At 49.7% G+C, this 142,070-nt stretch overlaps 3 protein-coding genes across 5 annotated transcripts in view; 1 reads left to right on the forward strand and 2 right to left on the reverse strand.

The window, feature by feature from the left end:
* Positions 1-12,063: 12,063 nt before the first annotated feature.
* RPL35A (ribosomal protein L35a) lies at positions 12,064-25,743 on the reverse strand. Its single transcript, XM_060242844.1, has 5 exons — positions 25,629-25,743; positions 21,651-21,693; positions 17,943-18,095; positions 14,411-14,555; positions 12,064-12,120 (listed from the first exon to the last, which is right to left on the reverse strand). Exons 2-5 carry the CDS (start codon positions 21,659-21,661, stop codon positions 12,097-12,099), a joined length of 333 nt encoding a protein of 110 aa, XP_060098827.1. The 5' UTR covers positions 21,662-21,693; positions 25,629-25,743; the 3' UTR covers positions 12,064-12,096.
* A 175-nt stretch (positions 25,744-25,918) lies between these two features.
* Positions 25,919-67,609, forward strand: IQCG (IQ motif containing G). The gene is given in 11 exon segments (XM_060242845.1): positions 25,919-25,970; positions 34,394-34,541; positions 38,159-38,406; positions 41,358-41,486; positions 43,171-43,252; positions 52,679-52,840; positions 57,729-57,803; positions 61,345-61,476; positions 63,780-63,881; positions 67,462-67,532; positions 67,534-67,609. Coding segments are annotated over 11 exon segments (1,260 nt in total). The 5' UTR covers positions 25,919-25,935.
* Positions 67,610-79,330: 11,721 nt separating this feature from the next.
* LRCH3 (leucine rich repeats and calponin homology domain containing 3) overlaps positions 79,331-142,070 on the reverse strand; it is a 219,112-nt gene continuing 156,372 nt past the window's right edge. The window contains exons 15-21 of one of the 3 annotated variants that reach the window (XM_060242833.1): positions 141,621-141,674; positions 124,357-124,405; positions 119,735-119,860; positions 115,096-115,214; positions 110,304-110,441; positions 100,645-100,722; positions 79,331-80,030 (exon numbers count right to left, since the gene is read on the reverse strand). In XM_060242833.1, the coding sequence (XP_060098816.1) occupies positions 79,881-80,030; positions 100,645-100,722; positions 110,304-110,441; positions 115,096-115,214; positions 119,735-119,860; positions 124,357-124,405; positions 141,621-141,674 (714 nt within the window). In that variant the 3' untranslated portion in view covers positions 79,331-79,880. Of the gene's footprint in view, positions 80,031-92,568; positions 92,833-100,644; positions 100,723-110,303; positions 110,442-115,095; positions 115,215-119,734; positions 119,861-124,356; positions 124,406-141,620; positions 141,675-142,070 lie in introns of those variants that run through there. The other 2 variants (XM_060242835.1, XM_060242834.1) reach the window with 2 other exon arrangements.

Raw genomic sequence — 142,070 nt, forward strand, 5'->3', positions numbered from 1 at the left:
TCTTGACCCTTATACAGGTTTCTCAGGAGACATGTGAGGTGGTCTGGTACTCCCATTTCTTTAAGGACTTGCCACGGTTAAGACCATAACTGAAGCCATTTTGGATCAGGCCAATGGCCCATCCAGTCCAACGCTCTGTGTCACACAGTGGCCAGAAAAACCAGGTGCTATCAGGAGGTCCACCAGTGGGGCCAGGACACTAGAAGCCCTCCCACTATTGCCACTTCCCCAAGCACCAAGAATACAGAGCATCACTGCCCCAGACAGAGAGCTCGAACAATACACTGTGGCTAATAGACACTGATGGACCTTTGCTCCAGATGCTTATCCAATCCCTCTTGAAGCTGGCTATGCTTGTAGCCACCTCCTGTGGCAGCGAATTCCACGTGTTAATCACCCTTTGGGTGAAGAAGGACTTCCTTTTATCCATTCTAACCTGACTGCTCAGCAAGACTGCTTAGTAAGAAGGATTTTGAGTGAACATGGCAGGAAAGGGTTAATTAAGCGCTCCCTGCCACCGGTCATGTGCTCTGGATTTCAGTTTCCCAAAGCTGCATTTAAAAAAAAAATTAAAAAGCAAGCCAAAGAATCACAGAGCTACTCCTTCAACGTAGGTAGCAAAAATGAAGGGAAGTGTGTTAAGAGCACAGGGTGCCTCAACTTACCATTTCTTCTGAAAGTTAAACTCTGTGTTGCTTCTGCTTGCTTGGGGGCTGGAAGAAATCTCCGGCCCCTAAGCAAGCAGAAGCAACTGTGGCTGATGACGTCCCCTAAGCAAGCAGAAGTAACACAGAGCTTAACTTTCAGTCCTGGGCTCCAAAAGTGCCCCGTTGTTTCTGCTTGCTGAGGGGTCAGAGATTTCTTCCAGCCCCTAAGCAAGCAGAAGCAACTCGGAGCTTAACTTTCAGTCCTGGGCTCTGAAAGCGCCCCGTTGTTTCGGCTTGCTGAGGGGTCAGAGAATTCTTCTGGCCCCTAAGCAAGCAGAAGCAACGGTGTACGATGAAGGCAGAATGGAGAAGGATGCAGCCAAAGCACTGGAGGCTGGTTAGGGGTCCCAGCCTAGCAGGGGGCTGTGCCCCCACAGGCCCCCCTCGTAGCTATGGGCCTGTAAATGATGCTCTTTTCCAGGGCTCATTATGGGCAAGAGCTCACAGGAGCAGAGCTTCCGATCCTCTAAATTTTATTGTGCCTTTGCTTTCTTAACACCCCCCTACACACCCCAATACTTGCTTCTGGGCCCCATTGTTCAAACCCCTGTGAGAATTTTCCTGACCCCTTACAATTTGACCAGCTTTCTAATATTTCTCCCCACAAAATCTGGGCAATCACCGAAGAATATAAAGAAGAGAGATGGAAATCTTCATCATCCCCCCCGTGGCCGCATAAGAGAAAATAATTTTTAAAAGTATGATGGGAGTAAGGTTTGCTTATGACCGTTAGAATTCGAGAAGCACTTGAAGGCAGACGCTGAGGTGGTACAATTTGGTCCACCTTCCGGCGATGCCAGGGGTGTGGCATAGGCAAATGAGCTGCGCTAATGAGCTCTGGCATCTCTTTTTCTACAAAACGAGCCCTGCGCTGGCAAAGCAGGAAAAAATAGTTTAGGTTTGACAGAACAGTAAGTGTCGCTCCGCCCCTCCTCTCCTCCCAAACCCCCCTGAACTCCAATGACTTCCAGAAATTTTACATCCCCAGGTCAGGCAAAGGCAGTGACTGAATCCAGTGCTGCACCAAACAGAGCCAATGTCTCACTTGGCGTCTTCTTGATCCCCCGGCCAATGTTTACTGGGGCAGCAAGGCATCAACTTCACCCCCCCCTCGCTCCCCCACCATTTTGGTGGGGCTCCCAATCCCCAGGTAGACAAACCGGAAACCGCAATGTACCGATTAGCGACAACGAAAAGAACCACTGCGTAATTACACGCTGAAAACAAACGCTAAGCAAATTTCTTTCGTATTAGAATGTCAATATGTTTTTTCCTCACAAACCAAAATTAGTTCCAGCGTCCACAGGTAAATCAAAATGCGGTTAGATAGATCCCAGTAGGCAGCCGCGTGGGTCTGAAGCGATAGGACGAAGCCGTAGACAAGTGCGCCTTTAAGACCAACTAAGTTTTATTCAGAATGGAAGCTTTCGTATGCTCTTAAGCAGACTTCATCAGACCAAATGGGAATGGCCAAGCAGCAGTTCTTAATATAAGTGGGCAGTGAGTTGGTCTGTGGAATCATGGGAATGTTTTTTTTAGCAGATTAAAAGAATCACCAATAGGGATCTGTGTTTGTTAGTATAGGACAAAACAGGGTTAAAAAAACATTGGAGGGTGATAAAAAGCAGGCTGCTGTCGGTAGAAACCTGCTGGAGAACACTTTAACCTTCCTGAGTATGACCTCAAAGTAGCTGTTTTACTACAAAGGAACTTCAAGAACAGAATGGAGAGATAAATTGCTGAATTACAAATTATCATGAAACTTGGAACAAACACCTCCCCAGGACTGAACAGGGATATTGTTTCTTTATCCAATATCCAATATCTTTATGGAGAGCCAGTTTGGTGTAGTGGTGAAGTGCGCGGACTCTTACCTGGGAGAACCGGGTTTGATTCCCCACTTCTCCACTTGCACCTGCTAGATGGGTCAGCCATAGCTCTGGCAGAGGTTGTCCTTGAAAGGGCAGCTGCTGTGAGAGCCCTCTCAGCCCCACCCACCTCACAGGGTGTCTGTTGTGGGGGAGGAAGGGAAAGGAGATTGTGAGCCGCTCTGAGACTCTTCGGAGTGGAGGACGGGCTATAAATCCAATATCTTCATCTACCTCACAGGATGTCTGTTGTAGGGGAGGAAGGTAAAGGAGACTGTGAGCTGCTCTGAGACTCTTCGGAGTGGAGGGCGGGATATAAATCCAATATCATCATCTTCTTCTTATCTCATTACATATGCTAAACCAGCTCTCACTGAGTATAGCTGTGCATCCAGTGTTCCAATGCATTTCTCTTTTAGAACAGTGTATCAGAATAATGGTGGTTGTTTTTTGTGTGTGTTGACATGCTCAAATGAGGGATGTGGGCTGTTTATCTCATTACATATACTAAACCACCTTCCACTATACTTTGTTGCGCCCTGTTTTTCTAAGGGCTAACTTATATTATTTCTCTTTTAGAACAGTGTATCAGAATATTTGGGTTTTTTTGTGTTTGAGTTTTGTCTTTTTATATTTTATATTTATATTATATTATACTCAAATGGGGGATATTGGCTGTGTTGTCTTATTGCATATACCAACCCATCTTATGACAAACTATATGGATGTTATCATCTCTTGAGAAACCATGTCCTCTATTTAAACTAACAAAGCCAGAATGTTACCTAGATTTATGGCACCCTCACCTACGACAGCAGCCTGCTTTTTATCACCCTCCAATGTTTTTTTAACCCTGTTTTGTCCTACACTGACAAACACAGATCCCTATTTGTGATTCTTTTAATCTGCTAAAAACATTTCCGTGATTCTACACTGCCCACTTATATTAAGAATCGCTGCTTGCCATTCCCATTTGGTCTGTTGAAGTCTGCTTAAGAGCCTACGAAAGCTTCCATTCTGAATAAAACTTAGTTGGTCTTAAAGGTGCACTTGTCTACCGCTTTGTTCAAAATACAATTATTTGTCATCAATTTTGTGAAACGGTACTACAGTCCACTGTCATATGACTCCTTAAGTTGAAAGATGTAGGAAAGGAAAGGAAAGGTCCCCCGTGCAAGCACCAGTCGTTTCCGACTCTGGGGGGACGTTGCTTTCACAACGTTTTCACGGCAGACTTTTGACGGGGTGTTTTGCCATTGCCTTCCCCAGTCATCTTCGCTTCCCCCCCAGCAAGCTAGGTCCTCATTTGACCGACCTCGGAAGGACGGAAGGCTGAGTCAACCTTGGGCCGGCTACCTGAACCTAGCTTCTTCTGGAATCGAACTCAGGTCGTGAGCAGAGAGTTCAGACCGCAGTACTGCTGCTTTATCACTCTGCGCCACGGGGTGTAGACAATACCACAATATGTATCAGTCCTCATTTGGGTAGCAGACCGAAATCTGGCAAGTGCGGTGGCTACGCAGGTCCTAGGTTCAGCCTGTGTTTCGTTCACCTTCCACTGGCCGCTTTTGTGGTAAGTCAATTGCTCATACAATACAATGTTACTCTTCAGCTTGCACAAACTCTTCCTGTCCAGGGTGACTTTAGCGGGGATTCTGGAGAGGCATACGGGGGAGAAGGGGTCAGCGAGCAGGCATTTGTGGGGGAAGGGGCAAAGGCTTGCAGGCCACCATTGCCATCTTAATTTCCTTGAAGGGCTGTCGCCTAGAGCAAGGGTGGACAAACTGTGGCTCTTTCACACATATTGTGTGGCTCTTGAAGCCCCCACTGCCCTGTTGGCCAGCTTGGAGAAGGCAGTTCTCTCTTTAAATCACTTTTCCAAGTCTAGTCAACCAGCAGCTTGGCAAATGCATTGAAGAAAAGTTGCTTTCTTTCTGCCTCTCCCTCTCGCTTCCCCATCTATTCCCCGCCTCCCTTTCTTCTTGTGGCTCTCAAACATCTGATGTTCATGTCTTGTAGCTCTTACATTAAGCAGGTTTGGCCACCCCGATCTAGAGGATGGTGTGGAATAGTTTTCTGTAATCCCAGAAGATAGGACCAGAACCAATGGGTTGGACTAGATGACCCTGGAGGTCCCTTCCAAGTCTAGGATTCTGAGGGGTGAGGGGTCTGGAGACCGAGCCCTATGAGGAAAGGTTGAAGGAGCTGGGGATGTTTAGCCTGGAGAGGAGGCGGCTGAGAGGTGATAAGATCACCATCTTCAAGTACGTGAAGGGCTGTCATATAGAGGATGGTGTGGAATTGTTTTCTGTGGACCCAGAAGGTTGGACCAGAACCAGTGTGTTGAAATTAAATCAGAAGAGTTTCCAGCTCAACATTAGGAAGAACTTCCTGACAGTTAGAGCGATTCCTCAGTGGAACAGGCTTCCTCCTTGGGAGGTGGTGGGCTCTCCTTCCTTGGAGGTTTTTCAACAGAGGCTAGATGGCCATCTGACAGCAATGAGGATCCTGTGAATTTAGAGGGAGGTGTTTGTGAGTTTCTTGCATTGTGCAGGGGTTGGACTAGATGACCCTGGAGGTCCCTTCCAGCTCTAGGATTCCAGGTACAGAATTCAGCTGAAGAGGGGGGCCTGCCATAACAGCTGAAAGCCCAGCAGACAAGTGGGCTTATGCCTCCTAATAATACAGTAACAGATTTATTTTTTTTTAACATCAATTGGAATTTTCACAGAATTTAGAAAGACAGGTCAGCTTCTGGGAAAAAGCACCTGTATGCAAAACTTGGGCTTAGCTAGCGAACACGTATACCCCATCACACCCTATGGGAATTGGTCTCCATAGGGCAGGGGTGGGGAACATCAGGCCCGAGGGCCGTTTGCGGCCCTCGAGATCACTTGGTCTGACCCTCAGGGAGCCCAAGTGGTGGGAATTATGAAGGACTGTTGCTGGGGTATGTGTGTGCCTTTAAAGGTCTGCTGGGAGCAGCCACAGTTTCCACATGAAGAGGGAGGGGTGGGGGGGGTGGGAGCCAGCTACCACCAGCTCAATTTGCACTTGATTACCCTAGGTGGTGTGGCCTGAGGAGAGCCAGTTTGGTGTAGTGGTTAAGTGTGCAGACTCTTATCTGGGAGAACCGGGTTTGATTCCCCACTCCTCCACTTGCACCTGCTGGAATGGCCTTGCGTCAGCCATAGCTCTGGCAGAAGTTGTCCTTGAAAGGGCAGCTGCTGGGAGAGCCCTCTCCAGCCCCACCCACCTCACAGGGTGTCTGTTGTGGGGGAGGAAGGTAAAGGAGATTGTGAGCTGCTGTGAGACTCTTTGGAGTGGCGGGCGGGATATAAATCCAATATCTTCATCTACCTCACAGGGTGTCTGTTGTGGGGGAGGAAGGGAAAGGAGATTGTGAGCTGCTAGTCTGAGACTCCTCGGAGTGGAGGGTGGGATATAAATCCAATATCTTCATCTTCTTCTTCTAATATGCTAATGAGCATGTGACCTAATATGCTAATAGTAGGGGATGTGGTCTAATATGCTAATGAGTTCCTGCTGGGCTTTTTCTACAAAAAAGCCTTGGACCTATGCATTTGCCTAGGGCGGCAGGCCGGGGGGGGGGGGGGTGGTTCGTCAAATTAGGCTTGACCCACATGACTTCAAGGAGAAAAACAATTATTTGCATTTATTTTGCCAGCCTGAATCGTTCTCCCTTGGCGGAGCACTGTTTTTGAAGTTGGTAATTTTGCATGGGCCGCGAATGGTGTTATAAATATCCATATGGCCCTTGGCAGAAGAACGGTTCCCCACCCCTGCTGTTGGGAGTGCCCAGCAGGCATTTCCCCCACCCCAATTTCTGATGACCCTGAAGCGAGGGGAGGGCCTCCAGGCTCCAAACCGGGGATTTAACTGTAGGCAGAGGGCCAGAGGGGGAGACTTTTCCCCAAGCTCTCTCACAGAACCAACCAGGCTTGCCAGTCCCCAGGTGGGGTTCTCCCGCTTTCCCAGGCTCCTTCCCGCTCCCAGCCAGCTGGCCAGCAGCTCTCCGATTGAAAGGCTTCCTCTTGGGATGGGGTGTCTGTGTTACTTTGAAGAAGTTGGCTGCAACTTGTGAGTAGAGGCCAATCCCTCGCTTCAGAGTCGCTAGAAACGGAGTGGGGGGGGGGAAGGAAATGTCTGCTGAGCACTTCATTATTCCCTATGTGGAGATCGATTCTCATAGGGTATAATGGGGAATTGATCTGGAGGTATCAGGGGCTCTGGGGGGGGCTGTTTTTTGAGGTAGAGGCACCAAATTTTCAGTATACCATCTAGTGTCTCTCCCCAAAATACCCCCCAAGTTTCAAAACGATTGGACCAGGGGGTCCAATTCTATGAGCCCCAAAAGAAGGTGCCCCTATCCTTCATTATTTCCAACGGAGGGAAGGCATTTAAAAAGGTGTGTGGTCCCTTTAAATGTGATGGCCAGAACTCTCTTGGAGTTCAATTAAGCTTGTCACACCCTTGCTCCTGGCTCCGCCCCCAAAGCCCCCAGATGTTTCTCGAATTGGACTTGGCAAACCAAGAACCAACAGCTGGCCGGCTGACCACGCATGCACCGTTCTTGGCCGCAAGAAGCCGGTTCCCCTCCGCGGCTCCAAGGCAGCAGCAGCCTTGAAGGAAGCCGGCACAGGCGCCACCTAGGGTCCCTACCGGGAATCCTCCACTCGCCCCAGCAAGAGGCAGCTTGCGCAGCAACCGGGTCGAGCGCGCAGGAAAGTCAGTCTGAGTTTTCAGTGGCTCCAGTGCATGCAAGTCGCACCTTTAAGAGCAACGGAGTTTGATTCAGAATGGAAGCTTTCGTGTGCTAGAAAGCACACTTCTTCAGATAAGGAATGAGGTATACTGAGCAGAGCTACATATTTATTTAATCCAATTTATATCCCACCCTCCCCTGACGGGTTCAGGGCGGCTAGCAACAGTTCAAAAGCCGCATGTTAAAAACAACAGACAATAAAATCAATCCACACATTTTAACTATAAAAACCAAGATGCACCTCGATGTTTCTGAGTATCTATACATAGAGCTGGTGGGGTTTAGAATGCAGTGGTACAAAGTTAAAATCCGGTAGCAGAATCAAAGGATTTCTGGATTTGTTAATTTTACTGTTCTGCTACTGGATTTTAACTTTTAAGAACATAAGAGAAGCCATGTTGGATCAGGCCAGCGGCCCATCCAGTCCAACACTCTGTGTCACATAAGAACAGAAGAGAAGCCATGTTGGATCAGGCCAATGGCCCATCCAGTCCAACACTCTGTGTCACACAGTGGCCAACCCCCCCGCCCAATGCCTTCAGGAGATTCACAAGCGGGGTTAGAAGCCCCTCCACTGTGTCCCCCCACCCCAAGTATAAAGAGTATCACTCCCCCAGACAGTTCCAGTAATATACTGTGGCTAATAGCCACTGATGGACTTCAGCTCCATATTTTTATCCAATCCCCTCTTGAAGCTGGCTATGCTTGTAGCCACCACCACCTCCTGTGGCAGTGAATTCCACATGTCACTCACCCTTTGGGTGAAGAAGTACTTCCTTTTTTCTGTTTTAATCCAACTGCTCAGCAATTTCATTGAATGCCCACGAGTTCTTGTATTGTGAGAAAGGGAGAAAAGGACTTCTTTCTCTACTTTCTCCACCCCATGCATAATCTTGTAAACTTCTATCATTTTAGCAGTCGATGTTTCTCCAAGCTAAAGTGTCCCAAGCGTTTTAACCTTTCTTCATAGGGAAAGTGTCCAAACCTTTAATCATTCTAGTTGCCCTCTTCTGGACTTTTCCCAATGCTATATCCTTTTTGAAGTGCAGTGACCAAAATTGTACAGTATTCCAAATGAGACTGCACCATCGATTTATACAGGGGCGTTATGATACTGGCTGATTTGCTTTGAATTCCCTTCCTAATAATTCCCAGCATGGCGTTGGCCTTTTTTTATTGCAACCGCACACTGTCTTGACATTTTCAGCGAGTTCTCTACCATGACCTCAAGATCTCTCTTGGTCAGTCTCTGCCAGTTCACGCCCCATCAACTTGTATATGCAGCTGGGATTCTTGGCCCCAATGTGCATTACTTTGCACTTGGCCACATTGAACCTCATTTGCCACGTTGATGCCCACTCACCCAGCCTCAGCAGATCCCTTTGGAGTGCCTCACAACCCTTTCTGGTTCTCACCACCCTGAACAATTTAGTGTCATCTGAAAACCTGGCCACTTCACTGCTTACTCCCAACTCCAAATCATTAATGAACGAGTTAAAGAGCATGGGACCCAGTACTGAGTCCTGTGGCACCCCACTGCTTACCGTCCTCCACTGCGAAGACTGCCCATTTATACTCACTCTCTGCTTCCTATTAATTAGCCAGTTTTTGATCCACAAGAGGACCTGTCCTTTTACTCCATGGGCGTTTTCGCACTGACCTTCAAGTAGCGCGACCACCCTCTTCACACCGGAGGATCTGCGCGGATTTCGCACAAGAAGCGCCGGAGCACCCAAAAGAGCCGGCGACTTCCGTCGCGAAACCCGCTCAAACGGAAACCGCCAAGAAGCAGGAAAACGCTTGAGCGGCTTTTGCGACGGAAGTCGCCGGCTCTTTTGGGTGCTCCGGCGCTTCTTGTGCGAAATCCGCGCAGATCCTCCGGTGTGAAGAGGGTGGTCGCTCCACTTGAAGGTCAGTGCGAAAACGCCCCATGACTCCCGAGCTTACTAAGGAGCCGTTGATGAGGAACTTTATCAAAAGCTTTCTGGGAGTCAAGGTAAACAACATCTATCGGGTCCCCTTTGGCCACGTTTGTTCCACTTGGCATTCTAAACCCCACCAGCTCTCTGTAGCTCTGCTCACTGTACCCCATTCCATAGTCTGATGAAGTCTGCTTAGAGCACACGAAAGCTGACATTCTGAATAAAAGTCTGTTGGTCTCAAAGGCGGTACTGGACTTTGTTCTGCTTCAGACCAACACGGCTGCCACCTGGATCTAAAAACAGCAGTGAGTGTGTGTGTGCGGGGGGATTAATTCCTGTTCCACCTGACCCTATGCTAACCAGCTACCCTCCTTGGTGGAAACGCAGATGTTAACGGCGGAATGGTTTAGCACAGTGGTTTTGAAGCCTTTTACACTCGGGACCTGTGAAAATGAGAGCATTATTTCAGGGACAGCTAAGGCAGAAATAAACACCATAGAATACAACTGAATTTTTTAGATAGCAACATTGAAGTCAAATAAAGCCAGCGCAAAATCTGCTGTTGCCATTTTGCAGGAACAGTTTCCGAGGCGAAGGCCTGCATCGACATCTGCTCGGCTCTTCTGATGGGTTTTTAATCAGTGATAGGGCTGAAAAATACTTCTCACACAAATAGCTAGTAGAAAATGCAATTAACAAAAACTCTGGCGACCGGTCAAGCAATTGTTTTGTTGTTGTTCAGTCGCACGGTCGAGTCCCGACTCTTTGCGACCCCCTGGACCGAGTCACGCCAGGCCCTCCTGTCTTCCACCAGCCTCCGAAGTCTGCTCAAATTCGTGTTGGTTACATCAGTAACGCTGTCCAGCCATCTCCTCTTTTGCCGTCCCCTTCTTCTTTTGCTTTCAGTTTTTCCCAGCAGCGGACCATTTTGCACCCAGCATGAAAGAAAAAGTTTTCTTGAGACCATGTCAAGGTTGACTCAGCCTTCCATCCATCCTTCCGAGGTCGGTAAAATTACCCAGCTTGCTGGGGGGGGGGATGTGACGCCACCCCATGTGTCGGTCATGACTCAGTGCTTGCAGAGAGCACCACTGTTACCTTTTTTATAGATGGAACTCTCTGTCTGGGGTAGTGATGCTCTGTATTCCTGGTGCTGCTAGTGCCCTGGTCCCACTGGTGGACCTCCTGACAGTGTTGGACTGGATAGGCCATTGCCCTGATCCAACATGGCTATTCTTAGGGATGGTGTTAGGGCCTCAGGTGTCCCAAGCCGGTGCCAACCCCACGCAAATGTGGGATTTGCTGCCGGAGGTTGTTTTAGCCACAGGAATGAACAGCTTGGAAAGGGGATTAGATTCTCCAGACCCCTAACCATCTTCACCGCCCTCCTCTGCACCAGTTCCAGATGCTTAGGCTGATCCCGTACCGAGCAGGGCGTTGGACCGCAAAGCCTCTACGGCCCCTTCCGACCCTCATGAGTCGAAGCCTGGAAAGCGTGTGCTCAAATGTGCCTCTACAAACAGCACAAAGGTTCTGAAAGCCACCCCCAAATAATCTTTCGTATGATGAAGGCTCTAACTGCCCTGGGATCTGGCCTACCACAATGCGCTAGCAGCCATGAGAAGGCTTCGTTAGAGGAAGAAGATATTGGATTTATATCCCGCCCTATACTCTGAATCTCAGAGCGGCCTACAATCTCCTTTACCTTCCTCTCCCCACAACAGACATCCTGTGAGGTGGGTGGGGCTGAGAGGGCTCTCACAGCAGCTGCCCTTTCAAGGACAACTCCTACGACAGCTATGGCTGACCCAAGGCCATTCCAGCTGGTGCAAGTGGAGGAGTGGGGAATCAAACCCGGTTCTCCCAGATAAGAGTCCGCACACTTAACCCCTACACCAAACTGGCTCTCAAAGCATTGCTAGCTCAGCATCTACCCTTTCAAGGACACCTCCTACAAGAGCTATGGCTGACCCAAGGCCATTCCAGCAGCTGCAAGTAGAGGAGCGGGGAATCAAACCCGGTTTTCCCAGATAAGAGTCTGCACACTTAACCGCTACACCAAACTGGCTCCCAAAGCATTGCTAGCTCAGCAGCTGCCCTTTCAAAGACACCTCCTACGAGAGCTATGGCTGACCCAAGGCCATTCCAGCAGCTGCAAGTGGAGGAGCGGGGATCAAACCCTGTGAGATAGGTGGGGCTGAGACAGCTCTCCCAGAAGCTGCCCTTTCAAGGACAACTCCTGCCAGAGCTATGGCTGAACCAAGGCCATTCCAGCTGGTGCAAGTGGAGGAGTGGGGAATCAAACCCGCTTCTCCCAGATAAGAGTCCGCACACTTAACCCCTACACCAAACTGGCTCTCAAAGCATTGCTAGCTCAGCAGCTGCCCTTTCAAGGACACCTCCTACGAGAGCTATGGCTGACCCAAGGCCATTCCAGCAGCTGCAAGTGGTGGAGTGGGGAATCAAACCTGGTTCACCCCGATAAGAGTCCGCCCACTTAACCACTACACCAGACTGGCTCTGCAGGTGCAGATGACCGAGCAGGATGGGAGATCTAGAAGACTCTTGAAATTCCAGAAGCCAAAGGTGAAGGGAGGGCAAGAAAGCTAGAAACGGAGATCAACCTGAAAAGGGCTCACTGCTTAATTCATTTTATGGCAGAGCCTTTTAACTGCAAATAACCTTTCACTGATCAGCATTTGTGGAACGTGTCCTCTCCCATATCTGAACCTCAGCGACTGGTCACAAAAAGGCAAGATAAGACCAAATATACAAAAGTGTAATATACTGTAAACTTTATTTCCTGTCCACATTTAGACTCTTGATGGGTACAGCATCTGTTTAAAAAAAAAAAGAGAGAGAGAAAGAGAAAAAACAGTAAGGAAGAGACTAAGCCTGTCTAATGAATTGTGCAGGTTAAGAAAATCCAGTTCTGAGGAATACGCTGTAAATCTGCTATGTCCCAGGCAGGCATCCTTGAGAAGGGCTTATTTTTCTCCTGCGGCGTTCAAAAATTTGGAGTGATCAGAAGAAGAAGAAGATATTGGATTTATATCCCGCCGTCCACTCCGAAGAGTCTCAGAGCGGCTCACAATCTCCTTTACCTTCCTCCCCCACAACAGACACCCTGTGAGGTGGGTGGGGCTGGAGAGGGCTCTCACAGCAGCTGCCCTTTCAAGGACAGCCTCTGCCAGAGCTATGGCTGACCCGAGGCCATGCTAGCAGGTGCAAGTGGAGGAGTGGAGAATCAAACCCGGTTCTCCCAGATAAGAGTCCGCACACTTAACCACTACACCAAACCGGCTCTCCACTACACCAAACCGGATCACATGTCTTTAGCTCTATACATCCAGGATGCTCCAAGACTACAGGAAAATATTATTCGACGCCAGGAGCGGTTTGTCCAGCAGGACAAAGCAGATCCCTTGGAGAACAGATCCCAAAACCCATCATCTGAGATTCTCACGGCACAACAGTACCTTGCCACAGAGGCCATAGCGCCCCTTCTGCCCCCCAAAAAGAGGACCCTGTCACAAGACGCCATGCACTCCTTGTCTTTAAGGGTCTCTTGGCTGTAAGTGGTCGAAGGCTTTTCCAGCCAGACTATGTTGGTTGTTGTAGATTTTCTGAGGCGTGGCTACGGTCTTGGCATTGTGAGACCTGGCGTTTCGCCAGCAACTGTGACCGGCATCCTCAGAAGTGTAACCCAGAAAACTGGCGTTCTCCCTCCACACAGCCCGGAAAATCTACAACAACCAACTGTCCCTTGGCTCTCCCCTAGGATTTAACTTCTGTGACAACTGTCCATGGCGTTACAGAAAGAGAAAAAGCAGGGGCGACGACTTCTGATGTGATCCAGAGACTTCTTTGGAGTGCTGTGCGGGACTCACACCAAAGCATTTTGCCCCCCCGCCCTACTTATCTATCAATTCGATCTGATGCAAAGACTTGGATTAGTCACGAGGCTTGCTTATTATTTAATGAAAGCATTTACATCCTAGCTTTCCCGATGGTTCAATGGGGCTCAGAACAACAGCTGGAAAACGTTTTCCAGTTCAAATAAAATAACAGAATGGGAAATCCCAGATGCCTCCCTTTCTGCCCTGTTGTTGGCTCTCCAGAGGAACTGGCTGGCCACTGGGTGAGACAGGATACTGGACTAGATGGACCTTCACTGGTCTGATCCAGCAGGGCTCTTCTGAGGTTCTTCTCAGGGGAAGGCCTCGGCCTCTCTGCCCTGTTGTTGATCCTCCAGAGGAACTGGCTGGCCTCTGTGTGAGGCAGGATGCTGGACTAGATGGACCCTCACTGGTCTGATCCAGCAGGTCTCTTCTCATGTTCTTAGGAAGGCCTCAGCCTCTCTGCCCTGTTGTTGGCCCTCCAGAGGAACTGGTTGGCCACTGTGTGAGACAGGAGGCTGGACTAGATGGACCTTCACTGGTCTGACCCAGAAGGGCTCTTCTAATGTTCTTAGGATGGCCTCGGCCTCTCTGCCCTGTTGTGAGCCCTCCAGAGGAACTGGTTGGCCTCTGTGTGAGACAGGAGGCTGGACTAGGGGGACCTTCACTGGTCTGATCCAGCAGGGCTCTTCTGATGTTCTTAGGATGGCCTTGGCCTCTCTGCCCTGTTGTTGGCCCTCCAGAGGAACTGGCTGGCCACTGAGTGAGACAGGATGCTGGACTAGATGGACCCTCACTGGTCTGATCCAGCAGGGCTCTTCTGAGGTTCTTCTCAGGGGAAGGCCTCAGCCTCTCTGCCCTGTTGTTGGCCCTCCAGAGGAACTGGCTGGCCACTGAGTGAGACAGGAGGCTGGACTAGAGGGTCTGATCCAGCAAGCCTCTTCTTATGCTATGTTCTTAAGAAGCGTCCCAGTTAAACTAGCCTGCCAGCTGAGCTAAGCGGTTTAACAAGATGCAAGTGCAAAGCCTCCTTGATGCAAGCGCTCTTGCCTCAGCCCCCATCATGCTGAGGGGACCCGGAAGCCAAGTGGCATCCGGCAGCCCCTGTAGCTAAAGAACTGGCTCCCCCACAATGCACCAGGGCAGAGCAGCTTGCTCCATTGTTCCTTTGAAAGACAATGTCCCCGAGGTGAACATTTCTGTCCAGGAACCCCCCCAAGCTCCTCACCACTCGGATCCTGTGTCCAATGGCCTTGGCGGGCAAGTTGGAGCGGAACTTGGCTCGCACCATGCCGCTGTTCCCGTGAGCACGGGTCACCTTCCCCCAGATCACTCTGGTTCTGTTGGGTTTGCCTCCGGGCGTCACTGTGTTGCTGGCAAAGAGAAACAGACAAATCATAGGATCACAGAGTTGGAAGGGACCACCAGGGCCATCTAGTCCAACCCCCTGCACAATGCAGGAAACTCACAAACCCCTCCCCCTAAATTCACAGGATCTTCATTGCTGTCAGATGGCCCTCTAGCCTCTGTTGAAAAACCTCCAAGGAAGGAGAGCCCACCACCTCCCAAGGAGGAAGCCTATTCCACTGAGGAACCGCTCAAATGGCCAGGAAGTTCTTCCTAATGTTGAGCTGGAAACTCTTCTGATTTAATTTCACCCCGTTGGTTCTGGTCCTACCTTCTGGGGCCACAGAAAACAATTCTGCACCATCCTTTCTAGGACAGCCCTTCAAGGACTTGAAGATGGTGATCCTATTACCTCTCAGCTGCCTCCTCTCCAGGCTAAACATCCCCAGGCTCCTTCAACCTTTCCTCATAGGACTTTGTCTCCAGACCCCTCACCATCTTCGTCGCCCTCTTCTGGACCCATTCCTGCTTGTCTCTATCCTTCTTAAAAGGTGGTGCCCAAAACTGAACACAATACTCCGGGTGAGGTCTTATCAGAGCAAAGTGAAACCATTGCATCATGTGATCTGGACACGAGACTTCTGTTGATACAGCCCAAAATTGCATTTGCCTTTTCAGCCACCACATCAAACTGTTGACTCATGTTCAGCGTATGATCCACTAAGACCCCTAAATCCTTTTCACACTTACTACTGCTAAGTCAAGTCTCCCCCATCCTATAACCATGCATTGCTCTGCAAGGAATTGACCAATACTGTAGTTAATGACCAGTGAACATGCTGGTGAACATTCAACTGAGTGCCTTTTGATCCAAAGGTGTGACCCATTAAGTGTCTTTGGGCCAAGGCAGAAGGAGTGCAAAAGCGGCCTGGGGAAAATGTTTCCAACAGCACAAAATAAGTGACTTAAGACCACTGGGAGATATAACATTGCTGGTCTCCAGAGTCAGACAGAACGCTGGGATGCCAATCTCCAAAGTTCTGCCCAAGGGTTCAAACCCTGACAATTTTTTGAGCCTTTTGGAGTTTAGTGCCATTCTGAAATCTTACTGGAGACTTTCTGTCCCATTTGTCCATTGGGCATTTGATGTGCAGTCTTTGGACGCACTGGAAAAGTATCTTGCGGGTTTTGCCGCTTTTTGCAACTTACTGATGTATCAGAAACACTTTGATATTTTCCCTGAGCTTTTGCCTTGGGTTGAGAGATGCGGTTGGAGCACCCTGTGCTAGAAGAGGATTTGAAGCAGGAAGAATCAAGTCAGGCCTCCCGGTCATTGGGACTCCTTTGATGGGACTGTGAAACTTTTGGGGAATTGTTATTGCTATTTAGCAGCCCCGTGGTGCAGAGTGGTAAAGCAGCAGTACTGCGATCTGAACTCTCTGCTCACGACCTGAGTTCGATTCCGGCGGAAGCTGGATTCAGGTAGCCGGCCCAAGGTTGACTCAGCTCCCCCATCCTTCCGAAATTGATAAAATGAGTCCCCAGCTTGCTGGGGGGAAAGTGTAAAAGACTGGGGAAGGCAATGGCAAACCACCCTGTGAAAACGTTGTGAAAGCAACGTCACCCCAGAGTCGGAAACGACTGGTGCTTGCACAGGGGACCTTTCCTTTCCTATTGCTATTTAGTCTTCTATTGAACATATTTGTATGATTTTGTTTCAATACATTCTTAGTTATTCGGTCACTACAACTTTGGCTGCACTGTCTTTGTCGTACAAGTGATCTCTCTCTCCCTTTATCGATTTTTTCTGTGGGCCTAAGGGTCAGACACCAATCCTTGTCCAACTGATTAACCTGCAGGAAAGGGGGGTTTCAATGAAAAGTCTAACATAAGAGAAGCCACCATCTCTTCTATGTAAACTGCAACAAGAAAGGGGAAATTCCCCAGGCTACTAGCTGAGGTCCAACGGGAAAGAGGGTTGTCGTTTTCAAGCTAGGCCCTTCCTCCAATTTCAGGCAGGGAATGGGCCACTGCCGGTCTAGAAAAACTACTTCCAGTTTCCAGATGCTAGCATTTTTAGCAGCATCGTAAAAACCTGATCCTGGAATGAAAACGGTTGCAAACTTCTCCAGTACCAGAATTTTAAAAGTTTTAATTGTGTGTGTGGTTAGGGGGTGGCAGAGGTAGTAATAGTATACTTGCAACTCACTCTTCTACCCTGGCAGTCAGAGCAGCAAGCTAGATGTCCCTTTACCACACTGTCAGTGACCTTATCAGGTAGGTGAAGCAAAAACTGCAACTTTTCCACTAACCATCACAGCCAAGCGGGAATCTGAACTCAAGCTTCCCAGGCTCAAGTCCAACACTCCGGTCATTAATCCTCCTCCCTCCAAACTGGGGTTATTCACCCAGCAGCATATTGTTCCAAATGTGTAGCATAGAATCCTAGAGTTGGAAGGGACCTTCAGGGTCATCTAGCCCAGCCCCCTGCACAATGCAGGAGACACACAAACCCCTCCCCCTAAATTCACAGGATCCTCATTGCTGTCAGATGGCCCTCTAGCCTCGGTTGAAAAACCTCCAAGGAAGGCGAGCCCACCACCTCCCGAGGAAGCCTGTTCCACTGAGGAACCGCTCTAACGGTCAGGACGTTCTTCCTAATGTTGAGCCGGAAACTCTTTTGATTTCAACCCATTAGTTCTGGTCCTGCCTTTTGGGGCCACAGAAAACAATTCCACCCCATCCTCTATACGACAGCCCTTCAAGTACTTGAAGATGGTGATCCTATCACCTCTCAGCCACCTCCTCTCCAGGCTAAACACCCCCAGCTCCTTCAACCTTTCTTCATAGGACTTGGTCTCCACACCCCTCACCATCTTCGTCGCCCTCCTGTGGACCAGTTCCAGCTTGTCTAGATCCTTCTTAAAATGTGGCGCCCAAAACTGAACACAAGACTCCATGTTTGGTCTTACCAGAGCAGAGTAAAGCAATACCATCACATCATGTGATCTGGACATTAGACTTCTGTTGATACAGCCCAAAATTGTGTTTGCCTTTTTAGCCACCGCATCACACTGTTAACTCATGTTCAGTGTATGGTCCACTAAGACACCAAGATCCTTTTCGCACATACTACTGCTAAGTCAAGTCTCCCCCATCCTACAACCATTAATTGGATTTTTTCTACCTAAATGCAGAACTTTACATTTATCCCTGTTAAAATTCATTTTATTGGTTTCAGCCCAGTTCTCCAGTTCTGTCAAGGTCATCCAGTATCTTGTTTCTGTCTTCTACTGTGTTTGCGACCCCTCCCAATTTTGTATCATTAGCAAATTTAATAAGCATGTTAGAAGCATCACACACAAAACTCGTGCTTCCTTCTCCGTCACCGGTAGAGGCGATCAGGCACTTACTTCTTTGCTTTGTACACGTAGGCGCATCTCTTGCCCAAGTAGAACTCTGTCTCATTGCGGGAATAAACCCCCTCGATCTTCAGGAGGGCTGTGTGCTCCCTCTGGTTGCGGAGACCTCGCTTGTAGCCAGCAAAAGTGGCCTTGGACCACAACCTGGAGGGGGACAAAGGACACGCAGGGTTAAACCAAGGCCTCTCATGCAAGCTGCACGCTGCAGTGCCACAGCAGGTTCCAGTCTGTATCAGGAGTCATGCTGCTACTGCAGGGGTGGGGAATGTCTGTTCCGAGGGCCGTAAGCAGCCCCTGAGATCACTTGGACTGACCCTCAGGGATTGCTGGGCTGAGCTGAGCCACGTGGCAGCCTCCCTGGGGTCCGGCTAGCCGGTGAGGATTGTAGGGGGCAACCACACTGTGCAGCAGCCTCCCTGGGGCCTGGCTGGGGTCACTGTGGGGCCTGGAAAAGTCGCTGTCACGTAAGTTTCCCCCTCATTTCTTTATTTCCCTTTCTTCCCCCCCTTTCCTTTGTTTCCCTTAATTCCCCTTCCTTCCCTACTTTATTTCCCTTTCTTCCCCCCTTTCTTTATTTTCCTTTATTACCCTTTCTTTCCTCCATTTCATTTCCCTCCCTCCCTCCCTCTATGGAGTCTGAGTACTGGGCATTGTGAAGGACTACTGCTGGGGTATGTGGGTGCCTTTAAAGGTCTGCTGGGAGCAGCTGCAGTTTCCGCATGAAGGAGGGGTGGGAACCAGCTACCACCAGTTCAATCTGCACTTGATTATCCCAGATGGTGTGACAATATGCTAATGAGCGTGTGACCTAATAATGCTAATATTAGGGGGTGTGGTATAATATGCGAATGAACATAAGAGAAGCCATGTTGGATCAGGCCAATGGCCCCTCCAGTCCAACACTCTGTGTCACGCAGTGGCAAAAATTTTTTATATATACACACACACTGTGGCTAATAGCCACTGATGGACCTCTGCTCCATATTTTTATCTAACCCCCTCTTGAAGGTGGCTATGCTTGTGGCCACCACCACCTCCTGTGGCAGTGAATTCCACATGCCAATCACCCTTTGGGTGAAGAAGTACTTCCTTTTATCCGTTTTAACCTGTCTGCTCAGCAATTTCATCGAATGCCCACGAGTTCTTGTATTGTGAGAAAGGGAGAAAAGTACTTCTTTCTCTACTTTCTCCATCCCATGCATTATCTTGTAAACCTCTATCATGTCACCCCGCAGTCGACGTTTCTCCAAGCTAAAGAGCCCCAAGCGTTTCAACCTTTCTTCATAGGGAAAGTGTTCCAGCCCTTTAATCATTCTAGTTGCCCTTTTCTGGACTTTCTCCAATGCTATAATATCCTTTTTGAGGTGCGGCGACCAGAACTGCACACAGTACTCCAAATGAGACCGCACCATCGATTTATACAGGGGCATTATGATACTGGCTGATTTGTTTTCAATTCCCTTCCTAATAATTCCCAGCATGGCGTTGGCCTTTTTTATTGCAAACGCACACTGTCTTGACATTTTCAGTGAGTTATCTACCACGACCCCAAGATCTCTCTCTTGGTCAGTCTCTGCCAGTTCACACCCCATCAACTTGTATTTGTAGCTGGGATTCTTGGCCCCAATGAGTTCCTGCTGGGCTTAAAAAAAAAAAAAAGCATTTGCTTAGGGCGGTGGGTTGGGTGTGCGTGTGTGCCAAATGAGGCTCTCCCCACATGCTCTCAAATAGAAAAACAATTATTTGCATTAATTTTGCCGGCCTGAATCATTCTCCCTCGGTGGAGCACTGTTTTTAAAGCTGATAATTTTGTATGGCCCATGAATGATGTTATAAATATCCAAAAGGCCCTTGGCAGAAAAAAAAGGTTCCCCGTCCCTGGACTAGATGATCCTGGAGGTCCCTTCCAACTCTATGATTCTAACAGCATTTTCAGAGCCAGGGCAGGCTGGCCTTATCAGGGCACTGGAATATCTTGTCCTATTATGTTACCATGCATGCACTGTTTAATATGCCACGTCGATAGCTATGCTTTGTCTAATCTTATTCTAGATATTTACTCAGTTTTAAATTCTACAGTCCTAATATTGTTGCTTTGCTTAACGTTCATCCCTTCGTACCGGCTGCATTGATTTATACTGTGCAATTTGCCTTCCATCTTAGGAAGAATATGAACACCACAGAAAACTACTGTCGTGATGATGTGCAATCAGCACTCGTGGACACACCTACGTGCAGAGAGAATCCAGATGTAGAGAGATGCACAACCACCTTCTCTATTTCCAGCAAATGTCGTACCAACATGCATCTCCCCATATTTGGAAAGCCATCACACACATCCCCTATTTAACTATTCTATGCAGTCGTCAAGTTGGATCAGCCAATCAAACGTGGCCTGGTTGGATTTTAATACAGAATCTGAGGCACCTCAGAAACCTTTAATTCAAAGAGGAGAGGCAGATCTGCATGACAATCCTTAGTCGTTCTATGCAAGGGAAGAAAGCTCCAATTAGGATTGAGACAATGGCCTTTTTTGGTCACAACCAACAAATTTGGAACTCCCTCCCGAGAGATATTTGTCTGTCTCCTTCTGTCGTTTTCTTCTAGCTGCTTTTTGCCTACAACTTCCATCAGCCCCAGCCATTGGCCATGCTGACTGGGGCTGATGGGAGTTGTAGGCAAAAAAACCCATCTGGAGAGCCACTGTTCCCTACCCCTGTATCTAGCAGGTGAACATAACTTCCACTTTGCCTGGAGTTGTTTCCTGCCCTATACATTACTTTGCTATTTCTTTCCCACATATGTATGTTTAGCTCTGGGGGTTTTTTTATCACATAGGTCTTTCCCCTTTTTTTAAGCTCTGTTTTCTAGCTGGTCTTATGATTTATTTTTATTATGCTTGTTTTAATTATGAACCACTTTGGTGGGCAGAAAAGGGGATACAAATGCAGTAAATTAGTAAGTAAAATAAATATACACACACATGAAGCTGCCTTATACTAAAGTGGACAGAGTTTGGTGTAGTGGTTAAGTGTGCAAACTCTTATCTGGGAAAACCGGGTTTGATTCCCCACTCCTCCACTTGCAGCTGCTGGAATGGCCTTGGGTCAGCCATAGCTCTGGCAGAGGTTGTCCTTGAAAGGGCAGCTGCTGTGAGAGCCCTCTCCAGCCCCACCCACCTCACAGGGTGTCTGTTGTGGGGGAAGGAGGGAAAGGAGATTGTGAGCCGCTCTGAGACTCTTCGGAGTGGAGGGCGGGATATAAATCCAATATCTTCATCTACCTCACAGGGTGTCTGTTGTGGGGGAGGAAGGGAAAGGAGATTGTGAGCCGCTTTGAGACTCTTCGGAGGGGAGGGTGGGATATAAATCCAATATCATCTTCTTCTTGGTCCACCAAGTATTGTCTGCTCAGACTGGCAGTGAGACTCCAGGTTTCAGGCAGAGGTCTTTCACATCACTGACTTCCAGTTTTGTTTAATGGGAGTGGCCGGGGATTGAACCTGGGACCTTCTGCATGCCAAGCAGACGCTTTACCACTGAGCCACAACCCGCCTCCCAGGACCGTTTTCCGAAACAGCCATCAAACAAGCAAGCTAAGGCAGCATAAAAACCTGCTGAACAACCAACACAGGGCAACTGATAAAATACCCGGGACACTGCAAAGGCTGTAAAGGGCCGAGAATTTCCTGTTTCCTACCTGCCAGTCATGGTGTCGCGTTGAAGTCCTGTCCCCAGCAGGGCTAAAGAAGGAAACACAAAAAGGTTATCAGGTGGGATGCGAGACTCAACCTCAACACGCGACGGATGGGGAGACGCTATTTCAGTCTTCCTTCACTTCCATTACTTGCAAGGGAAGAAAAGCCAAAGGAGCATCAACACTTCAACCCTTTGACTGAATTCAACAGGGAGCCACAAATGCCCCTCTTACCAAGGCCACCTCTTGAGTCTGGGGTCTAAACCCCTCAAATACTTTGCCCATCTCTTTTCTCCACTCTGAACTCCGACATAACAAAATAGGTCACGCTGCACATGAATTTACTAATAATAATCATGGCTATCTGAAGGCCCACGAGCAGTCATTTCACCTGCCATTCAGTAATAATTGCAAGACCGACATTTTAAAAATAAACACTGCTGTGGTCTAGATCCAAGTGGGCAGCCGCGTTGGTCTGAAGCAGCAGAACAAAGTAGGAGAAAAGTGCACCTTTAAGACCAACAAAGTTTTATTCGGAATGTAAGCTTTTGTGTGCTCCAAGCACACTTAATCAGAGGAGGAGGAAGAAGATATTGGATTTATTTCCTGCCCTCCACTCCAAAGAGTCTCAGAGCGGCTCACAATCTCCTTTCCCTTCCTCCCCCACAACAGACACCCTGTGAGGTAGATGAAGATATTGGATTTATATCCCGCCCTCCACTCCGAAAAGTCTCAGAGCGGCTCACAATCTCCTTTCCCTTCCTCCCCCACAACAGGCACCCTGTGAGGTAGATGAAGATATTGGATTTATATCCCGCCCTCCACTCCAAAGAGTCTCAGAGCGGCTCACAATCTCCTTTACCTTCCTCCCCCACAACAGACGCCCTGTGAGGTAGATGAAGATATTGGATTTATATCCTGCCCTCCACTCCAAAGAGTCTCAGAGCGGCTCACAATCTCCTTTCCCTTCCTCCCCCACAACAGGCACCCTGTGAGGTAGATGAAGATATTGGATTTATATCCCGCCCTCCACTCCGAAGAGTCTCAGAGCGGCTCACAATCTCCTTTCCCTTCCTCCCCCACAACAGGCACCCTGTGAGGTAGATGAAGATATTGGATTTATATCCCGCCCTCCACTCCGAAGAGTCTCAGAGCGGCTCACAATCTCCTTTCCCTTCCTCCCCCACAACAGACACCCTGTGAGGTGGGCGGGGCTGGAGAGGGCTCTCACAGCAGCTGCCCTTTCAAGGACAACTCTGCCAGAGCTATGGCTGACCCAAGGCCATTCCAGCAGGTGCAAGTGGAGGAGCGGGGAATCAAACCCGGTTCTCCCAGATTAGAGTCCACGCACTTAACCATTACACCAAACTGAATCAGGTACAGTGAGCAGAGCTACATATTCTGACAAACTGAGAAAGAAATGCCCTCTTTTTTGGCCCACAATAGAGTGATTAACAGACATTCTCACATTCTGAAATATTTCTGTTCTATTGCTTTCTCATACTCATGCTTCCCAGATCAAAGGTTTGCTCAATTTGTTAATTTTACTATTCTGTCACTGGATTTTCAATTGGTACCATTTTGCATTGCAAACCACAGCCTACCAGCTATATGTAGCTCTGCTTACTGTACCAGATTCCTTGGAGCATGCGAAAGCTTATGTTCTGAATAAAACTTTGATGGTCTTAAAGGTGAACTCAACTCCTACTTTGTTCTACTCCTCTGGTCTGCATCTGTCACATTCATTTGCCATGTGTCACAGATGGAAGCAAACCCCCAAACCGGGGCTGTGTGACAAAATAAAATAATGTGTGATTGCTCACAGGGAATAATGGAGACCACATTTGCCCGCAGGGAAAAATGGAGAGCAGTTTTGCCCTAAGGACAATGATTGCCCATAGACTATGCATGATTGCCAATAGAGAATGCATGACTGCCTATAGGGAATAATAAAAATTAGGCTTGACCTAAGAACAAAGCAGGAGTCAAGTCACACCTTTAAGATCAACAAAGTTTTATTCAGAATGTAAGCAGAAAGTCCAGAAAAGGGCAACTAGAATGATTAAAGGGCTGGAACACTTTCCCTATGAAGAAAGGTTGCAACGCTTGGGGCTCTTTAGCTTGGAGAAACGGCGACTGCGGGGTGACATGAGAGAGGTTTACAAGATAATGCATGGGATGGAGAAAGTAGAGAAAGAAGTACTTTTCTCCCTTTCTCACAATACAAGAACTCGTGGGCATTTGACGAAATTGCTGAGCAGACAGGTTAAAACAGATAAAAGGAAGTACTTCTGCACCCCAAGGGTGATTAACATGTGGAATTCACTGCCACAGGAGGTGGGGGCGGCCACAAGCATAGCCAGTTTCAAGAGGGGGTTAGATAAAAATATGGAGCAAAGGTCCATCAGTGGCTATTAGCCACAGTGTGTATATGTGTGTGTTTATATATAAAAAAAAAAATTCCGGGCCACTGTGTGACACAGAGTGTTGGACTGGAGGGGCCACTGGCCTGATCTAACATGGCATCTCTTATGTTCTTACGTGCTAGAAGCACACTTCATCAGACAACTGGATGGTTGCCGCTTGACACCTGCTTTGTTCTACTGCTTCAGACCAACACGGCTGCCCACCTGGATCTATCTACATGAAATGCTTGACCAAAGGCCAGCAACTGCCCACAGACTAAACATGATTGACAATAGAGAATCAATGATTGCTCACAAGGAGAAGTGGAGACCTGGCCTATAGGGAATAATGGAAAGTAGACTTTACCTAAGGACAGCAATTATCCAGAGATCACCCTATGATTGCCCATAGGGAATAATGGAAATTAGGCCTGATTTAAGGACAGCAATTGCCCATTAGACTATGATTGCCAATAGAGAATTGACGCTTGCCTATAGGAAATAATGGAGAACACGCTTTCTCCTAGGGAATAATAGATACCATGTTTGCCTTAAGGACAGCGATTGCCCAGAGACTATATATCAAGGGTAGTCAAACTATGGCTCTTTAAGCCCCCCACTGCCCTACCAGCTGGCTTGGAAGAGGCATTTATCTGTTTAAATCAGTTCTACAACAAGCCAGTGGCTCAGAGAATGCATTTAAAGTTAAAAGTTGCTTCCTTTCCACCTCTCCTTCCCCACTCCCTCCCCCATCTATTTGCCTTCCTTCCAGCTCTCAAACATCGGACGCTTATTCTACGTGGCTCTTACGTTAAGCAAGTTTGGCCACCCCCCGCTATATACGATTGCCAACCCGTATCATCCAGCCTTCTCTTTCCAACAGACCCCTGCGAAAAGCTCACAAGCTAGGCGCAAACGCAAGAGCCCCCTCCCCACAACCAAGCCGGAAGAGGGGTGGCCAAACTTAATAGAAGAGGCACAAAGAATAAACATCAGATGTTTGAGAGCCACAAGACGCCAATGTCAGATATTAGAGAGCTGCAGGCAGGCAGGCAAACAGATGGAGGGGAGGGAGGGAGAGGTGGAAAGAAAGCAACTTTAAGTTTCCATGCCTTCTCCCAACCTGCCGGCTGCCTTGGCTTGGAGAAGTGATTGAAAGAGACAAATGCCGTCTCTAAGCCACCCAATGGAGCAGTGGGGGCTTTGAGAGCCACACAATGTGTGTGAAAGAGCCGCAGTTTGGCCGGTCCTGCGCTGGAGGTTCTGTTCAGCTCCAAGGGCAGGGCTGATACCAACATGCCCCCTCTTTGTCATTCCCCAGGGAGAAACTGCTGGAAACAGGAGACCTAGGCGCCTGCGCGGCCTGCAAGCAGCCCAGCCCCGACACAGCGAGGGAGCAGAGAGCCGGTTCCCAGCAGCATCCAGCCCGCATCCGCGCCATCCTGCCGCCGCCGGCCCCCGCACCCGGCTATTCCCGCGGCCCGGCCCTCCCCGCACGCGATCCCCGGCCTCTGACGCTGCCTCGCCGCCCCTCCGCCTCGCCCGCCGGCCCCCCAAACCCGCTCCCCGCTCTCACCTCAACAACACCGACCCAAGATGTCGGCGAGAAAGAGCGAGAGGCGCCGCGGGGCAAGCCGGGATAGGAAAGCGCGAGGACCCTCGGTTCTGCTTAGGCGCCTACCTCATTCGCCTGATTACAATCACCCCTGCGGCCTTTCTAAGGCGCGTTGCTAGAATTTTAAAAAATGATTTGCTTGTCTTTCACACCCGATGATGTGCCTGAGTCCTGCGGTGTGTAGAAAATTGCTGTATCGAAACCGCAGGCTTCTACGTAGACACCTTTTTCGTAGCGGAAGCTCTCTCTCGAAGCGTGGACGGTAACCATGGAGATCTCCATTTCTGACGTGGGGGGCGTTGGGTGAGTGGGGGAGAAACAACCCCAAATGATGCTTTTTTTCCAGCCAGAAAAGCTCCTGGAAAACTTTCCAGCGTAGCTGCTTCTTCTTTGGCGTGGACCTTTAGCAAAGAATATGATATGAAAAGTTGCAAGGCTAAAAAATCTTTCCTGGGAGTAAGCCCCACTGAGTTAAATGATACTTACTTTTGAGTAGAACCCGCCCTCCAAAGGCAATTCTTCTAGCGTTGCAAAGTCCAATACAAGAAATATCTGGGGACTTTGGAGGTGGAGCCAGGAGACTGGGGGGCACCCAGGAGACTTTGGGGGGTGGAGCCAGGAGACTTTGGGGTGGAGCCAGGAGACTTTGGGGGTGGAGTCAGGAGACTGGGGGTGCAGCCAGGGGACTTTGGGGGTGGAGCCAGGAGACTTTGGGGGTGGAGCCAGGAGACTTTGGGGGTAGAGCCAGGAGACTTTGGAGCTGGAGCCAGGAGACTTTGGGGGTGCAGCCAGGAGACTTTGGGGGTGGAGCCAGGAGACTGGGGGTGGAGCCAGGAGACTTTGGGGGTGCAGCCAGGAGACTTTGGGGGTGGAGCCAGGAGACTGGGGGTGCAGCCAGGAGACTTTGGGGGTGCAGCCAGGAGACTTTGGGGTGGAGCCAGGAGACTTTGGGGGTGGAGCCAGGAGACTGGGGGTGCAGCCAGGAGACTTTGGGGGTGCAGCCAGGAGACTGGGGGTGCAGCCAGGAGACTTTGGGGGTGCAGCCAGGAGACTTTGGGGTGGAGCCAGGAGACTTTGGGGGTGGAGCCAGAAGACTGGGGTGCAGAGCCAGAAGCAAGGGTGTGACAATCAGAATTGAACTCCAAAGGGAATTCTAGCCATCAAATGTATAGGGACCACACATCTTATAAATGCATTCCCTCCATTAGAAATAATGAAGGATAGGGACACCTTCTTTTGGGGCTCATAGAACTGGGCCCCCTGGTCCAATCTTTTTGAAATTTGGAGGATGTTTTGAGGAGAGGGATTGAACGCTATGCTGAAGATTTGGGGCTTCTACCTTAAAAAAAACCAGCACCCCTCTCAGAGCCCCAGATAACCGTGGATCAATTCTCCATTATACTCTATGGGAATTGGTCTCCATAGGGAATACCGGAGTGCCCAGCAGACATTTCCTTCCCTCCACCGCTTTCTGATGACCCTGAAGCTGGGGGAGGGCTTCCTAGCCGGGGGAATCTCCTGCCCTCACATGGGGATTGGCAACCCTAATGTCTTTACAAGGGCACTTGGCGTACAGAGACTGAACTGGGGTGGTGGTGACAGCCTGCCATTGATTGCTGATTTCTGGGTATTCTGCTGGGTCTCTTTCAACATGACAAAATGCAAAGTAATGCACATTGGGGCCTAATATCCTAACTATAAATACAAGTTGAGGGGGTGTGAACTAGTGGAGACTGACCAAGACAGAGATCTTGGGGTCGTGGTAGAGAACTCACTGAAAATGTCGGGACAGTGTGCGATAGCAGTAAAAAAGGACGACGCCATGCTGGGAATTATTAGGAAGGAAATGGAAAACAAATCTGCCAGTATCATAATGCCCCTGTATCAATCGATGGTGCGGCCTCATTTGGAATACTGTGTGCAATTCTGGTCATCGTACCTCAAAAAAGATAGCATTGGGAAAAGTGCAGAAAAAGGCAACTAGGAAAATTAAAGGGTTGGAACGCTTTCCCTATGAAGAAAGGTTAAAACGCTTGGGGCTCTTTAGCTTGGAGCAACATTGACTGAGGGGTGACATGATAGAGGTTTACAAGATTATGCACAGGTTAGAGAAGGTAGAGAAGTTCTTTTCTCCCTTTCTCACAATACGAGAACTCAATGAAATTGCTGAGCAGTCGGGTTAGAACGGATAAAAGGAAGTTCTTCTTCACCCAACGGGTGATTAAGACGTGGAATTTGCTGCCAGCAGAGGTGGTGGCAGCTGCAGGCATAGACAGCTTCAAGAGGGGACTGGATAAACATCTGGAGCAGAGGTCCATCAGTGGCTATTGGGCACAGCGTATTGTTGGAACTCTCTGTCTGGGGCAGTGATGCTCTGGATTCTGGGTGCTTGGGCGGCACAGTGGAAGGGCTTCTAGTGTCCTGGGCCCACGGCTGGACCTCCTGATGGCATCTGGGTTTTTTTGGCCACTGTGTGACACGGAGTGTTGAACTGGAGGGGCCATTGGGCTGATCCAACATGGTTCCTCTCTCTTATGTTCTTAAGCCCAGGGTTAGATCTATTGCTTTCCTGTCCTACTTCCGTCCATATGTTTCGGTCCTAACACATCAGTTTCTTTTTCCACTTTAAGAGCCTGTTTAATGGGATGCTGTGAATAGGTCCTGACAAGGCAAACCTTTTTTGTAGGATAAAGGGGGGGGAAACCCCCAGGAGGGTTAGAGGCAATGCTCCCTCTAACCTGTGGAGTATTGTGAGCAAAAATTCTACTTCGTGAGCTTACTAGCATTAAAATTGTGAGCTACTGCATGCATTAGTTTTCTCTGGGGCCATCTTTCCTAAGCCAAGATAAAAACGTGTGAGCCAGAGACTAAAAAATGGGGGGCTAGTTCACACTCACTCAGCGGGAACACTGGTCAGGGGGGTCATACAGGTCAAATGCAATCACATACTGTCATGTATGACTTCAACTTTGCCTTTCATATCCCCCTAAATAAAATGTCTGTAGACAGAGAGAACATTTTGCATTCAGTTTTTACCTGACTGCGTTTTTATCCCACTGCACGGTTAGTTTTGAAGAAGGAAGAACTGGTTCTTATACCCCATTTTTCTTTTCCTTAAAGGAGTAGAGAAAAGTGGGGAATAGGAAGGAGTCTCAAAGTGGATTGCAATCATCTTTCTTTCCCCTCCCCACAACAGACACCCTGTGAGGCAGGTGGGGTCGAGAGAGCTCTGAGATAATTGCCCTTGAGAAAGCAGCTCGCTTGAGAGAACAGCTCTGAGAGGACTTGTGACCAACCCAAGGTCACACCAGCAACTGCATGTGGAGCAGGGACTCAGACCTGGTTCTACAGATTAAACTCCACCACTCTTAGCCACTGTACCACACTGGTCTCTCTTTTAAGTGTGTATGTGTGTGTTTTAGTTAGGATGCATCACATTTCTAATTTGTATGACTGTAGATTATATTTTATTGTTCTAGGGAAGGAGCCCTGATCTTTTTGAGCCTGCGGCCCCCAATGGAATTCTGTCAGAGTGCAGTGAGGGCAGCCACAAAATGGCTGCCGCAGGAGGTGGAACCAGCCACAAAATGGCTGCTGTAGCTTACCTTCAATAACGCAGTAAAGCTCCTTAAAGGTGCAACTTGGCTCCAGATTTTTAAAAAACATTTGTTTTTTTCCCCTTTATCCTACAAAAAGGTTTACCTTGTCAGGACCTATTCACAGCATCCCATTAAACAGGCTCTTAAAGTGGAAAAAGAAACTGATGTGTTAGGACCGAAACATATGGACAGAAGTAGACAGGAAAGCAATAGATCTAACCCTGGGCTTAAGAACATAAGAGAACATAAGAACATTAGAGAGAGGAGCCAGGTTGGATCAGCCCAATGTCCCCTGTGTTTTTATCCCACTGCATGGTTAGTTTTGAAGAAGGAAGAACTGGTTCTTATACCCCATTTTTGTCTTCCTTAAAGGAGCAGAGAGAAGTGGGGAATAGGAAGGAGGCTTTTGCCCAGCAAGGGTTCTGATTGGCTGTTGGAAATTTGTTTGGCTGTGCAGATTTTTAAATCCAAGCAGTAAGCCATGTTGGTCTGAAGCAGTCGAACAAAGTAGGAGTCAAGTCACACCTTTAAGACAAATAAAGTTTTATTCAGAACGTAAGCTTTCGTGTGCTCTGAATAAAATTTTGTTGGTCTTAAAGGTGAGACTTGACTCCTACTTTGTTCTACTGCTTCAGACCAACACGGCTGACCGCTGGGATTTAAAAATCTGCGCAGCCAAACAAATCTCCAACAGCCAGTCAGAACCCTTGCTGGGCAAAAGCCTTACCTGGCCCCGCCCACTTTCCAAAAACAGTTGGTGGGCACCGTTTTTTGGGCGCTACTGTCGTAGGGCAAGACGGGCTGGTGCTAGGGTTGCCAGCTTCCAGGGGAGGGCTGGAGATCTCCTGCTTTTACAACTGATCTCCAGCTGATAGAGATCAGCTTCCCTGGAGAAAATGGCTGTTCTGAAGGCTGGGCTCTAGGGCATTGTCCCCTCCCCTCCCCAAACCTCATCATCTCCCGGATCCATTCCCCAAAGTCTCCAGGTATTTCTCAACACTGATCTGGCAACCCTAGCTGGTGCGCCAGTGTCTGAGACTTGGAGGGGGTAGGGCGTGCAATTAAGCATTCCCTCACCTCTTTCCAAAAAGGTCATTATCTCCCCCTCTAATGAAATGGGGGGGGCATGTTGGGTTGTTCAAGACCACCCAGGGAGCCCATTTGGGCTGAACTGCATCCAGCCAATCTGGTTCTCATGCCAGGTTGATAGAAATAAAATCATTTTAACAGCCCCGGAATAATGGCCTGCAGAAACATGAGCCTCCGATCTATAAAGCAGCCTCTGGGAATGGATATGGGAAGAGGCGTCCATGTAATTAGCAAGGAGCTGTCCAGCTCTTCACACAAACCCCCTTCTACAAAACAGGCTCCAGTCTGTGCTATTTTTACTATGGAGAGAGGTTTTACAGCTCTCCAGCGACTGAGCCGTCCAAATCGGAAATAAGCAGAAAACCAACCCAAATATAAACAGTTCTTTTGGCTCCTCTCTCACTGAGTGGCACATGCCCACATTTTGGGCAGACCTTCTCCTCTTAAATACCTTCCAGCCCAAACTCATTTGTTATGAGGGCCGAATCTTAACATAAATGGGACCTTGTTAGGCTGAGCCATGTCGGGTTGGGCCGGGCCATGTGTGGACCTATTTAAGATTAGGTAGCAGAGATACACATTTTACACAGATAAACGCAAAGATTTTTTTTTTAAACTTAAAACATCCTTAAGATATTAGCACTAGGTCTTAAAGGTGCTTTCTTTGTATCTCTCTTGTGCGATCCAGGGAACTGGACAAAGGAAGCTCTGGCTCTTTCCTTCCTTCCCCAGGGGACCAGGAAGGGGAGGAGCCTCAGCCAATAGAAGTAAGAAGAAGAAGAAGGTATTGGATTTATATCCCGCCCTCCACTCCGAAGAGTCTCAGAGCGGCTCACAATCTCCTTTACCTTCCTCCCCCACAAAAGACACCCTGTGAGGTGGGTGGGGCTGAGAGGGCTCTCACAGCAGCTGCCCTTTCAAGGACAACCTCTGCCAGAGTTATGGCTGACCCAAGGCCATGCCAGCAGGTGCAAGTGGAGGAGTGGGGAATCAAACCCGGTTCTCCCAGATAAGAGTCCGCACACTTAACCACTACACCAAACTGACTCTCTAGAAGAGAGGCTTGGCTCAGTAGCTTTGCTGTGGAATTGAGAGCCTAGCAAACCAAGCTCCCCTCTTCCTCCCCTAGGGAGGAGCCTCAGCCAATGGATAAAGCAGAGACTTTGCTCTGTAGTTCCTTTGCGATGAAGGAAGCCTGGCAAAGCAAGCTGTGATGCAGAAGGAAGCGAGAGAGAGGGAGAAGGAAGCAGATGACAGCCGGTTGTCCGGGGGCCAGAGAGGAACCCTCCAGGGGCCTGATTCAGCCCCCGGGCCACATGTTTGACGACTCTGTTCCAGCCACTTCTGTTCTGGACAATGTGGGGCGAACTGCCTTTAGATTGAACTGAGCTTGCTGAATTAAAACAAATCAATTAAGTGCTCAAACTCCCCTGCAAACTCTACAGCTCAGTGGCTTCTGAGGCCCATTTTTCAAAATCTCAGGTTCCATCTAGGCGGGAGCAGTTATCAGTGGCTACCAAAACAGTCTTTTGGCACCTCTTGTAAAAGAAGGGTACAAGTAGACCTACGCTGAATCGAATCAGTCTGTCTCTCTGACTGACGTAGGGTTGCCAGTCCCCAGGTGTGTAAAACGAAGCAAAAACTGTGAAACAATTAACAAAAAACCTCAGTACACGAGTTAATAATCTTATTGCAAAATTTTTAAAGACCAAAACTTATTAACTAAATTGCACTTAAAGATATATAACACAAATCATAATATCAAAAATACATCCTAATTACGACGTCTCCGTGCTCGAGCACTGTGCACAAGTGATAGATGATAAGACGCATACAGTGGGATATGCCTCTCTGAGGAAGGGGTTTCCCCAGAAACAGAAGTAAAGGCGCGGTCCTGTCAGAGGCTTGCTGTATTCCCACTTCAACTTCACCTCTGGAAAGTTCTTGTATGAATACTGGAAGCCTGAAACTTGGCACGATTGAAAATAGCATTTTGAAAATATAGAAACCGTCCCTGTGGAACTATATCTGGAGCACCAGCGCTTTAACCCAGCCCGTTAGAACAGGTGAATCTTCGTGAGTTTTTTTGGAAACTGACGTCATTAAAAGGATTTGAATAAATGAAATAATTGGATTTTTGATAGAATTGCTTATTGTCACTTGATTGTAATTAGGATGTGTTTTTGATATTATGATTTCTTGTGTTATATATCTTTAAGTAAGTGCAATTTAGTTAACAAGTTTTCGTCTTTAAACTTTTGGTAACAAGATTATTACGTTGTGTACTGAGTTTTTTTCGTTAATTATTTCACAGTTCTTGCTTAGTTTTAGTCTCTCACTGTGATGATACTCTAGGCGTTCTAATCCCCAGGTGGGGGCAGGGGACCCCCCCAGTTTGGAGGCCCCCCCCTCCAGAAAGCGGGGAGGGAGAGTTTCTGCTGGGCACTCCATTATTCCCTATGAGACTATGGACTCCATTATTCCCTATGGAGACTGCTACCAGTGACGTACCGTCAAAGGCTGGTAGGGGGATTTCCCCTCCCAGACCGTCGTCGCGACACAGGCAAAGGACCTCTGTCTTCGCTGGATTTAACTTCAGCCCACTCAGCCTAAGCCAACCTGCCACGGCTTGCAACGCCCGGTCCAGATTTATAGGGACATCGTCAGTCCGGCCGTCCATCAAAAGATAGAGCTGGGTGTCATCAGCATACTGGTGACAACCCATACCATACCAAACCTTTAATGGCATAATAGATTCAGATAAAAATACACAGAATATAAAAATTTAAACATTGGAGATAAAATCAAGATAAAACCGAGCTTACAGATGCATTCAAACATGGTCAGAATTAAATTTAAGGATGTCAGCCAGAAATTTTGCCACAGCCTCACTAACCACCTCCTCCTCAGTATCACTCAATAAATAATAACAGGGTGGCAGAATAGACAAATCTGGAGAAAAAGAAAGCTTGCCAAATAAATCTTTACGGAGGTTATGGTATAAAGAACAATCAAGCAATATATGCTGGATTGAGTCAGGGGTATTTGCTCCACAGGAGCAAAGTCTGTCGGCTAAAGGGACTCACTGATATCTCCCTTGTAAAACTTTGGAGGGAAACGCGTTTAGTCTAGCCAACATAAATGCCCTGCGATGACTTGGAGTGGTTAGGTCTGATAGATAATTGGGCATTTTGCCACAAAAAGCATAAAGACCTAAGGAAGCTGGAGAGCAAATATAAGGGTCAGTTGGCCGTAATTTCGTATCCTCTGATTCCCATAGTCTCCGTTTAATACATCTGAAGATATATGACTCATCAGCGGTAGAAAAATCATCTACCTCTAACCCCAATTGATTGAGTTTAGACAGAAGCACTGCTGACCAGGATGAAATATATGGGTCTCTTTTCATACAATCAAGAAGGCTGTTGGGATCTGTTCTAAAATGAATTTTGAGCCAGAATTTAAACACTGCAACCCAGCCCATATCTCCGGGCAATCTGGGCAAGGGGGCGCATGTAGATGCTAAACAACATCGGGGAGAGGACCGCCCCCTGAGGCACCCCACAATTAAGTAAGTGTCTCTGGGATAGTTCTCCCCCAATCGCCACCCTTTGTCCTCGACCCTCAAGGAAGGAGGAAAGCCACTGCAAGGCTAGCTCCTGAATCCCTGCGTCGGCGAGGCAGCGGGTCAGCAACTGGAGGTCGACCATATCGAACGCAGCCGATAGGTCTAACAACAACAGTACCGCCAAACCACCTCGATCCAGATGCCTCTGGAGATCATCCATGAGGGCGACGAGCACTGTCTCCGTCCCATGGCCCGGGCGGAAGCCGGACTGGTATGGATCTAAGGTGGAAGCGTCATCCAGAAAACTCTGCAACTGCAACGCCACTGCGCTCTCTATAATTTTGCCCAAAAAGGGCAAATTTGTGACCGGCCGGTAATGCGCCAATTCGGCCGGATCTGATGTACCGACTGATACTCCCGATTCTGTTGTCTTCCCGCATGACTTCCGCTCTGTTTCTCTCTCTTCCTAGGGAAGGGCTGCTCAAGCGGCTGGGACCCCCGCTGCCCCCTGTGGATGTCGTGCGGGTGTATGCCGTGCTGGAGGACTGCGTTGACCAGCTGGCTGTCCTTGGACACATCATGCCGGTCTCAATGGACGGCAAGAGAAGCCTCTTCAGCGTAAGTGGCCTGCGGACTCTGAAGCACTGAGGAGGCGGAGAGGGTGTCCCTGCAGAGTCACTTCCCACCACTTCTGCTGGAACATGCCCTCTCCTTGCCTTGCTTCTTCCCCTGGCTATTCTGTCTCAATAGAGGCAGTTTAAAGAAGATAATATTGGATTTATATCCCGCCCTCCACTCCAAATCTCAGATACTCAGAGCAGCTCACAATCTTCTTTATCTTCCTCCCCCACAACAGACACCCTGTGAGGTGGGGGGGTGAGAGAACTCTGACAGAAGCTGCCCTTTCAAGGACAACCTCTGCCAGAGCTATGGCTGACCCAAGGTCATTCCAAGCAGGTGCAAGTGGAGGAGTGGGGAATCAAACCCGGTTCTCCTAGATAAGAGTCCCCACACTTAAGCACTACACCAAACTGGCTCTCTTTGGTGTAGAGCCAGTTTGGTGTCTGTCGAGTCCAGCCTCCTGTCTCACACAGTGGCCCAACGAAGCACAGAGGCCGAGGCCTTCCCCTGATGTTGCCTCCTGGCTCTGGGATTCAGAAGCTGATTGCCTCAGAACCTGGAGGTTCCCTTCAGTCACCACGGCTAGTAGTCAGGGCTGGCTCTTCCACTAGGCAAACTAGGTGCTTGCCTAAGGCGCCTGCCCTGGAGGGGTGCCAAATTAGACACCCCCATCTTTAAAAAAAAATCCTTCCCCTCCCTCCCCGAATTGCTGCTGCCTTCCCCCGTTGCCACTTCTCCTTCCTGTCTCCTTCCCTCCCCGAATCGCTGCTGCCTTCCCCCGTTGCCGCTTCTCCTTCCTGTTTCCTTCCCTCCCCGCCCCGAATCGCTGCTGCCTTCCCCCGTTGCCGCTTCTCCTTCCTGTCTCCTTCCCTCCCCGCCCCGAATCGCTGCTGCCTTCCCCCATTGCCGCTTCTCCTTCCTGTCTCCTTCCCTCCCCGCCCCGAATCACTGCTGCCTTCCCCTGTTGCCGCTTCTCCTTCCCTCCCCGCCCCGAATCGCTGCTGCCTTCCCCCATTGCCACTTCTCCTTCCTGTCTCCTTCCCTCCCCGCATCGCTGCTGCCTTCCCCCATTGCCGCTTCTCCTTCCCTCCCCGCCCCGAATCGCTGCTGCCTTCCCCCGTTGCCGCTTCTCCTTCCTGTCTCCTTCCCTCCCCGCCCCGAATCGCTGCTGCCTTCCCCCGTTGCCGCTTCTCGTTCCTGTCTCCTTCCCTCCCCGCCCCGAATCGCTGCTGCCTTCCCTCATTGCTGCTGCTTCTTCTTCCTGTCTCCTTCCCCTCCCCGCCCTGAATCAATGCTGTCTTCCCCCTTTGACGCTGCTTCTCCCCTCCGCTTGACAGAAGAGCAGATAGGTCTGTGAAGGGGAAGCAGGGGGAGTGGGGGGGGGGGGGTCAGCAGGAGCGGCAGGCGGCAAGGCTGCCTGGGACGCTGCGGGCTCTAAGGCCAGCCCTGCTAGTAGTAGATCTATCAGGAAGGTAAAAGCCAGTGCTTGGCTCTTGTCTGCTTCTTCCTCCCTCTCTCTTGCTTCCTTCTGCATCTCAGCTTGCTTTGCCAGGCTTGCTGAATCGCACAGGAGCTACAGAGCAAAGCCTCTGTTTTCTCCATTGGCTGAGGCTCCTCCCCTTCCTAGTCCCCTGGGAAGGAGAGGGGGGAAAGAGCCAGCGCTTCCTTTGACCAGTTCCCTGGATCCCATGGGAGAAATAGAATGAAAGCACCTTTAAGAACAATAAATGCTAATATTTTAAGCATGTTTTGTTTTAAGTATTTTTTTTTTAAATCTTTAGTCGTGTTTGTCTGTGTCCTTTAAAAAGTTCATATCTCTGCTAGCTAGTCTTAAATAAGTACACATATAGCTTGGCTCGACCCGGCCCATTCCAGCCCGAGAGGGTCTCATTTATGTCAGATCCGGCCCTCATAACAATTGAATGATGTTTATAATGTATAGACCAGGGGTGGCCAACGGTAGCGCTCCAGATGTTTTTTTGCCTACAACTCCCATCAGCCCCAGCCAGCTCGGCCAATGGCTGGGGCTGATGGGAGCTGTAGGCAAAAAAACATCTGGAGAGCTACCGTTGGCCGCCCCTGGTATAGATTGATGTTGATAAATAAATTAGGTGGACTACAACTGGGAAATGCACGGTCCTTTTGTGATTCACCTAGATTTACAGAAAGCACCAATTGGCAGAGGACTTTATTACCTTTTATGGCTCTCCAGACCAAATGGCCGAGCCGCACGGTTTTGCCACGTGACCAGTCTGCGTACTTAATCAACAAACTGCTAGCATTTCGGCCCGCAGTACCCGATCCGCTCGTCCGACGAAGTGTGCTTAGAGAGCGCATGAAAGCTGACGTTCGAAATAAAACTTTTGTTGGTCTTAAAGGTGCCACTGGACTCCTGCCTTGTTCACAAGAGATGAGTTCGACACCCCTGCTCTAGGGCATAAAACAGGAGGCACTGGGGGAGTGGCAGGCGGGTGGGAGGTAGTTGTGAATGTCCTGCTTTGTGCAGGGGGGTGGCCTAGACCAGCCGCTCGGGAGCCACATGTGGCTCTTTCACACACGTCGCGTGGCTCTCGAAGCCCCCACTGACCCGTCGGCCGGCTTGGAGATGGCATTTGATTATGTAAACTGCTTTTGCCTAACCAGCTGGCAGCGTGGCGGATGCGTTTAAAGTTGCTTTCTTTCCCCCTCCCCCTTTCCTTACTTTATTGTGGCTCTCCAACATCTAGCGCAAGGGTGGACAAGCTTGCTTAACGTAACAGCCGCACGGAATAAACGTCAGGTGTTTGAGAGCCAGGAAGAGAGGGAGGAAGAAAAATAGATGGGAGAGGTGGAGGTGGAATGAAAGCAGCTTTATCTTTAAATGCATTCTCTAAGCCATCAACCAGTTGGCTTGGAGAAGTGATTTAAAGAGAGGAATATCTTCTCTAAGCCAGCCAATGGGTCTGGGTGGGGGTGGGGGTGAGAGCCACACAACATGTGTGAAAGCCACGGTTTGGCCACCCCTGATCGAGCATTTATTCTTAGAATCATAGAGCTGGAAGGGACCTTCAAGGTCAACTAGTCCAACCTCCTGCGCAATGCAGGAAACTCACAAACACTTCCCCCTAAATTCACAGGATCTTCATTGCTGTCAGATGGCCATCTGGCCTCTGTTGAAAAACCTCCAAGGAAGGAGAGCCCACGACCTCCCGAGGAAGCCTGTTCCACTGAGGAACCGCTCAATCGGTCTGGAAGTTCTTCCTAATGTTGAGCCAGAAACTATTTTGCTTTAATTTCAACCCATTGGTCCTACCTTCCAGGGCAACAGAAAGCAATTCCACACCATCCTCTATGGGACAGCCCTTCAAGTACTTGAAGATGGTGATCCTATCACCTCTCAGCCGCCTCCTCTTCAGGCTAAACATCCCCAGCTCCTTCAGCGTTTCCTCATAGGACTTGGTCTCCAGACCCCTCACCATCTTCGTCGCCCTCCTCTGGACCCGTTCCAGCTTGTCTATATCCTTCTTAAAATATGATGCCCAAAACTAGGTTACATTAAGCTAGTTTGGCCACCCCTGGCCTAAACCCTCGAGGTCTGTTTCCCTCGTTCACAGCCATCTCCCCTCCTTTCTTAGGTCGACGGCAGGCACATCAACGAGATTCTTGGCAACCAGAAAGATCTGGGCGCCAAATACCATCAGCTGATGGATTCCCGGGCTGAGAGCCAGGCGAAGATCCCCACCGAGCTCGGCAAGATCACTGAACTCAGCCGGCAGCTGCAGGAGACGAGCGGCGAGCTAAAGAAAACCAGCCAGCTGTTCAGCATGTCTGCGAAGGAAATGACTTTGCCTCTGGACCACCTCAAGAAGGTCCAGGCTGACAGGTGAGGCCGAGCCAGAGGGCTGAGGGGCTCTAAGTACAGGGGTGTCAAACTCATTTGTTATGAGGGCCGAATCTGATGTAAACGAGACCTTGCTGGGCCGGGCCATGTGTGTTCCTATTTAATATTAGGTAGCAAAGATATAAACTTTATAAAGGACACAGACAAAGACAACTAAAGTTTTTTTAAAAAAAACAAAACTTAAAATAAGACACGATTAAGACATTAGCACTTGTTAATGGTGCTGCCTTTTTATCTCTCCCACGCAATCCAGGGAACTCGGCAAAAGAAGCTCTGGCTCTTTCCTTCCTTTCCCAGGAGACCGGGATGGGGAGGAGCCTCAGCCAATAGAAGGAAGAGAGGCATGGCTCAGTAGCTCTGCTGTGCAATTGAGAGGGTCTGGCAAAGCAAGCTCTGCCTCCCCAAGGGAAAAGCCTCAGCCAATGAGGAAAACAGAAGTTTAGCTCTGTAGCTCCTGCATGGCTGAGCAAGCCTTGCAAAGCAAGGCGTTACGCAGAAGGAAGCAAGAGAGAGGAAGAAGGAAGCAGATGACAGCTAGGCCTGGTTCAGCCCCCGGGCCGCATGTTTGACACCCCTGTTCTAAGAGATGGGCATCACCTGATACCCCACCACAGATTCCCCCTCCCCGAGACCAAGGGGAAAAACCACACCAAGGAAAACTTCCCTTTCTCACAATACAAGAACTTGTGGGCACTCAATGAAAATGCTGAGCAGTAGGCTCAAAACAGATAAAAAGAAGTCCTGCTTCAACTTTAAAGCCCTATATGGCCTAGGACCTGCCTACCTTAGGGACCGTCTCTCCCCATATGTTCCCCAGAGAGTACTGAGATCGGGATCTCAAAATCTGCTTGTTATCCCCGGGCCAAAGGAGGCCCGCCTGAAATCCACCAGGGACAGGGCCTTCTCTGTAACGGCTCCTTTCTGGTGGAACCAGCTGCCGGAAGAGGTGAGGGCCCTGCGGGACCTTGGCCAATTCCGCAGGGCCTGTAAGACAGCCCTCTTCCGGCTGGCTTATAACTAACTGGCATTGGAAACTGAGTGTAGTTTTGATAGACCGCTGTTATATGTTTTGTTATTTTACTGTTTTAACTGTGTAAGATGTTTTAAATTCAAAATTTATGTTAGATTTTATATGCTGTGAGCCGCCCTGAGCCACTTCGGTGGGAAGGGCGGGATATAAATTGCAATAAACTTGAAAAGAGTAATTAACATGTGGAATTCACTGCTGTAGGAAATGGTGGCAGCTACAAGCATAGACAGATTTAAGTGGGGACTGGATAAAAATCTGTAACAGTGGTCCAACAGTGGCTATTGGCCACAAGGTATAGATGGAACTCTGTCAGGGGCAATGATGCTCTGTATTCTTGGTGTTGCGGGGGGGGAACAGTGGGAGGGTTTCTGGAGTTCTGGCCCCACTGGTGGACCTCCTGATGGCACCTGGGTTTTGGCCACTGTGTGACACAGTGTGTTGGAATGGATGGGTCATTGGCCTGATCCAACATGGCTTCTCTTATGTTCTTATGTGACTCAGAGTGTTGGATTGGAGGGGCCACTGGCCTGATCCAACATGGCTTCTCTTAAGTTCTTATGCGACACAGAGTGTTGGACTGGAGGGGCCATTGGCCTGCTCCAACATGGCTTCTCTTATGTTCTTATGTGACACACAGTGTTGCACTGGAGGGGCCACTGGCCTGATCCAACAGGGCTTCTCTGTGGTCTCATAACCCAGATAACACCACTGGCATAACCTGCATAGTTATCAGGAAAATTATCAAGGCAGCTGTATAATGAACTACTCCTAGTGTTGCCAGCTTTCCTTTGTTTCTTTGTTCAATAAAAGCTCTATGGATTAATGCCTTGAGCAGTGCAACGGTCTGAAATTTCATTTATACTCTCTATCCATTTCTCCAAAGACAAAAGGAGTTAAAAAAAAAAACATCCCCTGCAACATCCAAAGTTCTGTTAGGATTCTGATCTAAGAACAGGCTGGGTCCACCCTGCTTAGATTAGAATTGTAGGAATTCACCCATCATGGTAGAATGAGGAAGAATCTCAGAGTCTCAAAGTGGCTCACAACCTCCTTTATCTTCCTCCCCCACAACAGGCACCCTGTGAGGTGGGTGGGGCTGAGAGGGCTCTGACAGAAGTTGCCCTTTCAAGGACAACTCTTGCGAGAGCTATGGCTGACCCAAGGCCATTCCAGCAGCTGCAAGTGAAAGAGTGGCGAATCCAACCCGGTTCTCCTAGATAAGTGTCCACACACTTAACCACTACACCAAACTGGCTCTCTGTGACATCTTAACGATGAAATGATATCTTAAGGTAGACTATAGAGCACATTCCAATAAAATATGAGAGGTTGTATCTGTTTTAGCAAGGGACCAAGAGCCCATTCTGCCAGAATAGTGGAGATGCAAAAAGTGGCCTCTAGTAACCTCTGTCAGATGGGCATTCATTCTAGCAAGAATAAAAGCCCCAAGAAGACCAGTTATTGGGATGTTCGGTGTGTCCCTGTCTGCTCTGGGAAGAGAGTTGCCAATGTCCTTGCAGGGCCTGGAGACCACCCCAGAATTATACCAGATCCCCGACAAGAGATTGGTTCCCCTGGGGAAAATGGCTGCTTTGGAGGGTGGAGTTTATTACGTGTCCCTGCTGAAGTCCCTCCCTTCTGCAAGCTCCACCCCCATGATCTCCAGGACCTTCCCAACCCAGAGTTGGCAACCCCACCCAGAAGGCCTGCAGGAATGCTGGAAAGAGCCCAGAGTTAGAAACTGAACCTCAGAAGGCAGCGAAAGGCCTGACTAGGGCACAGGTGGTTCTCGTGGGACATTCTCCGGCCGATCCTAAGGATTTAAGGGCTTGGGGGAGGCAGGCAGCCTCAGCAAATGACTGGCAAACCCCCTTTTTTCATTGGGTGAATCCATCCCGGGCAGGCAATACACCAGCGACGTCATCGAAGAGACGATGGACGAGCTGCTGACCCTGGGGACGTTCCAGACCCTGCTGAGAGCCGTCAACGCCGAGAAGCAAAAGAAGATCCAGCTGCAGGACCTCGTCCTCAGGTTGGTTTTGTATCTCGGGTGCTGCCTCGGGCTGTGCCTGCCACACCCCCGACTTGAATTTGATTCTTGGACGTGTAAGAATGAGACGTTGTTTGAGAGTGGAAGATGTGGAAATGTAAGAATCAGAAGTGTAAGAATGAAGATGTGAAAGCGTAAGAATGAATAAGATGTGGAAGTGGAAGAATGAGACGTTTGAGAGTGGAAGATGTGGAAGTGGAAGAATGAGACGTTTGAGAGTGGAAGATGTGGAAGTGGAAGAATGAAGATGTGGAAGCATAAGAATGAATAAGATGTGTAAGTGTAAGAACGAGACGTTGTTTGAGAGTGGAAGATGTGGAAGTGGAAGAATGAGACGTTCTTTGAGAGTGGAAGATTTGGAAGTGGAAGAATGAGATGTTGTTTGAAAGTGGAAGATGTGGAAGTGTAAGAATGAGACGTTTGAGAGTGGAAGATGTGGAAGTGTAAGAATGAGACGTTTGAGAGTGGAAGATGTGGACGTGGAAGAATGAAGATGTGGAAGCATAAGAATGAATAAGATGTGGAAGTGGAAGAAGGAGACGTTGTTTGAGAGTGGAAGATGTGGAAGTGTAAGAATGAGATGTTTGAGAGTGGAAGATGTGGAAGTGTAAGAATGAAGATGTGAAAGCGTAAGAATGAATAAGATGTGGAAGTGGAAGAATAAGACGTTTGAGAGTGGAAGATGTGGAAGTGGAAGAATGAGACGTTTGAGAGTGGAAGATGTGGAAGTGGAAGAATGAGACGTTGTTTGAGAGTGGAAGATGTGGAAGTGTAAGAATGAGACGTTTGAGAGTGGAAGATGTGGAAGTGTAAGAATGAGACGTTTGAAAGTGGAAGATGTGGACGTGGAAGAATGAAGATGTGGAAGCATAAGAATGAATAAGATGTGTAAGTGTAAGAATGAGACGTTGTTTGAGAGTGGAAGATGTGGAAGGGGAAGAATGAGATGTTGTTTGAAAGTGGAAGATGTGGAAGTGTAAGAATGAGACGTTTGAGAGTGGAAGATGTGGAAGTGGAAGAATGAAGATGTGGAAGCATAAGAATGAATAAGATGTGGAAGTCTAAGAATGAGACGTTTGAGAGTGGAAGATGTGGAAGTGGAAGAATGAGAAGTGTAAGAATGAAGATGTGGAAACGTAAGAATGAATAAGTTGTGGAAGTGTAAGAATAAGATGTTCTTTGAGAGTGGAAGGGCTCGCCTTCCTTGGAGGTTTTTCAACAGAGGCTAGATGGCCATCTGACAGCAATGAAGATCCTGTGAATTTAGGGGGAGGTGTTTGTGAGTTTCCTGCATTGTGCAGGGGGTTGGACTAGATGACCCTGGAGGTCCCTTCCAACACTAGGATTCTATGTATTATAGATTGAATAAGCAATGGCTTAGATCAGGGGTGGCCAATGGTAGCTCTCCCAGATGTTTTTTGCCTACAACTCCCATCAGCCCAAGCCAGCACAAAATAGCCACTCGTTTGCTGGTCTGTTTTCTTTTCTAATTCCGGCAAGACAGCCCAGTCGAGTCTTCCTTTGTTCCAAGAGATTGCAGGTGTTGTTTTCTTTCTTTCTTTCTTTCTTTCTTTCTTTCTTTCTTTCTTTCTTTCTTTCTTTCTTTCTTTCTTTCTTTCTTTCTTTCTTTCTTTCTTTCTTTCTTTCTTTCTTTCTTTCTTTCTAGGGAGGAGATAGGAAGAAAGAAAATAAAGGCTCTCCAGAAACAGATTAGCGATGTTCGGAAGGAAAAGGAATTTGAACTCCAGGTGAGCCAGAAACTGTAATTGTCCACAACCGCCTTGATTTCCTGATTTTTTAAAAAGCTCCCACAAATCCCAGGAGATTGTGGAGCATCAAAAACTACGCAGTAGCCAAAGTACACAAACAAGGGCCACAACTGGGACCTCTTCCCAACTCCCCAGGTTTATTTTTGGCTGTTCACATGAAAAGCCAACCTATACAAGGATCAAAACTACATCTCATAGCAAACAGATCTAGGTGGGCAGGCATGTCGGCCTGAGGTTTGAATTCAGTGGCGTCTTTAAGACCCACAAAGTTTTATTCGAGGCATACTTGTGCGTAAGAGGTGTTTTTGCCTACTTCCTGTTGCAAAAATAAATCCTAGAGCCCAGTGACATTTTAAAGACTGGTGGGGGCCGGGGTCGTCAAGTTGCCATTGAGTTATGGTGACCCTTGTAGGATTTTTCAAGGCCAGAGAGGGACAGAGGTGGTTTGCTTTTACCTTCCCCTCCACCGTGAGAGAAGTGAAATAATGAAATGAGTAACCATGCAACAGGTGTATTAGCCATTGTTAAAACGCAGAAGCAGAACATATGAAGCTGCCTTCTACTGACTCAGACCCTTGGTCCATCAAAGTCGGCATTGTCTTCTCAGACTGGCAGCAGCTATCCAGGGTCCCAAGCTGAGGATTTTCACGTCTGCTTGCCTGGACCCTTTTTGGAGATGCCAGGGATTGAACCTGGGACCACCTGCTTACCAAGCAGATGCTCTACCACTGAGCCACCGTCCCTCCCCTAACTACTGTAGTAAAAGAAATTACATGGTTGAACAGGCCATGACAACAGTAGAGATGAACAGCAATAGAGACTAATAAGTAGCAAGTACGCAGGCGTAACGAATATTAACTGACACACCCTACTTCGGAGAAAGGTACATTTAAATGCACATGCAATGTATGTAGCGGGAGGGATACATATCAAGGAGGGAGTATAAAGTAGGCGGTCGAGTAGGCTATACCTTCCGAGTACCTCAGCCTATGGGGAGAGGAGGGGGGACTCATCGGCCGGGAGTAGAGGATAAAAGGGCATGTATGGAACTGATCAGAGAGTTCGTTGCAAAGCGACTCCCCTCTTTCTTGATATCAATAAAGTTGTATATTTTAAAGGAGACTCACGACTGACAGCTCTTTTCTTTGAATCTCCTGGAGGGGCCGGGAGAGGCGGACACGGACACTTTTTATGGGGTGGCTTGCCATTTCCTTCCCCAGTCCTCTACGCTTTCCCCCCAGCAAGCTGCGTACTCATTTGACCGACCTCGGAAGGATGGGAGGCTGAGTCAACCTTGGGCTGGCTACTTGAACCAGCTTTCGCTGGGATAGAACTCAGGTCGTGAGCAGAGAGTTCAGATCACAGTACTACAGTACTGCTGCTTTACCACTCTGCACCATGGAGCTCTTACTAAGTGCAAGGAAAAGGAAAGGGAAAGGTCTACCTGTGCAAGCACCAGTCGTTTCCGACTCTGGGGTGACGTTGCTTTCACAACGTTTTCACGGCAGACTTTTGACGGGGTGGTTTGCCATTGCCTTCCCCAGTCATCTACACTTTCCACCTCAGCAAGCTGGGGACTCATTTTACCGACCTCGGAAGGCTGGAAGGCTGAGTCAACCTTGGGCTGGCTACCTGAATCCAGCTTCCGCCGGGGATCGAACTCAGGTCGTGAGCAGAGAGTTCAGATCACAGTACTGCTGCTTCACCACTCTGCGCCACGGGGCCGTTGTGGAGGGGGGGGGTGTGGGAAGGTAAAGGAGATTGTGAGCCGCTCTGAGATTCAGAGTGAAGGACGGGATATAAATCCAATATTTTCTTCTTTAACCAGGGCCCACCCTGCTTAGTTTCCAAGATCTGATGAGATCGGACTAGCTAGCCTGAGCCGTCTAGGTCACGCGTGGCAGCATTTGGAGGTGGTTTTGCTGTTGCCTGCTCTTCGTAGCAACCCTGGATTTCCCTGGTGGTCTCCCCTCCAAGCGCTAACCGGGGCCGACCTTGCTTAGTTTGAGATCTGATGAGATCACACCAGCCTGCGCCACTCAAGTCAGGGCAGGTATCTAAGTACCATTAACAAAATGTTTCCCCCCTATGAATTATAGAGCAGCTTTGTGAATGGGAGACTGAGACTGGGGAAAACCTAAGTGCGGGATCAGGGCTCTTTGTTTTTTGTTATAAGTCCACGTGTTGGCCCCAATCCATACACTGCTTTGGAGACCTTAATAATCACTCACGTGTGGTTTGGCACTCTGAACTTCATTCTGGTTAATGTCACCCAGACTCTGAAGTACTCTTTGCACGTATTAGTGCAAAGCGCTGTATTAGTTTTCCAAAACTCAAGAGTTGAGTCTCTATGCTAGCCAGCCTCATGAAGGTTAAGTTAGTGGTACTTTTGTGGCGCAGAGCGGTAAAGCTGCAGTACTGCGGTCGGAGCCCTCTGCTCACGATCTGAGTTCGATCCTGGCGGAAGCTAGTTCAGGTAGCTAGCTCCAGGTCGACTCAGCCTTCCATCCTTCCGAGGTCGGTCAAAGGAGTCTCCAGCTTGCTGGGGGGGAAGCGTAGATGACTGGGGAAGGCAAGGGCAAACCACCGCATAAAAAGTCTGCTGTGAAAACGTTGTGAAAGCAACGTCACCCCAGAGTCGGAAACAACTGGTGCTTGCACAGGGGACTACCTTGACCTTTTTACTTTTGTGTACTTCTAATACCTCAAGAATCATTGCCTGACTGTTGTCCCCCGCCCAGTGGCCATAAGATGAATTTATTCTACAGTAATGCTTTTGACATTATTATTATTATTAACTTCTATCCCGCCCTCTCCGCAAGTGGACTCAGGGTGGCTAACAGTCAGTTCAACATCTATAATTGCAATTTAAAACCAACAAAATACAATTAAAACCGTTTTATGGTGCTGTACGATATAGGCGGGATCGTTCTTATCGGATAGTGACCCTATCACGATTGTAGCTCCTCAGTGATGTACGGTGGCAGTCCTCTCATGATTTTGTTGGAGCAAGAATCTACATAAACCCAGTCTGACAGCTACAGTATGACAGCTGGTGATCTAGCTACCAGGCTAGGTCACAGTGACCTGATCAGCAGACCGGCTTGAGCCGGCAGAAGCCAAGTGATGCAATCTGCTGAGTCAGCACGGCCAGGATTGGCTGCTTGGACTATATATGATCTGTGTGTGCATCACACAGGTCTCTCCCTGTGAGATGGTGGTTAGGCGAAGCACTTTGTCCGTGGAGGTGATATTGTATAGACTGCACAAGAGAGCACTTGTTGTGTATATATGTTAATACACCTTTTGGCACTAGTTGCACGTGTCTGCCTGGTTTTCTTTCCTGAAGCCCTGTGTCGGGCAAGTCATCTCCCTCACTCTGCTACTCCCGCTCCGACAGGGTTATGGGCCCAGGGCGGTTCCGCTGCGCGGAGGAGAGAGTTGAGAGTTGAGCTGACTGTGAGGTTGGAAAGAGCCGGAGGCGAGGAACGCCGGTGAAGGACACAGAAGCACCACCGTTCTCTGTTTGAGAGCCAGAGGGACGTCGGCAGCCAGCCGTGAGGAGGAGTCGGCACGATGGCTCAGCAACAGCTTGGAGTAGCCGTTGAGAAGCTCACCTCAGCCAACTACGCGGTGTGGAGCCTGAGAATGCAACACTACCTCAAGCGTGAAGGGCAATGGCTGTTCGTGAGTAACCCCCCTGCTGACTTATCTCCTGCCGAGACTGTGTTATCGGATAAGGCACTGGCCAACATAGTGCTGTCTATAGGAGATGACCAGCTGGTTTATGTGCGAGGGAAGGACACTCCCAAGGCTGCCTGGGACGCGTTGAGTGCGGTGCATGTTAGCACCACTGCTGGTTCCCTCATGGCCTTGACAAGGAGGATGTTCCGCACCGTTATGCCGGCTGGAGGGTGTGTGAAAGATCACATCAAACGGCTAACGGACTGTTTCGTTGAGCTGGAGGCAAGAGGCAAGACTGTAGCTCCAGACGACAGAGTGTACATTTTGCTGTCGTCGTTGCCACCTGAGTACACTCCCCTGATAACTTCTCTGGAGACGGTGGACGTAGCGACCCTGACCATGGAATACGTCTGTGCCCACCTGCTTGACTTCCAAGAGAGAATTGCGGCCGTGAGCTGTCCGGGGGTGTCGGCCGGGCAGCGTGCTGTTATCGGTGTGTCCGGGAAGACAGCCAAGAATGAGCCAGCTTTTGCTGCTGGCAGGCGTCCGAAGGTGGAGGAAGTGGAGCCGACTGCGTTTGCAGTCCGTCGCTGCTATGGATGCGGGTCGTCGCAGCACCTGCTCCGAGCTTGCCCTGAGAGGGAGAAGAGGCGGGGGCGTGTGCGGCGAGAGCGGAGGACCGCCAGCCCGTGTGAGGAAGCAACCCGGCTGGTCACGTCTGCAGTAGAGAGCACAGGGTCTGCTTGGATTTTAGACTCCGGGGCAACGAGCCATCTCTGCTGCGAGAAGGAGTTGTTGAAAAACATTGACAGTCCTGAGCATAAGTATGTGAGACTGGCTGATGGGACCACTGCCAATTCTGTTTGCTCAGGCAATGTGGAATTTCCTGCACTGAAATGTATGTTGCAAAATGTGTTGTATGTACCCTCACTGCAGTCTAACCTGTTGAGTGTTAGCACACTGTTTGACCAGGGATACCAGGTGAGATTTGAGAAAACCTGCTGCAAAATCCTGGGAGGTGGGGGAAAGTTGCTTGTGACAGGAAAGAGGGAAGGTAAACTGTATGTGGTCCAGAGTGATTGTGCCCAGGTGGCTCAGGTGTCGAATGAGCCTGTGCACAATAATTGTATACATTTGCTCCATAGGAGACTTGGGCACTGCGGATTTAGGGCGTTAAAGAAAACCCTGGAGCTTGTGCCTAGTTTGAAAGTAAATCCTTGCAAATGTTACTTGGATTGCCAGGTCTGCAAGAAGACCAAAAGCAAGGCGTGTGCTGTTGCTAAAGAAAGCTCAAGGGAAAGCACACGAGCCCTGGAACTAGTCCATTTAGACGTTATTGGCCCATTGCCAAAGAGTCTGTCGGGGAGGAGATACTGCTTGGTGGCCACCGACGACCACACGAGGTACGCGTGGGTTTTCACCATGGTGCATAAGTCTGAGGTGTATAAGACATTCACCAAGTGGGTCAAAGCAGTGGAGAGACAATTAGGGGTTAATCTCCTGGCTGTACAAACCGACAGAGGGGGGGAATTCTTATCTAACCAGATGAAACGTTGGCTGGAGAACAAGGGCATCGCCCACCGTCTGACGAACCCGGCAACGCCCCGAGAAAATGGGCATGGGGCTGTATTGCAGAATGTGATGTATTGCATGTTAGAGGATGCACAACTGCCAATGACCTATTGGGCAGAAACCATACATGCAGCTATTTTTTTGCAAAATAGGGTTTGGTGTAATACTGTGAAAAATGTGCCTTACAGGTTACTGTTGAACAAGACCCCAGATTTGAGTTCTTTAAAAGTCTTTGGGTCACGGGCTCGGGTTGGCATCCACTCCACGAGTAGCGGGGAGGGGGATGTCCGGGCAGAGAGCCTAATTTTTCTGGGCTACAAGCCAAGGGCCAGGTGTTATCGTTTCTGCAATAGCAAAAGCAAGATAACACTTAGTAAGAGTGCCCAGTTCAATGAAGAAAGCAGCTGGCCAAGGTTGCACTCCTCGCAGAAACAATTTGTCCTGCTGCCAAGTAGCGATAACGATGTTGGAGCGCAGCCCAGAACTCCAGCCCAGGAGGTGGCACCCAGTGGGGCTGGAGAAGGTGAGCCGAATGCTGGCACAGAGCCTGACGAGCAGAGTCAGGAGGCAGAGCCTCAAACGCAGGAACTGGAGGTAAAGTGTGAGAGTCAGGAGGTTCAACACCCAATTACAGGGGCAGAGCAACCAGCCCAGGAGGTGGGAACAGAGCAACCCGAAGAAGACAAAGCTGGTCCAAGCACAGGGCCACGGGTGTCTGCCAGGTCCACCAAAGGCCAACGTCCCGCTAGGTACAAGTGTCCCTATGTCACTCTGACTGTCAATCCAGACCCACCCGGATTTGAGGAAATGTTAAAAGAAAAGGCTAAGAAATGGAAAGCCTGGGTGGCAGAGTGCGAGGCAAGGGAGAAGGAGGCTGAAGCCAAGCGTCTGAAAGAGCTGGCTGAACAGGAACACGATGATGTGTTTTACAATCATGATGAGTTCCTGAACGAATTCCGGAAAGGGTTCCGAGCTACGTAAATATGAACTGTAATGTTGCTGGTGGACATGTATGTAAACTGCGTAAAGTGTTTTGGTGCACTGGGTTTAAATAGATTAGGAGGTGTGTTGGAGCAAGAATCTACATAAACCCAGTCTGACAGCTACAGTATGACAGCTGGTGATCTAGCTACCAGGCTAGGTCACAGTGACCTGATCAGCAGACCGGCTTGAGCCGGCAGAAGCCAAGTGATGCAATCTGCTGAGTCAGCACGGCCAGGATTGGCTGCTTGGACTATATATGATCTGTGTGTGCATCACACAGGTCTCTCCCTGTGAGATGGTGGTTAGGCGAAGCACTTTGTCCGTGGAGGTGATATTGTATAGACTGCACAAGAGAGCACTTGTTGTGTATATATGTTAATACACCTTTTGGCACTAGTTGCACGTGTCTGCCTGGTTTTCTTTCCTGAAGCCCTGTGTCGGGCAAGTCATCTCCCTCACTCTGCTACTCCCGCTCCGACAGATTTAGGGGTTGAAGACCTGCCAAAACAGTTCAGCTTTGCAGGCCCTGCGGAATTGAGAGAGATCCCGCAGGGCCCTTATGGCCTCCGGGAGAGCATTCCACATTTCTGGTGCTGCCACCGAGAAGGCCCTAGCCCTTGTGGAACACAGCCTGCCCTTCTTTGGTCCGGGGATGGACAGTAGGTTTTGTGTCCCTGAACGCCGTGCTCTCTGGGGAACATGCGGAGAAAAGGGCTTTAAAGGTCAATACCATAGGACATTCTAATAAATTTTTTTGCACAATGCAGGAATGCTTTGCAGAGTCCATAACTTCACAACAGACCCAACGGAACTGCTACTGCTGCAGTGAATTCAGTTTGGAAGCTTGCTCGCTCCGTTCAATGAGCACATTCAAACAGAATGTAGTTTAGTTTATAGATCCCAGTAGGCAGCCGTGTTGGTCTGAAGCAACAGAACAAAGCAGTAGAGAAGTGCACCTTTAAGACCAACTAAGTTTTATTTAGAACAGAAGCTAAATTACATTATATTATATATTACAATATATTATAGCATTGGAAAAAGTGCAGAAAAGGGCAACTAGAATGATTAAAGGGTTGGAACACTTTCCCTATGAAGGAAGGTTGAAACGCTTGGGACTCTTTAGCTTGGAGAAACGTCGACTGCGGGGTGACATGATAGAGGTTTACAAGATAATGCATGGGATGGAGAAAGTAGAGAAAGATAGTCCTTTTCTCCCTTTCTCACACTACAGGAACTCATGGGCATTCAATGAAATTGCTGAGCACTCGGGTTAGAACGGATAAAAGGAAGTCCTTCTTCACCCAAAGGGTGATTAACATATGGAATTCACTGCCACAGGAGGTGATGGAGGTAGACAGCTTCAAGAGGGGGTTAGATAAAAATATGGAGCAGAAGTCCAGTGGCTATTAGCCACAGTGTGTATATATATATGTGTGTGTATATATATATATACACAATTTTTTTGGCCACAGTGTGACACAGAGTGATGGACTAGAGGGGCCATTGGCCTGATCCAACAAGGCTTCTCTTATGTTCTTATGTGACACAGAGTGTTGGACTGGATGGGACACTGGTCTGATCCAACATGGCTTCTCTTATGTTCTTATGTGACTCAGAGTGTTGGACTGGAGGGGCCATTGGCCTGATCCAACATGGCTTCTCTTATGTTCTTATGTGACACAGAGTGTTGGACTGGATGGGCCACTGGTCTGATCCAACATGGCTTCTCTTATGTTCTTATGTGACACAGAGTGTTGGACTGGATGGGCCACTGGTCTGATCCAACATGGCTTCTCTTATGCTCTTATGTGACACAGAGTGTTGGACTGGATGGGACACTGGTCTGATCCAACATGGCTTCTCTTATGTTCTTATGTGACACAGAGTGTTGGACTGGATGGGACACTGGTCTGATCCAACATGGCTTCTCTTATGTGACTCAGAGTGTTGGACTGGAGGGGCCATTGGCCTGATCCAACAAGGCTTCTCTTATGTTCTTATGTGACACAGAGTGTTGGACTGGATGGGCCACTGGTCAGATCCAACATGGCTTCTCTTATGTTCTTATGTGACACAGAATGTTGGACTGGATGGGACACTGGTCTGATCCAACATAGCTTCTCTTATGTTCTTATCTAACTCAGAGTGTTGGACTGGGTGGGCCATTGGCCTGATCCAACATGGCTTCTCTCATGTTCTAATGTGACACAGAGTGTTGGACTGGATGGGCCATTGGCCTGATCCAACATGGCTTCTCTTATGTTCCTATGTGACACAGAGTGTTGGATTGAATGGGCCATTGGCCTGATCCAACAGGGCTTCTCTCATGTTCTTATGTGACACAGAGTGTTGGAGTGGGTGGGCCATTGGCCTGATCCAATAGGGCTTCTCTCATGTTCTTATGTGACACAGAGTGTTGGACTGGAGGGGCCATTGGCCTGATCCAACATGGCTTCTCTTATGTGACACAGAGTGTTGGACTGGAGGGGCCACTGGCCTGATCCAACATGGCTTCTCTTATGTTCTTATGTGACACAGAGTGTTGGATTGGATGGGCCATTGGCCTGATCCAACAGGGCTTCTCTCATGTTCTTATGTGACACAGAGTGTTGGACTGGATGGGCCATTGGCCTGATCCAACATGGCTTCTCTTATGTTCCTATGTGACACAGAGTGTTGGACTGGCTGGGCCATTGGCCTGATCCAACATGGCTTCTCTTGTGTTCTTATGTGACACAGAGTGTTGGACTGGAGGGGCCATTGGCCTGATCCAACATGGCTTCTCTTGTGTTCTTTTGTGACACAGAGTGTTGGACTGGAGGGGCCATTGGCCTGATCCAAAATGGCTTCTCTTATGTTCTTATAAGCTTTCATATGCTCTTAAGCAGACTTCATCATCTGCTTAAGAGCATATGAAAGCTTAACATTCTAAATAAAACTCAGTCGGTCTTAAAGGTGAACTTGTCTACTGCTTTGTTCTGTAGTTTAGTTTAGTTTAAACTTCTTCGATTTCTCTCCCGCCCTCCCCACGGAAGCAGGTTCAGAGCTTCGTGCAGAAACTGGTGCAGGGGCGCAAGTCCACCTGCAGCCATGCCAGGCATATTAGGAGAGCGGGGAGGATGCGCCAAGAAGCCATGAGGCTCTCACTTCTCTCTTGTCCCCCAGAACCGGGACGAGATGATCGCGTACCTCAAGGACCAGCTCCAAGAGATGAAGGCGAAGACCGACATGGAGAACCGGTACGTCAAGAAGGACGCGGAGCTGCAGATGGCTCAGACGCAGCAGAAGTGTTCCGACGCTGAGAACGACCTACAGAACGAAGCGGAGGTGAGCGGCTTGGCCCGGTGGGAACGACTAAGAGGTCACTTGGGCAGTCGTCTAGAGCAGGAGTGTCGAACTCAATTGTGACGAGGGCCGGATCTGACTTAAATGAGACCTTGCCGGGCCGGGCCGTTTCGGGCTGGGCCATGCGTGTACCTATTTAAGATTAGGTAGCAGAAATATAAACTTTTTCAAGGCCACAGACGAACACAACTGAAGGGTTGTTTTTTTTTAAACTTTAAATAGAACATGCTTAAAACATTAGCACTCGTTCGTCTTAAAGGTGCTTTCTTTGTATTTCTTCCGGGGATCCAGGGAACTGGGCAAAGGAAGCTCTGGCTCTTTCCCTCCCTCCCCCAGGGGACTAGGAAGGGGAGGAGCCTCAGCCAATGGAGAAAACCGAGGCTTTGCTCTGTAGCTCCTGTGCGATTGAGCAAGCCTGGCAAAGCAAGCTGCGATGCAGAAGGAAGCAAGAGAGAGGGAGAAGGAAGCAGACAAGAGCCAGTTGCTTGGGGGCCTGACAGGAGCCTTCTGGGGGCCTGATTCGGCCCCCGAGCCACATGTTTGACACTCCTGGTCTAGAGGGCCGATTTTTACATGCATTGGAAGGCTTGTGATTGGATATTGTACTATTCCTCTAAGGGCGGGCTTTCCTCTGCTACGGGGGCTTTTCCTGGATGCAAGATGGTCTGCTCTCATTCCTTCTGTGCCAGCGAGCGCAAGGTTGACTCGCCCATCGCATTCCATACGTCCCTGTGCTTCAACTATGGTCATCAGGCAGCCATCTGTGGTGTCTCCCACCGCTGAGAGAGCTGGCATGGTGTAGCAGTTAAGAGGTGAGGGCTGGAGAACCGGGTTTGATTTCTCCCACTCCTCCTCCATATGAAGCCAGCTGGGTGATCTTGGGCCAGTCACAAGTTCTCTCAGCCTCACCTACCTCACAAGGGGCCTGCTGTGGGGAAAGGAAGGGAAGAGGATTGTAAATCGCTTCAAGAGTCCCTCAGATAGCGAAGGGAAAGGAAAGGTGCCCTGTGCAAGCACCAGTCGTTTCCAACTCTGGGGTGACGTTGCTTTCACAACGTTTTCACGGCAGACTTTTAACGGGGTGTTTTGCCATTGCCTTCCGCAGTCATCTACCCTTCACCCCCAGCAAGCTGGGGACTCATTGAACCGACCTCAGAAGGATGGAAGGCTGTCCCTCGAGGCGGCTACCTGAAAACCCGGCTTCCGCTGGGACTGAACTCAGGTCGTGAGCATAGCTTAGGACTGAAGTACTGCAGCTTTAACACTGCGCCACGGGGCTCTTCCACAGATAGTGAAGAGTGGGGTATAAAAACCAACTCTTTTTCACTTTGACATAAATGTATTTTTTTTTTTTTTTTAAAGGTAGTCCCCTGTGCAAGCACCAGTCGTTTGCGACTCTGGGGTGATGTCGCTTCACATTTTCACAGCAGACTTTTTATGGGGTGGTTTGCCATTGCCTTCCTCAGTCATTTACACTTTCCCCCCAGCAAGCTGGGTACTCATTTGACTAACCTCGGAAGGATGAGAGGCTGAGTCAACCTGGAGCCGGCTACCTGAATCCAGCTTCCGCCAGGATCGAACTCAGGTTGTGAGCAGAGCTTAGGACTGCAGTACTGCAGCTTTACCACTCTGCGCCACGGGGCTCTTGCAGTTGTATTTTACATAATTGTATTTTATCTATCGTTGTAAATCGCCCAGAGCCCGGCACTAGCTGGGACTGAGCAATTCATTAAATAGAAGACATTAAAACAAACAAACAAATAAATGTGTTCCATCCTCCTTGAAGAGCCTGGGTCTTTTCCATTGTAGCTCCAGCTGTGTGTGTGTGTGCCCTGCTTGGAGACTGTCAGAAGGTGCATTTCCCAACTTTTTTAATGGGGAGGGGTTGAACGGCAGGCTTATTTTAAGGGCCGGGGGAGGAGTGATTGATTTGGGGGTTGATGTTTAATCTTTTGTTTTCAACTGAAAATGTTTTCAACTGTTCCCAATAAAGAAAGAAAGAAATCGCAAGCCAAGGGACTGGAAATAGATCCAGATGTTGGTAATGGTAGAAAAGGGCAAGAGTCCAGTAGCTCCTTAGGAAAGGAAAGGCCCCCTGTGCAAGCACCAGTCGTTTTCGACTCTGGAGTGACGTTGCTCTCACAATGTTTTCATGGCAGACTATTTATGGGGTGGTTTGCCATTGCCTTCCCCAGTCAACCATGCTTCCCCCCCCCCCCCAGCAAGCTGGGTACTCATTTGACCGACCTCGGAAGGACGGAAGGCTGAGTTGACCTCGAGCCGGCTACCTGAAAACCCAGCTTCTGCCGGGGATTGAACCCAGGTTGTGAGCAGAGCTTAGGACTGCAGTGCTGCAGCTTTAACACTCTGCGCCACGGGGCTCTTTTTTTAGTAAATAGTTCCTTAAAGACTAGCAAAATTTGTGGCGGACAGGAGCTGCTCACTTCTTCCGATACCAAGAGTCTGATTCAGGTATGCACATGATGTCCATAATTTTGCACGGCAGACAGACGTTTGGTGGGTCTTGCTGGATTCTCCCCTCCCCTGCACCTTCCCTGATTGCTTTTCACACTGCCTGCCAAGAAAGTCAGATCCCCAAGGCAGGTGGATGTGCAGATGGCAACCACCATTTATTCAAGAGACCACCTCGTCAGCAGGCAATTTATTGGCTGCCCAGTTTTTTGACCTGAGAGGCAAAAGAACTTGGGATAACTGAGGACTTTTTGGGATGACTTTCTAATCTTAGAAATTGGATACCGTCACTTTAATGGTTTCTTTGATGCTTAGACGCAGGGCTTTTTTTTGTAGCAGGAACTCCTTTGCATCTTAGGCAACACACCCCTGATGTAGCCAATCCTCCAAGAGCTTAGAGGGCTCTTAGCACAGGGCCTACTGTAAGCTCCAGGAGGACTGGCTACATCAGGGGTGTGTGGCCTAAGATGCAAAGGAGCTCCTGCTAGAATTCCACCCCTGACCCTATGAATGAATCAGGGCTTTTTGTAGCAGGAACTCCTTTGCATATTAGGCCACACACCCCTCATGTAGCTCACCTTCCAAGAGCTTAAAAAAAAGGGTAAAGGAAGTCCCCTGTGCAAGCGCCAGTTCTTTCCGACTCTGGGGTGACGTCGCATCATGACGTTTTCATGGCAGAATTTTTACGGGGTGGTTTCCCTTTGCCTTCCCCAGTCATCTACACTTCCCCTCCCCCAGCAATTTGGGTACTCATTTCACTGACCTCGGAAGGATGGAAAGCCGAGTCAACCTGAGCCGGCTACCCGAACCCAGCTTCCGCCGGGATTGAACTCAGGTTGTGAGTGGAGAGCTCAAGCTGCAGTACTGCAGCTTTCACACTCTGCGCCACGGAGCTCCAAGAGCTTACGGGGCTCTTATTCCAGGGCTTACCGTAAGCTCTTGGAGGACTGGCCACATCAGGGATGTGTGGCCTTATATGCAAAGGAGTTCTTGCTACAAAAAAGAGAGCCCTGATTAGATGTAACTTCCCCTCTGACTTCTTTGCCCATATTCTCAGCTGCAAGGCCAGCCCTGTCCAAAGCTGTTGAGCTGAGCAAACCTACAGGGGTGTGTTGGCCGGTGCATGACATGCTGTGTAGAAAGACATAAAGGAAGGCACAGGGGAGGGAAGAACTGCAGGCTAATGGGGGTGGATGTGGACCCACAGTGCAGGAGTGGTGTCCTATGACTAAAACGTGTACCAGCGTGCCACCCTGATTCCTAGAGACACCCTCCAAGGTGAGCCAGAGCACAGACACTGGGCGAAGTTTGGTGTGCTGCGGTTTGGTGTAGTGGTTAAGTGCGTGGACTCTTATCTGGGAGAACCGGGTTTGATTCCCCCACTCCTCCGCTTGTACCTGCTGGAATGGCCTTGGGTCAGCCATAGCTCTGGCAGAGGTTGTCCTTGAAAGGGCAGCTGCTGTGAGAGCCCTCTCAGCCCCACCCACCTCACAGGGTGTCTTTTGTGGGGGGAGAAGATAGAGGAGATTGTGAGCCGCTCTGAGTCTCTGATTCAGGGAGAAGGGCGGGGTATAAATCTGCCCCCACCTCACAGGGTGTCTGTTGTGGGGGGAGAAGATAGAGGAGATTGTGAGCCGCTCTGAGTCTCTGATTCAGGGAGAAGGGCGGGGTATAAATCTGCTCCCACCTCACAGGGTGTCTGTTGTGGGGGGAGATGACATAGGAGATTGTGAGCCGCTCTCTCTGATCCAGGGAGAAGGGCAGGGTATAAACCTGCCCCCACCTCACAGGGTGTCGTTGTGGGGGAAAGATATAGGAGATTGTGAGCCGCTCTGAGTCTCTGATTCAGGGAGAAGGGCGGGGTATAAATCTGCCCCAACCTCACAGGGTGTCTGTTGTGGGGGGAGGAAGATAATGGAGAATGTAAGCTGCTCTGAGTCTCTGATTCAGGGAGAAGGGCGGGGTATAAACCTACCCCCACCTCACAGGGTGTCTGTTGTGGGGGAAAGATATAGGAGATTGTGAGCTGCTCTGAGTCTCTGATTCAGGGAGAAGGGCGGGGTATAAACCTGCCCCCACCTCACAGAGTGTCTGTTGTGGGGGAAAGATATAGGAGATTGTGAGCCACTCTGAGTCTCTGATTCAGGGAGAAGGGCGGGGTATAAATCTGCCCCCACCTCACAGGGTGTCTGTTGTGGGGGGAGGAAGATAATGGAGATTGTAAGCTGCTCTGAGTCTCTGATTCAGAGAAAAGAGCGGGGTATAAATCTGCAATTCTTCTTCTTCTTCAAAGGGTTTCCTGGGGGCATCCAGTGTTCAGGCCGTGTTCTCTGTGTGAGTTCAGCTGTAGCTCCTCTGGTGTGCAAAGAAAGCCTGACTCTCTTTCTCCCCTCTGCAGAAACTGAGGAATCAAACGGACGAAGAGATCAGAGTTCACCAGGACATTGAGAATTTCCTCAAGCATCAGCTAACGGTGGGTGACAGGCGGTTCCCCCTCCCCCTAGCAACCCTTTCAACCTGCATTAAAGAGATGCTTATAGCAGATTCAAGACAAGCAGCACCATACAGACGAAAGATTGTCGAAATATCCGTCAAAGCTCCCACTGTCAGGCACGAGTGAGACTAGAGATCTGAGTCTGTTTATCCCAGTCAGAAGATGGAGGCGAGGGGTGTTGCAAAGAACGCTTGTAATTAATAATGATCCTATGGCAATCTGTGTAGAACAGCCAGGAGATCCTAAGATTGTCTGGCAGTCAGAAGTTCTATCTTTTTAAAAGAGTTACGCACCACCAGGTTGCGAGCTAGGCTTGTTTCTAAGGCGAGAGGCATTTCAGAGTTCACCACTGCCTGTTTCTGCTTTGCAGCCCATGTTTCCTCCAAGCTGCAGAGCCTTGTGAGCAAAACTTTCATTTCATTTATTTATTTATTTTACTGTATTCCTCCCATTCCCCCGCAGGGCTCAGGGTGGAGTATAACATATAATAAAATAACAAAATACAATAAAAACATTTTTATGAACAAACAACACAGCAGCATTCAGAAGTTTTCAATATCATCACAATATTGCCCAGCCGGGCCGTATCACATCATGACAAGATGTTATGCCATAAAGAATGGCAGATATTATTCCATTTTATAGCACATAAGTAGTAAAAATTCTACTTTGTGAGTTACTGGCCTTAAAGTTGTGAGTTACTGGCCTTAAAGTTGTGAGCTACTGGCCTTAAAGTTGTGAGTTACTGACATTAAAGTTGTGAGTTACTGGCCTTAAAGTTGTGAGTTACTGACATTAAAGTTGTGAGCTACTGGCCTTAAAGTTGTGAGTTACTGACATTAAAGTTGTGAGCTACTGGCCTTAAAGTTGTGAGCTACTGGTCTTAAAGTTGTGAGTTACTGGCCTTAAAGTTGTGAGTTACTGACATTAAAGTTGTGAGCTACTGGCCTTAAAGTTGTGAGTTACTGACATTAAAGTTGTGAGTTACTGGCCTTAAAGTTGTGAGCTACTGGTCTTAAAGTTTTCAGGTTTTCACGGCTGGCATCATCATTAGGGTTTGTAGAATCTTTCGGGCTCAAGTGCCATGTTCTACTGGAGAAGGTTTTTCTTCCAAACGTTTTGTTCTCAGCTGCGGAGAACATCCTCAGTGGCGTTGCAGCCGGAGCAGGCGTTCTGACCTTCTTGGCTGCTGTGCATTGAGTGAGGCCAGGGCTGCTGGAGAGCTGCTATTTCTAGGCTGGAGGGGGTGTGGTGAGAGGGCGATTGGTTTGTGAATGTACCCATTGTTTGGTGGGGCTTCCTGGAAGGGTGGTGATAAGGAAACTGGCTGTGGAATGTGACCATTGGCTGCTATTTCTATTAACCCCTGGAGAAGCCCACACCACCCTTTCTCCACTTCTTATGTGATTTTGGGCAGTGGGTGGCTTGCTGGCCTTTTCACTGGGATGGGGGGGCAGCTCAGGAGAGACCCAGGCGAGCGAGGCCTGCTTGGGCTGGCTGGATCTCTAGCCAGCCCAAACAGGCCTCGCTTGCCCAGGGCTCTCCTTTCTTGCACTGGGTTGCTTTTGGCTGGGGGAGGGGGGCGGCATACACTAATGAGCTCTGCCACCTATTTTCCTACAAAACGACCCTCGATTACAATCACGCATTGTACCTCTGTATCCTTTACAAGAATTTTGTGCACCCCCCCCCCCTTCCGACTGGGGGTTATAAGGACTCGGGGACCTCCATTCCTGCTTGCATCTGACAAATGGGGCTTGGGCTCTTAAACACTCATGCCCAGAAGCTCTCGGTGGTCTCTGAGGCGCTCCTGGACCGACCCAGCTACCCTGAGAGATTATGATGCCCACAAGGCCTCCATTACATCCTCCAAGACAGTGGCCCCCTGTCCTGACTCCGGGGGGTATTACCAATGGCTGCCACCACTCTGGGTTAAGGGTTCCCCTTGAGAAGGCCCAGAGTTCCCTCCAGGCCTCTTGTAGCTTAGGCCAAATAATAGGCGTGAGGACCAGGCAGAGGGAACAACAACAAAAAGGTTTATTTTAAGGTCAGGGCAAGATAGCAAAACGAGGTGCATTAAAAGGGGTGAAGGGGAAAATAACCAAATGCCCCAACGCGTCTGAACTTACTGTCCCTAACTGTCTCAGTCAGACCTGGGCCTACTCACCCTTCTTCCCAGGGTGAGGGTCTCTCCCTGGCATAGGGTCGCCAAGTCCAATTCAAGAAATACCTGGGGACTTTGGGGGCGGAGCCAGGAGACATTAGGGGCAGAGCCAGGAGACTTTGGGGGTGGAGCCAGGAGACATTAGAGATGGAGCCAAGATCAAGGCTGTGACAAGCATCATTGAACCCCAAAGGGAGCTCCGGCCATCACATTTAAAGGGACGGCACACCTTTTCAATGCCTTCCTTCCATAGGAAATAATGAAGGATAGGGGCACCTTCTTTTGGGGCTCACAGAATTGGACCCCCTGGTCCAATCTTTTTGAAACTTGGGGGGTATTTTGGGGAGAGGCACTAGATGCTATACTGAAAATTTGGTGCCTCTACCCCCAAAAACAACACCCCAGAGCCCCAGATACCCACGGATCAATTCTCCACAATTTTCTATGGGAATAAATCTCCATAGGGAATAAGAGAGTTCCCAGCAGACATTTCCCTCCCCTCGCCTCGCTTTCTGACGACCCTGAAGCGGGGGGAGGGCCTCCAAACCTAGGGTTGCCAATCCCCAGGTGGGGGCAGGGGATCCCCTGCTTTGGAGGCCCTCCCCCCGCTTCAGGGTCGTCAGAAAGTGGGGGGAGGGAAGGGAAATGTCTGTTGGGCACTCTATTGTTTCCTAGGGAGATTTATTCCCATAGAAAATCATGGAGAATTCATCCACGGGTATCTGGGGCTCTGGGGGGGCTGTTTTTTGGCGTAGAGGCACCAAATTTTCAGTATAGCATCTAGTGCCGCTCCCCAAAATAACCCCCAAGTTTCAAAATGACTGGACCAGGGGATCCAATTCTGTGAGCCCCAAAAGAAGGTGCCCCCATCCTTCATGATTTCCTATGGAAGGAAGGAATTGAAAAGGTGCGCCGTCCCTTTAAATGCGATGGCCAGCACTCCCTTTGGAGTTCAGTGATGCTTGTCACAGCCTTGATCTTGGCTTCACCCCTAATGTCTCCTGGCTCCACCCCAAAGTCTCCTGGCTCCACACCCAAAGTCTCCTGGCTCCACCCCCAAAGCCCCCAGATATTTCTTGAATTGGACTTGGCAACTCTACTGCCGTGCTGCGCCTTCTGCCTGCTGAGGACCCGGGCAAATGGAAGAGGTAGTGCTTCAGGGTGAGGCTGCGCCGCCTCTTTCGTCCGCCTGGGACCCGGGTGGGGGAAAGGGGTAGTGCCTCTGCCTTACTCCGCAGCCTGGTTGCTAACAGGCCACGGCCCGGTACTGGTCCACGGCCTGAGGCTTGGAGACCCCTGCTCCGGGACATCCACAGGACGGACGCTCATCCTCTGGTCTGTGTCTGTGCCCGTCAGATCATAGAAGAGAAGCTGGAATACTGGATGGAGAAGTACGAGAAGGACACGGAGGCCAAGCAGCAAGAACTGAATTCCCTCAAGGCTTCCCGAGCGGCCGACCAGCTGGCCCTGCAGGAACTGGCCAAGCAGGTGAGGAGGAAAGCAGCTGTTTGCAGATGTACCTGCTCAGGTGACCAGGGCTCAGGTGGTGCAGAGGACGCCCTCTCCCCAGTCACTGGCAATCCCAGGGATCTTTCGGGATCCCCCGCTACATTGTATAGGCAGACCCGTCTCAGGAAGGTTTCAGGTAGGGAGCCACACAGGTCTGCGCTTCAAGAGCAAGAGTTGAGTCCAGGATCATCTTAGGAACCCAAGATTGCCAGGGGAAAAGCTTTGAAGAACCAGGTGGGCAGCTGTGCTGATCTGCAGTAGAAGAACTTGATTTCAGTCCAGGGTGTAAGGTCTAAATGAGAGCCAGTTTGGTGTAGTGGTTAAGTGCGCAGACTCTTATCTGGCAGAATCGGGTTTGATTCCCCACTCCTCCACTTGCACCTACTGGAATGGCCTTGGGTCAGCCATAGCTCTCTTATCTGGGAGAACCGGGTTTGATTCCCCACCCCTCCACTTGCAGCTGCTGGAATGGCCTTGGGTCAGCCATAGTTCTTGCGGAGCTGTCCTTGAAAGGGCAGCTGCTGTGAGAGCTCTCTCAACCCTACCCACCTCACAGGGTGTCTGCTGTGGGGGGAAGATAAAAGAGATTGTAAGCCACTCTGAAACTCTGATTCAGAGAGAAGGGCGGGGTATATAAATCTGTGGTATTCTTCTAAATTGGGTGTCAAACACATTTGTTATGAGGGCCAGATCTGACATAAATGAGACCTTGCTGGGCTGGGCCATGTGTGTTCCTATTTAAGATTAGGTAGCAGAGATATAAACTTTATAAAGGACACAGACAAACACAATTAAAGATTTTTAAAAAAATGCTTAAAACATTGTTACTCAAAGGTGCTTTCTTTATATTTCTCCCAATGATCCAGGGAACTGGGCAAAGGAAGCTCTGGCTCTTTCCTTCCTTCCCCAGGGGTCCAGGACAGGGAGGAGCCTCACCCAATAGAAGGAAAAGAGGTTTGGCTCAATAGCTCTGCTGTGCGATTGAGAGAGCCTGGCAAAGCAAGCTCTGCCTCCCCTCACTTCTTCCCCAAGGGAGGAGCCTCAGCCAATGGAAAAAAACAGAGGCTTTGCTCTGTAGCTCCTGTGTGATTGAGCAAGCCTTGCAAAGCAAGCCGTGATGCAGAAGGAAGCAAGAGAGGGAGAAGGAAGCAGGTGACAGCCAGTTGCTCGGGGGCCTGCATGTTTGACACCCCTGGCCTAAATGGAGCTTTGATTCTTGAAAGCCTCTACCCTGAAGAGCGAGAGGTCAAAAGCTGGTACTCCAAACACCTTGTTAGTCTCTAAGGTGCTACTGGATTTGTGGGACATGAATTTTTGGAAGTCTGATACTTTTTCTGCCGCTAAGCATTTTTCTCCCCTGCTCCAATGAAGCGGCTTATGTTTTGTATTGTCTCTTTGCATCCTGGCTCCTTTCGTTGCAACCCTTCTCCCACCTTCTGACTGAGAATGGCTCAGGGATCTCCAATCTGCTCATCTCAGATGAACCTAGCTCTCTCATCACTTGAAAGGACCCGGCAGGAGGTGATGTGAAAGACCTCAGCCTGAAACCCTGGAGAGCTGCTGTCCATTTGAGTAGACAATACTGATTTTCAGAGGGACTGTGGCTCGGAGGTAGAGCATCGGCTTGGCATGCAAAAGGTCCCAAATTCAGTCCCCAGCATCTCCAGTGGAAAGGACCAGGCAGGAGGTGATGGGAAAGACCTCAGCCTGAGACCCTGGAGAGCTAAGGAAGGGGGCTGTGGCTCAGTGGCAGAGCATCTGCTTGGTATGAAGAAGGTCCCAGGTTCAATCCCCGGCATCTCCAGTTAAAAGGACCAGGGAGGAGTGGATGGGAAAGACCTCTGCCTGAGACCCTGGAGAGACGTAGACAGGGGCTGTGGCTCAGTGGCAGAGATTCTGTTTGACGCACAGAAGGTCCCAGGTTCAATCCCCGGCATCTCCAGTGGAAAGGATCAGGCAGTAGGTGATGGGAAAGACCTCACTCTGAGACCCTGGAGAGCTAAAGAGGGAGGCTGTGGCTCAGTGGCAGAGCATCCACTTAGCATGCAGAAGGTCCCAGGTTCAATCTCCAGTGGAAAGGACCAGGCAGGAGGTGATCGGAAAGACCTCAGCCTGAGACCCTGGGGAGCAGCTGCCAGTCTGAGTAGACAAGACTGACCTTGAGGGACTGAAGTTCTGATTCAGTAGAAGGCAGCTTCGTGGGTGTTCAAGCTCCACAGAACATTAAGCCTCGAAGCCCATTTCTCTTTTTTCATCATTAACGGTTTTTTTCTTCTCTGCAGTGCCTTTTGTGTGAACAAGTAATCATAGAAGATCGGAAGGAAAAGGAGCGCGAACGCAAGAAGATCGAGCAGGATGCTCTGGAGATGAAGAGCATTCTGAAGGTAAGATGGGGCCCCTTCCTGTGTTTTCTTCCACTGCCCTTATTTGAGGGTCCAGAGCTTTTGACCTTCAGGGAGCCAGATGTGGAACATGTTCTGTTCCTCTTATGCCCTGTGGATCACACACCCCTCCTGAGTGACAATCCCCAACCTCCACTTGGCTTTTTCGCAGCCACCGGTTTTGGAATGTCGGCTTTGAAAACCACCTACAGTTCCTTTCCTTGCTTATTAAGGACGGTTTCTCAGCCAAGCCCCCCCACCCGTCCGCTCCCTGCTGCTCCAAAAGATGAAGGAATGTTATCCTTGCATAGTACAAGAGATTGGTATGGATTAACGCCACAAAGAGTGGTCCCTCTCAGCTGTGAGAGTGCCCTACCAGCAAAGACCAGAACGGGGGAGGATCAAAAGGGCACAGAATGTGTCTGCTGGGCGACTGGGCTTGTAATTTCATCTTGGCCGCCAGTTACACAAGACCAGGGCTTTTTGGAATAGCAGGGACTCCTTTGCATATGAGGCCACACCCCCCTGATGTAGCCAATCCTCCTGGAGCTTACAGTAGGCCCTGGACTAAGAGCCCTGTAAGCGCTTGGACGATTGGCTACATCAGGGGTGTGTGGCCTAATACATAAAGGAGCTCCTGCTAGAATTCCACCTCTGTCTTTGCATATTAGGCCACACCTCCCTGTTGTAGCCAATCCTCCTGGAGCTTACGGTAGGCCCGGTACTAAGAGCCCTGTAAGCTCTTGGAGGATTGGCTACATCAGGGGTGTGTGGCCTAATACGTAAACGAGCTCCTGCTAGAATTCCACCCCTGTATTTGCATATTAGGCCACACCTCCCTGTTGTAGCCAATCCTCCTGGAGCTTCCAGTAGGCCCTGGACTAAGAGCCCTGTAAGCTCCTGGAGGATTGGCTACATCAGGGGTGTGTGGCCTAATACGTAAAGGAGCTCCTGCTAGAATTCCACCCCTGCCTTTGCATATTAGGCCGCACCCCCCTGATGTAGCCAATCCTCCTGGAGCTTACAGTAGGCCCTGTAAGAACCCTGTAAACTCTTGGGGGATTGGCTACATCAGGGGGGTATGGCCTAATATGCAAAGGAGTTCCTGCTACAAAAAACCCCCGAGGAACTCCCTTTGCATATTAGGCCACACCTCCCTGATGTGCCGAAACCTCCTGGAGCTTACAGTAGGCCTGTACGAAGAGCCCTGTAATCTCTTGGGAGGATTAGCTCCATCAGGGGTGTGTGGCCTAATATCCAAAGGAGCTCCTGCTAGAATTCTACCCCTGACCCTGTGAATGAATAGGGCTTTTTGTATCAGGAACTCCTTTGCTTATTAGGCCGCACCCCCCTGATGTAGCCAGTTCTGGAGCTTACAGTAGGCCCTGCATGAAGAGCCCTGTAAGCTCTTGGAGGACTGACTACATGAGGGGTGTGTGGCCTAATATGCAAAGGAGCTCCTACTACAAAAAGCCCTGATTCATTCATAGGGTCAGGGGTAGAATTCTAGCAGGAGCTCCTTTGCATCTTAGGCCACACCTCCCTGATGTAGTCAGTCCTTCCGGAGCTTACAGTAGGCCCTGCACTAAGAGTCCTCTAAGCTCTTGGAGGATTGGCTACATCAGGGGGGCGTGGCCTGATATGCAAAGGAGTTCCTGCTACAAAAAAAGTGTTGCATAAGACTATAATCCAACAAAATCCTCATATGCATGCAAAAAGAAAGGAAGATAGTCTTTATGAACAGAGCCAGCCCAGTACGGTGGCTGCAATGTCAGACAAGGATCCAGGGAAACTAGATTCGAATTCCCATTCTGTCACGGAAGCTCGCGGGGTGACTCTGGGCTTGTCTGCTTGAAGGGCTGTCCTCTAGAGGATGGTGTGGAATTGTTTTCTGTGGCCCCAGAAGGTCAGACCAGAACCAGCGGGTTGAAATTAAATCAAAAGAGTTTCCAACTCAACATTTGGAAGAACTTCCTGACCGTTAGAGCAGTTCCTCAGCGGAACAGGCTTCCTTGGGAGGTGGTGGGCTCTCCTTCCTTGGAGGTTTTTCAACAGAGGCTAGATGGCCATCTGACAGCAATGAGGATCCTGTGAATTTAGGGGGAGGGGTTTGTGAGTTTCCTGCATTGTGCAGGGGGTCGGACTAGATGACCCCGGGGGTCTCTTCCAACTCTAGGATTCTATGAACTTCATGACCATTAGAGCAGTTCCTCAGTGGAACAGGCTTCCTCGGGAGGTAGTGGGCTCTCTTTCCTTGGAGGTTTTTCAACAGAGGCTAGATGGCCATCTGACAGCAATGAGGATCCTGTGAATTTAGGGGGAGGTACTTGCGGGTTTCCTGCATTGTGCAGGGGGTTGGACTAGATGACCCTGGAGGTCCCTTCCAACTCTGATCCTTCCCAAGGGGCTGGGAGGGGGGAAAGATTCTCAAGCAGGGCTTTTTGAGACCGAGGCCTGGTTCCATCCTAGCCTTTCCAGCTTCCATTTGGACCAGTGCTGCCCGGAGACATCTTGAGGGGGCTTCTCTCCCCCCCCCCTTCCAGTCAGCTGTCGGGCTGGAGCGTGTCCCCGGCAGCCCTCTTCTACAACATGGGCTGGCAGGAACAAAGGGTGTTAGGGGGTAAGAAGACACAACACTGGATGGGAAATTGGATGCCGGGCAGGCTGCTGCACCAAATAGCAGCCTTTTACAAAGCAAGTAGGGTTGCCAATCCCCAGGTGAGGGCAGGGGATCCCCCGCTTCAGGGTCATCAGAAAGCAGGGGGCGGGGGATGTCTGCTGGGCATCCTCATTATTCCCTATGGAGACCGATTCACGTAAGGTATAGGGGAGAATTGATCTGTGGTTACCTGCGGCTCTGCGGGTGGCTGTTTTTTTTTAGGTAGAGGCACCACGTTTGTAGCATAGCATCCAGTGCCTCTCCTCAAAAGACCCTCCAAGTTTCAAAAAGATTGCACCAGGGGGTCCAATTCTGCGAGCCCCCAAAGAAGGCGCCCCGATCCTTCATTATTTCCAATGGAGGGAAGGCATTTGAAAAGAGCGCGGTCCCTTTCAGTGTGATGGCCAGAACTCCCTTTGGAGTTGAGTCGTGCTTGTCACACCCTTGCTCCTGGCTCCACCCCCAGTGTCTCCTGGCTCCACCCCCAAAGTCCCCAGATATTTCTTAAATTGGACTCGGCAAACCCTAGTTGGGATCCAAAATCATGTCAATTTGTGCCATAGTATACCCTATTGCTATGCATGAGTGTGAAAGTTGCACAATGTAGAACGCTGAGAGTTTTCCTGGACCCTCTAGGAATTTGGGAGGAAAAACCTCTATGGTACTGGAGGCCACGGGAGACATGGCAGCCCTTGAAACGTGATGGCCAGAACTCCCTTTGGAGTTCAGTCGTGCTTCTCACACCCTTGCTCCTGGCTCCGCCCCCAACGTCTCCTGGCTCCGCCCCCAAAGTCCCCTGGCTCCACCCCCAAAGTGCCCAGATATTTCTTGAATTGGACCTGGGAGCCCTAAAAAGAAGAGTTCCTGAGAGCCTGTGCTTAGCCGAGCGTGCCACTGCACACCCGTTCCCCTCTCTGTTTCCAGCTGCAGGCCTGGTGGAGAGGGATGATGGTTCGCCGATTCCTCGGCCCTTACAAGGCCCTCAAGAAGCTTGCTGGAGGAAGAGCCGCAGCCCAAAGACAAGGGGAAGAAGGGCAAACCTGGGAAACCGGGAGCAAAGAAGAAAAAGTGAGGATGGCTTCAGCTGCTCCGGGCTTTGGGGTGAGGGAGGGCGGGGGGACCGGGATGATCACTTGTGTTTGCTAAGAAGGTCAGAAATAATAAAGAGTGAGCACTCAGTGAGCGCATGCATTCTGTCATCTCTCTGGTTTTTGACACACTGGTGCCGAGGTTCTTGACCCCAGAGAGCCAGTTTGGTGTAGTGGTGAAATGTGTGGACTCTTATCTGGGAGAATTGGGTTTGATTCCCCACTCCGCCACTTGCACCTGCTGGAATGGCCTTGGGTCAGCCATAGCTCTCACAGAGCTGTCCTTGAAAGGGCAGCTGCTGGGAGAGCTCTCTCTCAGCCCCACCCACCTCACAGGGTGTCTGTCTCCTGAGAGCCAGCTTGGTGTCGTGGTGAAGTGCGTGGACTCTTATCTGGGAGAACTGGGTTTGATTCTCCACTCCTCCACTTGCAGCTGCTGGGTTGGCTCTGGGTCAGCCAAAGCTCTCGTAAAAGTTGTCCTTGAAAGGACAGCTGCTGGGAGAGCCTCTCAGCCCCACCCACCTCACAAGGCGTCTGCTGTGGGGGGGAGAAGATATAGATCGTAAGCCGCTCTGAGTCTCTGATTCAGAGAGAAGGCCGGGGTATAAATCTGCAGTCTTTTTCAAAGACACATTGAAGTTGGTGGTTCCATTGTTTTGCTGAGAAGGGAAACCAGGCTACATCCACCTAGCCAGAAATTATATTTTGGATTAATCGTTTTGCAGCATGGCATCTTTTCCACAGAGTTCGCAAAGACTGGGCCTCCCTTAGCTGGAGTTCACTGGAGAATCAGAATAAAGGTCTCCGAAAGCCAACAATCTAGCAGAACCGTCTTTTCCAGAGAGCCAGATGAGTTCTGAGAAAGCCCTTGCTGAGTTCTGAGAAAGCCCAACGGGTTCATCTGTTATGAATTGACTTTGAACCTTACAAACGCCTCTCTGCAGCAGCGATTACTGGTCTTGAACATGTGAAATGAAGACAGTTCAGAGGGCACCTTAAAAGACTAACAGCATTTATAATGGCAAGTGACTCAGAAGCTCATAGTGAAATAAAGGTTGCTAGTCCTTAAGGTGCCCCTGTTAGATTGCTTAGTCTAATAAGACAGCCGCCCCTTTGCAGTCATCTTGGATACGGGCTCTTTAGTCAAGATCACAGAAACCAGCATGCTGTAGGGGTTGAAGTGCCAGACTAAGATCTAGGAGACACGGGTTCAAATCCCCGCTCTTCTAAGAAGCCTGCTGAGGGGATCGTGGGCCAGTGAGATGCTCTTGGCCTAACCTACCTCACAAGGTTGTTGTGAGGATTAGAGAGAGTAGAGCAGGATGATAAAAGCTGCTTTGGGTCTCCATTGGGGTGAAACAAAGTAAATAAATTAAATAAAAATCAAACTGTTCCTTAATTTGATAACCGGTCAGAATTGGAAACACATGCTTTGAGACACAGGCAAGGATCCTCGCACTTCGGGACCAATCCTCCCTCCTCTAAGCTGTGGAGTCTTGTGAGCAAAAATTCTACTTGGTGAGCCACTGTCAGGGTGACGAAGATGGTGAGGGGTCTGGAGACCAAGTCCTATGAAGAAAGGTTGAAGGAGCTGGGGATGTTTAGCCTGGAGAGGAGGCGGCTGAGAGGTGATAGGATCACCATCTTCAAGTCCTTGAAGGGCTGTCCTATAGAGGGGTCTGGAGACCAAGTCCTATGAGGAGAGGTTGAAGGAGCTGGGGATGTTTAGCCTGGAGAGGAGGCGGCTGAGAGGTGATAGGATCACCATCTTCAAGTCCTTGAAGGGCTGTCCTATAGAGGATGGTGTGGAATTGTTTTCTGTGGCCCCAGAAGGTAGGACCAGAACCAACGGGTTGAAACTAAATCAGAAGAATTTCCGGCTCAACATTAGGAAGAACTTCCTGACCGTTTGAGCGATTCCTCAGTGGAACAGGCTTCCTCGGGAGGTGGTGGGCTCTCCTTCCTTGGAGGTTTTTAAGCAGAGGCTAGATGGCCATCTGACAGTGATGAAGATCCTGTGAATTTAGGGGGAGGTGTTTGTGAGTTTCCTGCATTGTGCAGGGAGTTGGACTCAATGTCCCTGGAGGTCCCTTCCAACTCTAGGATTCTAAATTTTCACAGGCTTCCTTGGGAGGTGGTGGGCTCTCCTTCCTTGGAGGTTTTTCAACAGAGGCTAGATGGCCATCTGAGAGCGATGAAGATCCTGTGAATTTAGGGGGAGGTCTTTGTGAGTTTCCTGCATTGTGCAGGGGGTTGGACTAGATGACCCTGGAAGTGCCTTCCAACTCTATGATTCTGTGATTCTACTGGCATTAAAGTTGTGAGCTACTACATACATTAGTTTGCTCTGGGGCCATTTTTCCTGAGCTGAGACAAAAATGTGTGGGCCAGAGGCTAAAGAACTATGAGCTAGCTCACACTAACTCAGCTTAGAGGAAACGCTGTTCGGGACCCTCGGAGAAGCTGTACCTCCTCTCCAGTGCTGGATAAACCACCTTCGAAGGGAAGGGAAAAAAACCAAAGCAAGTTTTAAAGCTTTATCATTTATTTCAAATCACCCAGGCTTGGAGTTTAAAAGGTCACATGTGCACTAGATGTCAACTGATAGCATACAGGCAATTTAAAATAAAGTACATGGTATTCTGAAAGTTATATCTTAGGGAAAAAACTATGGAATGTATTTACAGACATACAAATACAAGAAAGAACCTTTAAAAAAATCCTTTAGCTATACTATTAATTACACGTTTACAGTTTGCAGAAATAACAGGAGGGAAGCCTAGATCCTCCGGGCTTTCTGCCAAGTGCTGGCGGGGTGGGGGGGACGTGGGAACCAGAGAGCACCGAATACACAGACTCTGCCGAAGAGACTGCGGCTGTTAACATTTAGCCACTGGTTTGCACCGAATACAGACTCTGCCGAAGAGACTGGGGCTGTTAACATTTAGCCACTGGTTTCCACCAAATACAGACTCTGCCGAAGAGACTGGGGCTGTTAACTTTTAGCCACTGGTTTGAACCGAATACACAGACTCTGCCGAAGAGACTGCGGATGTTAACATTTAGCCACTGGTTTGCACCGAATACACAGACTCTGCCGAAGAGACTGGGGCTGTTAACTTTTAGCCACTGGTTTGAACCGAATACACAGACTCTGCCGAAGAGACTGCGGATGTTAACATTTAGCCACTGGTTTCCACCAAATACAGACTCTGCCAAAGAGACTGGGGCTGTTAACTTTTAGCCACTGGTTTGAACCGAATACACAGACTCTGCCGAAGAGACTGCAGATGTTAACATTTAGCCACTGGTTTCCACCAAATACAGACTCTGCCGAAGAGACTGCGGCTGTTAACATTTAGCCACTGGTTTCCACCAAATACAGACTCTGCCGAAGAGACTGCGGCTGTTAACATTTAGTCACTGGTTTGCACCGAATACACACACTGCTGAAGAGACTGCGGCTGTTAACATTTAGCCACTGGTTTCCACCAAATACAGACTCTGCCGAAGAGACTGCGGCTGTTAACATTTAGCCACTGGTTTCCACCAAATAGACTCTTCAGAATAGACTGGGGCTGTTAACATTTAGCCACTGGTTTGCACCGAATACACACACTGCTGAAGAGACTGTGGCTGTTAACGTTTAGCCCCCGGTTTGCACCGAATACACAGACTCTGCCAAAGAGACTGTGGCTGTTAACATTTAGCCACTGGTTTGGGGATCCCCGCTGCTTCTACTTCAGAACCCGTAACTGCCATTTTTCCAATTCACAGGAACACCAGTCGTCCCCAAACTACCAGGAAAAGGTCCCTGAAGCGTTGGGAAGTTGAGAAACGTCTCGTGAATTTACAGACGTTCCTTTTAAATACATTTAGGCTGTTTTCATGAGATTCGGGTGGGTAGCAGTGTTGGTCTGAAGCGGCAGAACAAAGCTGGACCCCGGTGACACCTTTAAGACCAACAGTTTTATTCCTGGCACAAGCTTTTGTGTGCATGCCCTCTCCTTCAGACAGATATTTGAAGAAGTGACCATGCACACAAAAGCTTACACCACGAATGAAACTATGTTGGTTTTAAAGGTGCCACTGGACTCCAGCTTTGCTCACAAGACTAGGCTTTGGTTTAAGAATTAGATCTTGCCCTCGGGCTGCCAAAACCTACAAGCATGGGAGCGGTGGCAACTGAGGGAATCAGCTGGTCGTGCTGCCAGAAGGGAAAGGGAGGAGTTGTCTTCTCCACTGGGGGTGCAGAGACTCCCATGAGCAGCCAGAGGTTATCAAACGTCACCAGAATAAGCCTGATTTGGTAAGACAGCGAGCGAGCTCAGCTTCCGTGCCGGTCGGCAACAGTGGAACCCCCTGGACTTTTCCTGTCACTTTAGGATCAGGAGGGACCGGGCAGCCGGAAGGGTGGGAATGGACGACGGGCACTGCAACCGGGGGCACAGCAGACGCACCGGGAAGGGAGTCAGCCAGCCCACAGAGCACGAGTGGCAGAAACCGTTGTGTGTTAAGTCCTTTCAGACAACCTTTGCTCCAGGGGGTTCCCACCCTAAGGGATAAAACGGAGGTGCCCCCTCCTTCCCCCAAAAGGAAGGAGATACCTTCTCATTGCTCCCCTTAACATCGGGCTGTGAAGACGCAGAAGCTCTTAAGCTCACAGTCATCTAGTTTTCATGCTGGAGGAGGAAATGGGGAATGAGTTAAAACAAGGAAGGTACCTTGAATAATGTCAGTTTCGAGCTGAAAGCTTCCTGGATGAATACTGTGGATTCTCAGAGCAGCGAAAGTTGCCAGATCCTTTTTGGGGATGGGGGAAAATGGTTGATCCTTAACAGCAAGTCCTATGTCCAGATTGTGGGAACCTGCAAACCCCCTCCCCCCCATTTTCACCAGAAGGAGAGGGACAAAGCAGCTACGGTTGCTTCAGAACGCAGAATAGAATTCTATACAATTTTCTTTTAAAAAACTTTTTCAGTAAATACAAGAAAAAAAAATTGCACATAAATACAAACACACAATCCCCCAAGCCATTTAAACCTGTAACAGAAAACTCTAGTGGGTGGGGTTTATTTATTTATTTTTTTGGTATAGTACATTTGAAACAAACTACAAGTTGACAAAAAGATACAGATTAGCTGGCTCGCTTTTTTTTTCAAGGTTTCGTCTTTATGGGGAAAAAATGAAACTGGGGAAACAAACTGAAACGGCTACAAAACGGAACCCTCTTTTTTTCCTTGTTAAAGTGGGCATCTGTTTCGCTCCGGCCCTTCCGCACTGAATAGGTGCTGGGCTGGGCTGGTCAGGGCGAGAGACGCCGCTACGGGAGCATGTGTGTTTGGGTTCCTGGAAGATAGATTTCGGGGGCTAGCCACGCTGGTCTGAAGCGGCAGAACTAAGTTTGAGTGCAGTGACGCCTTGTAAGAACAATGGACGTTGAATTCTGGGCCAAAGCTTTCATTTGTGTGCACACGAAGACTTATACCGTGAATAAAACTTGGCTGGTCTTAAAGGTGCCCCAGGACTCCAACTTGGTTCTACTAGTTCCTGGAAGTTGAACCACGTGCCTGATTTGCACGGCCGAAGGATCAGTTTTGCACGGCCGAAGGATCAGGAAACTCTAGATCAGTTTTTCCAACTTCATATAACGTGTCAACTGGACTAATTGAATGAAAAAAGGGGGGGAACACAGTAGTGAAAAACCTGAGAAATAGCTACAGAGAAACCGTGTTCAATATTGCTACAAAATCGTCCAAATAATATTTATACCTTATCGACAACACATAACGAACCGATGAAGAAGAAGATGATGATGATATTGGATTTATATCCCGCCCTCCACTCCAAAGAGTCTCAGAGCGGCTCACAATCTCCTTTATCTTCCTCCCCCACAACAGACACCCTGTGAGGTGGGTGGGGCTGGAGAGGGCTCTCACAGCAGCTGCCCTTTCAAGGACAACCTCTGCCAGAGCGATGGCTGACCCAAGGGCATGCCAGCAGGTGCAAGTGGAGGAGTGGGGAATCAAACCCGGTTCTCCCAGATAAGAGAGCTTTGGCTGACCCAAGGCCATGCCAGCAGGTGCAAGCGAAGGAGTGGGGAATCAAACCCGGTTTTCCCAGATAAGAGTCCGCACACTTAACCGCTACACCAAACTGGCTCTCAAAACTGGTATCAAAAGTCCAAAAGGCTCAGTTCTAAACAGTGTCCTTGAAAAATGTCAGAAAACTCTTCCTCCAGGTATTTTGCTGGCGATATTCCCAAATGGGTATAATCTGATGTACAGAAGCCTCCTGAGATATACAAGGCGATTTCCGGATGCCTTGGCGCGTTTCAGACCGTAGCGCTTCATCAGGCAGAAGCTGCCCGAGCTTGAATTTTGTGAAGCTGAATGGCTGGGAGAATGTGCTAATTGGGACCCCGAAAAGGAGAAAATTTTTCTTTGAGGGTGAATAACAAGACCAATAGAATTATCCTTAAGTGGGATAAGACTGCTGGATGAAGCGCTACGCTCTGAAACGCGCCAAGGCACCCGGAAATGGCCTTGTATATCTCAGGAGGCTTCTATACATCAGATTATACCTATTTGGGCAGCACCGGCCCATGGGTGTGTGACACCCCAGGCAGGATCCCTGGTCAACGCCCGCCCCCCGCGGCCCCCTCCCTTTCAAGTGCTGCCACGCAGCTCCACGCTCCGTCACCGCTCCCCCCCCCCCCCCGGCACGCCACACCAAGGCTGGTCCTTACTGGCTTCGATGCGGCTGGCACAGCTTCTCCTTCTTCAAAGAGCCCGAGACGCGAGAGGAGACTTCGCTCACCCCTCCTTCCCGAAACCAGAACGGAGGGGGAGTGAAGTCTCCTCTCGCGTAGCAGGCTCTTCCAAGGAGTAGAAGCCGCACCGGCCGCATCGAAGCCAGTAAAGATCAGCTGCAGCAAGGGGCGGCGGTGATGGAATGCGGCACTGCCATGCAGTGTCGCAAAGGGAAGGGGGGCAGTGGGGGGGGGCTTGCTGCAGCAGCGGGGAGAGAGGCAAACTTGCTGTTTGCCATGGTGGGGGGGAGGAAGCCCAATTCAGCACCCCCTACGTCCCGGTGCCCTAGGCAACTGCAAAGTTTGCCTAGTGGGTGAGCAGGCCCTGTATTTTGGAATATTGCCAGCAAAATACCTGGAGGAGGATTTTCTGCCTCATTTCAAGGACACTGTTTAGAACAGAGCCTTTTGGACGTTTGATACTTGTCATTGGTTTGTTACGTGTTGGTTGACATTGTATAAATATTATTCGCACGATTTTTCAGCGATATCGAACACAGTTGCTCTGCAGTTCTTTCTCAAGCTGGGCTAATTAAGCAAACCTGAGACTGATTTCCCACCTCCCCCAAGCCTGTGATGGCAGCTGGTTTGTGGCATGTGGTGCTAAACTTCCTGTTCGTTGGTGCTGGGGCAGAAGCCCCCCAAACAGGCACATTTCGGAAGGGGCGGGCAGGTCAGGGAGCCGACCTTCCTGAATCGCTCCAGCTTCTGCTTCCATCCTCATCGAGGAAGTCCTTGCTTAAATAAATGGATTCGGGTTGCTGGGAGCTGGCAAAGGGGAGAGAGGGGCGGCAGGGTGCATCTCAGGCACTACAGCTCCGGCACGACAGGTCCTACGTCATGGGAGGTCGCAGGAGTGCTGCCCCGGCCCTTCAAAAACCTGCAAAGCACTCGGTTTGGGTGGGTGGGGAATACTGGCGGGCACCGTTCGAAGTAAACGGGGAGATGGCCTTCAGTTCCTCCGCTACGTTTACTGCGATCCTTCAAGAGTTGCTGCTGGTCTGCAAACCTTACGTGTGAACCCTCGTGTACGGGAAAGGCGCAAGGCGCTTTCACACATGCTCAATCGTGCACTTTCGGCGCCCTTTTGCAATCGTTTGCGAGTGGATTCTGCCTTTCCGCACAGTGAAATCCAGTTGCAAAGCAGACTGGAAGCGCTTCGCTCGGCCGGCGTGAAAGTGGCCGCGGTCCAGCAGCAGAGCCGACGTTTGCAGGCCCAGAAGCAGCTGTAGATAAATAAAGCTTATTTTAAACTGTACGCTACCCTGGGTTCCATAAGATATTCTTCATATGTCTTCGAGAGAATGCCATCGATGCAAGGATAAAGCCAGTCTGCGCTGAAACCTCAGCTGAGTGAGGTAAAACTCCCCACCAGAAACAAAAAATGGAGCGGTGGGGTGGGGGAGAGCATCCAGAAGCCCCTGCTCAGTCCTTAGTGGAACAAAGAGGGGACTGGGGCAAAGCAAAGCCTTGCTCTGCAAGAGGAAGAATGCAAGGAAGCCTAGACTTTTGCTCTGCAAGAGGAAGAATGCAAGGAAGCCTAGACTTTTGCTCTGCAAGAGGAAGAATGCAAGGAAGCCTAGACTTTTGCTCTGCAAGAGGAAGAATGCAAGGAAGCCTAGACTATTGCTCTGCAAGTGGAAGAATGCAAGGAAGCCTAGACTTTTGCTCTGCAAGAGGAAGAATGCAAGGAAGCCTAGACTTTTGCTCTGCAAGAGGAAGAATGCAAGGAAGCCTAGACGTTTGCTCTGCAAGAGGAAGAATGCAAGGAAGCCTAGACTATTGCTCTGCAAGAGGAAGAATGCAAGGAAGCCTAGACTATTGCTCTGCAAGAGGAAGAATGCAAGGAAGCCTAGACTTTTGCTCTGCAAGAGGAAGAATGCAAGGAAGCCTAGACGTTTGCTCTGCAAGAGGAAGAATGCAAGGAAGCCTAGACTATTGCTCTGCAAGAGGAAGAATGCAAGGAAGCCTAGACTTTTGCTCTGCAAGAGGAAGAATGCAAGGAAGCCTAGACTATTGCTCTGCAAGAGGAAAAATGCAAGGAAGCCTAGACTATTGCTCTGCAAGAGGAAGAATGCAAGGAAGCCTAGATGTTTGCTCTGCAAGAGGAAGAATGCAAGGAAGCCTAGACGTTTGCGTCAGTGGCCTCTACGTTTCAACTGAATGCTTCTCTTCCCTCCTCCTCATGCTGTTGTTCGTGGGACCCTGAAATGTCTTGGTTTATTAGCAGATGGATGCCCAATATGTGGGAAACACCTGAGTGCTCCAGCTTCCTTTGCAAGGGCTCACAAAGCTTTGGCAGCCAAGACTGGCACATCCCTTCCTGCCCCAAACATTCCTGTACTCGGCATGTCGTGGAGAGTCCTGCAAAGACATCTGGCCGCTCCAGATGACTGTACAGGGGGAGTCGGGAAGCGCGCCTCCTTCGCAGCTCTGCAAAGGATCTTTCTGGCTGGCACGTGGCTTTGCTGATGACCCCGGGAAACGTAGCTCCCTTTACAAATGCAGAGGGTAGCTCGCGTAGCTGGTCCGGCGCAGGCTTCTATCTGGACGGCGGACGGAAAAGAAAACACAGCTTCCCATCCCTGCAGCTCTTAGTCCCGGAAGTATCCTGACAGCACGAGGATTGCGTTTGCGTCTAAAGCGTGCTCCGCGGAGCTTGATGTGCCGTGGATTCTCCCCTTCCCTGGAGCAGTCACATGATGCTGGGAAAGGCAGAGCAGCTGCCCCACAGTCAAGCACGGGGCAAAGAAAGGGCGTGGGCAGACTCAGGATGTAGCAGGTGGGGTCAGACCCTCCCGCCTCATTTGCAGACTTAAAAAAAAAAAGGCACAAAAAGGAGGGCAATGAACAAGGGAAAGGTGGAGGAACGCATATATGGAGCATCCGGTTGTAAAACACACACACACACATATATACAGATCCAAGCGGTCAGCTGTGTTGGTCTGAAGCAGTTGAACAAAGCAGGAGTCAAGTTTCACCTTTAAGATGAACTTAGTTTTATTTAGAACGTCAGCTTTCGTGTGCTCTTAAGCACACTTCATCAGACGAGGAATCCGGCACAGTGAGCAGAGCCATACATAGCTGGTAGGCAGTGGCCCAGAATGCAACACGGTACAGATTTAAGAACCGATGACAGTGAAGTGAAATTATCTGGTAGGCCAGGGGTTGAGAATGTAAAATGGTACCAGGACAGAATAGTCAAATTAACAAATTGAGCAAAACTGTGATCTGAGTAGCATTTTGCATGCTCACGCTGCTCAGATCAAAGGTTGGCTCGATTTGTTAATTTGACTATTCTGTCATTGTACCATTTCACATTCTAAACCCCTGCCTACCAGATAATTTTACTTCACTGTCATTGGTTCTTAAATCTGTCCCATGTTGCATTCTGGGCCACTGCCTACCAGCTCTGTACAGCTCTGATCAGCTCTGTATGGCTTTGCTCACTGTGCTGGATTCCTCGTCTGAGGAAGTGTGCTTAAGAGCACATGAAAGCGGACGTTCTACATAAAAATGGCTTGGTCTTAAAGGTGCCACTTGACCCCTGCTTTGTACACATATACAGTCCCCCCCCCTCCCCCCCAAAAGCTGTTCTGCCCAACTCACCAAAGGGAATTTTATTGCCTTCGACACATGGAGGCCTGGGTTTGCTTCGACCGGCCCACTCCTTTCTCCGCTTAGTAAAATATTTTTGTGGCTTGAGCGTCGTGTTTCCTCTGGCCTGCTACCCATGCGAAGAAGCTGCGTGGAGATCCCCCTGCTAACCTTAAGATGGTGTGTAAATAAAAAAAACGCTAAGAGACCTGTATAGAAGGCCAACAAGGTTCAAAACGTATCTGGAAATCTAACAGAAACTGGAAATCTAACAGACATGTTTTGAACCTTGTTGGTCTAATAGGAATGTATTGTAAAAGATTGCGTCCAGTGACAAAATAAAGCCTCCAAACTGACGAAAGACGGATGAAACGTCTCGATATGTAGAACAGACGTCTTTGGAAAGGCTTCCTTTAGTTCTTTGAACAAAATACTGGGATATCGTTACTCCTTTGTGATCGGAAAGGCTGTTTCTGAACTGTCTTCCGCGAATGTCAATTTTTGCTACATGCTCTTGTCTATTTGAAGTTCCATGCGCAAGCTTGGTCAGGACACCGCTGGCCTTGACATTACACTGTCTGGTTGTTTAAAATTTATGGTGTCTCTTAGCGGTTTTTTCTTTACACAGCTGTACGCGAAGATCCTATAGTTTCGCTACACCCCTTAAGATGCTGTCGGAGTGCAAAGTGCCGGCCTCGCGCGTACAGGTGCGGTGGGCTCCAGCGGCGCCGAAAGAAAAAAAGGCAGGGATGGGAGGGTCCAGTAGACTTTGCCAGGTTCCGCCTCTTCAGAGTTTCTGGTGGCATTTAGAACGGAACCGTTCCAAGATGGGTGCTCTCCTTCGACTGATCGGGGACCCCGATCGCCGGAGGAAGGCTCTCCGTCATGGATAACCCTTCGCAAAACTCTGGTGTGATGCTACAGCTAGACAATAACCGGATAATGTCATTAGGGTTCGCAGCTGCTGATTGAGGAGCGCAGACATGGCGACAGAAGGTTCAGCTAGCCGGAAGTGCTCCGGGTGCAATTCTTGTCAAAACGGAGGAGAGCGTTGCAATGTGAATGGCACGTAGCAGGAACCTCGGAGTTTTCTGACACATCCTGGTCTTTCTGGGAACATCTTTAAAAATTAAGCAGCCGGCCAGCGAAAACTCTCTCTCTCTCCTGGCTCCCTCCCCGACAAAACTTACTTTACACAGAACAACAAAATGCAGTTTAAAAAGTTCTATGGGAACCTTTTTTTGGCCTCCCCCCCTCCTCCCCAAAAGTGGCGAAATGAAGCAAATTATTCCCATCAGGAATCCCGGATTTCTATTTCCTCCTCCTCTTCCAATCACAACGTTGCCTGTGTGCCAAAGCTAGACAATAACCGGATAATATCGTTAGGGTTCGGAGCTGCTGACTGAGGAGCGCGGGCACGGCGACAGAAGGTTCGGCTAGCCGGAAGCGCTCCGGGTGCAATTCTTGTCAAAACGGGTGAGAGCGTCGCAGTGTGAATGGCACATAGCGGGAACCTTGGAGTTTTCTGACACATCCCGGTCTTTAAAAATAAGGCTGGCAGCCAGTGAAAACTCTCTCTCCCGGCTCCCTCCCCAACAAAACTCACTTTACACAGAACGAAAAAAAAACAGGTTAAAAGGTCTATGGGAACCTTTCTCCCCCCCCCCCCTCTTCTAAAAGTGGCAAAACGAAGCGAATTATTCCCATCGGGAATCCCGGATATCGATTTCCTCCTCCTCCTCCAATCACGACGTTTCCTGCGTGCTGGACACGAGCCACCAGCCAGCGGTCTAGTCCTGGAGCTCTTCGGCTGGGCCAAGGGAAAAGGAGCAAGGTCACTGGGAGGGCTAGACAGCAGCGGAGTGATGCTGCTGCTGCTGGTGGTGGTGGTGCTGTTGTTGTTTTGGGGGGGCCCGTTCCAGAAGGGCTTGCACAGTCTCTGCCACCCGCGTCAACCCTCGCTCTTCTAAAATATGGAGAGGCAAACATAATCGTTCCTACATGGGAAAAACACAACAGACATAAAAGAAAAAAAAAGGGGGGGGATGAAAACAAACTATAACAGAACACATGCCAAAAAAAAGAAAAGAAAGCCAAATTAAACATAAGGAGGAATGGGATGGAGAGGGTCACGGATGAATGGAAGTGCGCCCACTCGGCATGCAGGAAGTCCCAGGTTCGATCCGTGGCGAGGAGGAAAAATGCTGTCAAGCCACAGTGGACATAAGGAAAACCCTGGAGTATTTTCAAGACATGAGAGGAGCAGAGGTGGTTTGCCATTGCCTGCCTCTGCGTAGCAACCCCAGACTTCCCTAGTGGTCTCTCGCTCGAAGTTCTAACCGGGGACAATCCTGCTTAACTTCCAAGATCTTTCAAGACATGGGTCATCCAGGTTATGGCAAGAGATGAACTGAGGCGGTTTTGCCATTGCCTGCCTCTGTATAGCAACCCCCGACTTCCCTAGTGGTCTCTCTCTCTCGAAGTTCTAACCGGGGATAACCCTGCTTAACTTCCAAGATCTTTCAAGACATGGGTCATCCAGGTTATGGCAAGAGATGAACTGAGGTGGTTTTGCCATTGCCTGCCTCTGCGTAGCAACCCCGGACTTCCCTAATGGTCTCTCTTCAAGTTCTAACCGGGGCAACCCTGCTCAACTTCCAAGAAATGGGTCATCCAGGTTATGGCAAGAGATGAACTGAAGCAGTTTTGCCATTGCCTGCCTCTGCATAGCAACCGCGGACTTCCCTAGTGGTCTCTCTCTCAAAGTTCTAACTGGGGACAACCCTGCTTAACTTCCAACACATGGTTTGTTTTAATGCTTTGCTGTGCTTTAATGTTTTTATATTTTAAATGTTTTAATTGTGTAAATGCCTAAACTTAATTTTGTTATGTTGGATTCCATGTGTTGTGAGCCGCCCTGAGCCACCTTGGTGGGAAGGGCGGGATATAAATCATAAATAAATAAAAAATAAATAAAATAAATGGGTCATCCAGGTTATGGCAAGAGATGAACTGAGGTGGTTTTGCCATTGCCTGCCTCTGCGTAGCAACCCCGGACTTCCCTAGTGGTGTCTCTCTCTCGAAGTTCTAACCAGGGACAATCCTGCTTAACTTCCAAGATCTTTCAAGACATGGGTCATCCAGGTTATGGCAAGAGATGAACTGAGGTGGTTATGCCATTGCCAGCCTCTGCGTAGCAACCGCAAACTTCCCAAATGGTCTCTTTCCAAGTTCTAACCGGGGACAACCCTGCTTGACTTCCAAGAACTTTCAAGACATGGGTCATCCAGGTTATGGCAAGAGATGAACTGAGGCAGTTCTGCCATTGCCTGCCTCTGCGTAGCAACCCCGGACTTCCCTAGTGGTGTCTCTCTTGAAGTTCTAACCGGGGACAACCCTGCTTAACTTCCAACACATGGGTCATCCAGGTTATGGCAAGAGATGAACTGAGGTGGTTTTGCCATTGCCTTCCTCTGCGTAGCAACCCCGGACTTCCCTAGTGGTCTCTCTCCAAGTTCTCTCTCTAGCCTCCGAGATCCAATGAGATCAGGCTAGCCTGGGCTATCCAGATTAGGTCCAATTTGGGGTACCACCATTTTTTTAAAAAGCACCGTTGACCACAAGACTGGGAACTTTCCTTTCACTGAGACCTTGAGAAGATGCTGCCGTGCAGGGGGCACGACTCTGGACAGGAGGGACCAAGGGGCTGACTCAGCATGAGGCGATTCCTTAATGTTCAAGCCCCTCAAATGAGGATACTTGAACAGGACAGAATGAAGTTCGAGTCCGGTGGCACCTTGAACACCAACACGATTTTATTCAAGGTATAATCTTCAGTGTGCAAGCACACCTCTTCAGATACAGGGGAACGGAATTTCCTCAACCATGACATATAAGTACTGGCAGGGGTGGAATTCTAGCAGGAACTCCTTTGCATATTAGGCCACACACCCCTGGCGTAGCCAATCCTCCTGGAGCTCACAAGGCTCTTTTTTGTAAGCTCTTGGAGGATTGGCTACATCTGGGGTGTGTGGCCTAATATGCAAAAGAGCTCCTGCAAGAATTCCACACCTGGGTACCCGGGTGGGGTTGGTTGTCAGGAAGGGCCAGTTAAGAGACAAGAAGTGCAAAACTGGGTGATTACAGCTGAGGTTGGATTAAGGTGGTTGGTAAGAACTGTGAATGGCAGCAAATTAGGATAAAAAAAACCAAACAGATGTATTAACAAAATCTGAGTCCAGCGGCATTTCCAAGAACGAAGCTCAGTTCTGGATGTAAGTGAGAACTGAGAGACTTACGAGTGGGTAGAGCCACATGCCTTCAGATACAGATCTTATCAACTGCCTTAACCCAACCTCAGCGATAATCATAGAATTCTAGAGTTGGAAAGGACCTCCAGGGTCATCGAGTGCAACCCCCTGCACTATGCAGGAAACTCATAAATACCTCCCCCTAAATTCACAGGATCTTCATCGCTGTCAGATGGCCATCTAGCCTCTGTTGAAAAACCTCCAAGGAAGGAGAGCCCACCACCTCCCAAGGAAGCCTGTGAAAATTTAGAATCATAGAATCCTAGAGTTGGAAGGGACCTCCAGGGTCATCAAGTCCAACCCCCTGCACAATGCAGGAAACTCACAAACACCTCCCCCTAAATTCACAGGATCTTCATTGCTATCAGAGGGCCATCTAGCCTCTGTTGAAAAACCTCCAAGGAAGGAGAGCCCACTACCTCCCGAGGAAGCCTGTTCCACTGAGGAATCGCCCAGTTACTTAGGGATCTTGACTCTAGCTAGTCCTTCCTGGCAACTAACTTCCCACCCTCTCGCTACCTATACGTAACCGTTGAGGAAATGCTGTTCCACTGTATCTGAAGTGTGCTTGCACACAAAAGCGTATACTTTGCATAAAATTCTGTTCGTCTTAAAGGTGTCCCTGGACTCAAACTTCGTTCTGCTGCTTCAGACCCCCACAGCTACCCGCCTGAACCAAAGAGGGCTGTTCTCAAGATGCTTTCACAGACGCAGATACCTTTCCCCCAAAGGAAAATGGAATGGCCAAAAATGCTGATTATTTTTTGTTAGGGTTAACGGACGATCAGCTGGAAAGAAGTCATGGAGTTTTGTTTTTATATATGTTTACAGCAGCGAGAATGACATATATGGAGAAATGGAAGCGCCCAGCAATACCTACAGTAGAAGATTGGTTGGGGAAGCTGTTGGGATTTTGTGGCTACGGCTAAACTTTCTGTACTGGTTAGGGAAAAGACAATTATGCCATTTATTAGAGCCTGGAAACCCCTCATTGACTTTTTTGCATGAAAAAAAAGTTAAGAATGACTTGATGATTTGTGGTTTTTCTAACTAAGAAACCCACGAACTGCCTGCCAATTGATTCAGCAAAGAGCAAATGGGAAAGAAGCAGGGAGCAGTAACACACCAGACAGATCCTGGGGCAGTAACTTTATTGAAATGTACACTCGTGAAAAGACATACAAGCCCACGCATACAGATATTATAAGAGGAGGATATGGAAGGTGAAGTGTGTGTGTGTGTGTGTGTGTGTATGTGGAGGGGGGGGGGGTGAGTAAGAAAAAGAAAATGTTTCCTCCTAAGCAAGGCTTTTTGGGCAGAAAAAGCCCAGCAGGAACTTATTTGCATATTAGGCCACACCCCATGATGTCTGTTTTACACGGAGCTTTTTTTTTTTTTGGTAGAAAAAGCCCAACAGGGGCTCGTTTGCATATTCGGCCACATCCCTGATGTCTGTTTCATACGGAGCTCCTTTTTTTTTGTCGAAAAAGCCCAATAGGAGCTCATTTGCATATTAGGCCACCCACCCCCAGTGCCAATTCAGCCGGAACTGTGTTCCTGTGCGTTCCTGCTTGATAAAAAAGCCCTGCTCCAAAGTATCATCTACTTTGAAAAAGGAAAAAAAAGCGCTAGTGGATGAAATCAAAATTAGGCTATAGAAAAGAATCCGGTACAAAGGATACAAGAAAAGCAAGGCATTTTCCTAATATATGAGGGGGACGCTAATGTTAACATGCCTTTCCGGATAGCATGAAAGCCAAAACAGGACCTGATCTTTATGAACCAATCTGCCTCTTGCAGAGATAGGCATGTTCCGGCTTCTTCCATTTCAAAACGCACACGGCAAACCTTTCCCACCCCTTCAATTGGCAAACAATTCAGAAAAACCTGTTGCGCAGAGCAGCTCAAATTCTTCTATCTCAAGCACTCCTGTTTTCTTATAAAATACCCCTAAAATATCTCCATTTACAAACAGCTTTTTAAAATACATCATGGGTGGTGCTTCTGAACACTTTTCGACCACACGTAATTGAGGTGCTCTGGTTTCTCGATTAAAATAGGACAAGTTCCTGCAAACTGAATATGTGGTCACCCTCCCCCCCCCCCCCCCCGCCGCCGTTACCTGTCTCTCTAAACCCCTCTCTCAATTTCAGGAAGGCCCTAGGACGAGTAGTGGGGAGGCTCAAAGAAGAGATGCAGACGCACGCCTGTACATGAGGGACTGTGTCTCGGCAGAAGAGCCTCTGCTCTTCAAGCAGAAGTTCCCAGGTTCAATCCATGGGACCTCTGCTTAAAAAGACCGGGTGGCAGGCGATGCAAAAGACGTCTGCCTGAGACGCGACAGAGCTGTTCCTAGTCTTAGGACAATGCTGACTTTGATGGACTGATGCTCGGGGTAAGTGGAAGGCAGCTTCATGGGGAGCAGTTGTGGCTCAGTGGTAGAGCCTCTGCTTGGTGCACAGAAGGTCCCAGGTTCAATCCCCAGCATCTCCAGTGAAAAGGACCAGGCAGTAGGTGATGCGAAAGACCTTGACCTGAGACCCTGATTCAGTGGCAGAGCCTCTGCTTGGCATCCAGAAGGTCCCAGGTTCAATCCCCGGCATCTCCGATTAAAAGGACCAGGCAGGATGTGATACGAAAGACCTTGACATGAGACCCTGGCTCAGTGGCAGAACCTCTGCTTGGCACCCAGAAGGTCCCAGGTTCAATCCCCGGCATCTCCAGTGAAAAGGACCAGGCAGGAGGTGATACGAAAGACCTTGACCTGAGACCCTGGCTCAGTGGCAGAGCCTCTTCTTGGCATCCAGAAGGTCCCAAGTTCAATCCCCAGCATCTCCAGTGAAAAGGACCAGGAAAGAGGGGATGAGAAAGACCTCAACCTGAGACCCTGGAGAGCTGTTGCCAGTCTGAGTAGACAGTACTGTCTGTGATGCAGGATAAAGCAGCTTCAAGCGCACAAACTCTGCAAAAGAGCACCAAAAGCGCATGTGTGCTGGAGAGAGGAACGTTCACCGGAGGCATGAACTTCTGTGGGCGATACCCTGCTTCATCGTCCAGTGCGGCGCTCAAGGCGACATCCTTTACAGGCAGGTGAGGACTGGATTTTGACTGGGGCTGCAGCTCAGCTCCAGAGACCTCACCTGTGTGTTCCTTAAGCACCTGCCTGGCTTCTAGGATAGGGTAAAGGGATCAAAGAAAGGCAGGCTGAGAAAAGAGGTCACGGAACAGACGCTAAGGCGGTGAAGAAATTTTTCTGCAAAGCGGGGGTGGCTGACAGGAAATCCAAGCACGGAACTTGCTGTCATGGGCAAAAGACAAGAAGAGAGCTTCTTAATCTTGATATTAAAGGTAAAGGTAGTCCTCTGTGCGAGCAGCACTAGTTTCCAACTCTGGGGTGACGTCGCATCATGATGTTTTCATGGCAGACTTTTTTTACGGGGTGGTATGCCACTGCCTTCCCCAGTCATCTACACTTTCCTCCCAGCAAGCTGGGTGTTCATTTTACTGACCTCGGAAGGATGGAAGGCTGAGTCAACCTCGAGCCGGCTACTTGAGGTTGACTCAGCCTTCCAAGCCAGTTTGGTGCAGTGGTGAAGTGTGCGGACTCTTATCTGGGAGAACCGGGTTTGATTACCCACGCCTCCACTTGCACCTGCTGGCATGGCCTTGGGTCAGCCATAGCTCTGGCAGAGGTTGTCCTTGAGAGGGCAGCTTCTGGGAGAGCCCTCTCCAGCCCCAACCACCTCACGGGGTGTCTGTTGTGGGGGAGGAAGGTAAAGTAGATTGTGAGCCGCTCTGAGACTCTTCGGAGTGGAGGGCGGGATATAAATCCAATATCTTCATCTACCTCAGAGGGGCTCACAATCTCCTTTCCCTTCCTCCCCCACAACAGACAACCTGTGAGGTAGATGAAGATATTGGATTTATATCCCGCTCTCCACTCCAAAGAGTCTCAAAGGGGCTCACAATCTCCTTTCCCTTCCTCCCCCACAACAGACAACCTGTGAGGTAGATGAAGATATTGGATTTATATCCCGCCCTCCATTCCGAAGAGTCTCAGAGCGGCTCACAATCTCCTTTACCTTCCTCCCCCACAACAGACACCCTGTGAGGTAGATGAAGATAATGGATTTATATCCTGCCCTCCACTCCGAAGAGTCTCAGAGCGGCTCACAATCTCCTTTACTTTCCTCCCCACCCCCCACAACAGACAGCCTGTGAGGTGGGTGGGGCTGGAGAGGGCTCTCACAGCAGCTGCCCTTTCAAGGACAACTTCTGCCAGAGCTATGGCTGACCCAAGGCCATGCCAGCAGCTGCAAGTGGAGGAGGGGGGAATCAAACCCGGTTCTCCCAGATAAGAGTTCGCACACTTAACCGCTACAACGAACTGGCTCTCAATCCTCTCTAGATTTATTTGCAAGTGAATTTTGTTGTTTCACACAGTAAATCCAGTTGCGAAGTACACTGGAAAGCATTATTTGGCTTGTGTGAAAGTGACACTGACACCCCCCCCCCCCCCCCCCATGTTTCGAGACCTTATAGCTGTGAAAGTCTAAATTCAAATCCCTGTTGAAATTGGGGAGGCGCGGGTGGACCTGAATAAGGCTTCAAGTCAGCAGAGGATGGTTACAATGGTCTGCATAAGGCCTTGTCTTCCATCTTAGCTAGTAAAACTAACTCGGAACAGGAGTCCAGTGGAAACTTAAGAGACTCACAGAATTAAGTTTCAGACTCTGCCTGCACTGGTCTGCTGTAGAAGAGCGAGATTAGAGTCATGTAGCACACTAAAGCCCCAACGAGATTTCCAGGGTGCAAATTTCCGAGAGTCAAATTTCCATTTCTGGTATCCGATGAAAAGAGCCTTAACTCTTCAAGTCCTTCAAGGGCTGTCATCTAGAGGATGGTGTGAATTGTTTTCTGTGGCCCCGGAAGGTTGGACCTTAACCAACAGATTGAAATTAAATCAGAAGAGTTTCCGGCTCAACATTAGGAAGAACTTCCTGACCGGTAGAGCGATTCCTTAGTGGAACAGGCTTCCTCCTCGGGAGGTGGTGGGCTCTCCTTCCTTGGAGGTTTTTCAACAGAGGTTAGATGGCCATCTGACAGCAATGAGGAGCCTGTGAATTTAGGGGGAGGTATTTGTGGGTTTCCTGCATTGTGCAGGGGATTGGACTAGATGACCCTGGAGGTCCCTTCCAACTGTATGATTCTGTGATTCCTGACCGTTAGAGCGGTTCCCCAGTGGAACAGGCTTCCTCCTCGGGAGGTGGTGGGCTCTCCTTCCTTGGAGGTTTTTCAACAGAGGCTAGATGGCCATCTGACAGCGATGAAGATCCTGTGAATTTAGGGGGAGGCGTTTGTGAGTTTCCTGCATTGTGCAGGGGGTTGGACTAGATGACCCTGGAGGACCCTTCCAACTCTAGGATTCTAGAAATCTCGTACCCTGAAAATCTTGTTGGTCTCAAAAGGTTCTACTGGACTCAAATCCAGCTCTTCTACTGTAGATCAACATGGCTACCCAACGTATTCTCAAAAGCACATGCCCAGAAAATCTTGTTCCTCTCTAAGGTGCCATGGGACTCAAATCCAGCTGTAACAGAACTAAGTTATTTTAATCTGCTGAAAATGAGGCTTTGGCACAGGATTTCAGTTCCTCGAGGGTCCGCTGTGTACAGTACGGAGAGGTGCAAGAGCCTTTCGTGGTCTTTCAGGTTTCCTCCCTGCCTGTTCTGTGCCTAGGCTCAGCTTCCAGACGCAGCATGAGACACAAGGAGACGATGTCTAGTCGTCTGGAAAGAAAGAGACCCCCGCGGCCACACGGAGCACGACCACAAATCCAGACTAAAAAAGCGGCCAGGTGGTAAGAGTCGCAGAGCATCGATCAAGAAAGACCAGCGCAATCGCCACAGAGTGTGGCCACGGGGCCATCCATATTCTTAAAAATGCAAAGTGGAGCAGAGTTTGTTTGCTACTGGCAAGCACATCTCCGGTGTTCGGAGGGTGTAAAACCGGGAAAGCGAGCGGGTGACCCAAAGGCCTGGCAGGGGAAGGCACTCCAGCCAGAAGGGCTGCCGGAAAATTCACCTTTGTAGGGTCTCGGCTACAAGCAAGCCCTCTTCTGCCTTCTACGAGGTAGCGGTGCTCAAGCGGTCTGGCTGGCTCCTTGCTTCAAAGAGCCTCTCACGTCAGCAGAAGACTCCACTAGGCGGAACACAGTACTGCCATTAGCAAGTCGAGGATCTTTGCGTCAGGGGAAACTGCTCGCTGTTCGGGGAACAGATGCAGATAAGAATAAGCACATTTGCATCTTCTGTCTTCCCACTCACGGATATACACATTTCCCACGTATTTGCAGGCATGAGCCTGGTTTGTCAAGAGCGCTCCTACGCCGTTCGTCCGCGGTGTGAGGCTACAGCCACGCCGCCGTGTGGCCATCCACATTCTTGAAGCACAAAAACAGAGAAGTGGTCCAATCTGTTCTCTACTCTGCTTCACCGAGCTTCGGTTTCCAGAAAACCAGGTCAGAGCAGGAGGGCGAGTCCTTAGAAGCTTGCCTTGATGGCCGAAGGCAAAGCCTTTTTGGCCAAACCTGCCCAAGTGGAGGTGGCGGTGGCTACAAGCAAAACCAGCTTCAAGAGGGTAATGGATAAGCATATGGAGCAGAGGTCCATCAGTGGCTGTTAGCCACAGTGTATAGATGGAACTCTCTGTCTGAGGCAAGTGATGCTCTGTATTCTGGGTGGGGGGGGCACAGTGGGAGCGCTTCTAGTTTCCTGGCCTAACTGGTGGACCTCCTGATGGCACTTGGCCACTGTGTGACACAGTGTTGGACTGGATGGGCCATTGGCCTGCTCCAACATGGGTTCTCTTATGTTCTTGTGTCTGTGGCAGTGATGCTCTGTATTCTTGGTGCTTGAGGGGGGGGGGCAACAGTGGGAGGGCTTCTAGTGTCCTAGCCCCACTGATGGACGTCCTGATGGCACCTGGGTTTTTGGCACTGTGTGACACAGAGTGTTGGACTGGATGGGCCATTGGCCTGATCCAACATGGCTTCTCTTATGTTCTTATAGAGCAGAGGTCCATCACTGGCTATTAGCCACAGCTTATCGTTGGGACTCTCTGCCTGGGGCACTGATACTCTGTATTCTGGGTGGTTGGGGGGGGCACAGTGGTAGAGCTTCTAGCCTCACTGGTGGACCTCCTGATGGCACTTGGTTTTTATGGCCACTGTGTGACATAGAGTGTTGGACTGGATGAGCCATTGGCCTGATCCAACATGGCTTCTCTTATGTTCTTATGTGACACAGAGTGTTGGACTGGAGGGGCCATTGGCCTGATCCAACATGGCTTCTCTTATGTTCTGATAGAGCAGAGGTCCATCACTGGCTATTAGCCACAGCTTATCGTTGGGACTCTCTGCCTGGGGCACTGATACTCTGTATTCTGGGTGGTTGGGGGGGGGGCACAGTGGTAGAGCTTCTAGCCTCACTGGTGGACCTCCTGATGGCACTTGGTTTTTATGGCCACTGTGTGACACAGTGTTGGACTGGATAGGCCATTGGCCTGATCCAACATGGCTTCTCTTGTGTTCTTATGTGACACAGAGTGTTGGACTGGAGGGGCCATTGGCCTGATCCAACAGGGCTTCTCTTATGTTCTTATGTGACACAGAGTGTTGGACTGGAGGGGCCATTGGCCTGATCCAACATGGCTTCTCTTATGTTCTTATGTGGCACAGAGCGTTGGCCTGGATGGGCCATTGGCCTGATCCAACATGGCTTCTCTTGTGTTCTTATGTGACACAGAGTGTTGGCCTTGATGGGCCATTGGCCGGATCCAACGTGGCTTCTCTTATGTTCTTATAGAGCAGAGGTCGATCAGTGGCTATTAGCCACAGCTTATCGTTGGAACTCTCTGCCTGAGGCAGTGATGCTCTGGATTCTGGGTGCTTGGGAGGGCTTCTGGTGCCCTGGCTCCACAGTTGGGACCTCCTGATGGCACCTGGCCACTGTGTGACACAGAGTGTTGGACAGGATGGGCCATTGGCCTGATCCAACATGGCTTCTCTTATGTTCTTGTGTCTGGGGCAGTGATGCTCTGTATTCTTGGTGCTTGGGGGATGGCAATGGTGGGAGGGCTTCTAGTGTCCTGGCCCCACTGGTGGACCTCCTGATGGCACCTGGTTTTTTTGGCCACTGTGTGACACAGAGTGTTGGACTGGATCGGCCATTGGCCTGATCCAACATGGCTCCTCTTATGTTCTATTCACATCAAGTGCAAACAAAGGTTTAAAGCAGGAATTCAGCCTTGCGACTCAAAAGTGGAGCAGATCATCCCGCAACACCACTGCTGCCTCAGTTTTCCTGAATGTGCAAATCAGAACTCGGAAGCCAGAGATCTCCAAGGGCTGGCCTTCAGTGGATTTTCCGGCACCCATCTTTCCTTCCTCTCCAAGGGCTGAGGGGCCTGAAGAAAGAGTCTGGGCGTACCAGGCCTGCTTTTCCTTCAACTAAACTTTTTTCCCACCGACAGTGACCGTTTGGCTGTCTGCAGCCTGCTACATATTTGCATCCTGCTTTTCATAACTCTATGAACAAAAAAGTAATTTAAAAAAAAATCGTACGCTAACAGCAGTGGGAACGAGATGTTAGATAAGGCGCAGCCCTCCCAGCGACTGAGAAGCTGAGGGACTGAGACGCCGTGCTTTCGCAACTGCTCGTGAGTAGACCTTAAAGAAGAAGAAAGCCTCCCGCCAGGACAGGAGGCGTGTGAAGCCTGTAGGGTGTGACTGGCAATCCCTTGAGGCTCGAGCAAAAGCTAACGAAGGACAACGCATTCATGGCATTGGCGCATTTTGTGCAGATATGGACGGTTGCCCATTTCACAGGTAGGGAAGCGGGGTCGAGGAGGAATCGTCCTTAATCGTTGGAAGCGAAGCTGAGAGCCAGGGGCAGGGCCTCCTGAGGCTGCCGCGATGAATGCAACATTGGAGAGAGGACTCACAAATGCAACGGACTCTCTTTGGTGATTAGGGAAGCCATGAGAAGCAGAGAAGTCGCAGCTGTCCCTTCCCTAAACTCAGAAGAAGATGAAGAAGAAGATATTGGATTTATATCCCGCCCTCCGCTCCAAGGAGTCTCAGAGCGGCTCACAATCTCCTTTGCCTTCCTTCCCCACAACAGACACTCTGTGAGGTGGGTGGGGCTGGAGAGGGCTCTCCCAGCAGCTGCCCTTTCAAGGACAGAGGCTCAGAGCGGCTCACAATCTCCTTTACCTTCCTCCCCCACAACAGACACCCTGTGAGGTAGCTGGGGCTGAGAGAGCTCTGATAGAAGCTGCACTTTCAAGGACAGTTCTGCGAGAGCTATGGCTGACCCAAGGTCATGCCAGCAGCTGCAAGCGGAGGAGTGGCGGAATCAAACCCAGTTCTCCCAGATAAGAGTCCGCGCACTTCGCCACTACACCAAACTGGCTCTCCTAACTTAAGAGAAACCATTTGCATGGGCAGCGAACTGCCTTGGCAAACCTGTGTCACCATCAGCTGCCCGGCTTCCCATTCCCACAGGTGACCCAATCCGGGTTGCGAGTGTAGTGGACTGCTGCCCAAGAGGGTCGGAGGTGTGTTTTGAATCAAGGCAGCCAGGCTAGGACGATGCTACAATTTGTGCAAAATTAAGGCCTCCGATGTATAGGCTTGAGGTCTCTGAAGAACCCTGAGCAATCTCCGCGTTTTTGTCCTTCGCAAACGTGGAGGAAACCTGAAAAAAGCGTTGGACTGTCTCGTTCTGAAGAAACCAAAGGAGGTCTAATACGAGGACAAGCGGCACGGTCCGGGATGCGGAGACGACCTTTTTCAACGCCGCATCAGGGCTCCCCTCCCAACCTCTCTTTCATCACTCACTATCCCTTTACTCCCATCGCCGTCTCTACCCCCTCTCGCGCTAAGAAGAGGGAAAGTGCTACAAAAATACCCTAAACTGTGCAATTAAAATAATATCTACACTTTAAAAAAAATCTGCTGAATTATTTCAGCACCACAATGTAGGGTTGATTGCTTTGTTTTGTTTAAAACGACCAAGTGTTCTAGATCCCTAGGATTACTTAGCTAACAGCAAACACTAGGTCATTTTCAGCACCAGAGTTTTCCCCACAGAGGTCTTTCCACTGCTGGTGGAATCCGTGAGAACATAACAGACACAAAATTCCCTGCTGGGACAACAGACTGTTTTACCGACGGCTTGGAAGAGCTGGAATCGTGTCCGCGGCGCCCTCCCCCCCTGAGCTTCAGCTAGAGGAAAAAGACCCAGCGATAGAACACACACAGCATTAGCATCAGAGTGCAGTAAAACGCCGCAAAGCCGCAAATCTGGGCGGAAAGGGAGGTAAGGGTGGGTTCTTCTGAATCTACCCCCAGAGACAGGAGAGATTCTACTGTCCTTTTAACGCTGAGGTTTAGCTGGAGAATGTCAGAAGGGGAACAGAGAGTGTCCTGTCCAAAGGGCGAGCAGGAAGGGAAAACAGACAGAAAAAAAATTAGAGTCAATCGCATCAGGCAGGCAAGCACCCATGAAGCAGTCAAAGCCCTACGGTGGAATTTCGTTCCCGCACACAGGAGCCTTCAAACACCTCATCTCTATTACAACAGGGCAGCTCTAAACGGCCTCTCAAAAAATTAAAGCGCTGTGGCTGGAGTTTTAAGACCAAGCTGCCAACGGCTACTAATTTGTACAGATGTATCTATCTGTTCAGGGATTCAAAGCAGAACTGGGACAAAGCCCTATCAGGGTGGGGGGGTGGGGTATCTCTCTGCTGAGCACTGGAACAAACAGAAGAGAAATGCAAACAGAAGAGCCCCCCCCCCCCTCTGCCTTTTCTTTCCAGCAATGCTGAGTTGGTCTTTGAATGTAGTATCCTGCACAAATTCCCAGCGTGCCAGTTGCTCAGCTCTGGCTATTTTGTTGGTTTGTTTTTTTTAAGACCGACATTTTTGGACTTCTTCACTTTTCTGCCAGCAAAAGTGGAGGGGATGGGGGAGGGGTGGGGGGAGTGTGCCAAGCACGTCAGTGTCCAAAGATGTCTCTGAAGCAATCCGTGCCCACCCGTCAGTCAGTTGGATTGATCCATGCTGGGACGACGGGAATACAGCTCTGCGCAAGAGACTACCTTTAGAGAACAGCAGGCAGTCCCCTGTGCAAGCACCAATTGTTTCCGACTCTGGGGTGACGTTGCTTTCACAACATTTTCACAGCAGACTTTTTATGGGGTGGTTTACTGTGGCCTTCCCCAGTCATCTACACTTTCCCCCCAGCAAGCTGGACACTCCTTTTACCGACCTTGGAAGGATGGAAGGCTGAGTCAACCTGGAGCCAGCGACCTGAGCCAGCTTCCGCCGGAATCGAACTCAGGCAGTGAGCAGAGCTTAGGACTGCAGTACTGCATCTTTACCACTCTGAGCCATGGGGCTCTTACCAAAGGTAAAGGTAAGAGCCCTGTGCAAGCGCCAGTTGTTTCCGACTCCGGGGTGATGTCGCATCGTGACGTTTTCATGGCAGACTTTTTTACGGGGTGATTTGCCATTGCCTTCCCCAGTCATCTACACTTCCTCCCCAGCAAGCTGGGTAGTTTTACTGACCTTGGAAGACGGGTGTCTTCCGGCTGGCATTTAACTGACATGGCGCCTGTATCTCAGGGAATTTGAAGAAATGCTGTCGCCACTGAAATAGCACTAAATTAATATTTTGTTTTAACTGTTGAATGTGTAATTTTTAATAGTTATTGATTTTAATTGTCTGTTGTGATTTTATGTTGTGAGCTGCTGGGAGCCCGCTTTGGCGGGGAGGCCGGGATATAAATCATATAAAACAAAGTAAAATAAAGGATGGAAGGCTGAGTCAACCCTGAGCTGGCGACCTGAACCCAGCTTCCGCCGTGATTGAACTCAGGTCGTGAGCAGAGCTTAGGACTGCAGCTTTACCACTTTGCACCACGGGGCTACTTTTTTAAAAAGGAAAAGGAAAGGTCCCCTGTGCAAGCACCAGTCGCTTCCGACTCTGGGGCGACGTTGCTTTCACAACATTTTCACGGCAGACTTCTTACTGGGTGGTTTGCCATTGCCTTCCCCAGTCATCTACACTTCTTCCCCCCCCCCCCAGCAAGCTGGGGACTCATTTGACCGACATTGGAAGGATGGAAGGCCGAGTCAACCTCGGGCCGGCTACCTGAATCCTGCTTCCGCCGGAATCGAACTCAGGTCGTGAGCAGAGAGTTCAGACCACCGTACTGCTGCTTTCCCACTCTGCGCCAGCTTTTTTAAAACAGGCGTCTTAATCTGCCCTCTCCAAAGGCCACTATTTCTGCATGGGGCCATACTGAGAAGTCTGTTAATGCGCACCTCCTCCACAGGGGGCAGCGCAGGCTTGTACTGGGTGCAACTCCTCCAGAACACTGTGGTTCTCTGCAGGCAGGGGGAGCCAGGTAACGGTTCTCTCGTTCTCTTCCACACTCGATGCACCCCCACGAGGGCTGGCAACTGGGAACGGGCACGAACTGGCCGGCAAATGAAAGTTTGTCACGCATTCTGGCCAGTTTGTGAATTGCGAGCTTAGGCAGATCGTGAGAAGGAGGGCAGGAAGGACGGCGTCGGCACTTCGTTCTTGTGGCCCTTTAATTACAGGCCCAGGGAAATGCTGTTGACCACTTTGAGGCCAGGCAGCAAATTCTTCTCCAGGCCAGTTTGGCCGGGGATTACAGAGGGGTTTTTTTTTTTTTGCCATCTTCTAGGAATGGAGCAAAGGTCACTGGGTGTGTGCGTAGGGGAGATGTTCGTGAATTTCCTGTACTGTACAGAGGGTTAGACTAGATGACCCTGGAGGTCCCTTCCAATGCTATGATTTTATTATTCTAACTGAAGAACTGCCACAAACTTTCGCAAATGTTGATGAAATTCATGGCAGTCTGTGAAGAACAGGAAGCACTTCCTGCTCTCTCCACGAGAAACAGCTGAGCAGCCAAGGGCTCCCAGCCATCTCAACCCCCGCTTTCCGCTCCCCAAGTTTTTGTTTCAGCTATGAACCACGAACAAAATTTATGGCAGTCTGTGATGAATAGGAAGCACTTCCTGCTCTCTCCAGGAGAAACAGCTGAGCAGCCAAGGGCTCCCAGCCATTTCAACCCCTGCTTTCCGCTCCCCAAGTTTTTGTTTCAGCTGTGAACCACGAACAAAATTCATGGCAGTCTGTGATGAATAGGAAGCACTTCCTGCTCTCTCCAGGAGAAACAGCTGAGCAGCCAAGGGCTCCCAGCCATTTCAACCCCTGCATTCCGCTCCCCAAGTTTTTGTTTCAGCTGTGAACCACGAACCAAATTCATGGCAGTCTGTGATGAACAGGAAGCACTTCCTGCTCTCCACGAGAAACAGCTGAGAAGCCAAATGCTCCCACCCATTTCGCCCCCTGCTTTCCGCTCCCCAAGTTTTTGTTTCAGCGATGATCCACGAACCACGAACAAAATTCATGGCAGTCTGTGATGAACAGGAGGCACTTACTGCTCTCCACGAGAAACAGCTGAGCAGCCAAGGGCTCCCAGCCATTTCAACCCCTGCTTTCCGCTCCCCACGTTTTTGTTTCAGCTGTGAACCACAAACCAAACCACAAAAATGCAATTCATGCCCAACCCTTTTTCCCGGCTCACTGAGCGGTGGTCTGCCGTTGCCTGGCTCCGTGTAGCGATCCTGGGCTTCCCTTGGAGGTCTTTCCCCTCCTAATACTGAGATCTTCCAAGAACAGGCTAGCCTGGGGCATTCAGGTCAAAGAAAGAGAAACAGAGGGAGGTTTGCCGTTGTCTGCTTCTGTGTAGCAACCCCAGAATTCCTTGGTGGTCTCCCATCCAAGTCCTAACCAGGACTAACCCTGCTTAGCTTCCAAATTTCAACACGCTCAGGCTAGCCTGGGCCAACTGGGTCAGGGCAAGGTGTATTATTAAAAGGGAAAGGAAAGGTCCCCTGTGCAAGCACAAGTCATTTCCGACTCTGGGATGACGTCGCTTTCACAACGTTTTCACGGCAGACTTTTTTACGGGTCGGTTTGTCATTGCCTTCCCCAGTCATCTACACTTCCCCCCCCCCCAGCAAGCTGGGGACTCATTTGACTGAAATCGGAAGGAGGGAAGGCTGAGTCAACCTCGAGCCGGCTACCTGAACCCAGCTTCCGCTGGGAATTGAACTCAGGTCGTGAGCAGAGCTTAGGACTGCGGTACTGCAGCCTTAACAGTCTGCACCACGGGGCTCTTTTGCATAATGCAAGAGCCACATAAAATAAACGTCAGATGTTTGAGAGCCCCAAGAAGGAAGATGATATTAGATTTATATCCCGCCCCGCACTCTGAATCTCAGAGTCTCAGAGCGGCTCACAATCTCCACTATCTGTCTCCTCCACAAGAGACACTCTGTGAGGTGGGTGGGGCTGAGAGAGCTCTCCCAGACGCCCTCCTTTTCAAGGACAGCTCTGTGAGAGCTATGGCTGACCCAAGGCCATTCCAGCAGCTACAAGTGGAGGAGTGGGGAATCAAACCCGGTTCTCCCAGATAAGAGTCCGCACACTTCACCACTACACCAAACTGTTTGTTTTGTTTATGTTTAATTTGATTTATACCCCTCCCTCCCTGCCGAGGTGGGCTGGCCCTCTTAACCACTACGCTGAAGGAAGGAAGGAAGAAGACGACGACATTGGATTTATATCCCGCCCTCCACTCCGAATCTCAGAGCGGCTCACAATCTCCTTTATCTTCCTCCCCCACAACAGACACCCCGTGAGGTGGGTGGGGCTGGAGAGGGCTCTCACAGCAGCTGCCCTTTCAAGGAGAACCTCTGCCAGAGCTATGGCTGACCCAAGGCCATTGCAGCAGGTGCAAGTGGAGGAGTGGGGAATCAAACTCGGTTCTCCCAGATAAGAATCAGAAGAAGAATTGTAGATTTATATCCCACCCTTCTCCCTGCATCAGAGACTCAGAGCAGCTTACAATCTCCTATATCTTCTCCCCCCACAACAGACATCCTGTGAGGTGGGTGGGGCTGAGAGGGCTCTCACAGCAGCTGCCCTTTCCAGGACAACTCCTGCGAGAGCTACGGCTGACCCAAGGCCATTCCAGCAGCTGCAAGTGGAGGAGTGGGAAATGAAACCCGGTTCTCCCAGATGAGAGTCCACACACTTAAAGGAAGGAAAGAAAATAGATGGGGAGGGGTGGAAAGAAAGCAACTTTAATTTTAAATGCATTTCAAGTGTTCCAGCTGCCACGGCGAAGTGATTTAAAGAGAGAAATGCCTTCTCCAAGCCAGTTGATGGGAGTGGGGGCTTTGAGAACCACACGATACGTGTGAGAGAGTCACATGTGGCTCCAGAGCTGCAGTTTGCCCCCCCCCTCCCAGTAACAAGTATGACGTAGCTAATGAAGGCCAGAACGGTGTGCGTAACAGAGCAAGGCAAGGCTGGCAGAAAGAAGAAGATCCATTCGCTTACAGAGAAAGGCTAACGCTGCACTCTGAAGGGAGATAAGGACGCTAAATAGCTGCAGTCGACACTCATTTTGGAATCAGAAGGGCTAGGAACAGGGTTGTAATTTTAACATCTGGGGAGATTTTTGGACGGTTTTCATTCCGCTGCTCATCAGGGGAGTGCGGCTCACGGGAAAAGACTCCGCTTGGCATGCAGAAGGTTCTATGTTCAATCCCCGGCATTTCCAATTAAAAGGATCAGGCAGGAGGGCAAGTGAAAGATCTCTGCCTGAGACATCCTAGAGAGCTGCTGCCAGCCTGAGTAGACAAGACTGATGTTAACGGGCCAAGGGTCTGATTCAGTAGAAGGCAGCTTCATGTATTCATGTACGAGAGGGGAAGGGCCATGGCTGAGTGGCAAAGTCTCTGCTTGGCATACAGAAGGTTCCAGGTTCAATCCCCGGCATCTCCAGTTAAAAGGACCAGGCAGTGGGTGATGTAAAAGACCTCATCCTGAGACTCTGGAGAGCTAAGGAGGGGGGCTGTGCCTCGGGTAGAGCATCTGCTTGGCATGCAGAAGGTCCCAGGTTCAGTCCCTGGAATCTTCAGACAGAAAGGACCAGGCAGGAGGGGATGGGAAAGACCTCAGCCTGAGTCCCTGGAGAGCTAAGGAGGGGGGCTGTGGCTCAGTGGCAGAGCATCTGCTTGGCATGCAGAAGGTCCCAGGTTCAGTCCCTGGAATCTTCAGATAGAAAGGACTAGGCAGGAGGGGATGGGAAAGACCTCAGCCTGAGTCCCTGGAGAGCTGAGGAGGGGGGCTGTGGCTCAGTGGCTGAGTGTCTGCTTGGGATGCAGAAGGTTCCAGGTTCAGTCCCTGGCATCTCCAGTTAAAAAGAACAAGGACCAGGTGAGATGAAAAGCCTCCACCTGTGAGCTGCTGCCAGCCTGAGTAGACAATATCAACCTTGATGGACCAAGGGTCTGATTCAGTATAAAGCAGGGGTGGCCAATGGTAGCTCTCCAGATGTTTTTATTTGCCTACAACTCCCATCAGCTCCCATCTTTAGGCAGCCCAGACTGAGTAGATCTTAAAGGCCCAGGGCAGGGGTGGCCAAATTGTGGCTCGGGAGCCGTATGTGGCTCTCGAAACCCCCATTGCCCCATTGGCTAGTTAGGAGAAGGCGTCTATCTCTTTAAATCACTTCTCTAAGCCAAGACAACTGGCTGCTTGGATAAGGAATTTAAAGTTAAAGATGTTCTCCTTCTACCTCTTCCTCCACCTCTTCTTCTCCCTTCTTGTTCTCCTTCTACCTCTTCCTCTACCTCTTCTTCTACCACCTTCCTTCCTTCCTCTGATGTTCATGTCTTGTGGCTCTCAAACATCTGGCATTTATTCTATGTAGCTCTTATGATAAGTGAGTTTGGCCACTCCTGGCCCAGGGGCTTGAATTTTGACATTGATGCAGTCTTTGACAGCGCTCCCTGTTGTTCATTTATATCGCTCTTAACTGTTATAATTATAGAATTGCTGTTCTACCGTCCAATATTCCCGCTGTGATCTGCTCTGAGCCCGCTTGTCAGGGAGGGCGGAATAAAAAAATGGAAACCAAACAAGAACGTTTTGCCTCGTTTCCCCGATTTTTGTCGTCTTATTTTATTTCAGCGCTGCAGGGGCGATACCGTCGTTTTTGCAGTCTCCCAATTCCGTACTCGGGTTTTTATGCGCCGTCTTTACGTATTACGCTGTTCTGACCGCGCTGTCTTTTTAGTCTGCGTAATCCCACCCGGGCCTCAGCGAATACGACAGGCTGTAAATTGAGCAAGCAAAGAAAATGCTCCTCTGAACGACCAGGTGAGCCTGGCCTTCGGCTGAAGGCGTGGAAGAAGAAGCGTCGAGTCCAAAAATGGTTAACATAGGCAAAAAAACCCAACACCCTGCCCTGTGCAACTATGTAGTGGGAATTTATGCCTGGATACCTACTGACAGAGACCAGGTCAACTGCCGCCGTTTCCTTTCTCCCTAAATTAGTCGCTTATAGTCACTCACAGGTGCCTCAATTCGTGAATGACAGAGAATCTTGGAAGCCAAATACCCAGAGTCTTCCATTTCAGATTCTCACGTGCGTCTTTTCAGGGGTCTTGTTACAATTTCTGCTTGGGAGGACGGCCATGCAAATCCCATGCTTCGCTCTGCGGTTAAGACCCCCAACGAATGGCTCGGAAGATATGGAGACGGACCATTCGCATATTAGGATTTTCATCATGGGCATTCACCTCCCGTGAATAAACGTCATGATGTTAAAAGTGGCTCTCTCACCCACTTTGTGGTATCAGATCAGCAACGGACTTTGTGTGCTTAGAAGCTGCTATTAGCTGAAACCGGCTTTATCCTAGATAGCATCACCGGGTGGGCTTCTAGGAGAGATTCTTTGGGCAGCAGAAGTTACCAGGAAAACCAAAGCTGCGTTTTAACACAACGAGCAAAGACTGTGAACGGGAATAGGCCATTCTCCCTGAAACAGAACAGGAAGGGTATCGTTTCATTTCCTGTTTTGTTTATCCCTTTGTGCCCATTTTTTAAAAATGCAAACACTCTGGATGCCAGATCGTTGTGTGCCCATGACACTGGGAGATGGGGCAGCCCCCCTTTCCTAGACACCATATTCCACTGCGATACTCAGTATAGCAAACACAGCCTACACGCTGGTCTGTTTCTACTAAATGTCAGCCTCCAGGAAGGTTTGCAAACATTCTGATCATCATCCAAAATATGTTGAAAACCCACAACGCTTCCCGCCCCCCCCCACCCCTTACCTGAGGCACGCCGATCTTTCGGCAAGCTTCCAGGAAATTTTCCACGTTCCGCCTACACTTTGCCATCGTTAGTTTAGGCTGTGGAAAAGAAAAAAGAAGGACCCCCCAGGATTCTTAAACCCAGAAGACGTAAAAGCAGCAACAAAACAGAGAATCCAGCGGGTGGCTGGGACCCTCAACCCCTGAGGCACCAGCAAGTCACAAATTGCTTGGGTGTCCCTTCCCCACCCTCCTCTCCTCTAGTTTTGCATTTACTTTATATTCATTTCCCATTACTTCTCACCCCCACCCAACAGTCACCTGTACAGTCAAAAGCGGGCAAACTAATCCGATACTCTGGATTTACATGGAGTGTTTGCATGACAAAGGAAGTTGCAAAAAGCCTTGGAGGTTCTCACAGAGCAGCAATACTTTGTTTGCTGCGTGTCAGGGGATCCTGAGGAAGTTCCCATCATGCCCCCCCCCCCATTGCTAGATACTGAAATACGGCTTGTATTTCTTGGGTTCTACGCACGCATAAACCAATCCAGTCTATTAGCAATTTTTCTTGTTCTTTTTCCCCCCAGTGATTAAGAGAAAGCGGATAAAAACTTTTTAAATAAAAGGGAGTGCCCGAGCCTGAGGAAAGATCACAGGCAAGGGTCGTTTTGTAGAAAAATATCTGGTGAAGCTTATTAGCATAATTCATTAGCATATGCCACTCCCCCCCCCAGCCAAAAGCAACCTGATGCAAGAAAGGAGAGCCCCGGGTGAGCGAGGCCTGCTTGGGCTGGCTAGAGATCCAGCCAGCCCAAGCAGGCCTCGCTCACCTGAAGCTCTCCTGGGCCACCCCCCCAGCCAAAAGCAACCTGATGCAAGAAAGGAGAGCCCCGGGTAAGCGAGGCCTGCTTGGGCTGGCTAGAGATCCAGCCAGCACAAGCAGGCCTCGCTCACCTGAAGCTCACCTGGGCCACCCCCCCAGCCAAAAGCAACCTGATGCAAGAAAGGAGAGCCCCGGGTGAGCGAGGCCTGCTTGGGCTGGCTAGAGATCCAGCCAGCACAAGCAGGCCTCGCTCACCTGAAGCTCTCCTGGGCCACCCCCCCAGCCAAAAGCAACCTGATGCAAGAAAGGAGAGCCCCGGGTGAGCGAGGCCTGCTTGGGCTGGCTAGAGATCCAGCCAGCCCAAGCAGACCTCGCTCGCCTGGAGCTCTCCTGGGCTGCCCCCCTCCAGTCAAAAGGCCAGCAAGCCGCCTGCCACCCAAAATCACATAAGAAGTGGAGAAAGGGTGGTGTGGGCCTCTGCAGAGGTTAATGAGGGCTGCTGGGGACGTGGCAAAGCCCCTGGTGGCTGGCTGCCCACCCGCTCTCCTAATCCAGAGATTGTTATGCAGCTGAACCTCCTATTCAATGGACAAGGTAGGTGGGAGGGAGGAGGGGGAACCCTCAGAAAGGTTCAGGAGCTGTGCTCCTGTGAGCTCCTGCTGAATGCAAGGCCTGATCGCAGGGATTCTCTAGACTGTCTATACAAGACAGCCAGTGACGGAGAGGGGACCAGACATCCCTTTTGCCCGGTTTCTGCCCACAAAATGAGACGTTAGATTAATCTGCACAGACTGGACTCCAGCGTAGCACTCACAGATGCTGGCGCGCTGCAAAGTCATCTGGGTGGCCAACGAATCGAGGCCGGGGCAAGCGAATCAAGGTATGCTCAGCAAGAGGAAAGAAAAACCTCCAACAGGTTCCCACTAGCCGATCAGACTTGGGTGAAGGAAGGGGAATGCATGCCCGTTCTGATCTAGGTTAGTGAAGAGCCCCGTGAGTTTTCTGGCTTCGCTCAAGGCCCCAAAGCCTGAAGACAAGGAATTTGAGAGAGCGCTTCTTCCCATATGAATCTCACTGCACACTGATATCATTCCATCTTTGTTTGTTTTTTTTGCCCGGGGGGAATCCTGCTTCAACTCAGAAGTTCAGCGGGTATCAAGCCCATAGCCACAGGGGGGCTTGTGGGGGCACTGCCACTGACTTCCAGGGGGCCCTCTGGGGCACAGCCTGTTTTTCTTTTGCCGTGGCTTAGACAGTGAAGCAGCAGCTGCAGCCGGAACCAAGGGAACTGAGAAAGCCACAGTGCAGTGCAGCAGCAAAAACAGCAGCCGGAGAGGAGAGAGGCAGAGGAAGCTAGGTGGAATGGGCTAAGGGGGAGGGGCGGGGAATGGATGGAGCTGCTGGCTCAAAGTGCCTGGGGGTGGGGGGGAGAGGGAGGTGGAAGGAAATCTCACCCCCGGCACACAAGGCACAGTCCCTTCCTGTCTCCAAAGGTTTTAGGGTCAGCTGCCTCGGCTTGGCCACTTCAGAACCTCCGGCTTTTGCCCCCGACCCCAGAAAGCTTTTGAGAAGCAGCAAGCCCCACAGTGGGTGGGAAAGGGTGCCCCCTGACTTTTTAAAAAGCTCCCCCCCACTTATAAAATCCTGCCTATTGCCCTGGCGGGCAGCCTCAAAGACCAGGTCCTTCTTTGCAGTGGCACCTTGTTTTCAAAAGTAATGCACTTTGTGAAGTCCCAGAATGTAGTGGGTGGCAAAAGGAGGGAAGTCCGGCAGGGAACAGCATGGCATGAGTTTTTTAAAAAATTGTATATGCTTGTAGTTAGCGGAAATTCTTAGCAGAAGTGATGAATGGTAGCTCTAGGAGTCACTTGTTTTACCATAGAGTTTTCAGTGATTCCTAGAGTCACCCTTTGTCACTTCCTGTAAGAAGGACAGGTTTCTTACCTGTAACTGGTGATCTTCGAGTGGTCATCTGTGCAATCACACATATGGGTAATCCGCAGGATTGGCCCCGACCTCGGAGAGTTCAAAGCAATCTTGATCGTAGATCTGGCGCGCCTCCCGCTTGTCCTGGGAGGAGTCAGCTACTGCGCATGCCTGGAGAAGGGGGAGGTGCTTAGCCACTCAGTTTCTTCCCGCCGCCGGGTAGGTGGAAATAACTGTGCTAACTAACTTCCAGCAGCGGGGAAGGCTGGGTGGGTCTGTGTGATTGCACAGATGACCACTCGAAGATCACCAGTTACAGGTAAGAAACCTGTCCATCTTCTTCGTGGTCTCTGTGCATTCACACATATGGGTGATTAGCGAGCCATTTCTTCGGAGGTGGGTGCTGGATCTGTAAGAAAAGGTAGGATTAGAGTGTAACATAATGATAGTGTTACTCACGGTGGTTAGTCGAAGATCGATCGTAGCACCGCTTGTCCGAAGGAGGCGTCTCGCCGGGCACGAACGTCGAGGGCGTAGTGCGAGGCGAAGGTAGATGTAGAGGACCAGACGGCTGCGGCGCAGATGTCCTCTATAGGTATGCCTTTCATGAAGGCGGACGAGGTGGCCACGGCTCTGGTTGAGTGGGCTCGTATATGTTGAGGGATTGGTTGTTTTGCCAGCTGGTAGCAGAGTTCGATGGCAGCAACAATCCATTTGGAGAGTCTCTGGGTAGATATTCTGCTGCCCTGATTATGGGTAGCGTAAGTGATAAAGAGTCTGGGGTCTTTACGGATTTGGCGGGTTCTATCTATGTAGAAGGCTAGGGCTCTCCGTGCATCCAAGTTGTGGAGTGCCCTTTGTCCCGCGTCCGCGGGGTGCTGGAAGAAGGCTGGTATAATGGACTGTCTTCCCAGATGGAAGGGAGAGACGACCTTGGGAAGAAAGGTCGGGTCAGGTCGGAGGACCACCGTACTGTTATGAAATGTCGTATACGGTGGGTCTGCTCTGAATGCGCAGATGTCACTGGCCCTCTTACCTGTGGTGAGGGCCGTAAGTAATGCCGTCTTCCATGACAGCAGGTGCAGTGGAATGGAAGCCATGGGTTCGAAGGGCGGTTTCATGAGTTGGCTCAGGACTAGAGATAGGCTCCAGGTGGGTAGAACTTGTTTGATTGGTGGGTGAAGGCGAATGATGCCCTTGAGGAAGGCTCTAGTCGCATGGTGAGAAAAAACCGTTGTGCCATCGATGCGGGGGTGGAAAGCAGAGATGGCTGCCAGATGTACCTTCAGGGAGGAATACGACAGACCCGCTCTAGAGAGCGTTAAGGTGTAAGTTAGTACCTGAGGTATGGTGGCATAGTTGGGGTCGAAGTTGTGTTGTGAGGCATAGTGTGAGAAGCGTTTCCACTTAAGTAGATAGGATTTCCTAGTAGATGGTTTTCTGGAATTCACTAGGACGTGACGGACCTCTGGGGGGAAATCTAGAAATTGATTCTCCAGGCTGTTAGCTTGAGTGACGCCGGGTTGTGGTGAAGGACCCTGCCGTCCTGTTGGGAGAGGAGATCCCGTGTTTGAGGGAGCTGGACGAAGGTATTGTTGGACAGGAGCAGCACGGTCGTAAACCAGGGTTGGCGCGGCCACCATGGAGTTATGAGGATGCAGTTTGTGTGGTCTACCTGAATCTTCTGTAGAACTCTGGTGATAAGTGGGATGGGGGGAAAGAGGTAGTGCAGTGTTCCGTTCCAAGTTTGTAGGAAGGCATCCCCCCTGGAGAGGTGGGATGGGGGACCTCTCATGTAGAAGCGGGTGCATTGGGCATTTGATGGTGAAGCAAATACATCTATCTTCGGTTGTCCGAAGACGTTGAAGATCTGTCGGATGTATCGACTGTTGATGGACCACTCGTGGTTGTTGGTCGAGTGGCGACTCAGGGCGTCTGCCTGGGTGTTGTCGGTCCCTGGTAGGTGCACGGCCGTGAGGAAGATGCCCTGGCTTATGCTCCAATGCCACAGTGCGAGGGCTCTCCTGCAGAGTCTGACGGAGGCGGTGCCGCCCTGCCTGTTGATGTAAAAGACTGTGGCGATGTTGTCGGAGGTGACCTGGACGTGCTGGTTCTTTAGCGACGGGAGGAAAGACCGCAGGGCCTTGTGCACTGCGATGAGCTCCAGGCAATTTATGTGGAGAGAGCGTTCGTAGTCTGTCCATTGGCCCTGCACCGTGAGGTCCTCTAAGTGGGCTCCCCATCCCCACTTGGATGCATCTGTGGTTACGATCACCGAGGGCGGTGTCTGTTTGAATGGCATGCCCTTGAAGAGGTGATGTTGCTTGGTCCACCATTTGAGGGATGGCACAATGTGCGGTGGGAGGGTGAGTAGTGTGGATTGATGTTGTGTGTGGGGGCGAAAAGTCCTTACGAACCACATTTGAAGGGGGCGCATGTGCAGCTTCGCAAACCGCAGAACTGCTGTGGTTGCTGCCATGAGGCCTAGCATTCTTTGGAAGGTGAGCGCTGTTTGGGAGCGCTGGGCGATGATAGTGTTGGCCATTGACAGTATGGCGAGTGCTCTGTCCTGAGGTAGGGAAGCCGTTTGCGAGAGCGTGGAGATGTCCGCCCCTATGAACTGAATCCTCTGGGTAGGGATTAGTTTGGATTTTGAGAGGTTGACTCGGAGGCCTAGGGTGGCCAGGGTGGAGAGGGTGGTCGAGACGTCCAGTTGTAGTTGCTCCCTGGAATGGGCGACGATCAGCCAGTCGTCTATGTACGGGAAGATTGATATCTGTTGCTGGCGTAATGTGGCTGCTACTACTGCCATGCACTTGGTGAAGACCCTTGGTGCTGTGGAGAGGCCGAAGGGGAGGGAGCAGAACTGGAAGTGCTGCCTCCCTACGGCGAACCTTAGGAATCTTCTGTGATGATGATTGATTGTTATGTGGAAGTAGGCATCCTGGAGGTCTATGGACGCCATCCATGCTCGTTCTGGGATGAGCGGAAGGATTGCCTGAAGCGTGACCATACGGAATTTCTTGTAGATTATGTGTAGGTTGAGTTTGCGGAGGTCGAGGATGGGTCGGAGTCCTCCGTCCCTTTTTGGTACCAGGAAGTACCGGGAGTAGAAGCCGGTGCGATGGTATTGGGGTGGGACTGGTTCTATCGCGCCCTTGTCCAGCAGAGACGCAATTTCTGTCTGCAGGGGTGCGGACGGGGGTGTGGTGAGGAATCGGTGGTGCCTTGGAGTGGATGTAAACTCTATCAGGTAGCCTCTTTGAATGATGGTGAGGACCCAGGCGTCTGATGTTATGGTCCTCCAGGCAGTGTAGAACGGTTGTAGTCGTGTTGATGGGTTTGGCTGATGAAGGGGGACTGGACGGCTCGGGGCAGGGAGGTCAGAGAGATGGTTTGGATGTGGTTGGAGGTTTCTTGGTTGTTTGGCGTCTGTGCTGAAAGGAAGGCTTGGACTGTGGTGGTTTGCGCTTCCATGAATCCTGTTGTCGTGGGGATCTGGCCCCTTTGTATTGGCTGGACCTCCAGTTCCTTTGTCGGTTGGATTGTGTCAGAGGTTGGGAAACTCCCAGACGTTTCGCCCTCTTCCTGCCATCGTCTACTGACGTGAGGATGTCATCTGTAGATGAGCTGAACAGGCCGAGGCCATCAAAGGGCAGGTCTTCCACCTTGTATTTGATGTCTGGTTGGAGGGAGGAGGATCTGAGCCACGCGTGTCTACGGAGTGCTATGGCTGAGGCCAAGGTTTTGGAAGAACACTGTGCAGCGTGCCGTGCAGTGTTGATTTGCTGTTTGCTCACTCTGGCGATCTCTTGCAGGGTAGTGGCGGCTGACTTCTGGGACGCCTCGGGTAGGGATGGTACCAGTGCGCCGAGGGAAGTGGTCAGGTTGTGGGTGTATGCGGAAAAGCATGCCATGTAGTTGAGGATTTTGGTTGTGGCTGTAGTGAGGGCGTAGATCTTTCTCCCGATCGTGTCGAGTTTCTTGCCCTCTCGTTCTGGTGGTACCGGGTGCCTAGTCTGCTTCGATTTCGAAGACGAATGCACGATGATCGAGTTCGGAGCCGGGTGAGTGAATAGGAACTTGGATTCAGGTGCATGTATCTTGTAGAGGGCTTCGACCTTCTTGGATGTCGGCGGTACTGATGCCGGTTTGTCCCATGCTTCTCTGAGTGTTTCTAGGAGGACGGGGAGCATGGGAAGAGATGAGCTGGATGGAAGATCCGCATGCACCAGATCGAATACGACGTCCGAGACTCTGGGGGCGTCCGTATTGAGCTTCAGGTTCAGCGAACTTGCCATGTTTGCCACGAGGTCGAGGTAGGATTTCGGGCCCTCGGACGGCGATAGGTCTGCTGGCTTGGCTATGTCGGATTCTGGGGATTGTAGGTCCGAACCCGAAGAGTGGTCGGAGTCGGAGAGTTCCTCCTCGGATCCGTCGTCGGTTCCCTGGTGCAGGTCGGGCTGGGGCGTTGTCTTGGGAGCCGTGTGTAAGGACTCGAGTGGCGGCGGGAGTTTCGGTTCGGCGCCGAGATTCGTAAGGTCGTCATGGTGAAGCGGTTCGACCGATGCGGAATGGAGTCTGTGTGAGCGATCTCGGTCGCGAGGAGACTCTTGGTAGCTGTGGTAATGTCGATCGTAGGATGGTGATCGTCGGTGCCGTCTTCGGTTCCGTGGGGATGGAGACCTGGATCTCGATGGAGAGTAGTAGTAGTGTCTCCCCCTGCGGTGGCTGCGGGAGCGACGGCGGCTGCGGGACCTGGTGCGGCGGCGACTGCGGGACCTGGTGCGGCGGCGGCTGCGAGACCTGGTGTGACGGCGACTGCGCGACCTGGTGTGCCGGCGACTGCGGGATCTGGTGCGTCTGCGACTGCGAGACCGCGGTCTGGTCGGGAGGACTCTCGGGGTCGAGGGTTCTCTGGTGAGCGCGTGGGCGTCTACAGGGTGCGAGAGATCTATGAATTTAGATGGGTCGAGGATCCCAACGGATGCGGTAGAGTGCGTATCCAGCAGTTGGTCTGGTGGGGAATTCGGAATGGACGGTGACTTGGATGAAATGCGGATGATTTCCAATGGAGTGATTGATGGTGTTGCTGTCGACTTCGATGTCGGAGTCTTCGGCAGCGATCCGGAGGCAGTGGCGCTCGGGTTCGGGGTCTTCGGCTTGGTGGTCGGGTTCGAGACCGAGTCGAGAGGTCGGGTCTTGTGCTTCTTGGAGCTCACGCTACCCGTCGGGTCCGAGTGGGCGGAATCGGAACGGCGGCGCTTCTTGGGGTCGTCCGACTTCTTGGAGTGCTTGCCGGTCTTAGGCTTACTGGGACTCTGTGCCACGGAAGCTGCCGACTGCGTCTCTCCCACGAGGTGTGGGGAAGATGGCGCGGGTTGTTTTTGTCCGCCATGCGGCATGGCCGGTCGGAGTGTGGTTTCCATGAGGTGGCTCCTGAGTCTCGCGGCGCGGTTCTTGCGGGCCTGTTTGCCAAATTGGCTGCAGTGCACGCAGGAGTCTGGACGGTGGGCCTCTCCAAGGCAGAACAAGCACAGAGAGTGACCGTCGGATGAGGGGATTTTGGATGAGCAGCTGGTGCAGCGTTTAAAGATTATCTTGTCCCTTCCTTCCATCCGCCCAAGGAGGGGGGGGGGGAGGGGAAAAGTCCCGAAGAGATAGTAAGAAAAGGCCTTTTTTTTTTTTTTTTTTTTTTTTTATACGATACCAGGTAGAAGTAGAAGATGAAGAGTTGAGGTTGAAGAGAAGGTAGTTGTAGAGATTGCAATGAAGAAGTTGGAGATCAACGAGGAAGGTGCGATCCGGTCGGCGGTAAGGAAGAAACTGAGTGGCTAAGCACCTCCCCCTTCTCCAGGCATGCGCAGTAGCTGACTCCTCCCAGGACAAGCGGGAGGCGCGCCAGATCTACGATCAAGATTGCTTTGAACTCTCCGAGGTCGGGGCCAATCCTGCGGATTACCCATATGTGTGAATGCACAGAGACCACGAAGAAGATCTTCCAGTGAGAACACAAGGCTATGTTTACAAAAACAAATAACTACATCATCCTACCGCCATTTCAAGTGGTGGTGGGGGGTGAGGAAGAAGAAGAAGATATTGGATTTATGTCCCGCCCTACACTCCGAAGAGTCTCAGAACGGCTCACAATCTCCTTTCCCTTCCTCCCCCACAACAGACACCCTGTGAGGTAGATGAAGTTATTGGATTTATATCCTGCCCTCCACTCCAAAGAGTCTCAGAGTGGCTCACAATCTCCTTTCCCTTCCTCCCCCACAACAGACACCCTGTGAGGTAGATGAAGATATTGGATTTATATCCCGCTCTCCACTCCGAAGAGTCTCAGAGCGGCTCACAATCTCCTTTACCTTCCTCCCCCACAACAGACACCCTGTGAGATGGGTGGGGCTGAGAGGGCTCTCACAGCAGCTGCCCTTTCAAGGACAACCTCTGCCAGAGCTATGGCTGACCCAAGGCCATGCTAGCAGGTGCAAGTGGAGGAGTGGGGAATAAAACCCAGTTCTCCCAGATAAGAGTCCGCACACTTAACCACTACACCAAACTGGCCCTCCAGCCCCACCCATCTCCCAGAGTATCTGTTATGGGGGAGGAAGTTAAAGGAGATTGTGAGCCACTCTGAGACTCTTCGGAGTGGAGGGCGGGATATAAATCCAATATCTCCAGTATGAGATCAAAAGGGCGGAGGATCCCTCGCTCCTACCTGGAACTTGGCAACCCTTGTTGTGTATTGTTAGGTTTCATTGTTCTGTCATTTCATGCTGTCACCTGTACTGATCATTTTAAAGTTCCTTCTATATCAAATTCGGTGTTTTGTAAGCCACCGAGGGCCTTGAAGATGGAACAGCAAGTGTGGAATAAATAAATAGCTGAAGATCCCCCCCCCCCCAAAAGCGACCCACTGGATACTTACAACAGCTGGCGAGGGGACGTGAATACTAGGAACGGAGCGAGGCCTCACGTGATTGGCTAAATGACAGAGCACCACCCCGTCGGTCAGCGCTGCGCCAAGATCGCTGGGCAAGGACACTTTCAGCCGTGACTCAATGTTCTGAAAAAGGAGTAAAGGGAAAAAACAGACATTTGACATATATTTTTGTCGTGTTCTTTTTTTCTGATGGCAAACTAGAATGATGTTTCCATGTGAAATAGTAAATTAGGAGGACAAAAACATCACTGTCCAATGTACTGTATTTCTCTTTTAGCTATACTGACATACTCAAATAGGGATGTCGGCTGCTTATCTCCTTACGTTTACTAAACCCACCTTCCACTATATTTTAATGTATTTTTTCTTCTAACAGCAAACCATATGCACGTTACATGTTAAAAGGTAAATCAGTTGGATGGAAACAACTTCTGAGAAAGTAATGCCCAGGCAAATAGGTGTGAAAAACCTCAGCTTGAGACCCTGGAGAGCCGCTGCCGGTCTGAGAAGACAAGGCTGACTTTGATGGACCGAAGGTCTGATTCAGTAGAAGGCAGCTTCATATGTTCACTGCCCTCTTTTCGGCCCTTATACAATAGAGTTATTAACAGACATCACATTTTGACATATTACTGTTCTATTGCTTTCGCATGCTCATGCTACCCAGATCAAAGGTTTACTCAATTTGTTAATTTTACTATTCTGTCATTGGATCTTAAATTTATACCATTTTGCATTCTAAACCACTGCCTACCAGTTCTATGTAGCTCTGCCCACTATCTGATTCCTCATCTGATGAAGTGTGCTTGGAGCACACGAAAGCTTCCGTTCTGAATAAAACTAAGTTGGTCTTAGAGGTGAAATTGACTCCTACTTTGTTCATTTGACACCACAGAAGACGAAAAATACACAAGACACCAACATGGCTTCGCTTATGTTCTTATTGGCTATTAGCCGCAGTGTATATATATATATGTGTGTGTGTGTATGTATATGTGTGTGTACACGCACACATATATATTGGCCGCTGTGTGACACAGAGTGTTGGACTGGATGGGCCATTGGCCTGATCCAACATGGCTTCTCTTATGTTCTTATGTGACACAGAGTGTTGGATGGGCCATTGGCCTGATCCAACATGGCTTCTCTTATGTTCTTATGTGACACAGAGTGTTGGACTGGATGGGCCATTGGCCTGATCCAACATGGCTTCTCTTATGTTCTTCTGTGACACAGAGTGTTGGTCTGGAGGGGCCACTGGCCTGATCCAACATGGCTTCTCTTCTGTTCTTATGTGACACAGAGTGTTGGACTGGAGGGGCCAGTGGACTGATCCAACATGGCTTCTCTTATGTGACACAGAGTGTTGGACTGGATGGGCCATTGGCCTGATCCAACATGGCTTCTCTTATGTTCTTATGTGACACAGAGTGTTGGACTGAAGGAGCCATTGGCCTGATCCAACATGGCTTCTCTTATGTTCTTATGTGACAAAGAGTGTTGGACTGGAGGGGCCATTGGCCTGATCCAACATGGCTTCTCTTATGTTCTTATGTGACACAGAGTGTTGGACTGGAGGGGCCATTGGCCTCATCCAACATGGCTTCTCTTATGTTCTTATGTGACACAGAGTGTTGGGCTGGATGGGCCATTGGCCTGATCCAACATGGCTTCTCTTATGTTCTTATGTGACACAGAGTGTTGGGCTGGATGGGCCATTGGCCTGATCCAACATGGCTTCTCTTATGCTCTTATGTGACACAGTGTGTTGGGCTGGATGGGCCATTGGCCTGATCCAACATGGCTTCTCTTATGTTCTTATGTTATAGGACAACATGGAAACCGGGTCAAGGACTACATGCCCTGGGGCGCCAGAGAAACTCTAACAAATGTCTTTGACGGACTTTGCTCAAATGCTTCAAGTCCAGACGTGGTATTACCGCTCGTGTTTATGAGAGTCGTCCCCGAGCTGTTCTTATGACTATAGTCATTAACCTGGAAAAGATTCCTGCGAGTGCTGACAGGCTAAATCAGATATCGCTGACGTGAGAATTTGGGAATGCCTCAGGAGCAGGTGTGCTTATAAAACCCTTCCCATCTCGATTTGCAAGGAAACCCACATGTATTAAAAAAAGCTTATGGGTGGTGATAATAATAATTAAAAATCAATGAGAAAAGCAACCACTCCCACCCCCACCCCCACCCCCAGGCCAAACACAACACAGAGGTCTATTTATACTCAGGAGACGCCTCGGGCATGCAGCAAATGAGGGACTAGCTTTCTCCTGCTGTAAAAGGAGACGGCCCCTAGCTACCAAAGCTGCAAAATTAAAGGAAAAACTGGTATACACGTGGCTTGTGTTTGCATGGGTAAAAAGAAGGGAAGGAGAAGTTAGCCAAATCAAACCTCTGACAGCTTCGAAGAAGACGACTGCAGATTTATACCCCACCTTTCGATCTGAATCAGAGTCTCAGAGCAGCTTACACTCTCCTTTATCTTCTTCCTCCACCACAGACACCCGGTGAGGTGGGTGCGGCTGAGAGAGATCTCACAACAGCTGCCCTTTCAAGGACAACTCCTGTGAAAGCTATGGCTGACCCAAGGCCATTCCAGGAGCTGCAAGTGGAGGAGTGGGGTATCAAACCCGGTTGAAAATCTGCAGGGAGGCAGGACTTCCACATCGCTCTCCCCTCTTCAGTTTGTTTGGAGGGGCCGGTGTGGCAGGTGGTTTTAAGACACCTGAATAACAACACCTGGGCACTGCACCAGAAGTATTTCTGTCTCCCATACCTTAACGAAATCAGGCCAAAGTGAACACTGCTATCAGCTGCCCAAAGGTCTCTGGCTTCTCTTCCTTGCTGTTCATTCCACCTGGACCAGGACCGGCAGTTTTCCCATCCAAATCCTCCCTCTGAACACAGGGCTGTCTAAGGCAGGAGTGTCAAACATGCAGCCCGGGGGCTGAATCAAGCCCCTGTAGGGCTCCTATCAGGTCGCTGAGCAACTGGCTGCCATCTTGTTTCCTTCTCCCTCTCTTTTGCTTCCTTCTGCATCACAGGAGCTACAGAGCAAAGCCTCCATTTTCTCCATTGGTTGAGGCACCTCCCTTGGGGAGGAAGGGGGAGGTAGCTTGCTTTGCCAGGCTCTCTCAATCGCACAGCATAGCTACAGAGCCAAGCCCCTCTCCCTTCAATTGGCTGAGGCTCCTCCCTCCCCGGTCCCCTGGGGAAGGAAGGAAAGAGCCACAGCTTCCTTTGCCCAGTTCCCTGGATTCCATGGGAGAGATACAAAGAAAGCACCTTTAAGACCAATGATGGCTAATGTTTTAAGCATGTTTTTGGTTTAAGCTTTTAAAAAAATCTTTGCGTTTGTCTGTGTCCTTTATAAAGTTTATATGTTTGCTACCCGTCATTACATTTTATGGCACACACGGCCCGGCCAGGTCTCATTCATGTCAGACCCCTGCCCTACCGGGTCACCATAAATTGGCTGCAACTTGATAGAATCGACCACCACATCATTCTCTTGGCTGTCTGGGCTCCCCACAGCCAGTTTGGAGATTGTGAGCCGCTCTGAGACTCTTTGGAGTGGAGGGCGGGATATAAATCCAATATCTTCATCTACCTCACAGGGTGTCTGTTGTGGGGGAGGAAGGGAAAGGAGATTGTGAGCCGCTCTGAGACTCTTCAGAGTGGAGGGCGGGATATAAATCCAATATCTTCATCTACCTCACAGGGTGTCTGTTGTGGGGGAGGAAGGGAAAGGAGATTGTGAGCCGCTCTGAGACTCTTCGGAGTGAAGGGCGGGATATAAATCCAATATCTTCATCTACCTCACAGGGTGTCTGTTGTGGGGGAGGAAGGGAAAGGAGATTGTGAGCCGCTCTGAGACTCTTCGGAGTGGAGGGCGGGATATAAATCCAATATCTTCATCTACCTCACAGGGTGTCTGTTGTGGGGGAGGAAGGGAAAGGAGATTGTGAGCCGCTCTGAGACTCTTCAGAGTGGAGGGCGGGATATAAATCCAATATCTTCATCTACCTCACAGGGTGTCTGTTGTGGGGGAGGAAGGGAAAGGAGATTGTGAGCCGCTCTGAGACTCTTCGGAGTGGAGGGCGGTATATAAATCCAATATCTTCATCTACCTCACAAGGTGTCTGTTGAGGGGGAGGAAGGGAAAGGAGATTGTGAGCCGCTCTGAGACTCTTCAGAGTGGAGGGCGGGATATAAATCCAATATCTTCATCTACCTCACAGGGTGTCTGTTGTGGGGGGGGTGGGAAGGGAAAGGAGATTGTGAGCCGCTCTGAGACTCTTCGGAGTGGAGGGCGGGATATAAATCCAATATCTTCATCTACCTCACAGGGTGTCTGTTGTGGGGGCGGAAGGTAAAGGAGATTGTGAGCCGCTTTCAGACTCTTCGGAGTGGAGGGCGGGATACAAATCCAATATCTTCATCTACCTCACAGGGTGTCTGTTGTGGGGGCGGAAGGTAAAGGAGATTGTGAGCCGCTTTCAGACTCTTCGGAGTGGAGGGCGGGATACAAATCCAATATCTTCATCTACCTCACAGAGTGTCTGTTGTGGGGGAGGAAGGTAAAGGAGATTGTGAGCTTCTCTGAGACTCTTCGGAGTGGAGGGCGGGATATAAATCCAATATCTTCTTCATCTTCTTCAGAGAAGGTTATCTCCAATAGGAGGCTGGACAAAGCTAGATGATTCCCCTGGAAGTTAATTCTCACACCAACGACATAAAGGAAGAAACCACGGCTACGTACTTTCCGTAGCTGCTCTATCAGCTCGACCTCTTCTTCCGGCAGCTTGGAACTGTGGTTCTCGCTACAGACTTCGGCGCTGTTAGCAGGAGCGGAGGCAGGAGAGGGTGGCAGTGCGGCGGCTGGAAGAGAGACGGGAGAAATAAGGTACCGCGCAGAGAGTGGGAGCTGTTCTGTCTCTGTTGCAGGCAGCAGAAAAGAGCAAGAGTTCAGGAGCACCATAAAGACTTTAGAAAATTTGTGGTGGGGCATGGAGCTTTTGTGGGTCTGAAGAGGTGAGCCGTGACTCATGGAAGTTTCTGCCCTGCCGCAGATTGTGTTAGTCTTTCAGGTGCTACCGTTTTTTTGTTCTTTCCTACTGCTTCAGACAGACTAACGCGGCGACCCATCTTGTTGCACGCAGTTCAGATGAGTTTAGGAATTTAGAGGCGTTATCGGTCCAGGCAGAACATCCCCTACACGCCCTAAGCCGAGCATGGCTTCACTCTGCAACTTTCACACTTGCAGACTCAGGAGAAAACCTTCAAACCTGGACTGAGACCCCCACCTACAGAGAGACTGTGAGTCCATCGAGGCCAGTACTGTCTACTCCTCCACATTCAATGGTCCCAGGCAGAGATCTTTCACACTGTCTACTGCCTGGTCTTTTTAACTGAAGACGATGGAGACTGAACCTGGGACTTTCCCCACAAAGTTGCCTTTGACTGAATCAGACCCTTTGCTCCATCATGAACGCTACTGTCTATTCAGAACGGCAGCAGCTCTCCAGGGTCTCCAGCGGAGGTCTTTCCCATCACCTCCTGCCCGGTCCTTCTCACTGGAGATGCCAGGGATTGAACCTGGGACCTTCTGTGTGTCAAACAGTATCTCTGCCACTGAGCCACAGCCCCTGTCTATGTCTCTCCAGGGTCTCAGACAGAGGTCTTTCCCATCCACTCCTCCCTGATCCTTTCAACTGGAGATGCTGGGGATTGAACCTGGGACCTTCTGTGGGCCAAACAGAATCTCTGCCACTGAGCCACAGCCCCTGTCTATGTCTCTCCAGGGTCTCAGACAGAGGTCTTTCCCATCCACTCCTCCCTGATCCTTTCAACTGGAGATGCCGGGGACCTTCTGTGTGTCAAACAGAATCTTTGCCACTGAGCCACAGCCCCAGTCTATGTCTCTCCAGGGTCTCAGACCCATCCACTCCTCCCTGTTCCTTTCAACCGGAGATGCCGGGGATCGAACCTGGGACCTGCACCCCGAGCAGAAGCTCTGCTACTGAACCTTGGTTTTCATTTCCCCCCCTCCTCACCAGCTGCCTTTTCCCTCTCCTTTTTAACACTGCAGCAAAATACCTATTCCTTGATTGCAGAAACCGGCAAAATCGCCACTGATGGCAGAGGTAAATGGCAAGTGAGGGGAGGATTGAGAGGAAATGGTGTCAGATGTGGACAAGGAAGTACAGAAACCCACAACCTCACATCGCTTGCTGCCTATAGAGTACCGGGTCCGATTCGAGGTGTTAGTTTTGACTTTTAAAGCCTTGCGCGACCTGGGACCAACATACCTGCGGGACCGTCTCTTCCCATACATGGCCCAGAGGTCACGTAGTTCAGCCTCCCAAGATTGTTTGACAGTCCCCGGCCCAAGAGATGCCTATCTTGCCTCTACCAGGGCCAGGACCTTCTTGGTCCTGGCCCCAAACTGGTGGAATCAGCTCCCAATGGAGATCCGGGCCCTACCTGGCTTGTTAGCCTCCTGCAGGGCCGGTAAAACAGAGCTGTTCCGCCAGGTTTTTGGATGAGGTGACAGGCATCTATCCATTAGATCGTTGGCCTCCCCTACTGTACTACTCTGCTGTGCTATTCTGTAGTACCGTTCTGCCACAGTGTTCTGTTATACCATCTCGCTGGACCATCCAGGGAGGGACGGTAAGATCCAAGGAGGGACGGTGGCTCAGTGGTAGAGCATCTGCTTGGTAAGCAGAAGGTCCCAGGTTCAATCCCCAGCATCTCCAACTACTCCCCTACTGTACTATTCTGCTGTGCTATTCTGTAGTACCGTTCTGCCACAGTGTTCTGTTATACCATCTTGCTGGACCATCCAGGGAGGGATGGTGAGATGCAGGGAGGGACGATGGCTCAGTGGTAGAGCACCTGCTTGGTAAGCAGAAGGTCCCAGGTTCAATCCCCGGCATCTCCAACTACTCCCCTACTGTACATCTCCCCTACTGTACTATTCTGCTGTGCTATTCTGTAGTACCGTTCTGCCACAGTATTCTGTTATACCATCTCGCTGGACCATCCAGGGAGGGACGGTGAGATCCAGGGAGGGGCGGTGGCTCAGTGGTAGAGCATCTGCTTGGTAAGCAGAAGGTCCCAGGTTCAATCCCCAGCATCTCCAACTACTCCCCTACTGTACATCTCCCCTACTGTACTATTCTGCTGTGCTATTTTGTAGTACCGTTCTGCCACAGTATTCTGTTACACCATCTTGCTGGACCATCCAGGGAGGGACGGTAAGATCCAAGGAGGGACGATGGCTCAGTGGTAGAGCATCTGCTTGGTAAGCAGAAGGTCCCAGGTTCAATCCCCAGCATCTCCAACTATTCCCCTACTGTACATCTCCCCTACTGTACTATTCTGCTGTGCTATTCTGTAGTACCGTTCTGCCACAGTATTCTGTTATACCATCTCGCTGGACCATCCAGGGAGGGACGGTGAGATCCAGGGAGGGGCGGTGGCTCAGTGGTAGAGCATCTGCTTGGTAAGCAGAAGGTCCCAGGTTCAATCCCCGGCATCTCCAACTAAAAAGGGTCCAGGCAAGTAGGCGTGAAAAACCTTAGCTTGAGACCCTGGAGAGCCGTTGCCAGTCTGAGTAGACAATACTGACTTCGATGGACTTCTGAGGGTCTGATTCAGTAGAAGGCAGCTTCATATGTTCCATCCTGTTGTACTTTTACTAAATGCTGTAACTGGTCGTTATTGTGATGCTGCTGTAACTTCCCTGTGATTTTATTACCATTTATGATGTACTCTGCTCTGAGCCCCCAGTGGGGGAATGGGCGGAATATAAATAAACGAATAACAATAAAAGCCTCGTATGGCCTGGGACCGGCAGACCTGAGGAACCGTCTCTTCTCATTTGAGCTCCGGAGGCTGTTAAGATCAGCCACTAAACACCTTCTGACCATCCCTGGCCCAAGGGACGTCCGCCTTGCCCCGACCTGGTGGAATCAGCTCCCCATAGAGGCTCGGGCCCTCTCGGATCTGATGCCATTCCGGAGGGCCTGTACGACGGAGCTGTTCCACCAGGCCTTTGGCTGAGGCAGGCGGGCGTCCATATCTTGCTATACCACAGGGGTGGCCAAACTGAGGCTTGGGAGCCACATGTGGCTCTTTCACAGTTATTGCGCGGATCTTGGAGCCCCCACCACCCCATCAGCCAACTTGGAGAAGGCAGTTCTCCCTTTAAATTACTTCTCCAAGCCAACCGGCCAATGGCTTGGAGAATGCATTTAAAGTTTCCTTCCTTCCTTCTTCCTTCCCTCCATCCTTCCTTCCTTCTTCCTTCCTTCCCTCCCTCCATCCTTCCTTCCTTCTTCCTTCCCTCCATCTTTCCTTCCCTCCTTCCTTCCTTTCCTCCCTCTCTCTCCCTCCTTCCTTCCTTCCTTCCTTCCTTCCCTCCCTCCCTCCCTCCCTGTCTTGTAGCTCTCAAACAACTGACATTCACGTCTTGTGGCTCTCAGACGACTGACATTTATTCTGTGTGGCTCTTCTATTAAGCCAGCTTGGCCACCCTTGCTATACCGTCTATCTGCTCTCCCGACACTGATACCACCGACTATCAATATCGATTACCATCTCGACGGAGAAAATCGGGCTGATACAGTGGGCATCTTTGGACCCCCGGCTGTGTATTTAAGTGTCCACGCTATCTGCGCTGTCACTGGGCTTAACTGTTTTCATTTTTAACATTTTTAATTCACTGCTTTGCTGTTTTATTGCACTAGTTTCATTATTGGTTTTATTGTTTGATATGCTGGAATCCACCCTGAGCCCAATTTGGGAAAGGGCGGAATATAAATCCACATAAATATATATCTCTCTCTCTCTCTCTATCCATCTATCCCTCCCTCTATCCATCCATCCATCTCTCTATCCCTTCCTCCCTCTATCTATCCATCTATCCCTCCATCCATCCATCTCTCTATCCCTCCCTCCCTCTATCTATCCATAGATCCATCCCTCCACCCATCCAACCCTCCCTCTATCTATCTATCTATCTATCTATCTATCTATCTATCTATCTATCTATCTATCTATCTATCTATCTATCTATCTATCTATCTATCTATCTATCTATCTATCTATCTATCCCTCCCTCCCTCGATCTATCCATCCATCCCTCCACCCACGCCTCCATCCATACATCCACCCATCCCTCCACCCACCCACCCACCCATCCCTCTATCTATCTATCATCATCTATCTCTATATACATCCATCCATCCAGTTTTGAGTAAGATTGTTCCACAACTCCACCGCGGAGCTGGGGAAAAGCTGGAAAGTCGACTGCATGCCGACGCCGTGGGGGGGATGCAGAGAAACAGCTTGGGGGGGGGGCAAACTCAGTCGTGTCCAGCCACGTTACTTACCTTTGCTCACGTCATCCCTGGCAGCATTTCGGAAAAGGAAGCTCTCGGGACGTTGGGGAGAATTTCGGTAGGATGGAGCTGTAGCGGCAGCAGCGGCGGGGCCGGGATATGGAGCAGAAAGGTGAACTGAAGGCGGATGTGCAAAGGGGTGGGTGGGAATGGAAAAGACAGCATAACGATATAGTTAGAAAGAGGGGGGGGGGAAACAATGCAATAGGTGGGCATGATGAAGCTGCGAGGCAAAGGCCGACTCATTCCGGAGGCTATGTCTAAAGGAGCCCTGAGCGAGATCAACCCCCACTTGACTCAGCTTTCAGTTCCAAAAATGGAACCGAGACTCAAGCTAGACTCAGGCGATTGCAATAAAAAAGGCCGACGCCATGCTGGGAATTATTAGGAAGGGAACTGAAAACAAATCAGCCACTATCATCATGCCCCTGTATAAATCGATAGTGTGGTCTTCTTTGGAGTACTGTGTGCAATTCTGGTCATTGCACCTCAAAAAGGATATAGCATTGGAAAAAGTGCAGAAAAGGGCAACTAGAATGATTAAAGGTTTGGAACACTTTCCCTATGAAGAAAGGTTAAAACGTTTGGGGCTCTTTAGCTTGGAGAAACATCGACTGCGGGGTGACATGATAGAGGTTTACAAGATAATGCATGGGATAGAGAAGGTAGACAGAGAACTCCTTTTCTCCCTTTCTCACAATACAAGAACTCGTGGGCATTTGATGAAACTCCTGAGCAGCAGGGTTAGAACGGATAAAAGGAAGTCCTTCTTCATCCAAAGGGTGATTAACATGTGGAATTCACTGCCACAGGAGGTGACGGCGGCTACAAGCATAGCCAGCGTCAAGAGGAGTTTGAATAAAAATATGGAGCAGAGGTCCATCAGTGGCTCTTAGCCACAGCATATTATTGGAACTGTCTGGGGCAGTGATGCTCTGTATTCTTGGTGTTCAGGGCAGGGGGGCAAAGTGGAAGGGCTTCTAGCCCCTCTTGTGAACCTCCCTTTTTTTTGCCACTGTAAGACACAGAGTGTTGGACTGGATGGGCCATTGGCCTGATCCAACATGGCTTCTCTTATGTTCTTATGTGACACAGAGTGTTGGACTGGATGGGCCATTGACCTGATCCAACATGGCTTCTCTTATGTTCTTATGTGACTCAGAGTGTTGGACTGGAGGGGCCATTTGCCTGATCCAAGATGGCTTCTCTTATGTTCTTCTGTGACACAGAGTGTTGGACTGGAGGGGCCACTGGCCTGATCCAACATGGCTTCTCTTATGTTCTTATGTGACACAGAGTGTTGGACTGGATGGGCCATTGGCCTGATCCAACATGGCTTCTCTTATGTTCTTATGTGACTCAGAGTGTTGGACTGGAGGGGCCATTTGCCTGATCCAAGATGGCTTCTCTTATGTTCTTCTGTGACACAGAGTGTTGGACTGGAGGGGCCACTGGCCTGATCCAACATGGCTTCTCTTCTGTTCTTATGTGACTCAGAGTGTTGGACTGGATGGGCCACTGGCCTGATCCAACATGGCTTCTCTTATGTTCTTATGTGACACAGAGTTTTGGAATGGAGGGGCCATTGGCCTGATCCAACATGGCTTCTTTTATGTTCTTCTGTGACACAGAGGGTTGGTCTGGAGGGGCCATTGGCCTGATCCAACATGGCTTCTCTTCTGTTCTTATGTGACTCAGAGTGTTGGACTGGATGGGCCACTGGCCTGATCCAACATGGCTTCTCTTACGTTCTTATGAGACACAGAGTGTTGGACTGGATGGGCCACTGGCCTGATCCAACATGGCTTCTCTTATGTTCTTATGTGAAACAGAGTGTTGGACTGGATGGGCCATTGGCCTGATCCAACATGGCTTCTCTTCTGTTCTTATGTGACACAGAGTGTTGGACTGGAGGGGCCATTGGCCTGATCCAACATGGCTTTTCTTATGTTCTTATGTGACCCAGAGTGTTGGACTGGAGGGGTCATTGGCCTGATCCAACAGGGCTTCTCTTATGTTCTTATGTGACATAGAGTGTTGGACTGGAGGGGTCACTGGCCTGATCCAACATGGCTTCTCTTATGTTCTTAGAGAGTCCTACACAACATCGAGGGATTTTCTGCTAACCCACTTTTTCCTGACAGTTTCAGAGGGCAGCCCCGATGCTATCGAACAACTCCTTGAGTGTATGCAGAAGAAGCGTTTGTTGTCCAGATCAGGAAAAGGAGAGGGTGGTCAAAGGTGGGGGGGAATGGAACTGCTGCATGCAAAGGCTAAATACCTCAGAGTGCCAGATGCTTGGGATTTATGTTGGGGAGAGCAGCCGTGCCCTTTGGGCAACGGCTGCTGGTTTCTCAGAAACATCTTGTTAGTCACAGCAGAAAACGGAAAGATGAACTAAATGGGTGCTGACGTCATAGTTTACCTAGACCTTCAAAACCTTTTGGCCAGCATGGATGGGTCATACCAGGTGTATTTGAAGAAGAAGAAGAATTGCAGATTTATATCCCGCCCTCCACTCCGAAGAGTCTCAGAGTGGTTCACAATCTCCTTTACCTTCCCCCCCGCTCAACAAACACCTTGGCAGGTGGGTGGGGCTGGAGAGGGCTCTCTCAGCAGCTGCCCTTTCAAGGACAACCTTTGCCAGAGCTCTGGCTGACCTGAGGCCATTCCAGCAGGTGCAAGTGGAGGAGTAAGGAATCAAACCCAGTTCTCCCAGATAAGAGTTCGCACACTTAACCGCTACAACCACCAAACTGGCTCTCTCGTGGGCCACCATATTTGGACTTGTAGGCCACCGTATCAAAAAGGCTGGGAAATGCTCCTTTGCAGTGCTACAAAAATATGATTATTTCTTCCATCTCGTACAGAATTTTGCAACTCAGCCTATACATTTCCTAAGGTCAGCAAGGACATTTTCATCAGCCTACGTGCCCCAAAGGAGACTGGGCTCTCGGCAAACAGAAGTCTAGCTTGCGTGCCAACTATCTCTACAGAGGAAGACACCTGGGCTTCTCCTTCACTCTGGCACAGCGTAGCGGATTCAGCGTCGGAACGAGGAACCTGGGAGACCCTGCTTTGAATCCCCACTTCCACCATCTATGACTGCTGTCTGGCCTTGGGCCCGCCACAAACTTTCGCCCTGGCCAGTCTCACAGGGTTGTTGTGAAAGAATAGAGGAGGGGAGAACGATAGCCGAAGTTGCTTTCCAATGCTCTCTCTAAGCTGCTGAGTCTTGGGAGCAAAAATTACTTGGTGAGCTGCTGGCAATCTAGTTTTGAACTGCTGCATGAATTAGTCTGCTTGGGGGCCATCCTACCTGAACTGAGATAGTTCAGGAGGCTAAAACCTGTGAGCTAGCTCACGTGAACTCAGCTTCAGGCCTGTAGCCGGAAAATTCCAGTGGGGGGGGGGGGGACTCACAGAAAAAAATTGGGGGTGGAGGCCTCCCCCTCTGGCTGCCCCCGCTCTCTCCCTGTCACTTTTCTGGCGGCCCCGATCTCCCCGCGCTCTGGTGGCTCCCCCCCGTTCTGAGCGGCACCTCCCCCTCCCTCCCACCCGGCAAAACTGTAAAGAGAGGGCTGCTGGGGCTCTTTCAAGGCCGATCACGTGACGATGCCCCTGTAAAAATCGATGGTGCGGTCTCATTTGGAATACTGTGGACAATTCTGCTCACCGCACCTCAAAAAGGATATTATAGCATTGGGGAAAGTGCAGAAAAGGGCAACTAGAATGATTAAAGGTTTGGAACACTTTCCCTATGAGGAAAGGTTAAAACGCTTGGGGCTCTTTAGCTTGGAGAAACGCTGACTGCAGGGGGACATGATAGAGGTTTACAAGATTATGCATGGGATGGGGAAGGTAGAGAAAGAAGTCCTTTTCTCCCTTTCTCACAATACAAGAACTTGTGGGCGTTTAACAACATTGCTGAGCAGTTGAGTTGGAACGGATAAAAGGAAGTCCTTCTGCACCCAAGGGGTGATTAACATGTGGAATTCACTGCCACAGAAGGTGGCGGCGGCGGCTGCAAGCATAGCCAGCTTCAAGAGGGGATTGGATCAACATCTGGACCAGAGGTCCATCAGTGGCTATTAGCCACAGCATATTGTTGGCACTGTCTGGGGCAGTGGTGCTCTGTATTCTGGGTGCTTGTGGGGGGGCAAAGTGGAAGGGCTTCTAGCCCCACTTGTGAACCTCCTGATGGCACCTGGGGTTTTTGGCCACTGTGTGATACAGAGTGTTGGACTAGATGGGCCGCTGGCCTGATCCAACATGGCTTTTCTTATGTTCTTATGAAAAAGCCCCAGGAACCCGTTCTTTACTGTTTTGCCAAGTCGATGGGTGAATGAGTGAGTGGGTGGGAGGGGGAGGCACCGCGCGGAAGGGTGTGGGGGCCTTCAGAGTCGCAGGGAAATTGGGGCTGCCAGAAAAGTGGCGGGGGAGACAGTGGAGGCAAGGAGGGGCCATAAAAGTCCAAAGGGAGGTTGGGTGGGGGGGTCGTTCCCCCCGTCTGTGGCTATGGGCTTGTTCAGCTTAGAGGGAACACACTCCCAACTGAGTAGAAAAGCGGGGTATAAATAAATATGTACAAATCGAATCCTTTGCCAGTTTACCTGTTTGAGAAGTAGGTGAATTTGGTGAGATTGTTGACCGGTCGTCACTCTGTGGATGAAGAGAAGAGATTAATTTGTATTCGTGGGTGGGGAAGGAAATAAAAACACACACCTAATACGCCAAGGGGGAAGACGAGCAAACACAGAATATTCTAGGAGAAGAAATCCATGCCATAAAGAAGAATTAAAAAGAATTAGCTTGCTTCTTTCGGGAATACAGTTATAGGACAAAGTATCATTTGGGGTTGAATGTATTTGGGCAAGAGCTGCAAGAAGAGGTGCCATGAAGCCAGGTGCAGAAAGACAAGTGATTAAATATTGTAAAGATAGACCACAGAATCTTTGATGATGTACAAGAAGAAGAAGAAGAAGAAGAAGAAATTGGATTTATATTCCACCCTCCACTCCAAATCTCAAGAGTCTCAGAGCGGCTCACAATGTCCTATATCTTCTCCCCCCACAACAGACGCCCTGTGAGGTGGGTGAGGCTGAGAGGGCTCTCACAGCAGCTGTCGTTTCAAGGACAACTCCTACGAGAGCTATGGCTGACCTAAGTCCATTCCAGCGGGTGCATGTGGAGGAGTGGGGAATCAAACCCGGTTCTCCCAGATAAGAGTCCGTGCATTCTACCACTACACCAAACTGGTTCTCAAACAAGTACAACCACACGTTCAACCTTGGCACTGTTTTCCTCCCAAAGGTGTCTGTGGTTCAACAGTTAACGCTACGGTTTCTTTCAGGAACTGACCATTTGCTGCAGTTGCCAGCACAAACGGAAAGCAAACTTCAGAGAGCACAGTTATGCATGGAAGACACTTTCCTACTCAAGTTACAAAGAGTGTGGAGGGAACCCAAATCTGCTCTGTAAAACAACCAAATGTCTGGCAGCGAGAGTGGAAAGGCCAGTCCGGAGGACTTTGTTCTTGCAGGTGGGAAGGGCACGTTTGCCCCCAAACCTGGCCCAGGCTTTGCGCAAGCCACCTTTTAGACCAACGAGTGTTAACGTTGTAAGCATGTTTTATAGCGGCCATGGAGAAAATATCAACACAGATCTGTGTAGCAGAAATCACTTCCAAAGAAAATAATTTTCAAGCAAAATGGTTCCCCTTCTTCGAGTATATTAACACCAGTACACACTTCAAATCTCATATCCCAAAGAAATATTTCAACTTCTCGATTAACTGATGTGATCACCTAAAACTTGGACATGTGCTGTGTTTCTGTGGATGGAAAACATTAATAGTGCTAAGTTGAAGATCCGAGCTTTTGCGGATGACCTGCTATGTATTTTAGAAGATCCTAATTCATCTATTGGTCAATTTAAAGAAACACTTGAACAGTACGGCCAAGTATCGGGTTTTAAGATTAACGTGCAGAAAACGAAATTTTTTACGAAAAATATGAATAAAGAACAAATGAACCAATTTGAAACCCAATCAGAATTTGTGCATGGAAAGAAAGTAAGATATTTGGGAATCCAAATGACGAACGAGCTTAAAAACCTATACCGAGATAATTATGAGAAACTGATAAAAGAAATTCAAGAGGACTTAAACAGATGGCAAGATCTACATATCTCACTTCTGGGCAGGATAGCAACCATAAAAATGAACATACTGCCAAGAATCTTGTTTCTGTTTCAGATGATTCCTATAATGCTTTCGAAGTCTTTCTTTCAACGGATCAATAAAATCATCTCATTCTTTATTTGGCAGAAAAAAAAGCCTAGAATCCGACTAAAAGTTCTCCAAGACAGTAAATTCAGAGGTGGTCTCGCTTTACCAGAATGGACTTTATATCATAAGGCTTGTCGTATTGTCTGGTTGAAAGATTGGTTTGTACTGGAGGACAAGAGAATGTTGGTTATTGAGGGGGCAGGGTTGGGAAAAGGATGGCACGGATATCTTTGGTACCAAAACCCTCCCCCTAACAGTCCATTCTGGAGGCATGAGATAAGAAAATCTCTTTATAGAGTCTGGATGGAAATTAGGAAATTCTACCTTTATACCCCACTATGGGTCTCACCAGTTGAGGCTCATACCCATCCCAATATCTATGACTGGAATAAATTAACTGATTACCAAAGTCTATTAGACAAACAAAATAACTTAAGAATGGAAGAAATGACTTCAATAGATTGGTGGCTGAAGTGTCAAATACAGTCTTGTTATCAAAAAGATAAAGAAAGAGGATTTCCCAAAAAACTGAATGACCTGGATCAAATTATTCAGACAGACCAAAAACTAATTTCTAAAATATATGAATGGTTATTGGGAGAAAAAATGCAGGAGGAGGTGGTCAAAGAATCATGGATAAAATGGCTAAGAGATATGGACCTTAACATGACCTTAGACGACTGGGAGAAAATTTGGAAACGGAATGTTAAGCTAACCTTGCCGGCCTTGTACAAAGAAAACCTGTACAAAATGATCCATCGCTGGTACCTAACCCCTGACCGCCTAGCCAAAATATATCCCAGCTACTCCAACAAATGCTGGAAATGTAAAAAGACTAAGGGCTCATTAATTCATATTTGGTGGAAATGCGAGTATGCAAAAAAATACTGGGCATTAATTAATATTTGGGCCCAAAAGATCTTAAAAGTTAAGATACCTCATTCACCAGAATTATATCTTTTAAATGTGTGCAGAGAAGATTTTCCTCTTAAAATAGTTAAGATACTAATGTACATTGTCACCACTGCGAGAATATTGTTTGCTAAATATTGGAAAACACCCCAAACCCCCTCCATGGAAGAATTTATGGCTAAACTCATTGAAGCTGCAGAATTAGACCTTATGACTACTAGAATAAGGAATGGAAACTTATTGAAATGTAAAGAGAGTTGGGAACCAATTTATTGTTGGGTTAAAAGTAAAGGATTGACATGGGAATAACTGAAAAGGAAACAGTTTGTCTCTGATCACCCCAGGGGTGACTGAGAGTATGTATGGGAGGTGGAGGGAAGTAAGATGTTTGATTTGTATGACTTGTATGATATGTGTAGGTGTTGTTGTTAGTTCTTTTCCCTTTTGTGTGTTTTTATGTATTGTTTGTCCATTTTCACTTGGGTGCAATAAACTATTGAGAATGGAAAAAAAAAAAAACATTAATAGTGCTAAGCTAAGCTGTCGGAAATAATTTATGTTTACTGTTTTCGATACAAAATGTATATTAACGCTGTGAAAGACAATTGTGACGAAAGCAGCTGTTGCAATTGTGTACCTTGTATTTTTTGACAATTTAATAAAAATTTATGTTTAAAGAAGAAGAAGATATTGGATTTATATCCCGCCCTGCACTCCGAAGAGTCTCAGAGCGGCTCACAATCTCCTTTACCTCCCCACCCCCCACAACAGACACCCTGTGAGGTAGATGAAGATATTGGATTTATATCCCGCCCTCCACTCCGAAGAGTCTCAGAGCGGCTCACAATCTCCTTTACCTTCCTCCCCCCCCCCCACAACAGACACCCTGTGAGGTAGATGAAGATATTGGATTAATATCCCGCCCTCCACTCCGAAGAGTCTCAGAGCGGCTCACAATCTCCTTTCCCTTCCTCCCCCACAACAGACACCCTGTAAGGTCGATGCAGATATTGGATTTATATCCTGCCCTCCACTCCAAAGAGTCTCAGAGGGGCTCACAATCTCCTTTCCCTTCCTTCCCCCACTGCAGACACCCTGTGAGGTAGATGAAGATATTGGATTTATATCCCGCCCTGCACTCCGAAGAGTGGAGCCGCTCTGAGACTCTTCGGAGTGGAGGGCGGGATATAAATCCAATATCTTCATCTTCAATATCTTCTTCTCCAAAGAGTCTCAGAGCGGCTCACAATCTCCTTTACCTTCCTCCCCCTCAACAGACACCCTGTGAGGTGGGTGGGGCTGAGAGGGCTCTCCCAGCAGCTGCCCTTTCAAGGACAACTCTGCCAGAGCTATGGCTGACCCAAGGCCATTCCAGCAGGTGCAAGTGGAGGAGTGGGGAATCAAACCCCATTCTCCCAGATAAGAGTCCGCACACTTCACCACGACACCAAACATGTTTTAAAAAAGGAAAAGAAAAACAAGCATGTTTTATTTTAAGTTTAAAAAAAAAATAAAAAAATCTTTAGTTGCGTTTGTCTGTGCCCTTTAAAAAGTTTATATCGTAATTTTAAATAGGTACACACGTAGCCCGGCCCGGTCCGACAAAGTCTCATTTATGTCCGATCCAGCCCTCGTAACAAATAGGTTCGACACCCCAGCTTTGAAGCAAGGCAGTCCAGAACCACAGGGACCGACACTGCACCCAGCCTCAGGGAAGCACGACGACGACAGCCAACACAAAAGGGCAGGCAGTCCAACCGAGACAAGTCACACGCTGCATGCTCTTCACCTGGCGGAGTGTCCCCGGCCTTCTCTTAATGGTGTTGGTGTTACTGTCAATCTCAAACACAGAGACAGGCTCAAAGCCGTTCTGTCAGGGGTGGCAGAGAAGGGGGGGGGGAGAAGAAAGGGGGTGAGGCAGAGAATCACCTGCGGGAGACAGACGATGCAAAGCAGAAGAGACCGATACGCTGACAGGCAACTCGAGAAAAGAGACCAAACAGTCGCACAGAAAGATCTTCACCTAGGATTCTCTACCACGGCCAGCCTCGCTAACTGGTGAAAGATTTGCTTTCAACTGGCGAGGCCAGGGATTGAACTGGAGTTCCTACGCATGCAAAGCAAGGCTGCAACCCATGACGTGCCTCGGATGCTGCTTCAGATAACGGCGCATGCTCGTGCATTATCTGAAACGATTGCTTACAAATTGTCCTAAGCGTAAGAGAAGCCGTGTTGGATCAGGCCAGTGGCCCATCTGGTCCAACGCTTTGTGTCACACAGTGGCCAAAAAAACCCCCAAGTGTCATCAAGAGACCCACCAGTGGGGCCAGGACACTAGAAGCCCTGCCACTGTTACCCCTCCCAAGCACCAAGAACACAGAGCATCACTGCCCCACACATAAGAACATAACAGGAGCCATGTTTGATCAGGCCAATGGCCCATCCGGTCCAACACTCTGTGTCACACAGTGGTCAGAAAAAAACCCAGGTGCCATCAGGAGGTCCACCAGTGGGGCCAGGACACCAGAAGCCCTCCCACTGTGCCCTCACCAAACACCAAGAACACAGAGCATCACTTGCCCCAGCTCTTCTGAAATTTTCCTCTTAAATTTAACAAATTCTAGCCAGTCATGAACAATCGCTGCCCTCCTATTCTAGGACCAGCTAGATTCAAGTCCGGTAGCACAATGGACCGATGAGATTTTCAGGGTGTAAGCCTCAAGAGCAGGGGTGTCAACCATGTGGCCCAGGGACCGAATCAGGCCCCTGGAGGGCTCCTATCAGGCCCCCAAGCAACTGGCTGTCACCTGCTTCCTTCTCTCTCGCTTCCTTCTGCATCACAGCTTGCTTTCGCACGCTTGCTCAAGTGCACAGGAGCTACTGAGCAAAACCTTTCTTTTCTCCATTGGCTGAGGCTCCTCCCGTGGGGAGGAGAGAGAGTAGGGATAGCTTGCTTTGCCAGGCTCTCTCAATCGCACAGCAGAGCTACTGAGCTAACCCTACTGGCTGAGGCTCCTCCCTCCCCTGGGGAAGGAAGGAAAGAGCCACAGCTTCCTTTGCCCAGTTCCCGGGATCCCATGGGAGAGATACAAAGAAAGCACCTTTAAGACCAACGATGGCTAATGTTTTAAGTTTAAAAAAAAAAACCCTAATCGGTACACACGTGGCCCGGCTCAACATGGCCTGGCCTGACGAGGTGTCATTTATGGCAGATTCGGCCCTCATATCAAATGATTTTGACACCCCTGCTTTAAAGAACTGACACTCCCTTCGTTAGCTTCTGCCCTGAAAATCTTGTTGCTCTCTTAAGGTGCCCCTGGACTTGAACCTAACTGTTCTACTATAGAGCAATGCAGCTACCCTCTGAAACTAAACCAGAAGTTGCCTGCCGTGGCCTCCAGACTGCGGTTCTACTCAGGCCTTTTTTTGAAGCAGGAACTCCTTTGCATATGAGGCCACGCCCCCCTGCTGTAGCCAATCCTCCTGGAGCTGAGAGTAGGCCCTGTACTAAGAGCCCTGTCAGCTCTTGGGGGATTGGCTGCATCAGGGGTGTGTGGCCTAATACGTCAAGGAGCTCCTGCTAGAATTCCACCCCTGGCTTTGCATATTAGGCCACACCTCCCTGCTGTAGCCAATCCTCCTGGAGCTTACAGTAGGCCCTGTACTAAGAGCCCTGTCAGCTCTTGAAGGATTGGCTGCATCAGGGGTGTGTGGCCTAATATGCAAAGGAGTTCCTGCTAGAATTGCATCCCTGCCTTTGCATATTAGGTCATACCTCCCTGCTGTAGCCAATCCTCCCGGAGCTTACAGTAGGCCCTGTATTAAGAGCCCTGAAAGCTCTTGGAAGATTGGCTGCATCAGGGGTGTGTGGCCTAATACATAAAGGAGCTCCTGCTCGAATTCCACTCCTGCCTTTGCATATTAGGCCACACCTCCCTGCTGTAGCCAATCCTCCTGGAGCGTACAGTAGGCCCTGTACTAAGAGCCCTGAAAGCTCTTGGAGGATTGGCTGCATCAGGGGTGTGTGGCCTAATATGCAAAGAAGCTTCTGCTAGAATTCCACCCCTGCCTTTGCATATTAGGCCACACCTCCCTGCTGTAGCCAATCCTCCTGGAGCTTACAGTAGGCCCTGTACTAAGAGCCCTGTCAGCTCTTGAAGGATTGGCTGCATCAGGGGTGTGTGGCCTAATATGCAAAGGAGTTCCTGCTAGAATTGCATCCCTGCCTTTGCATATTAGGTCATACCTCCCTGCTGTAGCCAATCCTCCCGGAGCTTACAGTAGGCCCTGTATTAAGAGCCCTGAAAGCTCTTGGAAGATTGGCTGCATCAGGGGTGTGTGGCCTAATACATAAAGGAGCTCCTGCTCGAATTCCACTCCTGCCTTTGCATATTAGGCCACACCTCCCTGCTGTAGCCAATCCTCCTGGAGCGTACAGTAGGCCCTGTACTAAGAGCCCTGAAAGCTCTTGGAGGATTGGCTGCATCAGGGGTGTGTGGCCTAATATGCAAAGAAGCTTCTGCTAGAATTCCACCCCTGCCTTTGCATATTAGGCCACACCTCCCTGTTGTAGCCATTCCTCCTGGAGCTGACATTAGGCCCTGTACGACGAGCCCCGTAAGCGCCAGGAGGCTTGGCTGCATCAGGGGTGTGTGGCCTAATATGCAAATGAGCTCCTGCTATGAAAAAAAGCTTGCGGTTCTACTGATGCTGTGCTTTTGATGCTATTGGACTGCAAGTCCCGGGACAGAAGGGGTTGCCCTTATCAGCATCCACTCGGTACAGTAAGGAGGGCATCGGGTTGGCAACTGCGGGCAGAGAAACTCTTGGGCTTCCTCACTGGCTGGTTAGCTTCATGCGGCAAGAGATATTTTTGTGGGCTGGCCGAAGGCTTGGCTCCCAGAGCCTGATGATTAGGATGTTAGGAATGCAGAAGACCAGCAACAAATACAGCATGTGCGGGACCTGAGCGCATGACACTTCAATGCCTTCTCATGGAGCGCTGGGTTATTGCAATGAGTTACCCTTGAGACCAGGGGCGGCCAAACTTGCTTAACGTAAGAGCAACATAGAATAAGCAGCTGATGTCTGAGAGCCACAAGACATGAATGCCAGATGTTTGAAGGAAGGACGGAAAGCAAACAGATGGCGGGAGGGAGAGGTGGAAAGAAAGCAACTTTAAATGCATTCTCCAACTGGCTTGGCTTGGAGAAGTGATTTAGAGACAAATGCCATCTCCAAAATGGCCCTCTGGCCTCCGTTGAAAAACCTCCAAGGAAGGAGAGCCCACCACCTCCCGAGGAGGAAGCCTGTTCCACTGAGGAATCGCTCTAATGGTAGGGAAGTTCTTCCTAATGTTGAGCTGGAAACTCTTTTGATTTCATTTCAACCTATTGGTTCTGGTGCTACCTTCTGGGGCCACAGAAAACAATTCCACACCATCCTCTAGATGACAGCTCTTCAAGTACTTGAAGATGGTGATCTTATCACCTCTCAGCCACCTCCTCTCCAGGCTAAACAGGCCCAGCTCCTTCAACCTTTCCTCATAGGCGGTTGAGAGGTGATATGATCACCATCTTCAAGTCCTCAGAGGGTTGTCCTATGATGGTGCTGAGTTGTTTTCTGTGCCCCAGAAGGTACAGCCAGAACCGACGGGTTGAAATGAAATCAAAAGAGTTTCTGGTCCAACATTAGGAAGAACTTCCTGACCGTTAGAGCGGTTCCTCAGTGGAACAGGCTTAGAATCATAGAATCCTAGAGTTGGAAGGGACCTCCAGGGTCATCTAGACCAACCCCCTGCACAATGCAGGAAACTAACACACACCTCTCCCTAAATTCACAGGATCTTCATTGCTGTCAGATGGCCATCTAGCCTCTGTTTAAAATCCTCCAAGGAAGGAGAGCCCACCACCTCCCGAGGAAGCCTGTTCCACTGAGGAATCGCTCTAATGATCGGGAAGTTCTTCCTCATGTTGAGCCGGAAACTCTTTTGATTTAATTTCAACCCATGGGTTCTGGTCCTACCTTCCAGGGCCACAGAAAACAATTCCACACCCTCCTCTAGAGGACAGCCCTTCAAGGACCTGAAGATACCAGCATCCTGGTTAGGGTTGCCAATCCCCAGGTGGAAAGCAAAGGAGACCCATGTTCTACAAAACAGTCAATTTCCGTGAGATTTACAAGACTATGCCGTAGTTGCTCAGTTCAAATAATTTTTTTTAAAGTCTCACTTTTTTTTAAAATAAATAACAGTTTATTGAAAAGTTAACACTTACAACAATATAAAAATATAAAGTGTGTGAATCAAATTAGTTACATACATAGATGGTTCAAAAAGGCTGAAATAATCACCATTGAAATTTCCATCTGAATAACAAGAACAATACGAAGCCCTAAAGTGAGCATACATTAATTGATCTTGAAAAAGACTCGCTATTAAAGGAATTCCTCATACTATTTTATAACATATAATGTATGTATCCAAAATTATAAATCAAAATTACAATAAAGCATTTGCCATTTTTTTATCATGAAAGAGTCCATGTAGAGTAAAGACTCCAAAGGACTCTTTCATGATGAAAAATGGCAAATGCTTTATTGCAGGGAAGGCCAAGGGTAGCTCTCCAGATGTTTTTTTTGCCTACAACTCCCATCAGCCCCAGCCTGCATGGCCAATGGCTGGGGCTGATGGGAGTTGTAGGCAAAAAAAAAAACATCTGGAGAGCTACCATTGGCCACCCCTTCTCTATTGTAATTTAGATGTATAATTTTGGATATATACATTTTATGTTATAAAATAGTGTGAGATATTCCTTTAATAGCGAGCCTTTAAAAAAATTCTTTATACTGAGCAACTACAGCATAGTCTTGTAAATTTCACTGAAATTGACTTTTACGTAGGACAGGGGGCTCCCCTGCTTCCCAACTTTACTGTGTTCATCCCGTTTGGTTTGCTAATCCCCAGGTGGAGGCAGGGGACCCCCCAGTTTGGAGGCCCTCCCCCCGCTTCAGGGTCATCAGAAACAGGGAAGGGGGGATGGAAAATGTCTGCTGAGGACTTTATTATTCCCTATGCGGACCGATTCCCATAGGATATAATAGAGAATTGATCCACGGGTATCTGTGACTCTGGTGGGACTGTTGTTTGAAGTAGAGGCATCACATTTTCAGCATAGCATCCAGTGCCTCTCCCCAAAATACCCTCCAAATTTCAAAAGGATTGGACCAGGGGGTCCAATTCTCTGAGTCCCAAAAGAAGGGACCCCTATCCACCATTATTTCCAGTGGAAGGAAGGCACTGAAAAGGTGTGCGGTCCCTTTTAAATGTGAAGGCCAGAACTCCCTTGGGAGTTCAATTGTGCTTGTCACAACCTTGCTCCTGGCTCCACCCCCAAAATGTCCTGGCCCCACCCCCAAAGTCCCCAGATATTTCTTGAATTGGACTTGGCAACCCTACATACCCTTACTCCTGGCTGCACCCCCAAAGTCTCCTGGCTCCACCCCCAGTGTCTCCTGGCCCCACCCCCAAAGTCCTCAAATATTTCTTGAATTGGATTTGGCAACCCTAATCTTGGTGAAGCTGTATCTTCTCCAGTCTTGTTGGAAGCCTCTGGATGGCCCAGGGTGCCTTCAGCTTCCATCAACTTCCCATAATGCACTCTTCTCTTTTAGAATAGTGTATCAGAATAATGTTCTTCCGACTCAAATAAGGGATATTGGGTATTAATCTCATTACGCATACCTAACCCATTTTCATTTTATGTATCCTTGTTTTCTAATGGCAGACTAGAACGATGTTTATAATGTACAGATTGATGCTGATAAGTAAATTAGGTAGCTAACAGCTAGGAAATACATGTCCTTCTGTGATCTGCAAAAACACCCATCGGCAGGGAACTTTATGACCTTTTATGGTGATCTAGTCCAAACGGCCAAGCCAAACCGTTGTATCATGTGACCACAGCTAGTTTGCACTCTTAACTAACAAACTGCACGTATTTCAGCCCACAATACCTGATTCCCTCGCCTGATGAAGTGTGCCTAGAGAGCACGCGAAAGCTTACGTTCTCAATAAAACTTGGTTGGTCTTAAAGATGCACTTGACTCCTGCTTTGTTCAAATGCCCTCTTCTTAAGTCACTTGTAGTGGGGAGGGGAGGAACCCAATCAGTGATTTGAGTCCAGTAGGACCTTGGAGACTAGCAAGATTTTTCAGGACATGAGCTTTTGAGAGTTACATATGAGATATCAGAAGAAGGAAGCTTTGACTCTTGGGAACTCAAACTCTCAAAAATCTTGCTAGTCTCGACGGTGCGTCTCGACTTGAATCTAGCTGCTCTACTGCAGACCAACACGGCTCCCCTCTGGAACCACAACAGCGGCAGCGCCGATGACGACACTGCTCTGGTTTCCACGAATGTACGGCGCTCCATCGTGGCAGGAGGTTTTCAGCTCTTCAGAGGAAAGAACCAGAGGAGAAACCAAAGTAGAACAGGCAACTGAGAAAACTGGGGGTGGGGGGGTGGGAGAATCTAAGATGCCAGACAGACGTATGGAAGAGAAGAAGCTAAAGTCAGTATTGCCTAGGCAGGCTAGCAGCCGCTCTCCAGGGTCTCAGGATGAGGTCTTTCGCATCACTTTCTAGAAGAAGGAGGAAGAGGAGGAGGAGGAGAAGAAGGAGAGGAGGAGGAAGAGAAGAAAAAAAAGGAGAAGGAGGAGGAGGAGGTGTAGGAGGAGAAGAAGGAGAAGGAGGCGAAGAAAGAGGAGGAGAAGAAGAAAAAGGAGGAGGAGGAGGAGAAGAAAGAGGAGAAGGAGGAGGAGGTGTTGGAGGAGAAGGAGAAGGAGAAGAAAGAGGAGGAGAAGAAGAAAAAGGAGAAGGAAGAGGATAGGAGAAGGAAGAGAAGAAAGAGGAGGAGAAGGAGGAGAAGAGGAGGAGAAGGAGGAGGTGTAGGAGGAGAAGGAGAAGGAGGAGGAGAAGGAGGAGGAGAAGAAAGAGGAGGAGAAGAAGAAAAAGGAGAAGGAGGAGGAGAAGGAGGAGAAGAAAGAGGAGGAGAAGGAGGAGGAGGTGTAGGAGGAGAAGGAGAAGGAGGAGAAGAAAGAGGAGGAGAAGGAGGAGAAGAAAGAGGAGGAGAAGGAGGAGAAGAAGGAGGAGGAGGAGAAGAAAGAAGAGGAGAAGAAGAAAAAGGAGAAGGAGGAGAAGAAATTGGATTTATACCCCACCCTTCACTATGAATCTCAGAGTCTTGAAACGGCTCACAATCTCCTTTACCTTCTTCCCCCACAACAGACACCCTGTGAGGTGGGTGGGGCTGAGAGAGCTCTCCCAGAAGTTGCCCTTTCAAGGGCAACTCTGAGAGAGCTATGGCTGACCCAAGGCCATTCCAGCAGGTGCAAACGTAGGAGTGGGGAATCAAACCCGGTTCTCCCAGATAAGAGTCCACGCACTTCACCACTGCACCAAACTGAGGATGCCGGTGTCTGAACCCAGGACCTTCGGCACGCCAAGATGCTCTGCCAGTGAGCCACGGTCACAACACCGTTCTTGCGCAAGCAGCCACAACGCAACAGGAGGCGGCTGAAGACCACGGGCACAAGGGTTGCTTCAAGTTGCCTGTTGGGGAGAGGCGTCTCCACGCAGTTCCTTACTGCGAGGCCATTGTTCTGAGGGGGGGGGGGAGAAGTGGGCCCAGCTGACTGCCTGATATGATGTAATGTAATGAGGGAAGTGCCAAACAAAGGGCTTTTTGATCTGAGATCTACACAGGGTTCGGTTACTTTCTGGGAGCAGTGCTCCATAGAAAGCTGGCACAATTCACATCAGCTGAAACGAAGGAGCCGCTCAAAACAATGGGAGTGGCTGGTGTTACCCAAGTCTCAGTGGAGCTTGTCGAAAGAGAAATTGCCCTTTGGTTATGTTCTAAGCAGACAAAGGAGGGAATTAACTCAAAAAGAGAACTAGGATACCAGACGAAGCAGGACCTTTTTTGTAGCAGGAACTTCTTTGCCTGTTAGGCCACACACCCCTGATGCAGCCAATCCTCCAAGAGCTTTCAGGGCTCTTAGTACGGGGCCTACTGTAAGCTCCAGGAGGATTGGCTACAACGGGGAGGTGTGGCCTAATATGCAAAGGCAGGGGTGGAATTCTAGCAGGAGCTCCTTTGCATATTAGGCCACACACCCCTGATGCAGCCAATCCCCCAAAAGCTGACAGGGCTCTCAGTACAGGGCCTACTGTACGCTCCAGGAGGATTGGCTACAACAGGGAGGAGTGGCCTAATATGCAAAGGCAGGGGTGGAATTCTAGCAGGAGCTCATTTACGTATTAGGCAACACACCCCTGATGCAGCCAATCCTACAAGAGCTTTCAGGGCTCTTAGTACAGGGCCTACTGTAAGCTTCAGGAGGACTGGCTACATCAGGGGTGTGTGGCCTAATAGGCAAAGGAATTCCTGCTCCCAAAAAAGCCCTGAGGGTAAGAACCATTACAGCTCACTCCAAGTCTTTATATAAGACAACACAGAAACCGTTTTGGCACACAGCTTACCTCGCAGTCACAATCCTGTTCCCTCCGCAGTGTCCAGTCGGATTTCCCACTATCTGCACCAGAGTTACAGGAAGTGCCGCGGCTTTTGCGTAGCAAACGTAAACCGCTAAAACCCAGTTTACGTTTGCTACGCAGAAGCCGCGGCACTTCCAGTAACTCCGGCGCAGATGGTGAGCAATCCGACCGGACGCTGCAGAGGGAACAGGATTGTGACTGTGAGGTAAGCTGTGTCCGAAAGCGGTAAGAGAGAGAGAGACAAAATAACCCTCAGCCTAGATTAATGATCTATGCACTCTGTATGGAAAATTAATAAAAATGGTATTTTAAAAAATAAGCCAAGCAAGCGGATAAAATACAGCTGCAGCCATCTCACATAAATCACACTTATACATGGTTCATAAACATTAAGGTGGGATAGGGGTATGAGAAAACTCTCCATTTCACACTTGCAAGAATACTTGGGAAAAGGATTCAGATCTGCACCAAAAATGATAGTTTTCTGTGAAGAAGAAGAAAAAGAAGATATTGGATTTATATCCCACCCTCTACTCCAAAGAGTCTCAGAGCGGCTCACAATCTCCTTTGCCTTCCTCCCCCCCCACAACAGACACCCTGTGAGGTAGATGAAGATATTGGATTTATATCCCGCCCTCCACTCCGAAGAGTCTCAGAGCGGCTCACAATCTCCTTTCCCTTCCTCCCCCACAACAGACACCCTGTGAGGTGGGAGAGGCTGGAGAGGGCTCTCACAGCAGCTGCCCTTTCAAGGACAACCTTTGCCAGAGCTATGGCTGACCCAAGGCCATTCCAGCAGGTGCAAGTGGAGGAGTGGGGAATCAAACCCGGTTCTCCCAGATAAGAGTCCACACACTTAACCACTACACCAAACTGGCTCTCCTGTGCAATTTGCTTGGTTTGCTGCAACTGACCGACAACTGTTTCCTACAGATTGGGGCTCCCTCATTTTAAAAAAAATATCTGCAGGAGGACTGCACAATGCATACTCATGAACACAGATGAAGCTGCCTTGTACTGAAGCAGACCCTCGATCCATCAAGGTTGGTATTGTCAGCTTGGACTGGCAGCAGCTCTCCAGGGTCTCTGGCAGAGGTCTTTCCCATCCCCTGCCGTCTAGTCCTTTTAACCAGAGATGCCGGGGATTGAACCTGGGACCTTCTGCGCGCCAAGCAGAGGCTTTTCCACTGAGCCACACCCCCTGAATTCTCCACACTTCTCAATTCTACCCAGCTGTTATTCTTCCAGACATCACTCGTATACTGAGAAATCAAGACGAAGGGCCAACCCAGAAATAATGTAGCAGAAGAAAACAAGGTTTTTATATCCCGCTTTTCTCTACCTTAAGGAATCTTACCTTTTCTCTACCTTAAAGAGGCTTACAATCACGTGCCCTGTTCTTGTAGCCCGCTCCTTAATTCATTTTTAACAGAGTGGGTTATGGAACTGCATAAAACTTCCCGTTTTGTTTGTAATTCCTTCCCCTTCCTACCAGACTTAACCACAATTAAGTCTTTCACTAGACTCTAACTTTACTATGGTTAATGGTCACCAGAGTTCTGTTAAGGATATGAAGAAGGTATTGGATTTATACCCCGCCCTCCACTCTGAATCTCAACAGTCTCAGAGCAGCTTACAACCTCCTTTCCCTTCCCCCCCACAACAGACACCCTGTGAGGTGGGTGGGGCTGGAGAGGGCTCTCACAGCAGCTGCCCTTTCAAGGACAACCTCTGCCAGAGCTATGGCTGACCCAAGGCCATTCCAGCAGGTGCAAGTGGAGGAGTGGGGAATCAAACCCGGTTCTCCCAGATAAGAGTCCGCACACTTAACCACTACACCAAACTGGCTCACTTAACTCACCACACCAAACTGGCTCTAAAGGGACATTTCTACTGGCTTATCTTGCATTTAGGGTCAAGTTTCGGGATTTGTGAACTAGCGGTGCAGCTGAACATGTGAAAACCGAAAGAAAGCAAACAAATTAGGACTCATGCAAGGCATGCAACCAGCAGGCAGAGGAGGGGAGTCTTCTACAGAACCAAGACGCTGGAATCACTGTTTTTAAGATACCAAGGTAGGAAGGAAGAAAAATAGCATAAAACACGAGGGCAGCATTGTGTGAAATGTTGACAACCTTTTTTTTTTTTTAAATAGAACTCTTAAACTCTTAAGGGCCTGGATGCCTCCACCAATTTAAACTGCTTGGCGACAGCAAAGCTAGAAGTGTTTAGGCTCAACTGTCCTTCTGTTAGAGCAGGGGTGGCTAACGGCAGCTCTCCAGATGTTTTTTGCCTACAACTCCCATCAGCCCCAGCCAGCATGGCCATTGGCTGGGGCTGATGGGAATTGTAGGCAAAAAAACATCTGGAGAGCTACCGTTGGCCACCCCTGTGTTAGAGGGTTTCCGTATTCTTCAATGGGCCAGTGACAAGCGATTTAGACGGCCTCTGGCCAAACCAACAGGAGGAGAAAAGACCACACTCCATGGTCTTTAAGGAGGACATGCATGAAGAAGAATTGCAGATTTATACCCTGCCCTTCTCTCTGAATCAGTCTCCTGAATCAATCTCCTTTCCCTTCCTCCCCCACAACAGACACCCTGTGAGGTGGCTGGGGCTGAAAGGGCTCTCCCAGCAGCTGCCCTTTCAAGGACAACCTCTGCCAGAGCTCTGGCTGACCCAAGGCCATTCCAAGCAGCTGCAAATGGAGGAGTGGGGAATCAAACCCTGTGAGGTGGGTGGGGCTGAGAGGGCTCTCCCAGCAGCTGCCCTTTCAAGGACAACCTCTGCCAGAGCGATGGCTAACCCAAGTCTATTCCAGCAGGTGCAAGCTGAGGTGGGTGGGGCTGCGAGGGCTCTGACAGAAGCTGCCCTTTCAAGGACGACCTCTGCCACAGCGATGGCTAACCCAAGGCTATTCTGGCAGCTGCAAGTGCAGGAGTGGGGAATCAAACCCTGTGAGGTGGGTGGGGCTGAGAGGGCTCTCACAGCAGCTGACCTTTCAAGGACAACCTCTGCCAGAGCGATGGCTAACCCAAGTCTATTCCAGCAGGTGCAAGCTGAGGTGGGTGGGGCTGCGAGGGCTCTGACAGAAGCTGCCCTTTCAAGGACGACCTGTGCCACAGCGATGGCTAACCCAAGGCTATTCTGGCAGCTGCAAGTGCAGGAGTGGGGAATCAAACCCTGTGAGGTGGGTGGGGCTGAGAGGGCTCTCACAGCAGCTGACCTTTCAAGGACAACCTCTGCCAGAGCTATGGCTGACCCAAGGCCATGCCAGCAGGTGCAAGTGGAAGAGTGGGGAATCAAACCCAGTTCTCCCAGATAAGAGAGCTATGGCTGACCCAAGGCCATTCCAGCAGGTGCAAGTGGAGGAGTGGGGAATCAAACCCGGTTCTCCCAGATAAGAGTCTGCCCACTTCACCACGACACCAAACTGGCTCTCTGGGCAGGATGAGGAGATCCTGTCATGCATCTCAAGAGGCGACATGACCTGTCATTTCGGGTGGCGGCAGAAAGTGCCGTCAAGCTGTAGTCAACTTATGATGATCCCATAGAGAAGGGAGTGGCCAATGGTAGCTCTCCGGATGTTTTTCTTTTGCCTATAACTCCCATCAGCCCCAGCCAGCATGGCCAATGGCTGGGGCTTATGGGAGTTGTAGGCAAAAGAAAAAAAACATCCGGAGAGCTACCGTTGGCCACCCCTGCCATAGAGTCTTCAAAGAAAGAGGTGCCGTCACCTGCCTCTACCTAGAGATTCCGGACTTCCTAACCAGGGCTGACCCTGCTTAGTTTCTGCGCTCTGACGAGATTGGGTTAGCCTGGGCCATCCGGGTCAGGACCGACAGTTCGGACGGACTCTTGCTTGATGTAACACTTCAGGCTTCACCGGGCCACTTCTGGGTATTGGCAGATGGAGCTAAAGCAAGGCAGCTTCAAAACGGAGGCAAGGAAACGGAGGTCGCTTACGGTCAGAGGAATTGACAAGCTGACGTGTTTTATGCTGTTTTGAGCGGCACTAGGCTGCCTGATCTGGGCAAACCGGGGGGCGGGGGGAAGACATGCAAAGGATGATCTAGGGTGGGGCTGGATCAACCAGGCCGCTACGTGCATGATTCTTACCACCAGCAAGGCACTATCGTCAGTGTGGTGGGACTTTCTGGACGGAAAGGGGCACTGGGGACGGGGGGAAAGACGGTAATGTCAGAAACACAGAAAACACCAGAATGCGACATTTGCAGACGAGCACAGCCATCTCGGAATGGCCACTTCCTACAGAAGGCACATGGCAGTAATCGGTAATGTATAACAGGAACAGTGGGGCGGGGAGGGGGAGGGGGCAGGGAATCTGAAAAGCCTTTCCATCTCCACATTAAAACATCTGCAACTGATTCAGAAGCCATTTCTCTTTCGGTCGTTGTCTCTAAAGCGGGGCACACGATTTGCTATGTGAAATCTTTCCAGGCAATATTCAGGAAAGAACACACACAGCTTGGAAGGAACTTTCTTTAAAAAAAAAAAAAATTAAATCCAATAAAAAGGAGTTACTTGGAACCTTCCCAGAGCTGCAAA

Source organism: Heteronotia binoei, chromosome 6 (genome assembly GCF_032191835.1).
Source record: "Heteronotia binoei isolate CCM8104 ecotype False Entrance Well chromosome 6, APGP_CSIRO_Hbin_v1, whole genome shotgun sequence".
NCBI classification, from domain to species: Eukaryota; Metazoa; Chordata; class Lepidosauria; order Squamata; family Gekkonidae; genus Heteronotia; species Heteronotia binoei.

Bases quoted from the DNA above. Each gene is read 5' to 3' on its own strand.
- RPL35A (XM_060242844.1), bottom strand. The intron at 14,556-17,942 runs GTAAGTGCCTGA...TCTCTTTGCCAG, and splicing joins TACGTGTACAAAGCAAAGAA to CAACACAGTGACGCCCGGAG. The intron at 12,121-14,410 runs GTGAGGAGCTTG...TTTTTTAAACAG, and splicing joins TTGGACACAGGATCCGAGTG to ATGCTGTACCCATCAAGAGT.